A 144179-nucleotide genomic window follows, 5' to 3' on the forward strand; every position below is an offset into this window, starting at 1 on the left:
ATTTACCTTCCTCCAAAAGAGATCTAGTCTCTCCCTCTCTCTTATTTTTTTTTTTTTTAAAGAGGAGAATGGTTTTGCTTGATATGGTATATAACTTGTAGTCTAATATATAGGAAGATATGCTTTCTTTAGTTGATCAATTTTGCCTCTAACTCTGAAAATATTTTAGAATGCTGGCATCTCAAGTAAGGTTTGCAAGATATGACTTTGAGATAAGGGAGGAAAATATTAGCATGTATTTAACTGTTTTAATATATTAATAATTATGTATTTCTCATTCTTTGTCACTCAGTCCTCCCATCAGATGATCTCATATTAGTGACACTTCACATATGGTGCCCCCGTATCCTGAGGGAAAAATGGAACTTCAGGAGAGCTAACCTCATGTATTCATTTTTTTCAGGGGATTGAGATATTTTATGGTTCTCATATACCTGGTTAAGCAGATTTACAGATCATACTGTCTAGTTGGAAGCCAACTAACTCACACAAAATGAACAAAAGTTTTATAAAAGTTCGCTGCTCCAAACAGTGGACAGATTGAAGATAATACTTATCTTTTGAAACCAAGTTAAGTATAAAAATAAAATGGCAGAACTCTAATTTCACTTCCATGAAATGTGAGTTCTGCATCAGTCAAAATATGAGGCAAACATAATAGTGACCTGTGAAGCAACCAAAACACAAAATTTGAAAACATTGAGGAATTTATAAAATATCAAATGGAGACTATTTAAAATATTTATTTGCAGCTACATAATTCACAGTGAAGTGGAGTGAAGTCGCTTAGTCGTGTCCCACTCTTTGCAGCTCCATGGATTGTAGCCTACGAGGCTTCTCCATCCATGGGATTGTCCAGGCAAGAGTATTGAAGTGGGTTGCCATTTCCTTCTCCAGGGGATCTTCCAGACCCAGGGATCGAACCCGGATTTCCTGCTTTGTAGGCAGACACTTTTACCATCTGAGCCACAGTGAACATCAGCTTATATGATGCCTTGAGGTATTAACAGTGAAGTATGAAATTACCATTATTAGAATGACATTTGACTTAGGATTCACAAAATGAAGGCAAACTTCTGTAATTTTTAAGTGATAATTAAAGTCACTCAATACTCAATCAGTACTATACAAAATTCCCCTAAACTTTGTGATAAATATTAAAATACATTTTGAGGTTTCCTCCTCAATGACAAAGAAGCAGAATACCACTTGGGAAACATATGCATCCTATTAAAATAATATCAGAAGCTATGTGATGAAAAACTAACATTTTATTGGCAAATATTGAAGATTTGAAGAAACTAGTACTGAAATCACACAGCATGAATTGCTTGCAGTACACCTGTACAAAACTGTAGCCTTGCTAACAAGTTTAAATTAACGGGAATTTGGTAGCTTCTATTTCAATAATAAAATACACTGAGGTCCCTTTTTTCCCCAGCCTTTAAAGCAAAGGTGTTTTGAAAAATATTTCATTTCAAAAGTAAATATCTAGTTAAAAGTAAAAACAAGACAGTATTTGAGGCAGAAAAAAAAGCAACATTATTGGGATAGCTTCTTTGAACAGAGATTTTAAATAATTATTTAAATAAAGTTTAAAATTATTTTTGGAGTATAGTTAATTTACAATATTGTGTTAGTTTCTGCTCTGAGCAAAGTGAATCATTTATACATATACATATATCCACTCTCTTTTAGATTCTTTTCCCATCTAGGTCATTACAGAGTATTGGGTAGAGTTTCCGGTGCTCTATAGTAGGTCCTTATTAGTTAGCTATCTTATATATAGTAGTGTGAACAGAAGTTTTTAAAAGGGATTCTGTAGAGGACACCACTAGTGAATTTCAATCACTGCATCAATCATAAGCAAGGCATTGAAAGTAAAGAAGTAGAAGGCAGAAATACTACTGAATGCCACTGATACGGTAATTTTTATATAAAAAGTGATTCTTCAAACTCTAGAAGGACATTTATAACAATTGTAATCAGCTGAGAATTACCAAATAATGAGAACTATATTCCTTCTCAACTGTTGCAAATCTGAACTTATTTTTCTTGTGTTTACTGAGCTGGCCAGGACATTTAGTACAGTGTCCAAAAAAAGTTGGTTATAGTAGCACCCTTGTCTTATCCCTGATATTAGAGTGATTGTCAACTTTTTTCTCTACTAAGTATTCTGTTTGCTATAGGTTTATCAATTTATGGAAGTTTAATTCAGTTCATAGTTTAGATTTTTTTCATCTTTAAAGTGACTGAGGATCTTTAACTTTTTTCATTGTGGTAAATTTCATTCTTTATAAAGTTAAAATCAACCTTTCATTTCTGGAATAGGGGTATTAGTGTTTTACGTATGACTAAGTCTGTTTGCTCAATATTTGGCTTAGGACGTTTGAATTTCTGTTTATGAGGGAGGTTGACATGGCATTTTCCATTTTTTGTACTATCTTTATAAGATGTGAATATTAAATCAAATTTACTAGTCCTGTAAAATGACATGGGGAATGTTCCTCCCTTTACTCAGAAATATTTATTTAAAATTAAAATTTTGTCCCTTTAATGTTTGGTAAAACTCCCCTGTAGGAGTATGTTGATCATATTTTACATTTAGGATTAAATTTTAGATGCCTATTTATTTCATCAAATTCTCACTTTTATAGGGTTTTATTTTAAATTACTGTTTCTATATTTTATATGGCATTTTTAGATTATTATATACATGAGCATCTGTCAGAGTGTTTAGTCTATATACTTCAGAAGTGAGAATTCTCTCTCATCCATATTAATACCTAGTCTTAGGCTTACTTTATATGGAGACCTCTGCTTTGGAGGGTCAAGAAACTTTCCCATAGGGAAAGCACTTTTCTTCTTTTTGGTCTTCCTTTTGAGTGAAAAGGAAAAGAATATATTCAGGGTGAAATAATAGCATATTCAAAAGTCCAGAAGTAAGAGAGCACTTGTCTTATTAGGAAAACTCAAAGTAACTCACTCTCACTGGGATTGAGGGAGTATGTTATCTGAGTAGTCTTGGAGATTCATAAAATCTTGGAAGGCATTCACAGAAAACTTAAAAGTTTGAATTTTATTCTGGGAATAATGGAGATAATTTGATGGTCATGATGGTTGTATAAATATATACTACTTCTTGAATTATTATAACTTTTTATACCCTTTGCTATAAACTGTACAGATTGTTTTTAATCTTCAAAATAAACCCATGAAGTAAGTTTTGGGGATTTTAAGAAATAGATACACATACATTCATTCACTATGTGGAGCTTGTCCTGGGAACTTGTGATATGAACAGATTTTAATAATAATGGCTAATCAGAGATGGCTAAAGCCTGTGAATGGATAATATTAATAGTAACAGTCAAAGTGGTAATATTATGAAGCAAAGGAGCATCTTTTTATACTGTAATCTTTGTCATTGTATATGGCAACCCACTCCAGTGTTCTTGCCTGGAGAATCCCAGGGACGGCGGAGCCTGGTGGGCTGCCGTCTATGGGGTCGCACAGAGTCGGACACGGCTGAAGCGACTTAGCAGCCGCAGCAATATTTTGCCCTTATCACATACTTATTTGCTCAGGTATTATCTTTCTTTTATCATTAAAACTGAATCTTAGAAAATGATGCTATGATCTCACTCAAAATTAAGCTAAAATTTTATCTCCCCCAAGGGAAATTACATTTTATTTTGGAGAAGAAAATCTTATTTTTTTCATTGTAACCATGATAAAATCAGCATAAAAAATGAAAGTGATGTGCAAAGTTTCTTCTCATCTGTCTGTCAAAGAGCAAGAAGGTACTCATTTCATCCAACTACATGGAAAGATATTTCATGTTTCAGACTGAGTTCTTGTGTCATTTATGCATAAGGATTGTTTGGATGAACTGAAACTTTCTAATTTTCTACAGGCTATACATTCATGTATTTATTCACACGTTTATCTTTGTGCATCAAGCATGTATTGATAACCTGTTATACTCCAGGGATTAAGGATCTATAGTGCTGAATTATAAATAGTTTAAGTGTTGCTAAACTTATAACAAAATGGGAAAATATCCACATTAAAAGTATATAAGTGAGAATTTCTGGTTAAGATAGTAATGTAAAGCTTCCTACAGTATTTCCCATCCTAGTATCTAACCCAGTATTCTCTCATGTATATAAGTGACAGTCAAGGCTTCTCACATATGAAAGAAGTTTTGCAATACTTTACCAGTATATTGTGTATTGTTATTGGAATATAATTGACAAAATAATTCAACAAATTGTGTATTTCATCCTTATAGAGAACTTAGGAATGGCCAAAACAAAAACAAAACAAAAACAAAACTTGATCCAGTAGTGATTATCCGTGACTTTGCTGAAACTAGAATTTCTATAAGAAAATGTGTGAAATGGGTTGCAGAAGAGAGAAATAGTACACATTTTGTTAACAAAAGTAAGGAAGTGGTCAGAATGAAAGTGAGAACTATGTGAATTTCAAGTTTGAGTCTATGGATCTAGTAATATCTAAAATTAAAACATGCAGTTAAATAATACTGACTGAAGTTCTTTGCTTTAGTTACTCTTTATTCCTAATCCCAGAAGTATCTTTTAAGAGAACAGTCTCTCTTAGGATAAAGAAATTTATATTTGTTTTTTTAGCAGGGTTTGACTGCGGTTTTCAGTCTTACTTGAGATGTTCTTTTACTAAATTTGAACTAACCCAATTTAATATTGGGTACTAAATTAGCATAAACTGTATGATCACGTTTTAGAAATTGCCTTGTCTCCTGATTGATCAGTTCTGCTTTCATATATTGTGTCTGAATCAGGAACTAGTCCAAAAAACAGTTTATGCCAGGTAGCCCAGTAGAAGGGCTTGATTATTGGAGACTAATTGCAAACATGTTCAAAGAGCTGAAAGACCTGTAGGGACCATAGATTAGCAACACCAAGAAGTCAGTATCACCTCATGGCTGGAGATGAGGGATGCGATGGTACCTCGGTCCAAAGCCAGGGCTTCAAGATTGGAATGGGATGGCTGACTGTATCTGGAAGCTGCATGACCGGACCCAGAACCGCAGACAGAGGGGCTGTCCAGAATGGGCCAAGGCTGTGGACAGACAGAGCTCTCACCGGAGAAGCAGTTCAAAGCAGAAACAAAAGAGAACTAACTCTGTTTCTGCTACTCAGTCTTTAGGCTCCTGTCAGTTCTTTACAACTGCAAAACCTAGCCAGAACCCAGTGATCAAAGACGGCGGAACATACAGAAGAAAGACAGAAAAGACATGCAGGGGCTGGTACATCGGCTTAAAAAGATATTCAAGTTGATAGTTGTTTTTTGCTTAAAACTGTTTATTTCTAAATGTTGAACTTCTGAATAATTTTTTTTTCTTGTTTTACTATAGGTAAGCTAGAAGAAACTTCCAAATGCTGATTGTTGAAATTAGTATTCAAACTTAGATTGGTAAAGAAGGAATAAAAGTATTTAAAGTGGATTCACAGTGGGAAAATTATTAAGAATATTTGGAGAAAAACAATACATTGGATGTTGCTGCCACGGTTTACATAGAATAGTGATTGGGAGAGCAGGATGAGAAGATAGCAAGGTAAGAATGGAGAGGAACTTTTATACTTTTTTGAGTTTCCTGGTTTGCACTGGACCTTTCTAAGAAGTTTTTAAATTAGAAAGAGACACGATCACATATGTGTTTTAGGTTGACCACCCTGAAAGCATTAAGGAATATAGTAGAGGAAAAAAAATCTTCAAAAAATCTTCCTATGGCTGCATTAAAAACAAAAAATAGAATCTTACAGTATATTTATATCACATGTGTGAGTTATTAATTATGCTTTAAATTTGCAATAATGTTTAAGAGGCAATCAGTTTAGTTCTGGAAAAGACATTTGTGTTGTCTTTAGGTTAATAACTTCTTTACCTGATCTAATAGGGATGTCATTGGAATGTAGACAAATGAAAAATTTAGGAAATTTGATAGCTCATTATAGTTGGCAAAAATCTCCTGTATAAATTGTTGAATAAATTAACCCCAGGTCTAAAGCTAATCAGCTAAAGATTTCCCCCATTTACTCTTAAAAATTTAGCAATTCAATTTTCAAGTGTTGTTTAATGACTAGTGTGTGCATATAATAATAGATACTGAAGAGAAAATATAAATGAAGTATGTTGTTTACCTTAATAAGTTCAAAAGTTAATGGAAGGTATAATATGCATTAAATATTAGATTCAATGATAATGTAGATTGTATATAGTAAAGGGCAAATTGAATTGCTGGCAGCAGGTGTCATAAAAGCTCAAATAATTAGGAAACCAATATGGAGTGATTTGATTGAAGAAAACTTCATAAAGTAAAGACATCTTAGGATTTTCCTACAGTTTTATGTCATTTTACTTTCTTCATGATTATCATTGTTCCATTATTCCTAAATGACTTTTAGAAATATTTTTGCAGTCTGTTGATATAGAATTATTTATTAACAAATGAAATGCTTGTGTTAGATTTTCTGTATTTCACAAAGAGCAGAAGTAATTATGATTAAAATGTAGTCCAGGTGCCTTCATCTGTTTTTTGAATTTCTTCCTTTTATTTTTATTTCATTGAAAATGTATTCATTACCACATTGAAGAACTGATGTTCATATTTAGTTTTATTAAACCCATTGTGTATGTATACCTTTGAAATATTTCAAAGCCATTGAAGATATTGATTGATGAAATACCATACTGGTGACATGGCAGATAATGATTTGTTTTTCAAGAAACCCTTTGGGCGTAGTAGATGATATATTTATTGATTTATCAGTATATGTGGAGAAAGAGCAGAATAATATAAAGTAAAACATGAGTCTCTTATACCAAAAATGTTTTTGGTTTGAAGTATTCAAAGTAAAATATGGGATTCAATAGGTTGATTTTGCCTGAAATGTAATGACATGTTATGTTTACATTTGATTTAAGAATCTTAAATCTTGAGAAGACGTAATTGTCTTTGTTCCCTATTTTTGCCAGAGTGATGAAGACTAAGTATGACTTTCTTTTTGTTGGTTAGTCAACTTATAAGGACATCCAGTTTTTTATCTACTAGTTAAAAACCAACTTTCTTTGACTTTCTTTTCCCCTCCAGTCCAACCATGAGGTCATTATGTTGGAGCTAGCTACTGATACACCTTAACACACTGCTCACAGTTGGGCCCCATGACAAAGGTCTGCTCCCCTTTCCATAAACAAGAAGAGAGGCCTAATAATTAACATGTGAACCCAACAAAGTAATTGAATATTTTATCCAGTGCATTTCTATGTGGAGTAGGCAAAGAAAGGCCTCTTTCTTCTGTGATTTAAATATCTGAGCTCACAGTTTCAGAAGGCCTTGTCTTCCTTTGTGCAGAGAACTCACAGAGAAGGAAGTCAACAATTTGCTTTGCCTACATGAATTCCCTGATTGAAAGCATGTTAAACTGAAACTACTGCAAATTTGCATCTTTCTTCATTTCTATGTGCAATTGAAGTATTCTTCTGTGAATCATCTTTTTAACTTAAATTCTTCATAACCTAAAACATAAGAAAATCACCTGTTGCATATCTTCCAAAAAATAATTACAGGTCCACAATATTTTATTCTAAATCTTTGGTACAGATACAATTTGGAATTTAGATATGTTGTGTAGAATTCCAGGGATGTCAGGGTAACACTCTGGAGACAAACTCATTAAGATTTCTACAGTGATATGAATGAACAGTCGCACTAAATGGGATTAAAAAGAGTTGGGAATATCCTACTGTCAGTTCAGATCAGTTTTGTTTCCAAATGAGTTTTAACACCAAGCCTAAGGGAGAGAAAAACTTATTTTCAGGGATCTTTGGATTTTGGAAATGCAGAAAAGGATTAGGAACTATGCTCTAGTTCATGTTAACTATTCAGTATTATATCTCCTAATCTTAAAGATATAATTTTTACAGTCATGTCTGATGAAAGCTTGCAGTAACTATCTCATACATTGACTCCAGCCATTCCTATCTCCCACCCAGAGGCCATTCCCAGTGAGGCAGTATTGTTTGTGGGGATGAAATGCATAGGATGAATGTGGGCATTTGAGATTGAAATGTAAGTAGCAAGACTTCTAAATCTATCCATCCATCCATTCAGGAATGAGAGAGAGCAGAGAGCAGAGAGGGACACACAGAAATTTGTTATAAGAAATTGGCTCAAGAAATTTTGGAGGCTGGCCATCCAAAATCTGCAGAGCCAGTGTCTGTGTTCAAGTGCAAAGGCTGAAAGCTGAAGGCCAGCCCTTTTTTCTGTCCAGGCCTTCAACTGATAGAATGATGCCTATCCAAATGATGGAGAGCAATCTGCTTTATAGTCTACTAATTTCAATGTTAATCTCAGTCAAAAACACCCTCACAGAAACACCCAAATAATGTTTGAACAAATGTCTGGGCACCCCAGGGCCCAGTCAAGTTAACATGTAAAATTAACCATCGCAAAATAATGTAAATATTGCCTATCTGGGAATGCTTTGTAATGTGATATTTAAATATCATATATAAGAATAGTCATAGTTTCTCTTCTGATTATATTTTCACTTATTGCTGTTCTGGACTTCCCTGATGGGTTAGAGGGTAAAGCATCTGCCTGCAATGTAGGAGACCAGGTTTCGATCCCTGGGTCGGGAAGATCCCCTGAAGAAGGAAATGGCAACACACTCCAGTACTCTTGACTGGAAAATCCCATGGACGGAGGAGCCTGGTTGGCTACAGTCCATGGGATCACAAAGAGTCAGACACAACTGAGCGACTTCACTTTCTTTCACCTCTTATTGCTGTTCTACTAAAATGAAAATAAATGCACTCAAACATAGGATGTTTAATTTGTTTGAAAATCAGCCTATTTCCTCTTTAAATAATTCAGAAATTTAGTATAATTTATTATCTTTTCATCACTTTTTATCTCTCTGACTCTTCTTTGAGTTCTCAATATTCCTCTTTCAAAGAAAAGCTGAAAGTAATGTTGCCTAAAAGTTTCCATGTGTTGATTTATTTCTGTGAAAACCAGAAGCTGACAGATTGTATTATAATTAATACATTGCCTATATTTTGATGACTAGGTAATTCTGAAAAAAAATCACTTGTTGAGATTTCATCTTTCATCTTACAAATGTAAAAAATATTAATTTCATAATTTCTGTTATTCAGCATTGATTTGATTATATTTCTGTCATGTTATACACTACTCACATGAGGATACTTACTTCAGTGTCCTATATAGTTGAGTATACATTTGACCTTATAAAATATTTTGACATAATAATTTTATTATAAGTCATAAAGAAATATTTTTCCCCACAAAGATGATGGAAGGCATCAAAATATCCTGTGTCTGACAGTATTTCTTCAAAACAATAAACATAATCTGCAACAGAAAATTGCTAGTTCTAAGAAATGATATGCTTCTTATTATCTATGGTATTTTTCACCAACCAGTCACATAGAACTATTATTGAATAATATTTCATCAACATCCTCGAAAATACCAATGAAAGTCACAGGTATTACCAATGATATTTCCTATAAATAAATAACATTTATTTATAATTACTATTTGAATAAAAAAATCACTGTAAAGTTGCCTACCAGTTAATTCAACATAAATGGAAGCTTCAAAGATAAATATAAAATCTTACTCTGTGTCAGACATTTTCATAACGCAAAGGTGCATACGCCTCTAGGCTCCTTGTCCACACAGAGGGTAAGTTCCAGCACGGTCCAGATCCTGGTGCTTCCTTTGGTTAGTGTCGATTTTGGTTATGTTGCTGTTTCCTCATCAATTCTAAGGGAAATGACTCTTGGGAGCTGTTTTCAGACATTAAAAGTTAAGTGTTTTTCAGAGTTTTAAGAGGAAAATTAACTTACATTTATTGAAATGGATACATACTATCATTTACAAAATTATTCAGAGCATATGCACAAAATTTCAGAAGAGCATTTGATTTTTTTTTTTAATAGCACCTTTTTGACCTTTCCACACATAGATGGTTCGATTTTTAAAATCATTGTTGTTATATGTTGTCATACCTTTAAGGTTAAGGAATAGAAAATTTGGAAAAAACTTAAAAGATAAGAGCAATTTAAATTTCAAAACAGCAAGACAGCAACAGAAGTAAATCCTCACCCACTGGGAAGTAAGCTGACTAAAGATAATTACTAGATGCAACCTGGAAGCACAAATGCGTAGGTTATCTAAGGTCCTGGGATGAAGTGAAAGTCAGTAGTGGGACAGCAGAGCAGCCACTACTTACTTCACGGAAGTGCAGATCGAAGATCCAGATTAGAGTTCCTGAGTCCATCTCTCTAGTTCTTTGCATTATGATACCCTATGTCACCCAAACATAAACATAACATAAAAAGTAAAACTCATTCACACTACACTGGGTGGACATTTTTGAAGACTGTTGGCAGTTTGAACACTGGAAGATGATTTAGGTTTTTACACCTGATGATACATTCACTTCTCAAACCAGTCCATAAAGTCCAAAATAACTATACTTAAATAACTTAATGAAGCAACTTAAAAGTTAGGCATGTTCTCAGTTTTTAAAGACATAATCTAAGCATAAATCTGTCTTATTGAATAGAGCCAAGTAAACACTACAGGGAATTAATTTGAAACTAAATCTGAATTGAAGGTCTCTTTGGTGAGTTTAAAAATAGGCACTTCCCTGCCAATGAAATAGAACACATGTGAATATTCATTTGTTACTGTGAAATTTAGTTCCCTTCTTCAAGAAAGTGCCATTAACAGCTGTAATTTGCACAGTTATCAGCTCCTAGTTTTCTCTTTGGTCTTCCATTTGAAAGTGTGAAGAATTTTGATGATCTGTACTAATCAGGCTGATGAGTAATATGTACAAAATATATAGTTATTCTGAAAATGAAGTTTGAAGCCGTGTGTGTGTGTATGCACGTGTGTGCTTAGTCACTCAGTCGTGTCTGACTCTTTGTGACCCATGGACTGTAGCCTGCCAGGCTCCCCGTCCATGGGATTTCCCAGGCAAGGGTACTAGAGTGGGTTGCTGTTTCCTTCTCCAGGGGATCTCCCCAACCCAGGGATCGAGCCTGGGTCACCTGCAATGCAGGCAGGTTCTTCACTGTCTGAGCTACCAGGGAGGCCCATATATATGTAACTGAATCACTGTGCTGTACATTTGAACATAACATGACATTGTAAATCAACTATACTTTGTTAAAAAAAAATAAAAATATACTAATATGAATGAGATAAAATATAATAATCATAAATATATTCAAGCATCCATAAAAGCTACATTTGTGTTTATGAATAAGAGGAAAGGCTCAGTAAATCAGGAAAACGTTATGATGGCAGACATGGGCCTTGATTGTAGAGAGTGGGCTTCTTCCATGCATCAGAAGTAAATTTCCACAAGGACTTCGAGAATTTTAGAGAAACAATTTTCCTATTCTTATAGCTTCAGAGAATTTGAAAATTAAAAGTGTCTCTGTCACTTCAGTTGTCAGCTCACACACAGACCTAGTCAAATACTGATGACCAGAGCTAACTTGCTATTCCCAAGAAAATTAGACATTTTAAAGCTTAATAATTTCCCTAAAATATAGAAGGAAAGAGTGCTGGGAGTGGATATGTGAATAAGGGAGAAGGGGCCACTTTGGGAGAGTGAGTATTTTACATGCAGTTTTTGAAATTTTGCTTGGAGTGTATCCAATATTTAAGAGCTTAAATTGTACCTTTCCTATATTTGGATTTTTATGTTAGTGATAAATTATAATGTTTGTTGGTTTACCTTTTTTTTTTTTTTTCTCTACTTGCAATCAATATTTGTTTAAATCTTGGTTTTCTTTGCTGTTTTTGTAATTGCTTTCTCACTTCACAACAATTTATTTATAGCGCCAAAACAAAGAGGTTGGTAATTCAAGGCCAAATTCTCCTAATTCTGATCCAAATTTGCAAAAATGAAGCAAAGGCAACATTTATTTGTCAGCTTCCTGGCAGAATGCTTTTGCTGGGAAATCATTTGTGGTGTTTTTAGAAAAGGAGGGCTAAAAGCCTTATTTTTCATTCCTGCATAAAATAAATTCTGGACTAAAGGACAATCTTTAATACCAAGTCCAATGTGTAGAATTTGTTTTTCTGAAATTACTTCAAAATTCTGTGCTACTGTTGCTTTATAAAAAAAGCACCCATCTTCTTATTCAATATTGGAAGCATTCTCTAGGTTATCTGCTCCCTCCTTCAGCCAAATATGTTAGTTCTGAAAATAAGTTAGGATCAGTGTGACTTCCTTTAAATTTGGCCACGCTGCACAGCCTATGGGATCTTCCCTGACCAGGGATCAAACCTGTGTCCCCGCAGTGAAAGTGTGGAGTCTTCACCACTGGACCTCCAGGGATGTCCAGTGTGACTTAAAAAGACAGATCATGGACCTTGCAGCTGTCTGCTGAATAAGTTTTCTTTTTTTCCTCCTCTTTCCCTCAACCCCCCACCAAAGTGTCGTATGCTGCATTTTTTTCCCACCCAACAATGATTCCCTGTTTTTCCCTGTTAATCTGATATTGAGTAGAATTTGGAAAACCAGAGCTAAACTTGCATTAATACTTTGAATTACCCTACTACAAGTTTAAAAGTGATTCAACATGCTGGACTAGTAGCTCAGCTTCCTTGAGAACTTGACCTTTAAAGTGAAGAAATTAGGATGCCTGTTCAGTTAGTGCTTCTATAATGTAATGACTCTCCAGGAGCATTAAGTTCTGACACTTTATAATAATAAGCTTCTCTATACTCTGTATAATTTACTTAGTTCCTTTGGTGCTAGTAGAATCTGACTCTAGTATGATGCATAGTTATGGCTTCCTAGACAAACACAGGTCCAAGGCATGGACATAGCTGCTGTGCTGCTTTCTCCAGTGTTCTCCCCCCCCCCCCCCCCCACTCTATTTACTTATTCTAACATTCCAAATGGTGAAGTAATGTTGTTGCAATGCATCATTTGTATGGATTAAATTCAAGAGCACACACAGGAGGTACAAGTGTGAATTCATGTTAGTTCTAGAGAATAGCCACATTTGAAAATGAGTGTTAGTTCAAGAGGCTGTAAGTTTTATTTTATTTAACTTCAGAGTGTTGTTTTTGTCTTCTGACTCAATACCAGTAGTACTTCAGCTTTTCTTCAGTTAGCCAAGAAAGATTTATTGGTTCTTGGGATTCATCCTTTGCCAGGCATAGTGTGTTCTATGACACAAAGATACACTTAGAGCTTTTCAAACATGAAACTCGCTTGTTTCTAGTTACTTTGGATAGCATAGATTCTACTTCTCTAAGTGGTTATATATCAACATCATAATAAATAGAAGAATTCCAACATAACAGCAAACATGTTATTAAATAAAATAATAGCATATGCAAAATAGCCACTACCTCATAGAAGCCTAAAATGGAAAATCAGTCAGCCATATTTGTTTTCTAGGCTAGATAGGAATTATAGAATAAAATATGGGGAGGAAACTGTGAAGATATCTTTTCTTCCTTATAAAGATTCAAAAAGTAAAGCATTTCCTATTGCCTGCCATGAGATTTTATAAGTATTCTCCATAGGCTTTAGGGGTTATTTTATTTCCTGTTTAAATATTAGTCATAGAATATTAATTATATAACTATAGTTTTACTCCACAAATACTATAATTATAAAATGTTGATAACCTGATTACCATTAATTATAATATTCTGATAGAAAACTAATTATAAAACTGACTCTGTAATCTGAGCAAATGCATTTGGCAGTAGTTGCCACAATTTAATTTTCTGCTTAAATAGCTGTACTTTTAATAATGTTATTCCAGAATTTAAAGAAGATTATATGTGTCTTTTTCTTTGTCTCTTTTCTATCAAGTTAATATTTTGGGGGCTAAATGTACTTCAAGCACTTTTTTCAGACTCATACAATTTGCTTTCAGGCTGAAGCAATTTCAAAACCCAGATAAGTGGCTGAAGTAGAAAGTTTTATCTTTGTTAGCAATAAATCAACAAATCCAATTAGGAAAATGTGTATCTCAAAAAATTTGACAAGACTATATAGCCAGCTTTCAGTTTTATAGGATCAGCAACTTAAGGCAGGTACACATAAAACAAGCTCAAATATATTATTCAAGAAATGGGCCATAAAATTCCATTGATTAACCAGCAGAAAAGATTTGTCAAGGGGATAAATTGTTCTATGGCCCCTGCAGGTTTAATCTAAACCTGAATCTTGGTTGGCAGTGCACATGACCACTTACCCTGAGGCCTGAAAGGATAAGTTCTCCTAGGACCACAGGTGAAGAAAATCTCTCATACAAGGTTGACCCTACCCACCACTGTCTTTTCTCTTAGAATAATGCATAATTAGCTAGCTAATGATGATGTTAGGTAGTTAGAATAGGAAAAAGGAGTCCAAAATGGCAGTGGCTAAAAGACAAAGAAGGGAAAAGCCTGTGGAAATAGAACAAAGGAAGGTCCAAGGACTGAAGTGAGAATCTCAGGTAAAACAGCCCTCCTGGCTATCTCAATTTACATAGGGTGGGTTCAGGGGAAGGAGAAAAACCATATAAAAAGAGGAGCCAAAATTCTCTTCTCTTCACATCTTTTGGGTTGGCCCACCCTCATGCCTCGAGGATGTATTTTTCTTTGCTTCTAAATAAAGCTGAGCTGTGACACAGGGCTGTAACACTGATCTGTCCGAGGAAATTACACAGGGCTGTAACACTGGTGCGTCCATCGCTTCAAATTTTTTTTGCAACGAAACTGAACTGAGGAAATTACACACTCCCCTGACATCTATGGTGCCGTGATTTGGATTTAACCTGGATGAAGCAACCTCAGTTCAGCCCCAGCGAGGCGGAGGCCAAGCACTGCAGAAGCCCAACTCTGCGAAAGCTCCCATGGTAGAAGCTGAACGCTAAGAAAACGTAGTGCAGGGGAAGTGACAAGAAGCCCAGCATGCTGGAAACTGGGACAGCAAAAACAAACTTGGCATAAGCTCACGTGGCTCAGTCTCAGATTCCAGAAGACCTTTGGTTGGGATAGGAGGTCCTCGCCCCTATGGTTTGAAGGACATATGGCTAACAAAATCTTAATTCCTTTACAATTGCTCATTTCTTGTTTCCTTGAACCCTCGAGAATAGGCAAGCAGCAGTGGGTATAATTGAGGGACTCTGGCAGGGGCTACTCCTCACTGTGTCCCAAAGGCTCCACTATCCACTGTGCCCTAGTAGCTGTTGCTCAAGCGAGTGGAGGTTCTTCTGTCATTAATCTTCTTTGTGCCAAGGATCAAGCCAATAAAAACTGAGCACAGGTCAGGTATTTAGCAGATTTTCCAGCAGGTTAGGTAGGGGATTCCTTGGCATGTTTTTCCCACTGCTTTTTCCTCCTGTCCTTCAGCTCCTGTCTCCTGGAACTTGAGCCGTGGTGCCTGGCTTCAGAACCTAATGAAGCTCAGGCTCTTGATGTCTCATTGAAAAAATTCAGTGAAAGACAGAAAGATAGATAAGAGGTGGATTTGTTCAGATTCAGAGAGAACCACAGTCCACAGGGTGTGGGCCATCACAGAGGGTGAGTGTGGTGGCCATGGAATATGGTGCTTATTATTATTAAAATACTCCTCATGCCCCTAACAGGACCAGATAACCCACTCCTTTGTCATACTTCTGTTATTACCTAAAGTAGGTCTATGACAATGAAATGTTTACCCTTGGAAACACCCTAAACTGCTCTTATGGGGGACTAGGGGATGAAATCAGTGACTTACATTCCTTCAGAGGATAAGGCTTATGGCTGTTCCAAGTCTCAGGGCACAGGCTTGGATTGCTTTACATCATGGTATCTCTTCCCATCTGTGGTAGACAAACCAGCAATGAGTTACAACCCCTTAATCCTACCCAGCACTGGTCACGCTGGAGACCTGGGGGATGCCCAACTCCAGTCCAGGGGTCCCAGGAGGTAGACATGCCTTGACCTGCACAGGGACCCAGGTCTTGGGAGGCCAACCTTCCTTGACCTGCCCGGGGATTTGATCAGGAGGCTGTCACTCCTCAGCCTTCCTGGGGATCTGAACCCTGACCCGGAGACACCTGGCTCTCAGGTTGCAGCAATACTGGCTAGGATAAGCTTTAGAAAGACATACCCCTAAGGAAGTCCACCCATGAAAATAGAAGGAAGCCTATTAGTTGTGGTGCTGTGCCCAGTCTCAGCAATAACTCAGGAGCCCAATGAGAACCCTGTTGCCTTTCTGGAAAGGCTAAAAGAGGCCCTCCAAATGATTACCAATTTGGACTTAGACTCTTACGAGTTACAGGTGATCTTAAAGGACAAATTCCTGTCTCAATGTGCATCAGACATCAGGATAAAGTTACAACAGCTACAGCAGCAGGACCCTGTTGCTCTATAGATGAGATGGTCCAGACAGCCATCAATATCTTTTAGAACAGGAGAGAGAGGCCAAGACCCAGGAAATGGAGAAAAGGAAAGTGATAAGGTATGCCTAGATGCTGGCCGCCCTCCAGGGAAGCCCTATGGCAAACCCTGAGTCCTTAAAGGATAAGGCATGAGGCAAATGCCTATTCTGTAGACAGGCAGGACATTGGGCCAAAGAGTGTCCAAACTGTGAGAAGCCTCCTAAAAGGCTTGCTACAAATGCTATCAATTGGGACATTAAGTGGCTCTTTGCCCTCGGGACTCCAGAGCCTCAAGGTCAGGCATCAAGCCTTCCCTCAGTATGGTTCAACAGAACTGAAGTGGCCCACTCCACAGTAGAGTGCCTGCCTGTCACAGATAACCATCACGGGGCTGGAGCCAAGGGTGCAACTGGATGTGGCAGGTAGGTCTGAGAATTTCTTGGTTGACACAGGGGCTATCTGCTCTGTCCTGACCTCCTTAATCTGGAGCCTTCTCCTCCCAAACCTGTACTATTTTAGGTGCTACAGGAAAACAATTACAAAAATATTCACCTGAGCCCTTTGTTGCTGAGATGGACAAATATTTCCCACCAGTTTCTGGGGGTCCCTGAGTGTCCTATTCCCTTATTGGACACTGCCTTGATTTGAAGGTCCCTGCCTTCAAAATCTTGCTACTATTATATCCCTGATAGAAGATGCTTTAAAACTCTCTTCTAGGGGCAAATTAACTATTTTTCGCAGTCACCAAGTGAAACAACTCCTAAACGGGAGAGGCCATTTATGGATGTCTAATCAAAGAATCCTCAGGTATCATGTAGTGCTGATGGAAAATCCAGGCCTGACTAGATCCCTTAGTGAGGTTCTTAACCCAGCCATCCTCCTGCCTACCCCTGAGGGCTCTCTCCCCTTTCACTCCTGTCTAGAAACTTTGGACCACTGGACAAAACCCTGAGAGGATTTGTCAGAAGATCCTCTGACCAATCCTGAGGAAATCTGGTACACTGACGGAAGCAGCTTTGTCTTGGATGGAAAAAGAAGAGCCGGATATGCAATAGTCTCCAGTTTTGAGACCATAGAGGCTAAACCTCAACATTAGCTGAGCTTATAGCCCTGACTCAAGTGTTAGAGCTGGGAAAAGGAAAAAAGAATAACCATTTACACTGACTCCAAGTATGTCTTTCTAGTGCTACATGCACATGCTGCTGTGGGAAAGAAAGAGGCCACTTAACCACCCGAGGATCCCCAATCAAATATGGTGATCAAATCCTTAGGCTCTTGGAGGCAGTCCATCTGCCCCCTGAGGTTTCAGTCTCCAGTTGTAAAGGACACCAAAAAGGGAGCACGGAAGTGGCACAAGGGACCCAAGCAGCCAATCAGGAAGCTAAGAGAGCAGCAGCACAGAACAATGACCTAATAGGGGCTGCCACCTTAGTTCCACAGACTAATTTGCCAGAAAGTCCTTCATATACTAACGGCGAGACCCTTAAAGCTAAGAGTGAAGGTTTTCAAGAAGATCATATGGGGTGGTTCCAAAAGGAAGGACTCCTTTTTCTGCCTGGGAACCTCCAGTGGAAGTTGGTTAATTCCTTACATGTCACTGCTCATTTAGGGGAGAAGGCCCTCCAAAGATTACTAGAAAGGTCCTTCAGAGGAGCAGGTCTCTAAACTATAAGGCAAGTGGTCTTCTCTTCTCCCACTTGCCAGTTAAATAACCCCCAAGGAGCTCAAAGACCTCAGCTTTTTCAGTTCATCCAATGGTGTGGGACCTACCCAGGAGAGGTCTGGCAGAAGGATTTCACCCAGATGTCTTTGAAGAGTGAAGGCTTTCCCACTGGGACTGAGAAGGCTGAGGAGGTGGTAAAAAAACTGCTCCATGAAATCATTCTGAGATTTGGTCTACCCACGCCATTACCAAGTGACAATGGGACATCATTTACTTCTAAGATCACCCAAGGGGTCTCTAAAGCATTGGGCATTCTTATTATCTCCATTGGAGACTGAGACTGGAGGCCTCAGTCTTCAAGAAAAGTAGAAAGAGTCAATCAATTCTTAAAATCAGCAATCTTGAATGAGATGCATTGTTTCTGGGAAAATACCTCCAGCTAAGATAAAGAAGGTCTCATAATCCTAAAGCAAAACATTCTGGATCCTACAGGACCTCAAAGAATGAGCTAGAGAGTTCTTGGGGGTGGCTACAATCTCTCTTTGGGGGATCCTTCTCCTGGTGATGGGAAATTTGGAGTTGGCTAATGCCTTTACTAATTCTTGTTATCGCCATATTGATGCTGCTTATGATTGCTCCATGTATAATCAGTTGTCTAAGCCATTTTGTCTCTGCCCAGGTAAACAGGCTATACAACATGCAGTGCCAGTTCAACAAGGATATATAAAACTACAGCTGACCATGGAAAATATCATTCACCCTTAGATGGACACTGCTATAAGGACTCTGAAGCTTGAGACTAGCAAGAGGGGGAAGCCCAATGCCCCTTGCCATCCCAGTTCAGCAAGAAATAGCTGGAGAGACCTCAACACCCATATTTCCAAAGAATTGGGCCTCCCATCACTTGAGGAGTGACTCTTAGGTAGTTAGAATAGGAAGAAGGAGTCCAAAATAGTGGTGGCTAGAAGACAAAGAAGGAAAAAGCCTGTGAAAATAGAATAAAGGAAAGTCTAAGGACTGGAGTGAGAACCTCAGGTGAAACAAACAGCCCTCCTGGCTAGCCCAATTTACATAGGGCAGGCTCAGGGGGAGGAGAAAAAAACATATAAAAGAGGAGCCAAATTGAGCCCTGGAAGGGCTTCTCTTCTCTTCACATCTTTTGGGTCGGCCCGCCCTCACACCTCGAGGATGTATTTTCCTTTGCTTTCTAAATAAAGCTGAGCTGTAACTTAGAGCTGTAACACTGGTCCATCCATCGCTTCAGATTTTTGTTGCGACAAGACAGAACCAAGGAAATTACACACTCCCCCAACAGCATCATCTGAGTAAAGACTGGTTTTACTAATAGGATGTTTTTCTCTGAATTCTCTTGAGGTAATATATAATTTTATAAATCATAGTGACATAATATTAGAAAAAGTCTTTCAAAAATTTCATAATTTCATTTTTATAATATTTGCTTCAGAACAGATATTTCAGTCCTGGGAATGTTAAGTTACAGTCTAGATTAAAAAAGAGAAAGAGAAAGAAACTTCTTAATATAAATTACAAGGTCAAAAAAAGTTGATTGATTATAAGCTTTAATAATGTTTTATAAATAGTTGGTTAGCATGCTAAGAGGGACTATGTAAGGAACATTAAAAATCTTTGACCCTTTCAAAGCGTTATGCTAAATTAATACATATTATAATTTTTAATGTGTGGTTACTCTTCAGTGCTTAACCTCTGTGACTATTGATCATTTCATAGCAGGAGAAGTTTTTAATCTTTATAGCTTAAATGTTGCTGGACACGAATTAAGAGCCAGTAGCAGTGGGTGAGACTGAGGGGGGCTGATAACATATCTTTCTCCATTTCTTCTGGAATTATCTCCATCAGTTTACTAGTTCAGGTAAAGGAGAGCCTTTTGAGAACTGCCTCTAAATAAATGATTTGATGGTGATGGGTCCAGTTTCATACACATACATATTACTTAAGCCTATAGCTGATGGGTGGTGGAAGGTCCCTCTATTCAATTATATCTTCCCCTCTGTCCATTTGAGTTCCCCAGTGGGCACTTCTTTAGAGATGAAAATGCAATTGTTACCTGAATGTATGATAATGATGTTGGCAAATGGAAACAGATACAAAATACAAGTAATCAATTTCATGAGGGTCTAAGAAATATATGAGTAATGATTAAAGGAAATGTGGTATTAAGAGTTGTGCAAAATAAAAGAATTTGGAGGGAGGAAGCTGGTATTTCTCTCCTAGTCTAGGAAAGACTACCATATGCAAGAGAGAATATCGCACATTTATTCTAGGTGGCTTCAAAGGCAGAAATAGGAACAATGGCTAGAAATCACAGGGGATTCAATGTGAATAAATATATTAAAAAGACTGTACAATTTCAGTGGTCCAAAATGAAATGAACGGCTGCAGGAGATGACGGTACCTCAGGAGATAATGATTGGTTTAGAAGCCATATGCTGGGGACAGTGGAAAAAATAAAATTGATATATAAATTGTTGCATGTGCTGTGCCCTGTTTTGAGTGCTTAACATATTTTCAATGCATTTAATCCTGATGAAAATCTAGAAAGGTAAATTCCGCATCATTCCATTTGACAGATGAAGCAAAGAGAAGTTTAAATAATATATCCAAGGTCCCACACATGATAAGTATGGAGCTGTGTTTTGAATTTATGCAATTTGGCTTTAATATCTATTCTTTTAACCACTGTGCTGTTTGAACTCTAAAGAGTCACCTGTTTATACTACTGATATTACTGTATACGAATGTTTTTCAGTTATTTAGTGCAATGTAGTTATGAAGAGGACTGTGTGAATGGAGTGATAAGGAAGTCAGAAAAAGTCCAGAGTGTTGAATGTTGCTACAGATACCCCACAGAATGACACCTTAAAATGATTTAGAAGACTTCCCAAAGAAAATTTTCCAGTGTATTTCAGGCTGCCCATTCCTTCTGGATTAAAGTGGAGAATAAAATTTCAGCTTTTCTCAGTTGGCAGACTGTGGAATAAAATCTTTCCAACAAAGAAAGCTTCAAAAGTACCTATTTTGACTATGTTTCCCACTGCTAGGTAGTTTTCTGCAAAGTTGAGTATAATTTTAGGTCCCCTATAATCTGACCCTACTTTATTGTTCAAACAGTTTGGTGAGTTGATTTTTCTCACTTTACTTTTCCATATTCACCATCTATACCTTACCTCAATATAGCTTCTGTTCCTTAGCTTAGGTTATCTTTTATTAACCCCATGATAAGCAAACGCTAGCTCACCTAAAAGTACATGTTAGGTTTTATCTCCTTTTGAAAGCTTTCCAGAGTTGCCCACACCAATCTGTTTTTGTTCTATATTATGGGGTAAATGTAGTTGGTAGGTTTAGCATAGCTTAATTCTCTAATTAGTTCTCTCCATGAGGAATGTAAACCATTGATTACATACACTTTAGCAGCTATAGTTCAGTATTAGTATTTTTGATATATTGGATAACTGTGGAGGATTTGCTTCTTTTAACTTTATCTAGTTGCCTGATACAGTCATTTCTACAGAAGTAACAGTGAGAAGTTTTTATCTTGTAACAAATTTCTATTAGATCTCTAAAAAGCTTGTTAAAAATACATTCTCTGATGTTCCAGTTACTGGTCTACTGGCTCTCAGCTTCATTCCAACCTTCCATTGTTCTCCTTTGTATGGCAGCTGGAAGTGAACAAAGTCATCTTCTCTTACTCCCTTGCTCACAAGTACTTCCACAAAGATTTGGCCAATGGGAAGCACTAGCAGGAGACTGCAAGAGGAAAGAAGAAAGAAACATTCTTTAATTTCCATTTCGGTGGTGTCTCTGGTGGCAGCCGTGGCAGCACAGGAAGGTGACGCTGGGCTATAGAAGTGACTTTAAGTGACGAGGTCCTGAGCGTGTCAGTGGGGGTTTCAGCCCTGTCAGTAGAGACCAGGAACCCCTCAGTTCCTTTGCTATGGTCAAAGCAACTACAGTCTTGACATCTCTATGTCAGCTGAAGGGCTGCATCATGAGTTCAGCCCAGGGTTAGAAAGAGAGCTCTGACATCTCCTTCTCACACTCCTCCAGTATTGTCTCCCTTTTAGTTTTGCTTCTTTTACCTTTATGACACCAGAGTACATCATATGAAATGCCAGGCTGGATGAAGCCCAAGCCGGAATCAGGATTGCCCAGAGAAACATCAACAACCTCAAATATGCAGATGACACCACCCATATGGCAGAAAGCATAGAGAAACTAAAGAGCCTCTTGATGAACATGAAAGAGGAGAGTGAAAAAGCTGGCTTAAAACTCAGCATTCACAAAACTAAGATCCTGTCATCTGGTCCCATCACTTCATGACAAATAGATGGGGAAACAATGGAAACAGTGACAGACTTACTTTTGTTGGGCTTCAAAATCACTGCAGATGCTGACTACAGCCATGAATTAAAAGATGTTTGCTCCTTGGAATAAAAGCTATGAGAAACCTAGACAGCATATTAAAAAGCAGAGGCATTACTTTGCCAAAAAAGGTCTGTATAGTCAAAGCTATACTTTTTCCAGTAGTCATGTATGGATGTGAGAGTTGGACTGTAAATAAGGCTGAGCACTGAAAAATTGATGCTTTTGAACTGTGGTGTTGGAGAAGACTCTTGAGAATCCTTTGGACTGCAAGGAGATCCAACCAGTCAATCCTAAAGGAAATCTGTCCTGAATATTCATTGGAAGGACTGATGCTGAAGCTGAAGCTGCAATACATTGGCTACCTGATACGAAGAACTGACTCATTGGAAAAGACCCTGATGCTGGGAAAGATTGAATGCAGGAGGAGAAGGGGACAGAAGACGAGATGGTTGGATGGCATCACCGACTCGATGGACATGAGTTTGAGCAAGCTCCAGGAAGTGGTGAAGGACAGGGAAGCCTGGCATGCTGCAGTCTATGGGGTCACAAAGAGTCTGACATGACTGATCGACTGAATAACAACAACCCATAGGACATTTTGGTTAGCAAACCTTCCATTAAACCTCTCTCTGCTTGAAATATCTGGAGTGGTTCCTGCTTTCTTGACTAGATGCTGACTGTTTCATCGAGACCAATTCTATTTCTGGGGCTGGGATCATTCCTTCAATATCCTCTCAAGAATCTGGTTTCTGCCAGATTTTCTCATTGAGACTGGGCACTAAAGACAATGCATGCTGTCTCTGAATAGCCTTCTTTAAAAAAAACAGGCTCTCTAGTATATCGACATAACTCTGTCTCATTATATTTTCTTCTCACTCCTGTTTCATGGGCTTCAGGACACCCAACAAATACTAGTCATTATACCCGTCTGAATTCTGTACCTATTAGAGTTAGATCAAAAGTGTAGAGAGGTGGACATACAATTAAGTGCTAGAATAATGACAAACTCTATGTAGAATGCATGTTTAGGTCTTTGACCATAGAAACATGCTAATATTTGACCCATGATGCGAAATGTACACAGTTTATTGGTTTATTTTACAAATACTTCTGAGCCCACCCCATAACCCGGGCAAATTTCTGAGTATAGAGGCTGAGACTAGTGAACCAAACAGACTAGGTCCCTAAAGTGGCAAAGAGGAAAGTTTGAGGGGGCACATGTGATTCCTTTTCCTAAACACACAAATTAGAGGAGTGAGTTCTTTCTCTCCAGGGTGGGGTGAACAGAGACCATGGAGATTAGCCAAGAGCCAGCCAGAGTCAGGTGGGAGTCTCTTTTTGGAAATAAGGAGTGGAGAGATTGAGGCTCCCTTTGGCTTAAACTAGGCATCAGTTCAGTTCAGTTCAGTTCAGTCACTCAGTCGTATACGACTCTTTGTGACTACATGGACTGCAGCATGCTAGGCCTCCCTGCCCATCACCAGCTCCTGGAGTTTACTCAGACTCATGTCAATTGAGTTAGTGATGCCAGCCAACCATCTCATCCTCTGTCGTCCCCTTCTCCTGCCTTCAGTCTTTTCCAGCATCAGGGTCCTTTCAAATGAGTCAGTTCTTCACATCAGGTGGCCAGAGTATTGGAGTTTCAGCTTCAGCATCATTCCTTCCAATGAATATTCAGGACTGATTCCCTTTAGGATGGACAGGTTGAATCTCCTTGCAGTCCAAAGGATTCTCAAGAGTCTTCTCCAATATCACAGTTCAAAAGCATCAGTTCTTCGGCACTCAGCTTTCTTTATAGTCCAACTCTCACATCCATACATGACTACTGGAAAAACCATAGCTTTGACTAGTTAGACCTTTGTTGGCAAAGTAATGTCTCTGCCTTTTAATAAGCTGTCTAGGTTGGTCATAACTTTTCTTCCAAGGAGCAAGCATGTTTTAATTTCATGGCTGCAGTCACCATCTGCATCCAAAACCAGGTATAGCCAGTATTAAAATGGAAACATCATGGGAGAGATAACAGATTGACCTCATCTTTCATGTAGACGTCAGGATGATATTTTCTGTGAAGAGCTCTTGTAAATAGGTATCAGAGAAGGCCCCAGAAACACTGAAAGTAGTGATAGTCAAAATATTTAACATGCGGTTTGTCATGGGCACTGACTGGTTTGAATGGACACTGGCTATAAACTCTCCTATGGCCACACCAAATTATGCTGGTGAACCTTGTCACTGGTCACTGAGGAACTGAGAAAAGAGCAAGATAGAGAGAGACAAGGAGTCTGGAGTCACTAAATATAAAGTCATGCACTTTTGTTTACTGACATCTGGCCTCAACATAATTCTGATACTAATTTTGGCAAATTACATAATCAAGAATTACTTTTACTCTGAAATTAAGAAGATTGCATTCAACTTGTAAATTATTTGGCAACATAGTCACTTTCCCATACATTCTAGAAATAACTTTTTATCTGATAATGTATTAAATGTTTAGCTCCTTAACTGCCTGGATTTTCAGACAGGTGTCTAGCTGTGCAAGTAATATTCACTGTATATGCTTATTCTTACTTTAAGTTATCTCTAATTTTTAAGGTAATTTGCTGTCTGTTTTTGTTGTTCTTTTATGTCGTATTTATGAAATATTGTAGAAGTACTTGGTACATTTTCAGTGATCTCACTTGATCTGTCATTATCATCAATGCTGGGTCTTTTAAGGCATTTTAGACTGGGGATCAAGCCATTAAAATAAATGTATACAGTCAACTTTTAATTGCATGGTGCAAAATGTGGCTATATGAAATCTTTTTCAAAAATGATTTTTATAATCTTATTTATAATTTTTATTTTTTTAAATGCTATCAAAAGTATGATTTGCTTTCACAATCAGAAACATTTTGTATCAGTTAAGACCTTTGTACATATAATCTTGATATACTGGATTACCTTTTTTTAGGTATGTCATATTTTCATCAAAACAAAATTGGAGAGTTTTACAGTAAGCATACTTTTATTTGGTTGAATTGTTTTAAAGAAATAACACAACTGTCCTCCTCACTATTATGCATTTCCTTCCCCACTATTATGCACTATTATGCACTTCCTCACTAAAATATGCATTTGCTTTAACTAAAAATTTAAGATTTATTATAAGTCAATAACAAAAGCACAGTTTCCTTCTAAGCCTGTTACTAACTAGATCTTGCTAAGGTGTATTGATCTAATTTAGTTTTATTGCACTTTCCAGCCCAGGAATCTCAATAAAGATAAATAAAAAGGCAATTGCTAGATTTTTAATTAGAAAAATATGTAATAATGACATTATTTTCTTGGTATATACACAATGTACATACATATTTTAGTTTTATAACCAAAGACACAGAGCTTTGCATTTCACAGTTCATTTGATATGTATTAATTCTAATTTCAGTATCTAATGATTTATTCATTTAGATTTTTATACCATGATAACAGATAATAAATATTAATTTTTGCAACCTATATTTAAAAATACCAGGAATGGTGATCGTTTATATTAAAATATCTAACTTGCTAAATTTCAAAAACTAGAGATGTAATATACAACATGGAACAAACCTCATTTTTCAGAAACATTCATAAAATACCCCTAATTACTACCTGACATTTAGCTGACTTAATTTGGAAAGGTGAAGCTTAAGTTCAGCAGTGCTTAGACACCTCACTCATACTTCCAAGAAGACACAGCTTACAAGGATAACATTGGCACATAGCCCACCCAGAGGTTAACTGCCCACTGGGATTTGAGCGGTAAGTTTAGGCCACACATCATTGTCATAAGATTTAAATGATTGATTCATTTGTAGTATAAATTAAGTTTGTGCCGTTTTGTACACTGAAAACTGTGGTTTGCATTTTGGGTTTTCCTTCGTTTTGGACGTCTTCAGTCTTACCACGTGTACTGTCATCATGTTCTTCTTTCCTTAAGTGAGGAAAAAGAAAGGGGGTGGGTATGAATGGTTTTGGAGATTCCTGGGGCTTATGTGGGTACGTGTTCAAAGCCTGTGATTTAGTTTCTCCCCAGAGTCTGTGGAACCCCAGTAGAAGATGGTTATGTAGTAATTCTAGTCCTAGTTAAGGAGCCAATACCCTTAGGGGTATGGGCTTTGACATCACTTATGGATTGAATGCCTCCTTTTAGCATGTACAATCTATGCGTATTTAGGTAGGCTAGTTAATGTTCCTCTGCTTCAATTTCCTGAATTTTATCTCAGTGATACCCGCCTTGGATTTCTAGTCTGCAGAACTGTAAGGTAATAAGTTTGTGCTGCTTTAAGGCCCTAGGTTTGTGGTGATTTGTTACAACGTCCACAGAAATAAATGTAGTATTTCATGATCAAACTGACTTGTTTTGGGTAAGTGATGACACCTACAGCCCTTCGAGAACTCATCTAAATCAGATTTAGCCAAGCTATGTCCTGACACAGCAGAGAAGCACCTTAGGAGCTGTTCTGGTGATCCATTATTCCTTGCTTTATTTCTGCCTCATGGATATTTGTATCCTTGAAATCAATAGTAAAGTGTGATATTGTCGAAAATCTTTTTCCTGCAAGTCTGACTTAGCAGACTGTTTCCTGTAATATTCTCATTGCCTTTTTTTCCTAAATGAAACTATCAATGATATATTACTTTTCAATTCAATAGGTGTTTTTAAGATGATATCATATCTTCATATAGATTAGATTAGTATGTAAATACATAGTGAAATAATGACTGTATTAAAGAACTTACAATCTACTTGAATCACCTCAGTTATAACTGAATAGATAACAGAACATCATTTGAAGGATTATTTTCCCTCTATACAAGATGAGAGTCAAAAGTATCTGTGTTGGCCTCAAGAAAATCCCACAAAAATTTTCATATCTGTGCAGTAATATTGAGAGATCTTGAGTACTATTACTGAAAAAAAGAAAATCAGTTCTGGATAGTGATCTGAACAGAAAAGAAAATGCTAATATAAATTGCTTTGTTCTTTGTGAATCTAAGGGAGTTTTATACTTGGTATACTCCATCTCCAAGAGCTGTTTGTTGAGAGTAATTGAGTCATCACAGAAGCCAGATAGAGAAAGAATTAAGTGTGATCCATCATGCTCTGCTTCTATCCCCTCTATTGATGTAACATGAATAATGCCAACTCAATAAGGTGAAAAGTCCAAACTTGTCAAGTCAAGAATAAACTTGATCTGGATCTAAATAAACAGATCCAGTGATCTGGATCATTACTATAGCAGGAGAAAATTGGAAAAGCTGGTTTGTACATTACTATTATACTTCTGTACATAACTATAGCTTTGACTTGGAGATGCAGATTTTAGTTGCGATGCTTCAGACACAATCATTACACAAGCCTAGGTTGAAATAGCAAGGAGGAGAAAAAGAAAAATAAGAAAATCTCTGAATTGAAGAAATTAAACTTAAGTGTCCTGACAATTTTCAGGGATTAATATCTGATTAGCTTTTTGTAAACTAGAACGAAAAATGGCTGAAGTAATTATCTGATATTATTGATTCTTGTTATATAAGATTGTTTAATATATGTAATGATTATCTAAAAATAAAAGTAATAATTTTATAATGTGCCAGATTTTATTATATCACTCAAGAGCTCTATTATTTTATTGTCTACTATTCTTATTGTTCCTGTTTCACTTGAAACATAAAGGAAATCCACAGTAATTGAATACAGTCTTTAAATAGCACTTTGATGTGAGGATGATGATAAAAATAATGATGACTACACTTACTGAGTACTTACACATATCAGACATTGCATGCCCTATGACTGCCTGCATATCTCACATCTTCCAACAACCTAATGAGGTTGGTCTTTAACATCCCTTATTTATATGATGAAATTAAGGTCAATAAAGATTAGGTTACCTGGGTTGATAATATATGCAGTACTCAGAAAACCTCAAGTTGAAATCCTTGTCTATGACATAGTGTATGCATTTAGCAGCAATCTAGATAACTTCTCACTGTTACTTCTTCTATTTACCTGTTCTGTCCATCTATAAAATGTCAGCTCATTGAAGACTCATTTTAAAGGTCATTACCCATTAGAATATTTCTTTGATTACTCTAGGTGTATTCTAATAGAGAACATTAAAATTTGGTTTATTTTAAGCTTTTCTATAGCTGAGAGCATTATTTGATAACAGAAGTTATTTCATGAACTGATAAGTACAGGATTTCTGATAACGTGCAGTTTACAATCAAAATGGAAATAGCTGAACATCACTTAACAAAGAGCATTGAATACCCTTAATAATTTCAAGGGATTTGCAAAATGGATATGGAAACACAATGAATGTCCAGATGGTTAGCTTTGCCTACAGAACTTGCTCATTGTCCTGACTGTTGAGAGTTTCCCAATTTAAACATCACTTTTTCCTGTTTACTTTCAATGTGCTAATTCTAAAAGCCACCTCTCCCCACCACCTTCCTTTCTTGCTCCCTCTCTCTCTCCTCCTCTCTTTCTTCATCACTGTCCATTCTCAGAGGTCACTAACAGTTTGCTTTCCCAAGCAAATTGTTAAAAGATTAAATTTGTCTTCAGCATATTCTTCTCCCATAACTCACACTAAATAACATATTGCCCTTGCAGTTCATTCGAGCTACCAGTAAAATGTCAAGGTTGAAAGTATAAACTAATTAATATAATTAACTTACAGGTATCCTAAGAGTACTGTGAAATCACTTTCATCACAATTATAATGGAGCCATTGGGAAGATTTCCAGCAATGGCCAGCAGTGAGCTCCCTGAGCAAGCTCTGGTGAGTATGCCTGACTCTAAGATCAGTTTAACACAGGAAATTTAAAATGTTTTAAGTTACATTAATTGCAGAATAATATAGTACTAATTAAAAGAAAAAGAAAATGAATTGTACATGCTGACAAGTTGTGATTATGGCAAGACACCCAACATCCTTGAATGAAGGACTGTATTTTCCTGACGTTGGGTACAGGCCCTGAGATCTTTAAAGCATCAGTTATGTCTAGGTTCTACTGTCATATCCAAAATGTGAATGATTAGACAGAGCAAACTACAGAGGTCAAAATCTGATGAACTAGATCTGTTTCTCTGACTTTTCTGGGACCACTATCTGTGCAGGACAGTATTTTGATTGTTTATAATGATACGGTTACTCTGAATGACAAGTAGTAGCCTTTTGTATAGAGGTATAACCAGTCCCTAATGCACTTTCACCATTTCCAGCCAGAGACGTTTCTTACAGGAGATATATTCACACATAGCTCAGTATGCTGATAACTTGCTGATAACTTCTTCTATGCCTCCTATTTCCTAGCTTGAACTTAAATCTTTGGGAGTCCTTGTGTTCCTTTCGATTATGAGGTGATGGTAAAGGCAGGGTGGGATGCCCTTTGTAGGATATATGAAAAACTTGAAATAACTGACACTATGTGACATCCCAACACTGCACTGAGGATCTAATCAAAACCTGAGAAGTGTCTTCAGCCATTTACTCATTATTATTACAAATTGTGAGCAACTTTCCTGAACTTGATTCTTGAAAATTAAATCACTCTAATTTCTCCTCTCAATATCTTTTAACCTAATCATCAGTTCTGTTAACACACTCACCGAGGAAGTTATGACATTAACTAAGAAGAACAGAGTTTGAGTGAAAGAGTTGCATTTTATTAACATTATGCTGTAACTTCATCACCCAATTATAGTAACAGCAAAGAAGTTGTTCAGAATTGGAGCAAATACTCCATTGCCCTGCTGGAATTCAGATCCTTAAACCCAGGTTGAAATTTGCAGTTGCTGACCTGGTAGCTCAGATGGTAAAGAATCTGCCTGCAATACAGGAGACCCCGGTTCAATCCCTGAGTCTGGAAGATCCCCTGGAGTGGGAATAGCTACTCACTCCATTCCAGTATTCTTGCCTGAAGAATTTCGTGGACAGCGGAGTCTGGCGGGCTACAGTTCACAGGGTTGATAAGTTGAATATTCAGCCTAAAATTATGCTTATTATAAGAATAGGCATGAGGGATATTATAAAATAGTGATGAAATAACAACTGTGGCTTTTGAAACCAGTTTTGTAACAAAATATACAAAATAGATTTTCGTGTATGTGTTTTTGTAAATTATGTATCTATTCCGTATATAGTGTATATTGTATCAAATCATATAACTGAACACAAAGTTCAGTTCTGTGTATAATATCTGTTCTCTCTATAATATATATAATGTATGTATAGGATGTATATAATGTATACATACATTATATATATATAACATATATAAATAATGTGTATATAAGATATAATGTGTATATAGCATATATGTAATGTGTGTATCCATTATCTATAGCATGTATTGTTGTTCAGCCACTCAATCATGTCTGACTCTGCGACCTCATGGACTGCAGCATGCCAGGCTTCCCTGTCCTTCACTGTCTCCCAGAGCTTGCTCAAACTCATGTCCATTGAGTCGGTGATGCCATCCAACCATCTCATCCTCTGTCATCCCCTTCTCCTCCTGCCTTCAATCTTTCCCAGCATCAGGGTCTTTTCCAATGAATCAACGCTTCTCATGAGGTGGCCAAAGTATTGGAGTTTTAGCTTCAGCATCAGTTCTTCCAATGAATATTCAGGACTGATCTTTAGGATGGGCTGGTTGGATCTCCTTGCTGTCCAAGTTACTCTCAAGAGTCTTCTCCAACACCACAGTTCAAAAGTATCAATTCTTTGGCGCTTAGCCTTCTTTATGGTCCAACTCTCACATGCATATGTGACTCCTGGGAAAACCATAGCTTTGACTATGCAGACCTTTTTTGGCAAAGTAATGTCTTTGCTTTTTAATACACTGTCTAGGTTTGTCATAGCTTTTCTTCCAAGGAGCAAGTGTCTTTTACTTTCATGGATGCAGTCACCATCTGCAGTGATTTTCGAGCCCAAGAAAATAAAAAGTCTGTCACTGTTTCCATTGTTTCCCCATCTATTTGCCATGAAGTGGTGGGACCAGATACCATGATCTTCATTCTTTGAGTGTAGAGTTTTCAGTCAGCTTTTTCACTCTCCTCTTTCACGTTCATCAAGAGGCTCTTTAGTTCCTCTTTGCTTTCTGCTATAAGGGTGGTGTCATCTGCATATTTGAGGTTACTGATGTTTCTCCTGGAAATCTTGATTTTGGCTTGTGCTTCATCCAGCCTGGCATTTTGCATGATGTATTGTGTATATAAGTTAAATAAACAGGGTGAAAATATACAGCCTTGATGTACCGTGTCCCAATTCAGAACCAGTCCATTGCTCCATGTATAGTTCTAATTGTTGCTTCTTGACCTGCATACAGGTTTCTCATGATGCAGGTACGGTGGTCAGGTATTCCCATCTCTTGGAGAATTTTCCACTGTTTGTTGTGATCCATACAGTCCATGGCTTTAGCATAGTCAATGAAGCAGAAGTAGATGTTTTTATGGAATTATCTTGCTTTTCAGTGATCCAATGGATGTTGGCAATTTGACCTCTGGTTCCTCTGCCTTTTCTAAATCCAGCTTGAACATCTGGAAGTTCTTGGTTCACATACTATTAATGTCTAGCTTGGAGAATTTTGAGCATCACTTTGCTAGCGTGTGAGATGAGTGCAATTGTGCGGTAGTCTGAACATTCTCTGGCATTGCCTTTCTTTGGAATTGGAGTGCAAACTGACCTTTTCCGGTCCTGTGGCCACTGCTGAGTTTTCCAGATTTGCTGGCATGTTGAGTGCAGCACTTTCACAGCATCATCTTTTAGGGTTTGCAATAGCTCAGCTGGAATTCCGTCACCTCCACTAGCTTCGTTTGTAGTGATGCTTCCGAAGGCCCACTTGACTTCACACTGCAGGATGTCTGGCTCTAGATGAGTGAGCATACCATCATGGTTTTCTGTTTCATTAAGATTTCTTTTGTATAGTTTTTTGTATTCTTACCACCTCTTCTTAATATAACATTTATATATGTATATAATATATCAAATCATATAGCTTAATACAAGGGTTAGAAGATGAGAAAATATCCACATCAGTAATTTAAATGCTAGGTTATTATTAGTCTCCTCGAGTGGCTTAGAACACTCTGAAGGCCGGGAGTCTCTGGTCCAGGTGTCAGCAAGGCCGTGTTCCCTCTGAAGCCTGGGGAGGGCAGCTCCTCTGTGTCTTCTGCAACTGCCGCAGCTGTGTTCCCGGGCTTGGGGCAGCCTAGCTCCAGTCTTCACACTGCAGCTCCTTCCGTCTCTCCACAGTCTTGCCACGTTTTCTGTATCTAAATGGCTTTTTACAAAGTACACCAGTCATAGAGGAGTAGAATCCACTCTAATGACCTTTTTTAAACGCCATTATCTCTGTAAAGATCTCATTTCCAAATAAAGTCACATTTTGAGGAGTTGGGAGTTAAGGCTTAAACCTATTGTTTTTTAAAGAGTGATACAATTCAACATGTAACAGGTTGCAAATATTTTTGCTTTAATTTGGAAATTTTTTCTTAGAAGCCTATGTGTTTTACCTTTTTGTGACACAATGCTTTATCAAGTTCTGTTGAAACAGCATTTCTGCTTTTTGTCAAATGTTGGAATTCCCTCTGATCATAGCTAGAAGATTTATCACACCTAGTTTTGTTCCACAGATAAGGTTTGAGGCAAAATAAATTCACATGATACTGATTTATTAGAATTATAATAGTTGTTTTATGTAAGTCTTTGTCTAGGGTAGGCACATAAATTACTTTTATTCCTAAGAATTTTGCTCAACATAAATTACTGTTTTCCACATTATATTGTTTTTCAAATGCTTTCTTTGTGAAAGAAATGTTTCCCTTTCACATTGGATGTCTCCTGTGTTATTCCAGCTCTATTTCTGGATGATGATGGAAGTTTTAGGGGATGAGATTGGCTTCTTTGAGTTATCAGATGTTATCAAATGTCTGGCTGCTTGTGGAAAATTATCTTCATCCTTTCTTTGCCCGTGAAACGTAGCACAGAATGTGTGGACAAACACACAGGTGTTCAGGGGTCATTTGTCTAAGTACTGGTTCTGGATCTCAAAGTAAGGCATTTCCATATTGAGCATTTCAAAATAATAACTTGAACTTTATATTGCAGTTAATTTAGCACACAGCTTTTATTGAGAAATAAATGAGAGTTTTTATATTTTAATAAACGTCTTCCTAGTTTTCTAATAAAAGATTGTGTCACAATTTAGATTGCAGACACTATGATGGCGTTTACCATGCAGTGCGTTTATTAAGGGGCCATCTTGGGATTAGCACTTGCAAAAATGGTAGAGAAGTCAGGACTGGGTAGATGAAAGTTCTGGAGGTAGAATGGCCCTTCAGAGTTGTCTCCAGATGGGTTGAGCTGGCTGGGCCAAGGTCATCTCTAAGAGATCAGCCGTGAGACATCAGCCTGGGTAGAAATGGCACCATCTTGAGGAGACCACCTTCTCCCGCTGAAGCATCCCCGAAAGATACCCATGCAGCCCACCCAGCAACTGGGGCCACACGTCCTCCTCCACTGGGACATGTGGGCAGCTCATCACGGTGTGCACCACAGGGAAAAGAGTCATCACAGTTTTGGGATGTGCTTTCAACCATGCTTTAGCTGGCTCTGTAGTAATGTAGATCTATAAAGGCTATAAATTTTTTTAAAAAGTTTTATTCATTGCATAACAATTAAAAAAACAACCCTCTGCATATTTTTTGTTTCCATTTTCCTTATTAATCTTATTGAAGCATCACATAACTGAACATTGCCTCACTCTCACTGTAACTGGAAATAGAGAATATGAACATGGGGATGTTTCTACTCAAGATCGCTAGTCCTGTAAGTCATCATCCTTATCTGGTGTACATAATCTTGATCTAATGTGAAGAAGGGTGCATGTGTATGTATGAGAATGGGACATGCACATTGTCCTATTTCCATGAGGATATGCATTTAATCCTGAGAGTAACATCATCATGTTACCAAGAACTTTGTATTTGTCTTGGCTATAACCAGAGAAAATATAATGGACAAATCTAGGTGCTATTCCCATATTCCCAACAGGGTTCTCAAATTCTCCCATAGGCCACACAGTATCTTGGACTCAGAAAGTCCACATCTGTCTCATTTGTGGAGATTTCCACCTTGTGTGTGGGTAGTGCCTTTCTAAAAATTGAGTGGAGGAGTAGTCAAGTTTCCGTTTTTTTGTCAACAGAATCATTCTGAATTGTGCTAAAGTAAGAGACTTAAAGAACACAGCTAGTTTTCTGACAACAAGGGGAATGACTTTTAGGGAAAATAGATATATTTTGACTGAGAAATCAGCAGCTTTGATAGGAGAGTATTCAAGAGAGTGTAGGAATGACACTATTGCCAGTTGTCATTTTTCCTTAAACATTTGTCTCTAAATGCATAAGAGTAAATCTTGGATGGTCTTAACTATACATGGCTAATATGTCATGTCTGCTTGATACTGATCCTTTTCTATTCTGAAGTTCATTTAAATTTGCTTTATAACAGCTTCTAGACTATTACAAAATTTTTCATTCCAGTCTGGTTAGTTGAAATGCCTTTTTGGATTATCGAAATATACTTCTATCTGATTTCCCTATGTCTCCTACTCAAAATCAAAACAGTCAGTTTAATTTTCCAAATTTGAATTACATCCCTGCACAGAAAGCTCTGTGCACCTCAATGCTATTAACTGAAGCTTCATCTTGGCTGCAAAGTCATTTGTCAGATTGTTTCAGTCCATATTTCAGCTCTACATTTATACTACCCTAACCTGCATGAGCAAATCAAATGAAGCATAACTGAACTCCAGGATCTTAAATTAGAGCTTCATATGACAATATATGCCCTCCTCCCCTCCTCTATGGTCACAGATTGGTTACTTGACTAAATTTTTAATACTTCCCTTAACATCAGTGTTCTAAAAGTTTTGCAAAAATTATTGCTTTTATTGCATTGAGTCTTCCTAATTATACATTTCCTTATTTCCTTCCTTTCTTTCCTTTCCTTTTTGTTGTACAACCATTCTTCTCTTGAGGACATCTTTCAATTTTGTAAATCCATCCCCACAATGTTAAGAACAATACTAGAAGTGTATTCCAAGATGGATTTGACTTATAAATTCCACAGTAACAGGATGATTCATGCTTTCAACATGCTCTTCACTCTTCCATAAATCACTTTATTTTTCTTACTTTTAAAAATGATAAAAGTAGCCTTCTGAATTGGTATTCAGATGAACACACATGTATTTATTCCACAATTTAAATTTTAGATTTTTAGAAATCTTATTTAGTATGCCAGTTTGGCAATAATCACTTTACTTCACTATTTTATCTGAGCAGACTTTTTGAGCTTCGAGCATCAATATTATCTTCCAATCTATTTGTGTTTGGAAATTCTAGTTATAATCTTTAATTTTTGCTTCATTTAATTAGTGATTTAGACAACTGAGTTGATAATAAAGGAAATGTTTTTCATATATTTTCCAATGGTGCAGCATAAAACAACAGGAGAATAATTAAGAAATCACTTAAATAATTATGACAGAAATTGATTTTCAATATAATTTTGAAGAAGAATACACACCAAATGTAACAGAAACAGTATTAAAAACTAAATGCAACTTTCATTAGGCAAAAAAAAAAAAAAAGAAGAAGAAGGATAAGGAAAAAGCCAGGTCTAAGATCTAGGTAGAGGACAAAAAAGAACTTATCTGCAAAAGATACAAAATTAAGCTTACAAAGTGGGAGAAATTATACTTCCTGATTTCAGAATTTATTATAATAATCAAAACGGTGTGATATTGGTGTGTGTATATATATATATGGTGGTGGTGGTTTAGTCACTGAGTCGTGTCTGACTCTTGTGACCACATGAAATGTAGCCCTCCAGGCTTCTCTGTCCATGGGATTTCCCAGGAAAGAATACTGGAGTGGGTTGCCGTTCCCTTCTCCCAACCCAGGGAAGATGTGCTTCCCTGTGTCTCTGGAATTACAGGTGGATTCTTTACCTACTGAGCCACCAGGGAAGCCCATTAGGGAAATGCAAATCAAAACTACAATGAAATACTACTATTGTAAAAAAAATAGAAAAGAAATAACAAATGTTAATAAAGATATGGAGAAATTATAACTCTTGTGAGTTGCTGGTGATAATGTAAAATGTTATGGCTGCTCTGGAAAACAGTAATTCTGTTGATTCAAAAATGTAAACATAGAATTACCATGTGATTCAGCACTTCCACTTATAAGTATATGTCCCAAAGAATTGAAAGCAGAGATTCAAACATATATTTATATACCAATGTTCATAGCAACAGTCACAATAACCATAAGGGAGAAACAACTCAAATGTCCAACGTCTATCAACAAATGAATGGATAAGCAAAATGTGATATTTATACACACGCACTCATGTGTGCACACACACACACACAATGGAATATCATTCAGCCTTAAAAAGGAGGGAATTCTGATATGTTACAACATGGGTGAGACTTGAGGGTATTAAGTATAATATAAGGGACGTATGCTAGACACAAAAAGACAAATACTGTATTATTCCCACTTACATGAGGTACCCAGAACAGTCAAATTTTTAGAGTCAGAAAGGGAACAGTGGTGAAGAGAAAAGGAGGATAAGATATTGTTTTTTAAGGGTGCAGAGATTCAGTTCGAGATGAAGAAAGGTCCTAGAGATGGGTACTAGTGATGGATATGCACCAATGTGAATCTGCTCAAGATAACTAAATTATAAACTTTAAAGGGGTTCAAATGCTAAATATTGTTTTCTGTGTATTTTACCATAATTAAGTAAAAAAGAATGAACTAACTCAGCTTTAACCCCATAGGATTCTGGAAATGGGAACTCTACATCTGTAAAGTGAAGATGCTGTCACTGCCTATTTCATTCAATTGCTATGAAAATTAACTGGAGTGGCATCTATAAATAATATAGCACAATGTCTGACATGTTAGGGCTTCCCTGCTGGCTCAGCGGTAAAGAATCTGCCTGCAATGCAGAAGACCTGGATTCGATCTCTGGGTCGGGACGGTCCCTTAGATGGAGGGCATCTCCACTCCAGTATTCTTGCCTGGAGAACCCTATGGACAGAGGAGCCTGGTGGGCTACAGTCTGTGGGGTCACTAAAAGTCAGACACGACTGAAGTGACTAAGCAACTGGATCAGCTGCTGGCATGTTAAGAGAGAAAAACTCTTAAACTTATTGTCATGTGGCGTTAGGTCAGATATGTCATTTTATCTTTGCTTTAAAGTGAATTTCTGAAATCCATTGTCAGTTTTATAAAATACAGAAAATTTCTCATTTTAATCATTTATCCCCATTTTAAACGCTTATCTGTCTTTGTTCTATAATTTCCAAATAAAAAAGAAAATCCTTCTTATGTTTGGAAACTACCAGCTCATGGAAAATGTTTGAATTCATTTATTTCTTCACAAGCAATTTGTTTTTATTGCATTGGATAAAATACATTATAAAATGATTTTAATAGACATCTTTAAATGCCAAAGCTAAATATGTAGATATTCTTCTCTAGTTTACTTTTAATGATTTTAAAATGAATTATCTGATTTTTGTTTTATAGTACCTGTCTGAAAAATAGACAAAGCTTAGAATTAAACTAAAATGTAGAGACAATGCTATGGTGTAATTATGTTTAAACATCTAGAGCAGTTACTGACATATATTAGTTTAATGAAAAAAGCAATTATAGTAACAAGAATTCAATTCTTTTATATTATATATTTATATTCCATTGATCTGTAGTTATGGATCACTTGGAGTTTTTAATAATACCCTTTTAGTTCAGGATCCTTATCCAAAATATCAGACCACTATGAGTTAGCCGATGAAAGATTTAGTAAACTCTGCTCCTTCATTCCTCCCATTTGCCAGGCATCATAGTAAGTCTTTAACATATAGTGCCTCTAATCTTAAATGAACTCTAAGGGCCAGATAGAAGAGATGAAGTTCAGCTTTTGTAATATGCCTAAATTACACAAGTAATAAGGGTGTTGTTGTTATTGTTTAGTCGCTAAGTCGTGTGTGACTGTGTCTCCTGGATTATTAGCAGCCAGATTCTTTATTACTGAGCCACAAGGGAAGCCCAGTAAGGACATAAGCTGCTTCAATCATGTCTGACTCTTTCAGAGCCATGGAATAAGGGCATATATGGACTTAAATGCAGGATTATTTCCTTTTTTATACCCATAGGTCTTTTCAATAATGTTCTTCTGTATTCTCTGATGATATTTACACTTATTTTTTTATCTCATTTTGACCCAGAAACTAGGGAAAGCAAGTAAAGCTACCTAAACTTCTAGCCCTGACTTATTATTCAAAGTAAAACTATGGATTACTCTATAATAGAATTCATGGTGAATTTAATGAGTTTCAGAGGAAATCATCAAAATATTATGAACGGAAAATTCTCTAAACCTTTACTAAGACATTATCCAATTTCAGACTAAACCTAAAAATTCTAAATAATGTATATTCACCATGATTCTCCCCAGAAACAGCAGTCTTATACTCCTCAGAGTGTTTCATGGCACCAAGTACAAAATACTTTAGAAGTAACCACCTTGCCTCTCCAACTCCTATTCCATCTCTGTCTTTTTATCTATCGTTAGTGTACCATTACAGGTAGCCCACCTTTCATGAAAACCACACCAGCTGCTATTCAAAGATACACTGTAGTTCTAGTTAAAAAAAAGTCATGTGGTTAAGATGTCTGTAAAAATTTTATCAGATTTAAATGAGATATGCATAACTCAATGTAAAATAGAGTTTCATTACCTACAGAGTAGTTGGGATTTCTGGTCACATGCAGAATATTTTTAAAGAAGTATTATGTTCCCATTCTTTATTCTCTGAGTTGTATGTTGAAAAAAATAATTCTATTAAAAAAGCAGAAGTTACCTGTAAAATTAAACAGACCTGAATTAAGCATATTATATGATTTTTATCATGCATGGAAACCAGGCTTGTTTCTGATAGTTGAGGGAGAGTTGCAAGGTATTCTGCAGACTGCAACACTAAAAAGGACAACTGCAGTAAAATTTTTCAAATTAAGATTCTTGGGAAAAAAAAAAAAAGATTCTTGGAAATCTAAATATGCTAGGTCAGAAGATAGCTTTCTTCAGCTCTGCTCATTTTTTTAGAAATGACATATTTAAAGCATAAAACGACATATAATATCACTATTTTACTGTGAAAGAAGAAATTTTAATAAATATACAATGGTATGTATATAAATAGAAATGTTGTTGTTTAGTCACTAAGTCCTGTCCGACTCTTTGTGACCCCATGAACTGTAGCACGCCTGGCTTCCCTGTCCTTCACTATGTCCCAGAGTATGCTCAAACTCATTTGCACTGAGTCGATGATGCCATCCAACTATCTCATCCTCTGTCATCCCCTTCTCCTCCTGCTCTCAAGTTTCCCAGCATCAGGGTCTTTTCCAATGAGTCAGTTCCCGTCAGGTGGCCAACGTATTGGAGCTTCACCTGCAGCATCAGTCCTTCCAATGAATATTCAGGAATGTTTTCCTTTAGGATTGACTGGTTTGATCTCCTTGCAGTTCAGGGGGCTCTGTAGAGTCTTCTCCAATACCACAATTCAAAAGCACCATTTCTTTGGCACTCAGCCTTCTTTATGGTCCAATTCTTGACTACTGGAAAAACCATAGCTTTGACTATATGAACCTTTGTCAGCAAAGTGATGTCTATGCTTTTTGATACACTGTCTAGGTTTGTCACAGCTTTCCTTCTAAGGAGTGAGCTTCTATTAATTTCATGCTGCAGTCACCATCTGCAGTGATTTAGGATCCCAACAAAATAAAATACGTCATTGTTTCCACTTCTCCCCCTTCTATTTGTCATGAAGTAATTGGACCAGATGTCATGATCTTAGTTTTGTGAATGTTGAGTTTTAAGCCAGCTTTTTCACTCTCTTCTTTCATCCTCATAAAGAGGCTGTTTAGTTTCTGCCACCTGGGTGGTATCATCTGAATAGCTGAGGTTGTTGATATTTCTCCTAGCAATCTTGATTCCAGCTTGTGCTTCATGCAGTCTGGCATTTCCCATGATGTACTCTGCATAGAAGTTAAATAAGCAGGGTGACAATATACAGCCTTGAGGTACTCCTTTCTCAATTTTGAATCAGTCTGTTGTTCCATGTCTGGTTCTAACTATTGCTTCTTGACCTGCATGCACAGGAGGCAGGTAAAATGGCCTGGTATTCCCATCTCTTTAAGAATTTTCCAGTTTGTTGTGATCCACACGGGAGCAGTGGGTATTTTTCTGGAATTCTCTTGCTTTTTCTATGAGCCAACGGATGTTGGCAATTTTATCTCTAGCTCCTTTGCCTTTACTAAATACAGCATGTACATCTGGAAGTTCTTGGTCCATGTACTGCCTGTCTTAAAGGATTTTCAGCATTATCTTTCGAGCATGTGAAATGAACACAATTGTGCAGTAGTTTGAACATTCTTTGGCATTGCCCTTATTTAGGGTTGGAATGAAAACTGACCTTTTCCAGTCCTGTGGCCAATGCTGAGTTTTCCAAATTTGCTGACATATTGAGTGCAGCACTTTAAAGCATCATTTCTTAGGATTTTAAATACTTCAGCTGGAATTCTGTCACCTCCACTAGCTTTGTTCACAGTAAATGCTTCCTAAAGCCCACTTGACTTCTCACCCCAGGATGTCTGGCTCTAGGTGAGTGACCACACCATTGTTGTTATCCGGATCATAAAGACCTTTTTTGTATAGTTCTTCTGTGTACTCTTGCCACCTCTTCTTAATATATTTTGCTTTTGTTAGGTCCTCACTTTTTCTGTCCTTTATTGTGCCCATCCTTGCATGAAATGTTCACTTGTTATCTCCAATTTTATTTGAAGAGATCTTGGGTCTTCTCTATTGTTTTCCTCTATTGCTTTGCTTTGCATTGTTCATTTAAGAAGGCCCTCTTATCGCTCCTTGTTATTTTCTGGAACTCTGCATTCAGTTGGGTATATCTTTTCCCTTCTTCCTTCCCTTTCCTCAGCTGTTTGTAAAGCCTGCTTAGACACCCACTTTGCCTTCTTGCATTTCTTTTTCTTTGGGATGGTTTTGGTCCCTGCCTCCTGTACAGTGTTATAAACTCGTCCTTAGTTCTTTAGGCACTCTGTACAATGTTACGAACTGTCATAGTTCTTTAGGCACTCTGTCTACCAGATCTAATCCCTTGAAGCTATCTGTCACCTCCACTGTGTAACCATAGTGATTTGATTTAGTTCATACCTGAATGGCCTAGTGGCTTTCCCTATTTTCTTCAGTTTAAGCCTTAATTTTACATTCAGGAGCTGATGATCTAAGCCACAGTCAGCTCCAGGTCTTGTTTTTGCTGACTGTATAGAACTTCTTCATCTTTTGCTGCAAAGAATATAATCAATCTGATTTTGGTATTGAATAGCTAGTGATGTCCATGTGTAGAGTCATATCTTATGTTGTTCAGTTAAGTCACTCATTGGTGTCCAACTCTTTGTGACCCCATGAACCGCAGCACGTCAGGCCTCCCTGTCTATCACCAACTCCTGAAGCTTGCTCAAACTCATGTCCATTGAGTCAGTGATGCCATCCAACCATCTCATCCTCTGTCGTCCCCTTCTCCTCCTGCCTTCAATCTTTCCCAGCATTAGGGTCTTTTCCAATGAATCAGTTCTTTGAATCAGGTGGCCAAAGTATTGGAGTTTCAGCTTCAGCATTTAGTCCTTCCAATGAATATTCAGGACTGACTTCCCTTAGGATTGACTGGTTTAACCTCCTTGCAGTCCAAGGCCTCTCAAGAGTCTTCTCCAACGCCATAGTTCAAAAGCATCAACTCTTCGGTGCTCAGTCTTCTTTATAGTCCAAATCTCACATCCATACATGACTACTGGAAAAACCATGGCTTTGACTATACAGACCTTTTTTGGCAAAATATTGTCTCTGCTTTTCAATATGCTGTCTAGGTTGGTCATAGATTTTCTTCCAAGGAGCAAATATCTTTTAATTTCATGGCTGCAGTCACCATCTGCAGTGATTTTGGAGCCCCAAAATAAAGTCTGTCACTGTTTCCATTGTTTTCCCATCTATTTGCCATGAAGTGATAGGACTGGATACCATGATTTTAGTTTTCTGAGTGTTGAGTTTTAAGCCAACTTTTTCACTCCTCTTTCACTTTCATCAAGAGGCTCTTTAGTTTTTCTTTGCTTTATGCCATAAGGGTGGTATCATCTGCATATATGAAGTTATTGGTATTTCTCCCAGCAATCTTGATTCCAGCTTGTGCTTCATCCAGCCTGGATTTTACATGATATACTCTGCATATAAGTTAAATAAGCAGGGTGAAAATATACAACTTTGACGTACTCCTTTACCTATTTTGAAGCAGCATGTTGTTCCATGTCCAGTTTTAACTGTTTCTGTTTGACCTGCATACTGATTTCTCAGGAGGCAGGTCAGGTGGTCTAATAGTCCCATTTTTTAAGCATTTTCCACAGTGTGGAAAATTTGACTGTGTTGTGATCCACACAGTCAAAGGCTTTGGCACAGTCAGTAAAGCACAAATAGATGTTTTTCTGGAACTCTCTTGCTTTTTCAATGATCCAACAGATGTTGGCAATTGGATCGCTCGTTCCTCTGCCTTTTCTAAATCCAGCTTGAACATCTGGAAGTACATGGTTCACATACTCTTGAAGCCTGGCTTGGAGAATTTTGAGCATTACCTTGCTAGCATGTAAGATGTGTGCAATTGTGTGGTGGTTTGAACATTCTTTGGCATTGCCTTTCTTTGAGATTGGGATGATTGTTTTGTTGAAAGAGAGTATTTGCTATGACCAGTATGTTCTCTTGACAAAACTCTGTTAGCCTTTGCCCTGCTTCATTTTATACTCCAAGGCCAAACTTACCTGTTACTCCAGGTATCTCTTGACTTTCCTACTTTTGTATTCCAATCCCCTCTGATGAAAAAGACATCTTTTTATGGTGTTAGCTCAAGAAGGTCTTGTAGGTCTTCATAGAACCAGTTAACTTCCGCTTCTTCGGCATTAGGTGTTGGAGCATGGACATGGATTGCTGCGATATTAAATGATTTGGCTTGTAAGTGAACGAAGATCATTGTGTCATCTTTGAGATTGCACCTAAGTACTGTATTTTGAACTCTTTTGTTGACTATGAGGGCTACTCCATTTCTTCTAAGGCACTCTTGCCATGATAGTAGATACAATGATCATCTGAATTAAATTTGTCCATTTTCGTCCATTTTAGTTCACAGATTCCTAACATGTCAATGTTCACGTTTGCCATCTCTTGCTCGACCACATCCAATTTACCTTGATTTATGGACCTAATGTTCCAGGTTCTTACGCAGTATTGTTTATAGCATCAGACTTTCACCACCAGATATATCCACAACTGAGAGTCGTTTCAGCTTTGGCCCAGCCTCTTCATTCTTTCTAGCACTATTTCTCCACTCTTCCCCAGTAGCATATTGAACATCTTCTGACCTGAGGGGCTCATCTTCCAGTGTCATATCTTTCTGCTTTTCATATGGTTCATTGGATTCTCAAGGCAAGAATATTGGAGTGATTTGCCATTCACTCCTCCAATGGACCACGTTTTGTCAGAAATCTCCACTAATGAACCATGCTGTGCAGATAAAATTATACTTTACGTGAAATACACATTTCTTATTGGGCTTCCCAGGTGACTCATTGATATAGAATTCACTTGCCATTGCAGGAGACTCAGTAGGTGTGGGTTCTATGCCTGGGTCAGGAAGATCCCCTTAAGGAAGAAATTGCAACTCACTCCAGTATTCTTGCCTGGGAAATCCCATAGATAGAGGAGCTTTGATTGCTGCAGTCCATGGGGTCACAAAGAGTTGGACATGACTGTGCAGTTGGGTATGCATACCCATACATCTCTTACTCGAACCAAATTCAAGTATGGCTTAAAATATAACATCTTTTCACTTTGTCATATTGAGGTATTTTTGCATGTTGTCACATTGCAGCAATACAATTCTGTAATGGTATTTGATTTTGTGTCTTTTTCTTACTATCTTGTTGGTGGTAAAATAAGCGAAAAACTTATCTGTGCAGGTAACTTCAGCAGCAGTGACTTGATATTTAATGATCTCAGGAAAGATGCACACAAACAAAATTTTAACAAGCAGTCTCCTGAGGTCAGAGATTTTGCCCACTTTTAGATAACATTATTCCACCATGACATGGCATCTATTAACAGTAGGCTGTCTATTTCCTGAATTTCAATTCTTTGTTCCTAGATTGGGTAAAATAATTAAAGATATTGTGATCTTCATGTAAAACTATTCAAAATATTTTGTGGAGAAAATATTTTTTCCAAAGATTTTCAGATTATTCTATAATCCTATATTTCTAAGGTATCTCAGATTTTTTTTTATTAAGTGAAGAATATTTAGGCTCTCAGCAGATGAAACACAGATATAAATACATACCACATATGACTATCCCTAATGATTTCCCAGTCCATTTTATTAAGTTTTTTAATCTTAGAAATGTGACAATATCTAATAGCATATTTTGCTTCTAGTAATGATATAAAATCACAAAAGGACATCAGTCATAGCCTAACATGCAGAACGAGCCAAATAATCTACAGAATCACTGTTTTTGTTTGTTAATTTGTTTGCTTCACCATCAAGACCTGAAGACTCTATAAAAGTTAATCCACTAAATTCTGGATAGTGACAATACTTTCTGGAGTTAAGAGAACCATGGTAGATCTCATCTTCTCTGGTGGAGTAGTGGTGTTAGAAGATGAGAAGTTTACCATAGAGAGCATAAAGAGACTGATAAATCATCATGAACTTTTTATGGCTCTATTTGGACTATTATAACATTAGGATGCTGAGGAGTCAGGTACCACGTGAGTCATAGGTACCACCTAAGTCCGAGCAACTGAGTGTTTCTCCCAGCTTTTCACTCTGTGCGTGGGATTTCTCCACAGAAGACTGGGGTCAGAGCATGATAAATCCACTAAAGGCCCCTCAGACTTCCAGCAACTGAAGCCTGAGCTGGCGCAGGAAAACTGAGAAATTGTCCAAGACAGGCTGACTGGAAAGCTAAAGGTAGAAAACCTGAGAGAAATTCCTCCTAGTAATCCTTCACTTTCATAAAGTATAGAGCATCTTTACTTCTAGGATGAGCCAGAGTAGAAGTGTGGAGTCAAGAGGAAGCCAAGAGCAGGACTGGAGAACCGAGAGCAGGACTTCAGAATTGGAGCCTGTCTCTGAAGGGAAGTCATGAATCCTAACGCTGGGGCTTGGATGTAAAGAGAAGATGGCTTATTGGAATAACACCAGCCCTTAGCTACCAAACCTTACTGAAGGAAAATTTCTGATCTTATAGTCAAAGCCAATGGAAACTTAAACATAAAATTTATACCAAATCCCAGACCTCCTTTCTCTATAGATGTTATCGATTTAGCTTATTGACTCTAGCAACTTGTCAGTATAAGGAAGTATACTTGCAGGTTTTGCTTTTAACATCACAATGTAACAGTTTCTATTGTTATTTTCTACAAAAGAACAATAGCTCCCCAAAATACAATAAAAAAGAGCATATAACCCCAAATCAGGAAAATAGTCAATATACATAAATACTGTGATGAGTATAAAATTGGAAATGTCAGAAAAGCTATTTAAATAACTATGATAAAATGTAAAATGTTAGATAGTATCTTTAAAATAACTGTGACAAAAATGCCAAAGTATTTGTTGGGAAAACTAGCCAACATGTGTCAACAGTTGGAAATTTTCTGAAAATAAAAAATAAACTATTAATACAAAAAGGAGAACCAAATGGATATACTAAATAAAATATAAGAGAGAAAAAATAATTCATTACATGGGTTTTACAACAGAGGCAACAAAAGTAAAGATCAATGAACATGACAACAGAGGAGGAGAAAGTATCTCAACTGAAAAAAAAGGACCAGGAAAGAAAAAGAGAGAGGAAAAAGGAAACAAAAGAAAAACAGAACAGCCAATATCTATGGCAAGATAGCAAGTGGTATAACACATATCACTGAGCACAGATAAAGAAAATGAGAATGGACAGGTTAAATATTTAAAAAGGTAATGTCTGAGAACTTTCCAAAATTGTTGAATACTCTCAAATCACAGATCTAAGAAACAGCAAATTCTAAAGGAGGATAAATAAAAAGATAACTACAGCAAGACACATCATAGTCAAACTGCTGGAAAACCAGAGTAATAAATGTTTAAGCAGCCAGAGAAAGTCATAACATACAGAAGCACCAAGATTTGATGGTGATTCTGACCGCTCATTAGTAACAATTGAGACTAGAAAACACTAAAATTTCGTTTTCAAAGGGCTAAAGAAATTATCTAGGATTCCATAACCAATGAAAATATTTTTCAGTTGAAAGGAGGAAAATGACAATTTCAGGTGGACCAAAACTGACATGACTTATTTGTAACTGAAATACATTACAATAAATGCTAAAAGAAACACTTTAAGATGAAGGAGAATGATACCAGACAAAACCTTAGACCTAGTGGAAGCAGTGAAGGGCTTTCTTATAGAATCTGTTAGGTGTATACACACACACCTATTTGTGTATACTCATATGTATTTGTAGACACATGTCTACACTGTTTAAAACAATAACAATGTATTTTAAAAATTTTGGCAAAAGTACAGGTAAACTTATAGGATAGCAGAAAAGATGAGAGAGGAAGAAATAATAAAGTTAACAGTTTTTACATTATGGATGGTGAAATATTTAAAGGTAAACTATAATAACATAAAATATCTAAGATAATCTCTAGAATAATCAGTAAAAAAATGAACACAAAGAGGTAGAGTTAAAATGGTAAAAGAAAAGAAAAAATGGAATTTTGAACATATTCAGTTCACTGAAAAAAGACAAAAAATAGGAGCAAGGAAACTGAGATAAAGTAGGAAAAATAGAAAATAAATAACAAATATTATTAAGCCTGGTCGTGTCAGAAGTTATATTGCATGTAAATGTACTAACCTCCCCTCCCCCCAGCTAAAAGTTCGAAATTACCAGAGTGGGTGAAAAAGTAAGAGTGAACTCTGTTTGAAATACAGATAATTATGTTTAGAGAAATATTTTAAAATAGTTTGTAGTAAAGTTGCCATGCAAACACTAAGCAATGGCTATATCAAAGGAAACGTCATGGGGAAGAGTATTACTAGAGATTGAGAGAGATAATTTGTACTAATAGAAGAATCAATACTTCAGGGATTCATAGAAATTTGAAATATGCATGTACTTAACAGAATTTCAAAGTATGTGATAAAACACTTTTACAGAATAGAGAAAAGATACAGACAAATCCACAACAGGGCAGATTTCAATGCCCTTTAATCAGTAATTGGTAAAAACAAAGATGAAAAAAAAAAGTTTAGTAAATACATTAGATTTTAACAACACTGTGAACCAACCTGAGCTAATTGATATTTATAGAAATATTATATCCACTACTTAAGTGTGTACATTATTTTAAAAGACATATGAGACATTTAATAGTTCTCAGTACATATATATGTTCAATACATCATCAAAATATTTGTCAGACAACAATGGAAATATATTCAAAGTTTATTAGAAAATGATATATTGAAAACCCAAATATTTTAAAATTAATTCACAGAAGGTATTACACAGAAATTTTAAAAAACAAGATTTCGAATGACAATAGGAATTTGTTGGGTGCATCTAAACCAGAATTGAAAAGAAATATATACTGTCAAGTGCTTATATTAGAAGAAAGTGAAATTAATGGTCTAAGCACCCAACATAATATTATGAAAAAAGAGAAATAAAACTAGAAATGGTTGTGAACAAAGGAAACAATATAAATTACTGAAATAGCAATAGACAAAGAATAACTTAGAGAAGTTAACTCAAAAACTATAATGAAAACAAGAATAAGTTACTTGTGATGAAAAAGTTGTGGAAATAAAGATAAAACAAATGAGAACAAGCAAAGGCTATTTATTCAGAGCTTGCTGTAACAAGGGAGTTAGCCACCATCATTTGTATTTTGGCAGAGACTCAACCACAGGCTGGGAGGTGGTGGAAAAGGAAGGCTTAGGTATGCCCTGACTGTTGTCATGGGGAACTATAGGTAGACTAATGAGAAGTGAGTATCCTCTGTGATTGATTAAGAGTGTGTATTTGGTTTTCTCTCTTGGTCCTATATTGGAAGTGTGGACAAAAAGCAGGGATGCTGTTGTTGATTAATCAAGTCCTGGCCATGTGGAGCTGCTTGATATTATAGAGATTACTGGAGCAATATTGTTTGACTTCCAGGAGCAGTATTGTTACTAGAGATAGCAGTCTGACTTCCTCCAAGTCTGACTTACAGGGGACTGACTTTCTGGGCTAGTTATTGTAGATATGGTGTTAGTTTCCTGGGCAGGTTGTTGCAGCTTGTGGACCAGAGTTCCATTTTTATATTTGGTCTGGTTATGGTCCACATGTATATTTAATCTCTTAGGAATAAGAAGTCCATGATGAAAATTGAGTACAGTTAAATGTTGGCATTTGAGGAAATATCTGTGTGATTGAAAATATATATATATGTATCATAAAAAATCAGTAGATGGGGATTTATGATTAGGGAGGAGATCTTATAATAATTTCCTTATCCTTTCTTTGCAGGAATGTAATCGATATTCTATAAAGCAGAAAATAGTCAGTATAAAAACATATTGATCCTCTCATCTTAATGCTTTTATTACAATCTATTTTTATAACCTTAGAGAAATATATTGTGGTTAAAAAATATTTAACTGGAATCCTTAAAATCTTAACTTCAGTCTAGCTTATTTTTCTTCTTTCAATTTCAAGTGACCAAGTATAAAGATTTTATTAACCCAGCATAGGATGATTCCATTTTTATAAAATCATTTCTATATATCTAGCTATTACTTACTGGTTTCCCAGGGGGTACTGTGGTAAAGAATCTGCCTACCAATGCAGGAAATGCAGAAGATGCAGGAGACACAGGGTCTATCCCTGGGTTGGGAAGACCTCTTGCAGAAGGAAATGGCAACCCACTCCAGGACTCTTGCCTGGAAAATTCCATGGACAGAGGAGCCTGGTGGGCTACAGTCCATGGGGTCGCGAAGAGTCAGACACAACTGAGTGACTGAGCACAGCACAGCTAGTTACTTGTCCTTTTTGTGTGTGGAGGGGTTTGAGAAATATCTGAATACTGGAGCTTTATCTCCTGCTGTTCATGCACCCAAATCACCGTCTGATCATTCTGAGACTAACAGGCTGGAAGGATTCATGAGAAGCACATGGAGAAGAATGGGTTTTTCCTATTGACTCTAGCTTGTTTGGAATTTTTTTAATCTCCCAATTAGATCCTGGACTGTTTCAGCATCATCTGAAAACATAGTTCCCTGCTGCTAGAAATGAAAGGCTCTTTAGATACTGACATGAAGGCCTTCTGGCTTTCACCACATGCCTTGAGTTAATAATTGACTACCATGGGACTGCCAGTTTCTTCCTTAAGGGTGCTGATGGTAATTAACAACAAAAGTTCTTTCATATTTCTTATGTATCTACCAACGTATTCATGTCTTTCATGTTCAGTTTGTTGCCTACATCAGTCAGTATTTTCCAACACTGTCCATCCCAATTCACTTTGGGCTGTTAGAGAGTAGGGCATTCTGATCGTTCTCAGTCACCCCTAGTCCTTGAGTCCATATTGTCATGTGTCATGTTAGTGAACCAATTCTAAAATTCCATCCTGAATAGTCTGTTCCCTAGGACCACTTCTAGGACCTAGGACCATCAATTTGATTGAGTTCCCCTGGAAACTGTCTTTTGAGATGGATCTTTGTGTGTTAAGTAGTTTGTTTGGAAGGTGAGGTCAGAAAACAGTGGTATGGGAACTGAACAAGCCAATAAATGGTGTCATCAAGTAAGTTATCACTGTGGGCAATTACAGCTCACGCCTGTTGGGGAAATCTGGGAAGCAGCATTCAGAGAGCTGAAAGATCTAGGAAATTTTCTGGCCCTTGTAATGTCAGTGTTTGTGGGATACTCCTAGAGTACATCATTCCTAAACATGACTGGACTGCCTTTTGATCCTCAGGTGGCATTGGAGGGGCTGGTGGTTGAAATTTAGGTAGCAATGTGATAAGTTCTAAACTGATATGAGCAAGACAATGATAGCATGTGCTATGGTAAGCAAAATAAGAGTTAATTAAAATATTTAATGGTCCTTGTACAATCAAGAAGAATAAAATTTTTGATTAACATACAGTTTTTGATAAATTAAGTATTCATATTTTAATTTCTGGAATAACCTATTAAAAACAATAATTTGGGGATAAATAAAAATTTGCTTTTTCGATCCCTTGGTTGGAAAGATCCCCTGGAGAAGGGAAAGGCTACCAATTCCAGTATTCTGGCCTGGAGAATCCATGAACTGTATAGACCATGGGGTCGCAGAATTGGATACAACTGACCAGCTTTCACTTTCACTAGCAGTAAATAACTCCTTAATAGGTGAAGCTTGTAACTTGGTCTCTTTCCCCTTGGAACACATTTTCCAAATGACCTTAGACTCTAGAATTCTCGGTGTTTATTTTCTAGAAAGTTTAGAAATACTGCAATTTCACTTGGATAGAATTAACCTGAAACACTTGGCCATATTATGATATTAGAATAATTTTTTCAGACACAGAAATTAAAAAAACTGAGCATATTTTTGAAAAATGATTAGAAAATGTATCCCAACAGATTACATATTTTTATACTCAGGTTCTTATCTCAAAGAAACCAAAGAAAATAGAATTGCTGTCAGATTTTTAGACACTAATGTTCAACATTAATAAATGTTGAATCATATTTAATGATACTCAAGGAAAAAAACTGTGAACAAGGATTTTATAATTAATTACCCTTTCTTTCAAATCACTTGCATTAGGAACTCCAACAAAGCAAGGTGTTTTGTTTTTGTTTTATTACCCCTGGAGAATGATTACCATCTATTCATTGGCTTGGTTAGTATGGGTATCTTCATTTCAGTGTGTGAGAGCAGCTGCTTGCCTTTCACTCTGTGTCCCTGTAGAAGAAGTAGGCTGATGAGTAGTATGTGCATGGAAACACTTCACTATATAATGCTGGAGATGAGTGGTCATTCCTTGATTCAAAGTGGAGAGTGCTTGACTTTTTGTTGCTCCTTTTGGAAACCATTAAATCAAAAAGGCTCCAAAATCACTGCAGATGGTGATTGCAGTCATGAAATTAAAAGATGCTTACTCCTTGGATGGAAAGTTATGACCAACCTAGACAGCATCTTAAAAAGCAGACATTATTTTGTCAACAAGGGTCTGTATAGTCAAGGCTATGGTTTTTCCAGTAGTCATGTATGGATGTGAGAGTTGGACTGTGAAGAAAGCTGAGCACTAAAAAATTGATGCTTTTGAACTGTGGTGTTGGAGAAGACTCTTGAGAGTCCCTTGGACTGCAAGGAGATCCAACCAGTCCATCCTAAAGGAGATCAGCCCTGGGTGTTCATTGGAAGGACTGATGCTGAAGCTGAAACTCCAATACTTTGGCCACCTGATGCGGAGAGCTGACTCATTTGAAAAGACCCTGATGCTGGGAAAGATTGAGGGCAGGAAGAGAAGGGAACGACAGAGGATGAGATGGTTGGATGGCATCACTGACTCAATGGACATGAATTTGGGTGGACTCCGGGAGTTGGTGATGGACAGGGAGGCCTGGCGTGCTGCGGTTCATGGGGTTGCAAAGAGTCGGACACGACTGAGCAACTGAACTGAACTGAATTGAACTGATTGTATCTGAAGATATTTAGAAAGCATTTTAACTATTAATATTAAGTAACTTTGGTTTATTTTACAATATATTTCTTAGAGCAGCAATAAGCAGGTTAAAGACTGCCCCCTCCCAATTAATTTTCATATTATTCCTGTTAAGTAGACCTCCGTGGTGTAAGAGAACTCGTTACACACATGAGCAATTAAGGCAGTGGGAAGTTTGATGTTAATGCCAAATAGCATGTCAGCAATAAAGCGAGAAGCAGAAGCAAAGCTTTATAATTCCCAACAGTGCTCTTGCTACTAAAACATAGGATTTCCTCCATAAGAACTGCAAAGCTGTTTTGTAGGTTTAAATGTTTTGTCATTTTTTTTTCCTATGAAAAGAGAGTAAAGCATTCATCTGCTAATCAAAGTATTTACAATTACAGACACTCTTGCATACAATGGTGGAATTTGATGTTAGAGGATAGAGTTGGAACTAAGATCACAAGCTCCCAGCAGTCACGGTTTCCAACTTCTGAGCAGTTTATTCATTTTGTGACCAGGAAACATTGGAGGAACAATGATAGAGAGTTTGATAGATAATGTATGACAAGTGACGTTCATGCAATTGTGGTCGTGTCCTCGTGTATTAATGTTGCAGAAATGTAGTTTGGCACCCAGAAAATCCTATCTAATTTTGGACTAATCATTTATAAGTGCTGTTTTTAAAACTTCTTTTCTTATTATGGACATATAAATTCAGGTGATACTGCAGGGAATGTCCCAAAATAATGTATTCCACCTTATTTAAGGAACATGCCTTCAATTCCAAGTGACCTTTTTTTTTTTTCAGATTTACTTTATAGATCAAAGGTCAAGATTTAGCTGTGTGTTATTTCAGTCCAGTCAATTTTGTTCCCTACCTGTTTTTTATCCTTGCATAAAAGTGACTGCTTGTTCATGATCGCAGAAGGGAAAGCACTATCTTGACGTATAACTAATTTTGCATTTTGTGTGACAGTAGTACTGAGAATCAATTTCAAATGATTCCTCCAAAGTGATACACGTGGTTCATGACAAGGTTGTGAAAAGAAACCAGTTATATATATCTCCATGTCAGCATTTGACTAGAACTGCTATACAGAAGCTTTGCAGAGAAAGAGGAAAGCTTTAATGGGTCATTTGCCCAAATTAGATGGTTACAAGAAACAGGATATATGGCTTCTTGTGTTTGGCTCATAGTTAGCATTAGTTTGGCTCAGACAGTACTGTCTGAATTTGCCTGCAATGCAGGGGATCTGGGTTCAATCCCTGGGTCAGGAAGATCCCCTGGAGAAGGGAATGGCTACCCACCCCAGTATTCTTGCTGGAGAATTCCATGGACAGAGGAGCCTAGTGGGCTACAGTCCGTAGGGTGGCAAAGCGTAGGACACAACTGAGCAACTAACACACACTAGTATTTGTTACAGATTTGTTCATTTACAGTGTCTTTTCAATTATAATTTTTTTTTGTTGTAACATGTAGAGTTTAAATCAAGCATATACAAGCAAAACAAAACACCCTTTAAATTTACCCACTATTGTGTTCAAATGCTTAATATTCAGTAGCAAATGTACAAGTTACAGAAATAATATCTTTATCATCAACCTTTGAACATCTTCATTTTTATTTCTATAGTTAATCTCCTGAAATGCAATTAATCAAATTCTACTCATGAAGATCACTATTAATTACTCTGACTATGTCTAGTATGGTAGCCACAAGCTCCAAGTGGCTGTTGAGAAATTAAAGTATAGCTGGTGTAATCAAAGAACTGAATTTTAAATTTATAAAAATCTTAGTTTAAAATCAAGTTAATTAAAAATCAAAGCAGCATATAATACTTTTCTTTTAAGCACATAGTATGAAATGTTGAAAAATTTTGAGGCAAAGATCTGAGAACAAAAAAGAGTGAAATGGTAAATCATAAAGTTATTATAGAAATTGCTATTCCATACACTTAATTAATCAGAGACATATTATTTTCTTATGAAAAATGAGAGTAATGAAGTTTCCCAGAAGAAACTACCAAGAACATCTGATGAGTTTACTAGATTACAGGAATTATTACACAAAATCCCCTAAATTGCCAACTTGTTGATGGGAAACTCCTGGGTAGGTAATAGTTAACAGTTTTTCAAGAAGTTCATGACTCTTAGATGTACTAGTTTGTTTAAGTCTAAATAATATTGCATAATAATATATTTTTAGGTAAAAGTTTAAAAAATTTTTCTTGTATTTTAGGTAAAATATAATTAATTTTAAAAATATGAAAGATTATACTATTTTTCTGTTTTATTCAGCACTACTCTCGTCCTGTAAGATTTTTGTACCTGTATAATTGCCATATGTTTCCGTTATCTGTTGCCATGATAATGCCATGGTAATGAGCAAAATGATTAAAAACATGATATCATAAGGTAGCAACTTTTTCTATTACGAGGTTGCTATTTTTCCAGGTTGCTATTTTTCCAGAGTTGTCTTCTGGTCTGATCTTGGCGAGGGTTATTTTAATGCATTTGTAGGAAACTGAGGAGTTGTCTATGGCTGTCTTGTCTAAGGTTGCCTCAGCTGGGTGAATTATCTCTTCTCTAGCTGTGACAGGGGTCCAAGAGAAAGTGTGAAAATGAAAGGCTCTATGCTCAGAAGTAGAGAACCGCCACTTACATCACTGTCTTTTGTCTGAAGTCCATCACAAGGCCAAGTATTTAAAAGTGGTGAAATATTCTGTCTGTCTAGAAGGGAATGTCTAGGAAGTCATATTCCAAGCATTATGGATGCAAGAAGGATAATTAGTTGTGAATACTTACATAAGCAATCCACAAGTCCAAGTGATTCGGCCTGCCTTGTTGTTAGAGAATATTTTCTTGCCCTTCTGTCTGACTTGGCCATGTGATGTGCTTTGGTTGATGTACTGTGATTAGAAATGTTCAAAGTCTCTACCTCTATACTAGCCATTGCATCCTTTACTCACTCTCTTGATCGTCTCTCTCTACCACAAGAACAGCTTGTCTATGGTGGGGTCTGCTTAGCAGCTGAAACGATGCTGTTAAAAACAACATGGAGTAGTCCTGAGTCAAACCGTAGCCACGAATCTTCCATTTGAGTTGGAAGTAAGCCTTCCTTATTATGAGTCACTTAGATTGTTTTTATCATAGCACAACCCACCACGAACTATTGTAAAAGTGTTATTAGAAGCCTTATGTTACTGAGCACTTTCTCAACCAGCAGATTTCAAATATATCACTGTTTTTAGGTACGTGTCAGTACACCCTTTTTCTATTGTACATCTTCATACAGTAAATATTAGAATCTATGTTGCAAGGTAGCTGTTTCTATGAGTTGCAAAAAAAGAATATGTGAATCCTACACCTGGTTTTTTCCCTGATACAGAAATGATTTGTCTGTGAGCTTCTTGTTTTTTTCTAATTGTACCTTCAGGAGTTTTGAAGCCTATTGAACAAGTAGCCTGTTGACCTGAGAATCGGAGTGATAAATTCTGCCTTCAAGAATAAAAGATGAAAGTGAGAGGAGGGCATATGAAAACCAAGAAATATTTATAACAGAGAGTTGTGAATGTAGAATTAAACCACTATGAACACAGTGACAAATGTGTTAAAGACAAACTCTGAAAATTCTGCTTATTTTTTTGTTGTTGTTGTATCATATATACAAAGTCCTTTCTTTGTTTTCCGGAGAAGCAGATAGTTGAGAGTTGATGCAAAGATTTTCCATCTCCTGTCTTGGATTCACAGAGAGTATACTGTCAAGAAATGGTTATTAATGATAGCTTTTAGAAATTAAAAAAAAAAAAAAGAAAGCAGACAATTGCTGGAACAGTTTGAAAAATAGTAAGTGGTTCATTGGAATCCAGCCCAGCTTGAATATTGAATCTGGAGGCTTAAATATCAGGAAAACATTTTTTTCTTACGTTTCTACCACTTTTATTCATTTTTTCCTCAAATACTTTAAAATACAGCTTTATGAGGTTAGAAAGGAGTAAGATAGAGACAGAAATGTTATAACAAGTTGAGTGAATATGTGGCAAGTTGATAATGACTCAAACACACAGGGAGAACTCTCCTTTTCCACCATCCGTTCCCTGATATGTCCTGATTTGAAGTAGAGAAAAATCTGTAATACAACCTAGCCGGAAATCCATTACAGTTTCAATTTAAAGTGAAATGAGAAGCTGAAGGGGAGCATGTTGAGATATGTTTATTTTATGGTCCTTGAAAAGATTGATTTCAAAATCTCTAGCAGAATCCAGAGGGCTCTAATTCTGGACAAAAATAGATGAGGCAACACATCTCTGGCTCAGAATTGCCACAAATTCATGTATTTATGGGCTTCAGGACATTTGCAAAACCCTAGTTGTATGAAGTTCTTATTAATCAAGAAGAATTTACTGCGTGTCTGTTATGCATAAATGCTTTCACCTCATTTTTTTAGACATTTACTATAGTCAAATTGCTTTTTAGTATCTACCCTACACAGAGCAACAAAAGCTGGTGGATGGTTATTTACTTATGACTTGTTCAGACTCTTCATTTTCTTCTGTTTGAACAACTTCCCACTATGAAAAAGCAATGAGGAGATAACACTAAGATTTTTACAAATGCTAGTATTTTACCTCGTAATAAAAAAAGGTAAAATCTGTTATGAGATCAGCTTTGTTACAGTGACACACATCCCCAAAAGTGTCTGTGGCTTAAAATATTAAAAAAAAAAAAAAAGTCTTGTTCCACTAGGGTCATAAAGAGTCAGACACAACTGAACGACTAAGTATGGCCCAGCGCTGTCTTATCATGTGAAAGTTTGTACAGGGCTCTACTCCATATAGAACATTAGGGACTCAGGTCAACAGAAGCTGTGTCATCTTTTAGCTCCACCACCAGGAATAAGGCACCTCTGTTGCTCTGGCATGAAATGACACAGTAGAGAGATATGCTCTGGAATTAAATCCTTAGGCCTAAAAGTAACACATGTCACAAATGCTTGCTACCTATTGGGCAGAACGGATCATGTGTTCCCAGAAGTAGACTTGTCTGCTCACCTAGCAGACAAAACAAAATCTTTAAAAAGTCAATATTGGTGAGAAATAGCAGTATCTCAGCATTTAGTTCACTTAAATTAAAGTGATTGTTGACGATATTTGAGGATAACATTGTGTCATATATTGTGATGAATGCAGAAATGAGCAAAATGCAGCTACTTTGCCATAATAGAGAAGGGGTCATACTGAATCTGCAAGCCATATCTCTGCCAACAATATTAGTATTAGTAGCTAACACTCTACACTTATTATACGCAGGATATTCTATAAGATGCACAATTAAATGAATACTCTCAAAAACTAAAGTCAGGTCTATTGCTTCCCACCCCCCACCCCCCACCCACACTTTTTGCAAATAGAAAAGTGACACAGAAAGTTGAATTGGCAAAATTTGATTTACAGACATAAACTGCTTTGAGACCAAGGGTATAATGATAGGAAAATAATAAAACTTATGTTTTGTTCACAGAACTCAGTAAACCTCTTCCCATTATTTAATTTTCTATATCCAGACTTTTCAATTAAGATAGAACATGTGGGTGAACCGTTGTTAATTATAACTGGCTGTCCTTAATTTATTCCTGTTACTCTGGGAGTCATTCCAAAACAGAATGAAATCTGGATATGATCATTTAAAAAACCTTTCTCAAAAAAAGATAAAAATAAAAAAAATAAAAAACCTTTCTCTCGTATCTTTAATAGTAAATTTAACTTAAAACTTCATTTTTTTTCTTTTTTTAAAGCATTCTTACAATCTTGGGAATATCCATGTGATGAAATTTATTATATGCTGAAATACCCATAAAATTTTATTATTTAATAATTTCAAGTCAAATTTTATAATTAAAATTGTTTATCCTACAATTTCAACATATATTAATGAACATAGATTTATTTGATATTGACCCTGTTCAATTAAGTGGAGATACATTTCAAATAAAATTGATTTTCATGAAAGCAAAAATTGATCAAATCTAAGGAAAACATAGCTTTCAAAACTAATTCATAAGAAGCTTGAGAATATTTATAACAAATTGAGGAATTTGAATGCATTAAAAAATATACAACAAATAGTTTTTAGATGATTTGAAAGTTTTGTTTACCAAACTATCAAATAGATAATTCCTATAAATATTTAATTTCTATTATTTACAAACTTTGCCAGAGAAAATAAAAAGAGAACATTATCATTTTGTTTAATAAGACTTACATAACTGTTGTCAAAATTAGATGAGGGTGGGATAATCAATCTCATTAATACTGACACACAAAAAAATAGCCATTTGCGTTTATTCAAGAAGAGAATCCTGCTTTAGTGTTGGGGAAACTAACACTATTTTCCCATGGTAACAAATTGGATAAATACCGCAATATTATCTCAATAGCTGTGTTAAAAACATTTGAAAAGTTTCAATACCACTTTACTTTTAAAATACTCTCCAATTAGAAATAGAATTTATCTTTACCACATTGAATGATATCTACTGCTAGTATGAAATTAATATTAAACATTAGAAGCATGTTTAATACAGTAAATGAGAAAAAATGGCCATTGTCATGGCTTTTGTTCAATATTTCATTTTGTTGAATAAAAAAGAATTTTAGAATATAGGGAAATAATTAAATATTTGAAAAGAAACCAAATAAGTATTAGTTACAAATTAAGTAATTGCATACATAGGATACCACAAGAATTTAGCAAAATAATTATTATAATTCATCAGACAATTCACCAAATGACTCAATTTAAAATCAGTATAAAAACCAATTACATTTCTCTGTGCCAACAACCTAAAGATCTTGATATTTAACACCAAACTAGACTTATAGAAATTAGACCAAAATAAATAGGACAAAATCATATTATCTAGACAGAAAGATCTACTTTCATAAATATATGTGTTCTGAAATTGATTAAAATATTCAATGATCTTCACTTAAATTCCAACGAGGATCTTTGTGGAGTTTGCCAAGTTAATCATGGGTGAATGTGTAGACTAAGAGACGTCTACAGGTGGCTACAGATGTAGGTGGCTATGGACTTTGTGCATGTACTTTTAAAAATTTAGTGTGACAATCTTTGGTGGAGTTAAAATGCTTCACATCTACAAAATCCTAGAGAAATGAGTGACTTCATCAAGAATGTTCATTGCAACTTTGTTCCTAATTTAAAAAAAAAAGCTAGAAATAATCCTAATGATTATCACCAGAAAAATAAGTTAATATCCTGTATTATAATCATCTAAAATAATAATATACAATGACAAAAATTAAGGTATCAGCCCTTCAGTAGTCAGCACAGGTACATCACAAAAACACAGGATGATAGAGTACATATCGTATGGTGTCATTTATATAAAGCCTGTAAACCTACAAAACCTAACTCTATGTATTTCATAGATGTATATGTGTAGTTAAATTATAGTAAAAAACATGAGAATCAGTACCAATAAATTTAAATGATACTAACACTTTTATGAGAAATGTTATGAAGGAGGGGCAGAAGGTGGCTTCCAGGTTCTGTCAAGTACTCAATTGCTTAATCTGTGAAGTAATTCCATAGGTTTTTACTTCATTATTCTCTTTACTTTAAATATTCATTACATGTATTTTTCATGTTTGAAATATCAGATATTAAAAGCAATTTCCAAGAAATAAAAAGAGGAAAAAAAGTAGTTATTTTAGCACTCTTTTGTCATGTGGGTACGATGAAAGGATGATGAGATGGCTGGATGGCATCACCGACTCGATGGACATGCGTTAGAGTAAACTCCGGGAGTTGGTGATGGACAGGGAGGCCTGGCGTGCTGCGATTCATGGGGTCGCAAAGAGTCGGACATGACTGAGTGACTGAACTGAACTGAACTGAAGATGAAAGAGCTAATACATTTTAATCAGAAGCACCAGGTAAGTTCAGGAAACAGAGATTGCACATAACAAGAATTGGGAGACAATTTAAGGCCATCCCCTCTCCTATGACCAGAATGATCCTTCACAAAATGAGGACCTTACATTGAGTCTTTACAGAGCCTCTCATAGAGTTAAACACTCTTAGTTCTTTTTTTTTTTTCCTCTTAGTTCTTTATTTTGAACAACAACAAAAACTTTTGAGAAAAGATGTAATAGCTTAAAACTACCTCAGTCTAGTATGGTTTTAAATAGTTCTAAAGTTCACACCAGAGGGTATCAGCAGGTCAAGAACTGAGGGACAGTCACAACCCTGTGGGAGCATCTATGGGAACAGCCCCTCTGGAAATTATTTGAATGGGTCCTAAGAGTATTAAATTCTGGGAGTCATGGACTCTTATTTAAAAGCTGAAGGATTTTGAAACTTTGGTTACAATTTTAGCCTCAATTTTGATGAAAATGTAATAATGCAAATTTCAGTAGACACTGCAAATTGTGCTTTTCAGTATTGCTCAACATAGGTTCAGAGATTTAAGTGGCATAATAAATTTAAATTTAAGTAAATTTAGATTCACTGATGATTCTTTGTTGATCATCTCTGCTGCTTGTAGCTTTATTGCTGTTTTTACCAAAGAATGAAGAGAAACATCCCAGCCTTTGGTAAAGCTATTTGGGTTTATGCTTGTAGTGCTTTGAAAGAATAAAACATCGCCTAAAAGAAATTTTTTCTCTTTACTATGACTGGATAGCAGTACATGGAGCTTATAAGTAGGCCATAAAACTTTGAAATATACATCTTTTAAAAAATACAAAAATTAAACTTATGTCTGCTAATTTTCTCCCAGATTATAGCCTTAAACCATGCTTGTTTAAGTGCTGGGTGACATACGGCTTCATTATTGCTATAGCTCTGGTTAGGCCAGCCCTCAAGGATCCTAAAGAATAAATATTTCTCACTCTAAACCCTCAACGAGTACAAAGGTTTTGAACCATCGGAAAATATGGGTTTGCATCTTCTTTTACTTGAATGTTTCTTTTTATCTTTTCCCAGATATTCGTACTTGCCAAGCCTATTCAGAAAAGTACTTAAGCATTCCGGGACTCATGGTGAACACCAAGCCTCATTCCTTGTAATCATATAAAAGAAATGGTTTCATTTGCTGAACAGCAAGATGTAGGATTGTATCAGTCATTGTGCTTCTCCAAGAAAGGTAAGTTGCTGCTAAATTAACCTTTCCTTAAGACAAAACTAAATTGGATTCTCTCATGGCTAATCACAAATAAAGGTAAATTCTATGGTTCAGAGTAAATACCACCTGCTGGTAATAGTTATGTCCTTATTCTCAGTTTTTAACTAATTATATTGTCAAGAGGTTTTAGAAAATAATGCTCATAAGTTAGATAAATAAGAGTTTACATTTCAACATTAAAATCCAAAGCTTTAAGCACACCACTCTATGTATTGTCTGATAAAATGTATGACAGCAATAAATAGGTAGAATTTGCCAAGATATACATTTACATTGCAATATGGTTTCCTCAGATGTTAAATTGTAGATGTGCTTAAAGAGTAACAAAGACAAAAATTTCATCAAATATTACAATATACAATATTTATAAGAAAAATTATTGAATAATCTTTTGCTGTTAATAGAAACAATTCGTAATCTGCTTAATAGTGTACTGCTTATTCATGCAACATAGATTGCTTAATTAGAGACTTTCATATAGAAATAATGTTTGGCAAAAGTTCATGACCATTTTCTTGAGATTTATAGAGGAAAAGCATATTTCATGATATAAAAATTTATTACTAAGGTAATATTTACTTTATTTCACTCTTTCAAACTTCTCATAAAATACTAGTAATTAATTTTGGAGGTTAACTATTTTATGGTTGCATTAATAAGACACTTGTCTTTGTTATTATAATATACCCATGCTAAAATGGCCAACATAATAGCATAGAGGGTTTTTTTCAGAAAGGAAAAAAATTAAAATGGTTCTCAAGACTTGACTATACAAAAGTACTCATGTTGTAAACTTCAAAACATTTAGGAGCACTAAAAACATGAGAAACCTATTTTGAAAGCTAGTGTTTGCTTTAGGAAAACAGAGATAAACCCAGAGGGTTGCCCTTTTATTCCAGGAGATAAGAATATCTCTAACTCTGGGCTCTTGTGATCTCCTGCTGTACATTGGTTGAGTTCTATATGTGCCACGTTCTGATCTCCCTACAGAGGAAGAATGATTTTACATTTTCTATGGCCGTGAAGAGTCCACAACATAGAGTAGGATATGTATAGTTCTTCTTTCTTTTTAAATTAAACTAGTTTTTGTACTTCACCTTTATCACTGTAACCAAGCAATGGAGTCCCCATCAACTCTGTCCCAGTAATAACTATTAAAACAAGATAAGATAGTGAGTGCGTTCTCAGTCATGTCCAACTCTTTGTGATGCCATGTCCATGGAATTTTCCAGGCAAGTAAGCACTATATAAATATGTATTGAATTAAATAAGAAATTTATTGTCAGTGTCCTCATAACTAAATTCTCTCTTTGGTGCACACTGAGTTTCAATGAAATTTTAAAAAATTTCCTTGTGATTTTTGAAGATCCCTTCCATGAAGTTGTTCTTATTGAATATATATTCTACTTGTGAATAGTGAGAAACACAGTCAGTTTGAAAAAATATAGGACACAGGAGCATAAAAACAACAAAAACAAAGAAAAAGAGGATGAAGGGGATGTTTAGTACTTTTGTTGCTGGATTTTTCCCCAGAACTTTTTGGATAGTTCTCTTCATCTCACAGTTATTAGAGCATGACAGGAAGGCTTTTGTTATTGTTATTTTCATTGTTCTTAATTTTTATTCTGTGTTATCAAAGCTTGACTTTATTGATGAAAAGCTTATTTTTAGGTATTTTTCTTAGAACAAGCAATTCCATTTAAGAAATAATTATGAGAACGATAATTTTGTATGTAATATTTTTACTAAACCATGTGGTATTTGACATCGAATAAGGTGATAAAAAGCATGGATTTGAAGTTATTCTTTGTGATGCAATGGTTGATGGGGTTGTTTCCTAGAGAATGTTAGATTCCAGTCCCAGAGTTGAAAATCTGGCAATTAACTCATTCTTTCTAGATCAGATCCGTACTTATAAGTGGAAACGTGGTCTCACATCGTTATAAATGTTACAATGTGTTTTAAGAACTTAGCACAGTACCTGACATAAAATAAGCACAAAATAAATATTTGCTATCACCTGTAAAATTTAGTAAGAAGACAAAATGTCCATTATTAAAAAGCATGGTTCAGTTCAGTGCAGTGCAGTCGCTCAGTTGTTTCTGACTCTTTGCGACCTGATGGGCTACAGTACGCCAGGCTTCCCTGTCCATCATCAACTCCTGGAACTTACTAAAACTCATGTCCATTGAGTCAGTGATGCCATCCAATCATCTCATCCTCTGTGGTCCCCTTATCACCCACCTTCAATCTTTCCCAGCATCAGGGTCTTTTCCAATGAGTCAGTTCTTCACATCAGGTGGCCAAAGTATTGGTTTCAGCTTCAGCATCAGTCCTTCCAATGAATATTCAGGACTGATTTTCTCTAGGATGGACTGGTTGGATCTCCTTGCTGTCCAAGGGACTCTCAAGAGTCTTCTCCAACACCACAGTTCTAATGCATCAGTTCTTCAGCGTTCAGGTTTCTTTATAGTCCAACTCTCACATCCCCCATGACGACTGGAAAAACCAAGCTTTGACTACACAGGCCTTAGCAAAGTAATGTCTCTGCTTTTTAATTTGCTGGCTAGGTTGGTCATAACTTATTTTCCAAGGAACAAATGTCTTTTAATTTCATGGCTGCAATCATCATCTGCAGTAATTTTGGAGCTCAAGAAAATAGTTTGTCACTGTTTCCATTGTTTCCCCATCTATTTGCCATGAAGTGATGGGACCAGATGCCATGATCTTAGTTTTCTGAATGTTGAGTTTTAAGCTAACTTTTTCACTCTCTTCTTTCATTTTCATCAAGAGGCTCTTTGCTTTCTGCCATAAGGGTGGTATCATCTGCATATCTGAGGTTATTATTTCTCCTGACAATCTTGATTCCAGCTTGTGCTTCATCCAGCCCAGCGTTCCTCATGATGTACTCTGCATATAAGTTAAATAAGCAGGGTGACAATATACAGCCTTGATGTACTCCTTTCCTGATTTGGAATCAGTCTGTTGTTCCATGTCCAGTTCTAATTGTGCTTGCTGACCACCATACAGATTTCTCAGGAGGCAGATAAGGTGATCTAGTAGTCCCATCTTTTTAAGAATTTTCCACAGTTTGTTGTGATCCACACAGTCAAAGGCTTTGGCATAGTCAGTTAAAGCAGAAACGGGTGTTTTTCTGGAACTCTGTCACTTTTTCAGTGATCGAAATGATGTTGGCAATTTGATCTCTGGTTCCTCTGCCCTGTCTAAATCCAGCTTGAACATCTGGAATTTCACGGTTCACATACTTTTGAAGCCTGGCTTGGAGAACTTTGAGCATTACTTTGCTAGCATGTGAGATGAGGGCAATTGTGCCATAGTTTGAACATAGTAATGCTTCCAAAGGCCCATTTGACTCTGCATTCCAGGATGTATGGCTGTAGGTGAGTGATCACACCATCAAGATTATCTAGGTCATAAAGATCGTCTTTGTATAGTACTTCTGTGTATTCTTGCTGCTGCTGCTGCTGCTAAGTCGCTTCAGTCGTGTCCAACTCTGTGCGACCCCATAGATGGCATCCCAACAAGCTCCTTGTCCCTGGGATTCTCCAGGCAAGAACACGGGAGTGGGTTGCCATTTCCTTCTCCAGTGCATGAAAGTGAAAAGTGAAAGTGAAGTAGCTTAGTCATTTCTGACTCTTTGCATCCCCATGGACTGTAGCCTACCAGGCTCCTCTGTCCATGGGATTTTCCAGGCATGTGTACTGGAGTGGGTTGCCATTGCCTTCTCCTGTATTCTTGCTCCCTCTTCTTAATATCTTCTGCTTCTGTTAGGTCCATACCATTTCTGTCCTTTATTGTGCCCATCTTTGCATGAAATGTTCCCTTGGTATTTCTAATTTGCTTGAAGAGATCTCTAGTCTTTTCCATTCCATTGTTTTCCTCTATTTCTTTGCATTGATCGCTGAAGAAGGCTTTCTTATCTCTCCTTGCTATTCTTTGGAACTCTGCATTCAAATGGGAATATCTTGCCTTTTCTCCTTTGCCTTCAGCTTCTCTCATTTTCACAGCTATTTGTAAGGCCTCCTCAGACAACCATTTTGTATTTCTATGTTGGGGGGGATGGTCTTGATCCTTGCCTCCTGTACAATGTCATGAACTTCATCCATAGTTCTTCAGGCACTCTGTCTCTCAGATCTAATCCCTGAATCTATTTGTCACTTCCACTGTATAATCGTAAGGGATTTGATTTAGGTCATACCTGAATGGTCTAGTGGTTTTCCCTACTTTCTTCAATTTAAGTCTGAATTTGGCAATAAAGAGTTCATGATCTGAGCCACAGTCAGCTCCTGGTCTTGTTTTTGCTGACTGTATAGAGCTTCTCCATCTTTGGCTACAAAGAATATAATCAATCTGATTTCGGTACTGACCATCTGGTGATGTCCATGTCTAGAGTCTTCTCATGTGTTGTTGGAAGAAGGTGTTTGGTATGACCAGTGCATTCTCCTGGCAAAACTCTGTCAGCCTTTGCCCTGCTTCATTCTGTACTCCAAGGCCAAATTTGCCTGTCACTCCAGGTGTTTCTTGACTTCCTACTTTTGCATTCCAGTCCCCTATATGAAAAGGGCATCTTTTTTTGGGTGTTAGTTCTAGAACATCTTGTAGGTCTTCATAGAACTGTTCAACTTCAGCTTCTTCAGCATTACTGGTCAGGGCATAGACTTGGATTACTGTGATATTGAATGGCTTGCTTTGGAAATGAACAGAGATCATTCTGTCATTTTTGACATTGCATCCAGGTACTGCTTTTTGGACTCTTTTGTTGACTATGAGGGCTACTCCATTTCTTCTAAGGGATTCTTGCCCACAGTAGTAGATATAAGGTCATCTGAGCTAAATTCACCCATTCCAGTCCATTTTAGTTCGCTGATTCCTAAAATGTTGATGTTTACTCTTGGCATCTCCTGTTTGACCACTTCCAATTTGCGTTGATTCATGGACCTAACATTCCAGGTTCCTATGCAGTATTGCTCTTTACAGCATTGGAGTTTACTTCCATCACCAGTCACATGCACAGCTGGGTGTTGTTTTTGCTTTGGCTCCGTCTCTTCATTCTTTCTGGAGTTATTTCTCCGCTTTTCTCTAGTAGCATTTTGGGCATCTACTGACCTGGGAAGTTCATCTTTCAGTGTCCTATCTTTCTGCCTTTTCATACTGTTCTTGGGGTTCTCAAGGCAAGAATATAGAAGTTGTTTGCCATTTGCTTCTCAGTGGACCACATTTTGTCAGCATTCTCCACCATGACCCGTCCGTCTTGGGTGGCCCTACACGGCATGGCTTATAGTTTCATTGAGTTAGACAAGGCTGTGGTCCACGTGATCAGATTGGTTAGTTTTCTGTGATTGTGGTTTTCTTTCTATCTGTCCTCTGATGGGGAAGGATAAGAGGCCTATGGAAGCTTCCTGATGGGAGAGACTGACTGAGGGGGAAAAGCATAGTGGTAAGAAACAATAACAAATTATACATAAAACTATGTGGAGACACTGAGCTTATTAATTTGATAGAATGGTAGCTATTTCCCTTAGGGAGAGCCATATTGTTTTGGATTTCTTATTACTGTGTGTAAGACATGATTTTAAGTCACACCGTCAACCGAGTAATTGAGCAGTAAAGAGCCAGAGGGATTTCAATGGATAAAAATAGTGGGGAGGCCTTTTAGTCAAAAGGCCGGGATGAACACGAGTAAAGATGTATATAGGGGAATGAGCTGAGTGTCTCTAGGAATACATGTCCTGAAGTCTTTGGAGTGCCTGAAAAATAGAGGTAAGATGGAAAATGAGGACGGACTACTCAAGACCAGAATGCATAAAGACATCTGTCACTCTATTGATTACCAGGGTTAATTCAGCGGTTTTGGCTGTTGCTCCCCCACCATTTTATGTGCATATCTATTCAAACATATTCCATTAGAAAGTATTTCAAATAGAGAAGAGACATTTTTGCTTTAGTAATACACTGGTAGCTATGCTACTTTGCTGGAACCGTGAAATAGGATCTAAAGATTCACATATAGGAAAAATGTTATCCTTTCTCCCCTCTTTGGTAGAAGGCTTGGGATGCTATATATGGGAGTGGGTGACTCAGGGACTCTGTTGAAAAACAGTCATTCCTGGGATACTCTTTCCAGCACGCAGTACAGATTTTGCCCTAGGAAAGAGGTCAAGGGACAGTCTTGGCTGGAGAAGCTTCTGACAATGAGAACGGAGTAATGAACAGAGAATTCCAAGTGGTTCATTAATTCCTTGTGCTGTGGTATTGTTATGCATGGCCTAGAGTGTCTTGACAGAGATCCAGAGAAGTCTTTTTGTTTATTTGTTTTTTTTTTGGGTCATGCCATGGCAGTGGGCTTCCCTGATAGCTCAGTTGGTAAAGAATCCACCTGCAATGCAGGAGACCCCGGGTTGATTCCTGAGTTGGGAAGATCCCCTGGAGAACAGATAGGCTACCCACTCCAGTATTCCTGGGCTTCCCTTCTGACTCAGCTGGTAAAGAAAGACCTGGGTTTGATCCCTGGGTTGGGAAGAGCCCCTGGAGAAGGGAAAGGCTACCCACTCCAGTATTCTGGCCTGGAGATTTCCATGGACTGTATAGTCCATGGGGTCGCAAAGAGTCAGACACGACTGAGCGACTTTCACTTTCATATGCCGTGGCATGTAGGATCTTAGTTCCCTGACCAAGGATCGAACCCATGCCTCCTGCAGTGGGCGTACGGAATCCTAACCACTGTACAACCTGGGAATTCTCTAGAGAAGTCTTAAGGGGCCAAGATGAACAATGATCCTTCAAAATACATTGTGGTTTTGGATGAAATGCAAAACACAATTCTAAATGTAAATGGAGTTCTCCAGAGCTCAAGGTTTGAGTGGAGTCACAGTAACATTTAATTTAACCCTTACTCATCCTTGTCCCCGCTTTCTGAAACAAGGTCTCAGGGTCCAGGGGAAGTACACAAATCAGCTTTTGTGGCAACCGCCTTTGGCCTCTTTTGCCAGGGCAGCTTCACTGCCCACAGTTCACCGCCAATGGCCAGTGCTGCTACTTCAGTCATGGCCGGAGCCCAGGCTGCTCTGCTGGGCCTCCTGGAACCCGCTCTACCTTTGATGAGCCCCGATGGGCAGCAAGCATGGTCTCACCTGCTTTGTCAACTACAACTGAGATTTGCTGGGCTGAATCAGCAGGATGCAACAAGGGAGAAGTCCTACTATTTCAGATTAAACTGTTTCAAAGCAGTGTCACATTTTAGTAATTTACAAATGGCTTTATTGAAATCTTTCTTTTAACATTTGCATGAAAACAATGGGAAAATCAAAAGCAAATTAAAGCAATAGAAACTGTGAACTATAAAGAATTTCTGTTCACCTTTTTGTTACCAGGAATTTGTTTCTGAATTAATGCTATTTTGCTTGGCAGCCTCCTCCAGAGTTTCCTAGACCAAAATTTCTCTCAAGAAGACGTTCAGTGGCCCATACCAATAGGCATTTGTCAGGTCACCTCATTAGGTTTCAGACACACAATTCCAGATGTCTAGACCCCAGAAATAGGTGCAGATCCAATAAAATCTTTGCCTGCTTATAAATAAGATTGCATGAGGGTGGTACCATCAGATTTACAAATATATCCATAAATACCTAAAATTCTAACAGTGTACAGAGAAAGTTAAGTTCAAATGATACTTCTGTTACATTAAAAACTGTGGGTATGATCCAGTTTAAATTATCAAGTATATCAAAGTCATCCTGTTAATTGTTCTTGTCCTATTTTTGAACCACAGTGAAACAGTAATGCTTAAATGCTCTTCATCTCCAGAAGAATAATCCAAGGTTTTAGGGGAAAGTATATATATCATCAACCAGCTGCCTCTGAAATAAAGTTGTGGAATATTAAAATATGGCCTTCAGTTATAGTAAAGACTTATGTCTGTCATCAATCAGTTATAAAAGACAGTATATTCAAAATATGAGGACTTTTGTCATTTTCCCCTGCAGGTTAAAGAGAAAATTTAGTTACCTAAAGTCCATTTTAAATTGAATTATTTTTTTTTCAGTGTTATGAAAACTAACTAAAGTAGGCAAAGAGGCAAAGATGCTTTTGATGATGGCGGGAATAGAAGCTAGTAAACTTCCTTAAGAATAGAATCTGGCTGCGGGCAGGAGACAGCACTATTGTCTGGAGGACCCTGGGTGTTATGAATACAGAGGCTGCTGAGACTTCCAGAGCTACTTGTGTTGGCAATCACTTCACCTGTAAAAGCCACACACTGGATACTGCTTGATTAGTAACACTGTCTTACAGCAGGAGTGATTTTGATATGAGTCAAGCTTCAGGTAATATTTCTATTAATATAAATAATATTTTAGAAAGAAAGTTCTGGAATTGAGCTGCAGGAGTTGCTTGTATATTTTTGAGATTAATCCTTTGTCTGTTTCTTCATTTGCTATTATTTTCTCCCAATCTGAGGGCTGTCTTTTCACCTTACTTATAGTTTCCTTTGTAGTGCAAAAGCTTTTAAGTTTCATTAGGTCCCATTTGTTTAGTTTTGCTTTTATTTCCAATATTCTTGGAGGTGGGTCATAGAGGATCTTGCTTTGATTTATGTCGGAGAGTGTTTTGCCTATGTTCTCCTCTAGGAGTTTTATAGTTTCTGGTCTTACATTTAGATCTTTAATCCATTTTGAGTTTATTTTTGTGTATGGTGTTAGAAAGTGTTCTAGTTTCATTCTTTTACAAGTGGTTGACCAGTTTTCCCAGCACCACTTGTTAAAGAGGTTGTCTTTTTTCCATTGTATATCCTTGCCTCCTTTGTCAAAGATAAGGTGTCCATAGGTTCGTGGATTTATCTCTGGGCTTTCTATTCTGTTCCATTGATCTATATTTCTGTCTTTGTGCCAGTACCATACTGTCTTGATGACTGTGGCTTTGTAGTAGAGTCTGAAGTCAGGCAGGTTGATTCCTCCAGCTCCATTCTTCTTTCTCAAGATTACTTTGGCTATTCGAGGTTTTTTGTATTTCCATACAAATTGTGAAATTCTTTGGTCTAGTTCTGTGAAAAATACCGTTGGTAGCTTGATAGGGATTGCATTGAATCTATAGACTGCTTTGGGTAGAATAGCCATTTTGACAATATTAATTCTTCCAATCCATGAACACGGTATGTTTCTCCATCTGTTTGTGTCCTCTTTGATTTCTTTCATCAGTGTTTTATAGTTTTCTATGTATAAGTCCTTTGTTTCTTTAGGTAGATACACTCCTAAGTATTTTATTCTTTTTGTTGCAATGGTGAATGGTATTGTTTCCTTAATTTCTCTGTCTGTTTTTTCATTGTTAGTATATAGGAATGCAAGGGATTTCTGTGTGTCTGCAGCTCAATTCCAGAAAAATAAATGACCCAATCAAAAAATGGGGCAAAGAATTAAACAGACATTTCTCCAAAGAAGACATACAGATGGCTAACAAACACATGAAAAGATGCTCAACATCACTCATTATTAGAGAAATGCAAATCAAAACCACAATGAGGTACCATTACACGCCAGTCAGGATGGCTGCTATCCAAAAGTCTACAAGCAATAAATGCTTGAGAGGGTGTGGAGAAAAGGGAACCCTCTTACACTGTTGGTGGGAATGCAAACTAGTACAGCCGCTATGGAAAACAGTGTGGAGATTCCTTAAAAAACTGGAAATAGAACTGCCATATGACCCAGCAATCCCACTTCTGGGCATACACACTGAGGAAACCAGATCTGAAAGAGACACGTGCACCCCAATGTTCATCGCAGCACTGTTTATAATAGCCAGGACATGGAAGCAATCTAGATGCCCATCAGCAGATGAATGGATAAGGAAGCTGTGGTACATATACACCATGGAATATTACTCAGCCATTAAAAAGAATTCATTTGAACCAGTCCTAATGAGATGGATGAAGCTGGAGCCCATTATACAGAGTGAAGTAAGCCAGAAAGATAAAGAACATTACAGCATACTGACACATGTATATGGAATTTAGACAGGTGATAACGATAACCCTATATGCAGAACAGAAAAAGAGACACAGAAATACAGAACAGACTTTTGAACTCTGTGGGAGAATGTGAGGGTGGGATATTTCAAAAGAACAGCATGTATACTATCTATGGTGAAACAGATCACCAGCCCAGGTGGGATGCACGAGACAAGTGCTCCGGCCTGGTGCACTGGGAAGACCCAGAGGAATCGGGTGGAGAGGGAGGTGGGAGGGGGGATCGGGATTGGGAATACATGTAAATCCATGGCTGATTCATATAAATAAAAAGCAAAAAAAAAAAAAAAAATAAATAAAGAGATAACTATTAATGAGAAAAAAAAAAAAAAAAGAAAGTTCTAAGGTAAGCTCATGATAAAAGCACTTATCAAAAATCATCCATTCTCTTTTTCACCTACTAGAATCTTTTGTTAGGGCTAACTCAAGCTTCCATATCTTGACTGTTTGGGTCCAAGTTATTTTTCAAATCTCTTTCTCTCTTATTTTTTTTCCCTCTCAGCCCCAATCAGTCCTTAAAAAATGTTTTTTTTTCATTTCCATGAATGGGTCTAAGACATTTTTTTTACTCCTTGAATGCTGTTGTCTCTCTGTCCAGGGCCCAAAATATTCCCAGCACAATTCTTACTTAGCTCCTTGAAAAATAACAATAATGACATCTATAATGAAATTTTTCTCCTTTAAAATTTTCACACCCATTTGCTCACTGTACCATTGATTTAGCAGTGAATAACATGTTTCTCTGTGACCTTTTGTACATTATTACTTACCAATTTATAATGTTTTAAAGCATTTTCTTTGGATAATCCCCATAACTAGATGATAAAATCCAGGAAGTCAGGGCCTCAATGTGCTATTCTAATGTTATATACCAACTTTGGGCATCAAAACCCTAAGTAGTCTTTTTTTTTTTTTTAATTAATATGGCCCCTTCCAACTGACCAAAATAGGCATGCCATCCTCCAAAGCTAATCATGTAATTAGGATCATTAAGGGAGAAATAGAGGACTGAAGTATGGTAGTTTTTCCCCATAGTGTTCCTGTTGGGAAGATAATTTTCACATAAACCTGGAATTTATATCCATAAAGAAAACAATCAGTAACTCTGAAACTATTGAATTTAAGCCAGAAAAAAACATTTTCAAGTATAATGTGAATTCACTGATTTATTCTTTAGGCCAGTGATAGGAAATGATCATTAGTCTGTGTGGTCCTGACGTACGAATCTTCATGTTTCTTTCCGCCTTTAATGCAAGACAAGGGGGAACATTTATAATGAAGGAACATAAAATTATTTTGTATTTGATACCTACTGTATCCTTAGCCCTAAATGAACCCAGTAGAGGACACAAAGGCAGGTGTAATCCAATATTTGCTTCCTCTAAGGAGCCTTCAATCACGACTCCCACTTCAAACTGATTTTGTTGTGGTTGTTTAGTCACTCACTTGTGTCTATTTGCCATGAAGTGATGGGACCGGATGCCATGATCTTAGTTTTCTGAATGTTGAGTTTTAAGCCAACTTTTTCACTCTTCTCTTTCACTTTCATCAAGAGGCTCTTTAGTTCTTCTTTGCTTTCTGCCGTAACGGTGGTGTCATCTGCATATCTGAGGTTATTGATATTTCTCCCAGCAATCTTGATTCCAGCTTGTGCTTCATCCAGCCCAGCATTTCTCATGATGTACTCTGCATATAAGTTAAATAAGCAGAATGATAATATACAGCCTTGATGTACTCCTTTCCCTATTTGGAACCAGTCTGTTGTTCCATGTCCAGTTCTAACTGTTGCTTCCTGACCTGCATACAGGTTTCTCAAGAGGCAGGTCAGGTGGTCTGGTATTCCCATCTCTTGAAGAATTTTTCACAGTGTGTTGTGATCCATACAGTTAAAGACTTTGGTATATTAAATAAAGCAGAAATAGATGTTTTTCTGGAACTCTCTTGCTTTTTCAATGATCCAAGGGATATTGGCAATTTGTCTCTGATTCCTCTGCCTTTTCTAAATCCAGCTTGAACATCTGGAAGTTCATAGTTCATGTACTGTTGAAGTCTGGCTTGGAGAATTTTGAGCATTACTTTACTAGTGTGTGAGTTGAGTGCAAGTGTGTGGTAGTTTGAGCATTCTTTGGGATTGCCTTTCTTTGGGATTGGAATGAAAACTGACCTTTTCCAGTCCTGTGGCCACTGCTGAGTTTTCCAAATTCGCTGTCATATTAAGTGCAGCACTTTCACAGCATCATCTTTTAGGATTTGAAATAGCTCAACTGGAATAGCTGTGAAATATTAGAATAATCTAATAAATATTCTGAATTGATAAGGTTTCATGGGTCTAAGCAATATAATCCAATTCTAGATGATTGCACAAAAAAAGTTTAATAAAATGTTAAACCAGCATTGCTGCTTCTCGGTGTTCATTAGAAAGAAGTAAAAGCTCTAGTAATTTTCTGGTAGAGTCTTTAGGGTTTTCTATGTAGAGGATCATGTCATCTGCAAACAGTGAGAGTTTCACTTCTTCTTTTCCTATCTGGATTCCTTTTATTTCTTTTTCTGCTCTGATTTCTGTGGTTAAAACTTCCAAAACTATGTTGAATAGTAGTGGTGAGAGTGGGCACCCTTGTCTTGTTCCTGATTTTAGGTGAAATGCTTTCAATTTTTCACCTTTGAGGATAATGTTTGCTGTGGGTTTGTCATATATGGCTTTTATTATGTTGAGGTATGTTCCTTCTATTCCTGCTTTCTGGAGCGTTTTTATCGTAAATGCGTGTTGAATTTTGTCAAAGGCTTTTTCTGCCTTTATTGAGATAATCATATGGTTTTTATCTTTCAATTTGTTAATGTGGTGTATTACATTGATTGATTTGTGGATATTAAAGAATCCTTGCATTCCTGGGATAAAGCCCACTTGGTCATGATGTATGATCTTTTTAATATGTTGTTGGATTCTGTTTGCTAGAATTTTGTTAAAGATTTTTGCATCTATGTTCATCAATGATATTGGCCTGTAAAAACATAGGCAAAACATTCTCTGACATAAATCACAGCAAGATCCTCTATGACCCACCTCCAAGAATATTGGAAATAAAAGCAAAAATAAACAAATGGGACCTAATTAAACTTAAAAGCTTTTGCACAACAAAGGAAACTATAAGCAAGGTGAAAAGACAGCCTTCAGAATGGGAGAAAATAATAGCAAATGAAGAAACAGACAAAGGATTAATCTCAAAAATATACAAGCAACTCCTGAAGCTCAATTCCAGAAAAATAAATGACCCAATCAAAAAATGGGCCAAAGAACTAAACAGTCATTTCTCCAAAGAAGACATACAGATGGCTAACAAACACATGAAAAGATGCTCAACATTACTCATTATCAGAGAAATGCAAATCAAAACCTCAATGAGGTACCATTACACGCCAGTCAGAATGGCTGCTGTCCAACAGTCTAGAAGCAATAAATGCTGGAGAGGGTGTGGAGAAAAGGGAACCCTCTTACACTGTTGGTGGGAATGCAAACTAGTACAGCCACTATGGAGAACAGTGTGGAGATTCCTTGAAAAACTGGAAATAGAACTGCCGTATGACCCAGCAATCCCACTCCTGGGCATACACACTGAGGAAACCAGATCTGCAAGAGACATGTGTACCCCAGTGTTCATCACAGCACTGTTTATAATAGCCAGGACATGGAAGCAACCTAGATGCCCATCAGCAGACGAATGGATAAGGAAGCTGTGGTACATATACACCATGGAATATTACTCAGCCATTAAAAAGAATTCATTTGAATCACTTCTAATGAGATGGATGAAACTGGAGCCCATTATAGAGAGTGAAGTGAGCCAGAAAGATAAACACCAATAGAGTATACTAACACATATATATGGAATTTAAAAAGATGGTAATAATAACCCTATATGCAAAACAGAAAAAGAGACACAGATGTACAGAACAGACTTTTAGACTCTGTGGGAGAAGGCGAAGGTGGGATGTTCAGAGAGAACAGCATTGAAACAAGTATACTATCAAGGGTGAAGCAGATCGCCAGCCCAGGTTGGATGCATGAGATAAGTGCTCGGGGCTGGTGCACTGGGAAGACCCAGAGGGACAGGTGGAGAGGGAGGCAGGAGGGGGGATCGGGATGGGGAACACATGTAAATCCATGGCTGATTCATGTCAATGTATGGCAAAAACCACTACAATATTGTAAAGTAATTAGCCTCCAACTAATAAAAATAAATGGGGACAAAAAAGAAAGAAGTAAAAGCACATGTCCACACAAAAAAATGTGTATGAATGTTTGTAACAGATTAATTCATAACAGCTTCAAACTGGAAACCAATAAAATACACATCAGCCGGAGAATAAATTAAATAAATCATAACATATTTGTTCAAAGGAGTACTTTTCAGAAATAAAACAAGTATGGATTACTCCTCCCTGTGATAAAATGGATGAATCTCAAAAATGTTAGGTTGAGCAAAAGAAGCCAGACAGAAAAGTATGTATACTATATGGTTCTATTCATATGATGTTTTTGTCACCGAGGCTATCCATAGGGATAAAAGTAGAACAGTACTGCTGTTGCGGGAGAGAGAACTGCTGGCAAAGAGGCGTGTGACCCTCCTCCAGCAGTTACGAAAATATTCTAAAGAACGAAAGAAGATGGTTAAAGTGATATATGGGCTTCCCTGTGGCTTAGGTGGTAAAGAATCTGCCTGTAATGCAGGAGACCTGGGTTTGGTCCCTGAGTTGGGAAGATCCCCTGGAGAAGGGAAAGGCAACCCACTCCAGTAATCTTGCCTTGAAAATTCCATGGATAGAGGAGCCCTACAGGCTAAAGTCCACAGGGTCACAAAGAGTCAGACACAACAACTAAGCGACTATCACTTTCACTCTCACAAAGTGATATATACATTAAAAAATTCTCCAAACTGTACATTTAAGTTCTGTACATTTTAATCTGTTCAAAATGCATCTCAGTAATGTTAAAAAAGATATTGAGTAGTTTAACCAATCACTGGAAGCTGCTACAAACTGGTTTTGTCTCCCTGAAAGTCATATGTTGTAACATAATCCCCAGTGTGATAATATTTGAAGGTGGGGCCTTGGGGAGATGATCCCGTCATAAGACAAAGCCCTAATAAAATGGGATTAGTGTCCTTACAAAAGAGATCCCAGAGTGCTCACTTTCCTTTCTACCATGGGAGAACACAGCAAAAAGACAAATGTCTATGACTCAGGAAGTCAGCTCTCACCAGACACTGAATCTGCTGGCACCTTGATCTTGGACTTTCTAGCCCCCAGGGACTTTTGCTGAGGATGAAAGAGGAGAGTGAAAAAGCTGGCTTAAAACTCTAGGAGTTTTAAAAACAAAGATCATGGCATTTGGTCCCATCACTTCATGGTAAATAGGAGGGGGAGAAGTGGAGACTGTGACAGATTTTATTTTCTTGGGCTGCAAAATCTCTGTGAATGGTGACTGCAGCTATGAAATTAAAAGACACTTGCTCATTGGAAGGATAGCTATGACAAACATAGACAGAATATTAAAAAGCAGAGACATCTCTTTGCCAACAAAGGTCCATAGAGTCAGAGCTGTGGTCTTTCCAGTAGCCATGTACAGATGTGAAAGCTGTACAATAAAGAAAGCTGAGTGCCAAAAAATTAATGCTTTGGAATTGTGGTGCTGGAGAAGACTCTTGAGAATCCTTTGGACTGCAAGGAGATCAAATCAGTCAATCCTAAAAAATCAACCCTAGTTTCATTCTTTTACAAGTGGTTGACCAGTTTTCCCAGCACCACTTGTTAAAGAGGTTGTCTTTTTTCCATTGTATATCCTTGCCTCCTTTGTCAAAGATAAGGTGTCCATAGGTTCGTGGATTTATCTCTGGGCTTTCTATTCTGTTCCATTGATCTATATTTCTGTCTTTGTGCCAGTACCATACTGTCTTGATGACTGTGGCTTTGTAGTAGAGTCTGAAGTCAGGCAGGTTGATTCCTCCAGCTCCATTCTTCTTTCTCAAGATTACTTTGGCTATTCGAGGTTTTTTGTATTTCCATACAAATTGTGAAATTCTTTGGTCTAGTTCTGTGAAAAATACCGTTGGTAGCTTGATAGGGATTGCATTGAATCTATAGACTGCTTTGGGTAGAATAGCCATTTTGACAATATTAATTCTTCCAATCCATGAACACGGTATGTTTCTCCATCTGTTTGTGTCCTCTTTGATTTCTTTCATCAGTGTTTTATATATATATATATATATAATAAATGCTGGAGAGGGTGTGGAGAAAAGGGAACCCTCTTACACTGTTGGTGGGAATGCAAACTAGTACAGCCGCTATGGAAAACAGTGTGGAGATTCCTTAAAAAACTGGAAATAGAACTGCCATATGACCCAGCAATCCCACTTCTGGGCATACACACTGAGGAAACCAGATCTGAAAGAGACACGTGCACCCCAATGTTCATCGCAGCACTGTTTATAATAGCCAGGACATGGAAGCAATCTAGATGCCCATCAGCAGATGAATGGATAAGGAAGCTGTGGTACATATACACCATGGAATATTACTCAGCCATTAAAAAGAATTCATTTGAACCAGTCCTAATGAGATGGATGAAGCTGGAGCCCATTATACAGAGTGAAGTAAGCCAGAAAGATAAAGAACATTACAGCATACTGACACATGTATATGGAATTTAGACAGGTGATAACGATAACCCTATATGCAGAACAGAAAAAGAGACACAGAAATACAGAACAGACTTTTGAACTCTGTGGGAGAATGTGAGGGTGGGATATTTCAAAAGAACAGCATGTATACTATCTATGGTGAAACAGATCACCAGCCCAGGTGGGATGCACGAGACAAGTGCTCCGGCCTGGTGCACTGGGAAGACCCAGAGGAATCGGGTGGAGAGGGAGGTGGGAGGGGGGATCGGGATTGGGAATACATGTAAATCCATGGCTGATTCATATCAATGTATGACAAAACCCACTGGAAAAAAAAAATAATAATAATAAAAAAAAAAGAAAAAAAAATAAAATAAAAAGCTTTCAAAAAAATGTCAAAAAAAAAAAAAATCAACCCTGAATATTCATTGGAAGGACTGATGCTGAAGTGCCAATACTTTGGCCACCTGATGCAAAGAGCCAACTTATTGGAAAAGACCCTGATGCTGGGAAAGATTGAGGACAGGAGGAGAAGAGGCCGATGGTTGGATGGCATCACTGACTCAGTGAACATGCATTTGAGCAAACTCCGGGTGATGGTGATGGACAGGGAAGCCTGGCATGCTGCAGTCCATGGAGGTGCAGAGAGTCAGACACGACTGAGCAACAAAAACAACAAAGCCTCCAGAACAGTGAGAGAGAAATTTCTGTTGTTAATGAGCTGCTCAGTTTATGGTGTCATGTTAGGGAAAGCAACCTGGATGGATGAAGACAGGAGCTTTTCAGGTGAGGGACAAACCACTCCTTTTTTGATGAGAACATGAACACTTTTGTCACCACTGTGTGTGTGTGTGTGTGTGTACTTGGTGTACACATATGCATGTGTTTTTATGAGTGTGCCTCACTGCATCTGGTGTCAAAGTCCCTGATGCTGTGGATCAGCTCAGGGAACCAGAGTTCCTCTTTGCAGCTAAGATTATTGCCACCAGCGTGATGCCCGCTCATTGCTCAGTCTATCTTATGTCAGATACTTGGTGAGTCAGGTCTGGCACGTGTCCAATTAGCAAAGTCTGAATCACAGCGCTTTGTCCTAGAGAGGCTGGAATCAAGTACCCAGGAGCTTAGATTTCCTCTCAACTAAGATTCATAAGGGCTTCCCTTGTGGCTCAGCTGGTAAAGATTCTGCCTGCAATGTGGGAGACCCGGGTTTGATCCCTGGATTGGGAAGATCTCCTGGAGAAGGGAATACCCACTCCAGTATTCTGGTCTGGAGAATTCCATGGACTGCATAGTCCATGGGGTTGCAAAGAGTCAGACACAACTGAGAGACTTTCACTTTCAAGATTCATAAAGCAGGAATTCTCCAACGAGGACTGGAAGTGCTGGGTCTCTGCACTGGATACTGCTTGCTGTCCATGAAATGTGTTTTCTCCTTTTCTTGTGCACATGACCAGACTACATTTCTTTATTATTTTTCTTTTTTAGTTCATTGTAGCATGTGTCTGGGACTTCCCTGGTGGCCCAGTGATAAAGAATCTGCCTGCAATGCAGGAGACCTGGGTTTGATCCCTTGGTTGGGAAGATTCCCTGGAGGAGGGCATGGCAACTCATTCCAGCACTCTTGCCTGGAGAATCCCTTGGACAGAGGACCCTGGGGGGCTACAGTGCATGGGATTGCACAGAGTCGGACATGACTGAAGTGATTCAGCAGCAGTATGTGTCTGCAGTCTTTCAAGTGACATGTGAGCAGAAATAACACGTGCACCTTGCAAGCCCAGGCTAAAGATAATGGGCAGTGTTTTCTGTACTATCTTTCCCCTTACAGTCAACTGGAAACTAGAGCAATTCAGTTTTAACTTTATAATGTCAGTTTCCTGAGGGACTGCAGAGCAACAAGACAGAAAAGACTGTGTCCTTGAGTTACTGTGTAGAGAGCAGCCAGCTGACCATTGAAATGCCATTTCAGGCTATTACACAGGAGGAAAGTATACTTCTACCTTTTTTAATTCACTTCTCTATTATAGTGCCCTGTTCTTGCCTTAACACAGCCTCCAAAACCAGTCATAACAGCAAGTAGAGAATTTTATGTTTAGTTGTATTTATTTCACCTATGTTAAGTCTATATTATTGGTAATCCTCCTCTTAGTCAGGACCTAAGAAATCTGTATACTAGGAAACATGGCAGCTCTTTTAATATAAAATTTTAAAATATAATTTTATATAAATATAAAAAATGAGTATTAGTTGAATATATAGGTTATGATATATTTTAATCTAAAATAGGAAAGGATAAGATGGAAATTCTTCAAGCAGTGTTTGGATTATACATCTATCATCAAAGTTAACATTTTAAATAAAACACTGTGTATCAGTTAAGCATTTTATGAACCTGAATAAATATATATTTGCTGCTGCTGCTAAGTTGCTTCAGTCATGTCCAACTCTGTGCAACCCCATAGATGGCAGCCCACCAGGCTCCCCCGTCCCTGGGATTCTCCAGGCAAGAATATATTTGCTAGCATTTGCTTAATAAGTTTGAAATTCATATCATGTTATAGATTTAATAGATATTTTGTCATATTTTATTGGCATTCCTACTAAACATCTGCTCATTAAAGGTTTCTGCTATTAAAAAAAGAGACCAGTGAACTGTATTATGAACTTTTGTTACTATTGTATTTCCTTTTTTCTTCAAAGATTATTCAATTTTAATTTACATTTCAAAGTAACCTGTTTCTTGGAAACCTGTTTCTGAAATGCCAAATGTGTTCTAAATGTGCACATTGTGACCTTTTCTGTAATATACTCATGCTTCTTTAAATTATAAAATGTTAGCCCATATTAGTGTTCTGGAAGATACAGTTTTAGATTCCAAACTGTTTGATTACACCACACTCTTGTACATGGTATTTCCTCAGGTCCAAATATCATCCCATCCTGTCTTATTCTTATTTGGCGTCCAAAGCCCAGGTCAGATGCAGTCTCCTATCAGGTCCCCAGAAAGCAGTCTTCTATACCGTCTCTCTCCTGTCTGTGTATTTGTGCATTTTTCTATTTTCACAAGCTCTGGATATCTGTAATCATTTCTTTGCATCTCTGCCTCCCATATTGAATCACGAGTACTGGTGAACAAGTTCCATTATGCCTTTATTTTTTGATATTCTCTATGTCTAAAACATAAGTGGCACATTGCAGATGTTTTCCATTTGAATTTTATTACATTGTAGTGAAGTCATTGGTACACTCCTATAGCATAACAGTAAGTACACTTTTCACTTGACTGTTTGACTTGAGATAACATGTTTCTTAATATTTCTCACATTTCCTGCTGTTACTTAAAATGTAGGTGATTCTATTCCACTCTCCCTTTAATTTTATCCATTATATTAGGTGTAAAGTGGTCTCTCATTGGTTTTGATTTCATTGCTGTGATCATTAATGATATTTAGCATCATTTCACATGTAACCCTTTTGTTTACTATCCATAAATTTGCTGTGATATGTCTGTGCCTCTCTTCCTGCCCTGCAAATAGGTTCATCAATACCATTTTTCTAGATTCCATATATACGTGTTAATGTACAATATTTGTTTTTCTCTCTCTCACTTTCTTCTTTCTGTATGACAGGCTCCAGATTCACTGACCTCACTACAGCTGACTCAGTTTCATTACTTTTCATGGCTTAGTACTATTCCAATGTATATATATGGTTCCACGTCTTCTTTATCCATTCATCTGTCAGTGGACAGCTAGGCTGTTTCCATGTCCTGGGTATTATAAGTAGTATAACAATGAACACTGGGGTGCATGTGTCTTTTTGAGTTACAGTTTTCTCAGGGTTTATGCCCTGTAGTGGGATTGCTGGGTCATACGGTAGTTCTTTGTGTAGTTTATTAAGGAACCTCCATGCTGTTCTCTACACTAGATATGTCAGTTTACACCCCCACCAACAATATAGGAGGGTTCCCTTTTCTCTGTACCACCTCCAGCGTGTATTGTTTGTGGATGTCTTGGTGATAGCCATTCTGGCTGGTGTAAGGTGATACCTCATAGTTTTGATTTGCATTGAAAGGACTTGTGGGGAAGGAGAGGGATGAATTGACATATATGCACAACCATGTGTGAAATAGTCAGCAGGAAGCTGCTGCTTAGCACAGGGACCTCAGCCTAGTGCTTTGTGATGACCTAGGGGGTGGGATGGGGAAGTGGGAGGGCGGCTGGAGGGGGAGAGGATATGTGTATACGTGTGGCTGATTCACATCGTTTTACAGCAGGAACTAATACAACACTTTAAGCAACTTAAATATTTCTCCAATTAAAAAAATCTGTTGTGGGAAAGTGTTTAAAAATTTTATTTTAGCATATTTCACTAGGTTTTTATTTTATCTTACTGAATTTTAAGATTTATTTATGTATTCTGGCAGTGAAATTAACCTGATTTTATTCTTTTCAAATTTATTTTGGCTACTCTAGATCCTTGCATTTCGATATAAATTTTAGAATCATCTTGTTAATTTTGTTCAAAGAAACCTGCTTTGAATGTGATTTAATTTTGGTTGGATTGAATAAACATGGCATTTGTGATGTATTATTTTGCTAGGTTTGCTGAAACAAAGTCCAGTAGACTGGGTAGCTTAAACAACAGAAATGTATTGTCCCTCAGTCCTGGCATCTGGAAGTCCCAAAGTGTTAGCAGGCTTGCTTCCTTTTGTGTGTGAGGGAAGGATCTGCGCCACTTTCTCCCTGGTTTGTAGGTGGTCACGTTCTCCCTTGGTCTCATCACATCATCCTCCTTGTTTGGGTCTTTCTGTCTGTATTTCCCCTTTGCATAGGGACACCCGTCGTGTTGGACTAGGACCTACCCAGCCCTAATGACCTCACTTTAGCTAGATTATTTCTGCAAGGACCCTATCTCCCACTAAGGTCACATTCTGACTGCTAAGGGTTAGGACTTTAAATGAACTGGAAGACACAATTCAATCCATGACATGTAGCTAGTGGCTAACATAATACATAATAGAATTAGAACCTCTTACCAGCAAATTAAAATATTTGGCTCTCAAAGCGTTGGCTGGAACTTGTCACATGACACTGGCTCCAAAGAGTGTGGGGAAGTGCAGTCCGACTCTGTGTCAGGAAGGCCAGGAAACAAACATACCTGGTGATTAGCACTAATGATCACTTGCTCTATGATTTGATTTTTTAATATTTTTATGATAAGCAATGGAGGAATTAATGATCAAGGCAAGATACTGGTGATCACGTTTTTCTTCTACACAGTAGTCATTTTTCATATACATTAATGTGTTCTCTTATTTCTTTTAAATTTCCTGTGGGTATAGAAAGATGTAAGGATAATAACAATAATATTTTGATTCCTCCATTCTTGGAATTTGTATAGTTGTAAAACTGTAAAAGTTTCTATATGTAGGCTAGTGTCCTATTTGAATGTTATGCCATCTGAATTCCCATCAATAAAAAGGTTTGAGGAAATCATGGTAAAAGTAAATCCTATTAAAGTTTAGAAGGATATTAAGAAAAAGAATGCCTTCTTGAAAAATGGGACATTCTACATTTATAATTTGCTATTTCATTTCTAATTAAAAAAAAGAAACTTCATTCTCCATGGCATGGCACATTGTATAGTACACATGATAGAAAATACCTTATAAAATCTAACACATGCTGTATGGTAAATGCTCTGTAGAAACTTATGTCTCTTAATAATATTGAATTTTATTATCTTGTATATTTAACATCAAATTTCCAGACAAAAGCTTATTATTTATTTGGCTTTTCTTGTTTTGGCCACTACCATAATGTCAGTGTATAATTCAGTGACCCACAGTAATCCTCCATTATTTTCCTTTCCTTTAATATTGTAAGCCACAAATATGTCCCTGTTTATGTATTGATATCATCTATCACAAAGTTATTTTCTGCAGGTGTATGTGTTCCTTTGTTTGATGACCTTAGCTTATTGTTACAAAAAACTTATTAAATATGATTTCTTGTCTACATAAACAACCTTCACTTTCTCAGTTTTTAATAGTTAGAGCCACAATGCTAGAACTTTGTCACATATTACAGTGCTTCTTAGAGGATATTTGTAAGCAAATATTAAGGAATGTTCTAGGAAGTGAATAAATATTAGAAGTGGAATAAAGGAAATGGGAAATAGTTCTCCAAGTATAAAGTACTTAAAAGAAATTTTAAGTAATTATAAATTTGCTCTTTATTTCAGGTTTCTGTTTATAGAAAATCAATTATTGAAAGCCCATTTAATTTTATAAAATATGTATTTTATATTAAATTAAAGTGGAATCCATTCAATGATAGAATGAGGAGGGGCAATATTTAGTGCAAAATGTGGGAAGAGGGAATAGTTGTCTTGCTTCCAAACAAATTCAGAAACAGTTAAAATATATAGAAATACATATTAAAAAATACGGATCTATTTTAAATATATAGAAATACATAGATGATATCGCTTTAATCTGAGACACATTTAAGTTATACTCAGTTATTACAGGACAAAATGATAAAACTGTAAAGAGAATGATCTTATTCAGCTCATGTACACGTGCATCTCAGAGTATGCGGTATCATGTGGCTATTTCCCAGGTTCATTGTATTCTTAAGTCATCTGCTAAACAACACTCGCTATGTTGTTTATCCAACTGTCGCTTAATTACCCGTAGAGACGCACCCTTGAGAAGTGGAGGGCGGGAAGCACTCAGTGCCCTCACTGGCGTTGCTGCCAAACCTCATGGGAATGAGTTTCAGTGACAGCTGTGGAGGGTCTTGGAGATTGCTAGGGGAATGCAAGGAAATAATTAAGTGAGCCCTCTGCACAAGTGAATAGGAGAAAGCAGCATTTTGTGTTTCCTTCTAACAAGGTAATTCAGCTATCAGTCTATAGTCCTCTGGATAAATAGCCTTCTCCCTAGAATATGGCTATTTCCCACTTTTTGCCTCATGCTAGACCATGGTAAAATTTAAAAAACTACCTATAGATGAATGTAGATTCGTGAAAAGTGGAGGAGGTGTTTATATGTATTCGTGAGCCCCTTTGTAAAACTTACGTTAAGTAGTGCTTCAAAGAGGTTTTCCTTTGGTTCATACTTTGGTTTATTTGACTTTCTGAATTTTGATTGCTTTCTCTATTTGTCTTTTACAGGTAACTAAGACTAAATGCAAAAAGAACAAATTAAAATAAAAATAAAATATACAATCAATGATATTTGAAAATATACTGAAAGTGTCTAAAGTAATAATTAGGATAATAAGGAGAAATCATTTTGTAGATTTGTAATATATTTTATTGGTAAAATTGTCATATATGACAATTGGTAAAATTGTCATATATGACAATATATGACAATTATAATTGTCATAACAGACTTCCCTGATGTCTCAGTAGAAAAGAATCTGCCTGTCCATGCAGGAGACATGGGTTTGATCCCTGGGTTGGGAAGATCCCCTGGAGAGGGAAATGGCAATCTGCTCCAATATTCTTGCCTGGGAAATTCCATGGACAGAGGAGCCTGGCAGGCTGAAGTCCATAGCGTTGCAAAAGTTTGGACATGACTTAGCCACTAAACCATAACAACTATTGTTGTAACATTGACATAACTAATCTTGAAGAGTGTGGAATTTTAGAAAATTTTAAAAAAGACAAAACAACAACAATAAACAAACAAAATCACCATGATCGGAAAACTACATAAGAAAAATCATAAGCAAAATCTGGTGTATGAAGTTGCAGAGACCAAAGGGTTACATTTGTAGCAGAGTTGGATACCATAACTAAAACTTGCTTTTATTTCCTTATCAGATTATTTAAAAATAACTTAAGTCATAAACCCTGCTGAAAATGCACAGTGAGCTTTAATCTGTTATTCAAATTGACTGGCAAAGTATGTATGTATTAGCATGGTTAATGAAGCATAAAACACATTCTTCGTTGTTTTATTCAAAGATGCTGCTACTAAAAATCTTATTATCTGTACCTGCAGCTATAACTAAAGGAGTGGATATAAAACTGACACTGCTTCCTAAATCATATGAACTAAAAATAATTCTGCAATTAAAGAAAACCAAACCTGTTTTCCAGCACACTTTTATTTTGTTAAGAATCACATAATCTCAAATGTTCTGTAAGAGTTTGATTCTGATGTTCTTAAATTCATCAGTTACTCAGAATTTGTTGATGTGCCTTATGGAATTTTGTAGACTACTGCTGTCCATCAATATTGCCTCATGAGTGAACAGCTAATTGATAGTTTCATTTACTCATAAATTTCACTCTTCATCATTATTTCTGGGATCTACTCTTATTAGTATTCCCTTATCTACCATTCCTATGTATTCTCCACTTTCCAATTCGTTTCCTGTGCTACAGATTGATTAGCGTTGCCCATGAAGCTTTCTTTTTTGCTTCTGGGTCTTTGTTCATATTTTGTTAATAGATACTATCCTAAGATAGCTATATCAATAACCTCACATGTGCAGATGACACCACCCTTATGGCAGAAAGTAAAGAGGAACTAAAAAGCCTCTTGATGAAAGTGAAAGAGGAGAGTGAAAAAGTTGGCTTAAAGCTCAACATTCAGAAAACTAAGATCATGGCATCTGGTCCCATCACCTCATGGGAAATAGATGGGGAAACAGTGGAAACAGTGGCTGACTTTATTTTGGGGGGCTCCAAAATCACTGCGCATGGTGACTGCAGCCATGAAATTAAAAGACGCTTACTCCTTGGAAGGAAAGTTATGACCAACCTAGATAGCATATTAAAAAGCAGAGACATTACTTTGCCAACAAAGGTCCGTCTAGTCAAGGCTATGGTTTTTCCAGTGGTCATGTATGGATGTGAGAGTTGGACTATAAAGAAAGCTGAGTACTGGAGAATTGATGCTTTTGAACTATGGTGTTGGAGAAGACTCTTGAGAGTCCCTTGGACTGCAAGGAGAACCAACCAGTCCATCCTAAAGGAGATCAGTCCTGGGGGTGTTCATTGGACGGACTGATGCTGAAGCTGAAACTCCAGTACTTTAGCCACCTCATGCAAAGAGTTGACTCATTGGAAAAGACCCTGATGCTGGGAGGGATTGGGGGCAGGAGGAGAAGGGAACGACAGAGGATGAGATGGCTGGATGGCATCTCCGACTCGATGGACATGAGTTTGAGTAAATTCCGGGAGTTTGTGATGGACAGGGAGGCCTGGCGTGCTGCGATTCATGGTGTCACAAAGAGTCAGACATGACTGACTGAACTGAATTGAACTGAATATAGCTATATTTGGGCCTAACATAGTGACCAGCATGCTTAGAGTGACCAGTGGTCTTTGTTTGCCTGTTTAGGTCAGTTCATTTGCTCAGTCATGTCTGACTCTTTGTGACTCCATGGACTGCAGCACACCAGGCCTCCCTGCCCATCACCAACTCCCGGAGTTTACTTAAACTCATGTCCATTGAGTTGGTGATGCCATCCAATGATCTCATCCTCTGTCATCCCCTCTCCTTCTGCCGTCAATCTTTCCCAGCATCAGGGTCTTTTCAAATGTGTCAGCTGTTTGCATCAGGTGGCCAGAGTATTAGAATTTCAGCTTCAACATCAATCCTTTCAATGAATATTCAGGACTGATCTCCTTTAGGATGGACTGGTTGGATCTCCTTGCAGTCCAAGGGACTCTCAAGAGTCTTCTCCAATACCACAGTTCAAAAGCATCACTACTTTGACACTCAGCTTTCTTTATACTCCAAATCTCACTTCCATACATGACTACTGGAAAAACCATAGCATTAATTAGGTGGACCTTTGCAAAGTAATGTCCCTGCTTTTTAATATGCTGTCTAGAATAAATATTACTGCATTCAGTTCAGTTCAGTCACTCAGTCGTGTCCGACTCTTTGCGACCCCATGAATTGCAGCATGCCAGGCCTCCCTGTCCATCACAAACACCTGGAGTCTACTCAAACTCATGCCCATTGAGTTGGTGATGCCATCCAACCATCTCATCCTCTGTCATTCCCTTCTCCTCCCGCCCCCAATCCCTACCAGCATCAGGGTCTTTTCCAATGAGTCAATCTTCGCATGAGGTGGCCAAAGTATTGGAGTTTCAGCTTCAGCACCAGTCCCTCCAATGAACACCCAGGACTGATCTCCTTTAGGATGGACTGGTTGGATCTCCTTGCAGTCCAAGGGACTCTCAACAGTCTTCTCCCACACCATAGTTCAAAAGCATCAATTCTTCTGCGCTGATCTTTCTTCACAGTCCAACTCTCACATCCATACATGACCACTGGAAAAACCATAGCCTTGACTAGACGGACCTTTGTTGGCAAAGTAATGTCTCTGCTTTTTAATATGCTATCTAGGTTGGTCATAACTTTCCTTCCAAGGAGTAAGCGTCTTTTAATTTCATGGCTGCAGTCACCATGCGCAGTGATTTTGGAGCCCCCCAAAATAAAGTCTGCCACTGTTTCCACTGTTTCCCCATCTATTTCCCATGAGGTGATGGGACCAGATGCCATGATCTTAGTTTTCTGAATGTTGAGCTTTAAGCCAACTTTTTCACTCTCCTCTTTCACTTTCATCAAGAGGCTTTTTAGTTCCTCTTTACTTTCTGCCATAAGGGTGGTGTCATCACTGTATTCAAGTATTAAGTTATTAGAGATAGGTAGAGAGTTACCATTTAATATGAAGAAGAACTGTTTATTAATTAATAAGTGGGTAGTATATGTGTAAAATCTCATAATCTCTATGATATTCATTGTAATGGAGCCAAGCTGAAACAGGTCTTAAATATGGCAAGGCACATTCTGTTTTAGCAGACTGTTGTTGCATAAAACAGTGTCTTCAGATTTAGGTAAAGCCATCTTAGCATTTTTCAGGTCAGGGGATCAGAAGGGACTTTTCTGGGTAGTCCCCTTTTGCAGTCACATGTCAGTAGTGTGTTATAAAGAAGTTGAGATTAGGTGAGTGACTGGTTGCAGTCCATGTGGAGAGAGGCCACATGGGGGCCTCTTTGCCTGGGGTCACCTGCTGCCCCGTCTTTGATTAGTGCAAGTCATTCTGCACCTTGTAAGGATTAAAAGCAAAAACTTCTTCTCTTGTGCAGTACTTTAATTTGTTATTTCCTGAATTCAAATATGTTTTCCACTGTCAATGGAAAGATGCTTTAACCTCATTCATATGGCTGAAATTCCTTTCTTTTTCAAGGGAGAGGAGATGAGAAGGTATTAGAATGTTTTTCTTAAATGGACTCGCGTTTGCTAACTTCAACATCTTGAGATCTCCTTTGGATTCCTGTTAAAAAAAAAAAAAATTCAGAGATAATCTTAATCTCATTTAGATCTGAGTTTTTTCCCGCCAGATGGCTTCCCCCAAACCAATCACAAACATAAGAGCTGGTAATGGCATAATGTGTTATAAATCATCTGATGAATTTCCCTTTGTCTAAAAGACTGTTCAATCAATTTAGAAAAGGACAAATTTAATTATTTCCCAGAAGACTTTAGGGCAAAATTACAATTTCAGAATTTCATTTTAAGCAATTCCAAATCCTTATGTTTATATCAGCCAGTATTTCAATTTCATCTTAAGAGATTTGTTATTGCAACAATGAGTTTGCTATTGTCAAAGGATAATTCTTGGTCAAATATGCAAACATGTTTTATGAATGTCAACATAATGCAAATGAAGCATGAAAAAGAGTTTTGCAAATTGCACCAGTAATTCAATGCAATGCCATGAATTTGATTAGTCAATGTAGATAGTTCTGAAAAAAGAATAACTGAATCCGCCTATGATGAAATCATTTGGTCAGTTGGATGATTCTTACACTGAACAAAGTATTTTTTTGTCTCCCACTGGCTTCCCTAGTGGTTCAGATGGTAAAGAATCTACCTGCAGTGTGGAAGACCTGGGTTCGAACCCTGAGTTAGGAAGATCCACTGGAGGAGAGCATGGCAACCCACTCCAGTATTCCTGCCTGGAGAATCCCCATGGACAGAGGCTCCTGGCGGGCTGCAGTCCATGGGGTCACAGAGAGTCACACATGACTGAGCAGCTAACACAGCACAACACACATTGTTCTATGTGATTATGATTAAAAATGAATTGTATTTTGATCAATTTTTAGTAGATTCATTATATATCTTTGATTAAATTACACAGTGCTATGTAATAGGTTAATAATAAGATTAATTTTACGAGTAAATTATAAAATATGTTTATTGTTTAGCAATCCCCCAAATGCACATTCCTTTTAATTTACTGGAGGGACTTAGAGAGGAATCTCCCTCTACCATTTTTTGTTAAGAAATCATCTTTCTCTGAAACTATTTTAAGAATAATATTGACAATTAATTATTTTTAAAGCACTTTATTTTTAAATTATTAAATTTATAATATTTATTATTGAAATTTTATTTCACTAGTTCAGTTCAGTCACTCAGTCACGTCAAACTCTTTGCGACCCCATGGACTGGAGCATGCCAGGCCTCCCTGTCCATCACCAACTCCCGGAGTTTACTCAAATTCATGTCCATTGAGTCGGTGATGCCATCCAACCATCTCATCCTCTGTCATCCTCTTCTCCTCCCACCTTCAGTCTTTCCCAGCATTAGGGTCTTTTCCAATGAGTCACTTCTTCACATCAGGTGGCCAAAGTATTGGAGTTTCAGCTTCAGCATCAGTCCTTCCAATGAATATTCAGGACTGATTTCCCTTAGGATGGACTGGTTGGATCTCCTTGCAGTCCAAGGGACTCTCAAGAGTCTTCTCCAACACCACAGTTCAAAAACATCAATTCTTCGGCACTCAGCTTTCTTTATAGTCCAACTCTCACATTCATACATGACTACTGGATAAACCATAGCTTTGACTAGTTAGACCTTTGTTGGCAAAGTAATGTCTCTGCTTTTTAATATGCTGTCTAGGTTGGTCATAACTTTTCTTCCAAGGAACAAGCATCTTTTAATTTCATGGCTGCAGTCACCATCTGCAGTGATTTTGGAGCCCCCCAAAATAAGGTCTGTCACTATTTCCACTGTTTCCCCATCTATTTGCCAAGAAGTGATGGGACCAGGTGCCATGATCTTATCTTTCTGAATGTTGAGTTTTAAGCCAACTTTTTCACTGTCCTCTTTTACTTTCATCAAGAGGCTCTTTAGTTCTTCTTCGCTTTCTGCCATAAGTGTAGTGTCATCTGCATATCTGAGGTTATTGATATTTCTCCCAGCAATCCTTATTCCAGCTTGTGCTTCTTTCAGCCCAGCGTTTCTCATGATGTATTCTGCATATATGTTAAATAAGCAGGGTGACAATATACAGCCTTGACGTACTCCTTTCCTGATTTGGAACCAGTCTGTTGTTCCATGTCCAGTTCTAGCTCTTGCTTCTTGACCTGCATACATATTTCTCAGGAAGCAGGTCAGATGGTCTGGTATTCCCATCTCTTGAAGAATTTTCCATAGTCTGTGGTGATCCACACAGTCAAAGGCTTTGACATAGTCAATAAAGCAGAAGTATTTCATTAGTAGTGGAGAGTTAAAAGACACACATATATGTAAATGCATGCATAACTAAGCATACTATTTACACATATACATGTGTACACACTATATCAGTTACTTATTGCAGCCCAATGAAGTGTCCTAGAACTTTTGTCTTAAAATTAGCAACATGTATTTGGCTCACAAGTCTGTGAGTTCACACTTGGTCCTGGGCTCACCTGGATGGTTTGTGTGTTTTTCAGCTGAGCTTATGCACGTGTCTACAGGTTACTTTCCAGCTTGGCTGGTGGTCTCTTAAAATCAGTCAAACTAACTTTGGCTTGTTGACAGTTCACCTGGCTTATTAACTGTGGCTTGGCAGTTCAGGGTTCCAAGAGAGCAAGAGGGAAAATTCAAGGCTCCTGAAGGCCTCGTCTCAGACTGGCAGAATGTCACTTGTGCAGTAATAGGTCAAAACATGTCATAAAGCCAGCCCAGATTCAAGCAGTGGAGAAACTGACTCTATGAACTGATGTAGAATTGCGAAATTTTGTGGCCAGTCTTGCATTTTTTTCACATTTAGAATTACCATTTTTCTCTGTGATAGACACAGTTCTTTTCATCTAATAGATATTCAGTATATGAATATTGAATTGATACATTTATTCTGAATTTGCATATGCTTATGAATAAAATTTAGCTCTGAAAGAAACAATCTTTGTCCATTAAATGTAATGAACTTATAGTATCATGGAACCTTGAACTGGAAGTGACTTTTGAAATGGATACTTTAATTACATTTTTTGATAAACTGATATTGGCCTGTTGAAACTGAGTATAATAAATACAGTGACTTTTACGTGACCCAGGACTAGAACGGTGGGTCTCTCAGTCCTTGTGCAGCATTGTTTATACTATAATGAGGTCATTATGAACTTGGGTATTTAGCAACTTCAAATTCTGCAAAACAACTCATTAATGGAATGAATTAGCCATTAGTTAGTAGTAGTTTTTTCTTGCATTATATAAAAATATACTAAGTATAATATTCTCTCCATTTTACCCATTCCTCTGTCACCTAATTTACATGAGGACTAAACAAGCATCATTAATTTTAAATGGGATATTATAAATCTTTTGATGAATTTGTGATAAAAATGTAGAGCGTGATTTAATAGGGAAATAACTGTCTCTTTATAAAAACTGAAAATGAAATCAAAATTGCTATACAAGCAACATCAAAATACCTCAAGATGATGGATAAAGATGACATTTACAAGGTTTGGTAATGCCGAATAGTAAAGTTTACAGGAAATTAATCTAATATTGGAGACGTCTCATTTTTCACCAGAGCAGAATCATAATTCACCTGTCTCTCCCTGAATTTTGACAAGGTCAGAATTTACCACTATGCAACGCAAATGCTGTAGCTGAAGCAGTTTCATCACATCCTAAATCAGTTTCTGTATAATTTCATCTACAAAATCAAATTCTGGGGGAAGTATCTGCCCTTAATATATTAAAAAATAAAACAAGAAAAACTTTGGAAACTTTATGTTCAACTATTACAGAAAAATAAAACTGTAGTTTGATCCATAATTAATCAAAATTATCAGCAGCTGGGTTTCATCCATATTGCTGGGAATTATAACGCAAAACAAAGCCAGCTGTTTCTTTCAGCATATCAACTCCATTACTGTCTCAAGAGCTATTCTGATTAAGCCTAACATGATGTGATCACTTTCATCAATTTGCAGCTGCTTGTACAGTGTTTAGATTTCAAAATCAGCATATGCTGTATATTCCTAAACCTAAGTAAACTAAATTCACATCTGTGTCACTTAAATGGCTCCAAAATTAATTGGCATGCTTTCACTAAGATGGGTGGGTATTTTTCTTTTGCTTTCAGGTAATATATGCACTTTAGTGAGGTAGACATATTTTGAATAGGACTTAGGTTCACACTTTAGAGGTTTGTAAAATAATGTAGAACACCTTATTATAAAGGTCATGGCATGTAGAATATATCAATATGTGTCCAAGACACATGTTGTTATACACTGCTCATGAAAAGATAATATAATAAAAACACAATACTAGGGTTCACAGTCTTTATTTGGAAATGACATTAAATGATGGTGACAAATTCAGAATGTGCTGTGTTTACTATAACTTACCTTTTCTAAAAGCAGTCTTATGACTAATTAATTCACTAGTTCAAATGAAAACCACTGAGCCGTTTACTTCAAGTATATTTTCTTTGCTATAGTCAAGAAAAATTTTGGTGTTGGAATAGCCAGTACATGGAACTTTCTTCCCACCATCATTCCAGATACACTTTAAGCAGCTCACCACTCAACAAGCTACTTTGGCATCTTTCAGTTTTCCATTGAAAATCATATCTTTCCCCTAAGAAGTTTATTATGGTAAAGTAAAGGAAAGAAAGTTTGGGTTGGCCTCTTGTACTTTAAGCATAACTCTACACCTTTATTTAAGTCAAATTCCATTTCTTCCTATCTGAGAAACTCTTTGTATTAAATATTTAGTTGTTCTCTCTCCACTGGCAACTCAGTCTATGAAGAAGCTCAATTCTATAACGCCTGCTTTTAAATCCAAGATTTAAAATAACATCTCCTTCTTTTGACAGGTGGTTCTCAAATGTAGGCAAACATAAAATACACTTTATCAAAGCCTGTCCCAGAAATTAATTTCTAATCTGAACTACAGAAGGAAAATGAATTTAAGCAAGAACCTCAGATGACAGAAGATTCAAACATGGAAAACTTTGTTCTGTATTCCTATACTTGTACTTCTTTTGGAATATCTGTTATATTCTACTCTGCTACTCATTCATACACATATTTTTTTCTAGAAAATTACTGTTGGGAAATGTAAAATGGTACAGCTGATAATGGAAAACAGTACAATTGTTCCTCATAAAGTTAAAATGGAAATACCATATGGTCCAGAAATTCCAATTCTGGATCTACGTCCAAAAGTATTGAAAGCAGAGACTTGAACAGGTCATTGTAGATCAATGTTCATAGTAGCATTATTCACAAAAGCAAAAGATAGAAGCAACTCAGGTATCCATCCACAGGTGAATGAATCAACTAAATGTGGGAGATACATACAATGAAATATTACTCAACACTAAAAAGGATGGAAATTATGACATTTAAAAGCAGGGATATGGGCTTTCCCAGTGGCTCAGTGGTAAAAAATCTGCCTGCCAGTGCAGGAGATGCCAGTTTGATCCCTGGGTTGGGAAGATCCCCGGAGGAGGAAATGGCAACCAGCTCCAATATTCTTGCCTGGAAAATTCCGTGAACAGATGAGATTGATGGGCTGCAGTCCATGGCATCACAAAGAGTTGGACACAACTTAGTGACTAAACAATAACAAGAAACCTTGTAGACATTGTACTAAGTAACATAACCCAGTCACAAAAGGGCAAATATTGGGTCATTCCACTTATATGAAGCCTAAAATAGTGAAACCATAAAGACGGAAAGTAAGCAGAATGACAGTTTTCTCTTGCTGGGGAGAGAGGAGTAGAGAATAAGTAATTATCTATGGATACAGAGTTTCAATTTGGGAAAAAGAAGAGTTCTGCAGATGGATGGTGGAGTGTGAAGGTACACTTAGAATGGTTAAAGCAGTAAAGTTGATGTTTCTTTTTTTAATATATAAATTTATTTATTTTAATTGGAGGCTAATGACTTTACAATATTGTAGTGGTTTTGCCATACATTGACATGAATCAGCTGTGGGTGTACATGTGTTCCCCATCCTGACTCCCCCTCCCACCTCCCTCCCCATCCCATCCCTCAGGGTCATCCCAGTGCACCAGCCCCGAGCACCCTGTCTCATGCATCGAACCTGGACTGGTGATTCGTTTCACATATGATAATATACATGTTTCAATGACATTCTCCCAAATCATCCCACCCTCGCCCTCTCCCACAGAGTCCAAAAGACTGTTCTATACATCTGTGTCTCTTTTGCTGTCTCACATACAGGGTTATTGTGACCATCTTTCTAAATTCCATATATATGCGTTAGTTTGTTCAAGCTGGTTTTAGAAAAGGCAGAGGAACCAGAGATCAAATTGCCAGCATCTGCTGGACCATTGAAAAAGCAAGAGAGTTCCAGGAAAACATCTATTTTTGCTTTATTGATTATGCCAAAATTTTTGACTGTGTGGATCACAATAAACTGTGGAAAATTCTTCAAGAGATGGGAATACCAGACCACTTGACCTGCCTCTTGAGAAACCTATATGCAGGTCAGGAAGCAACAGTTAGAACTGGACATGGAACCACAGACTGGTTCCAAATAGGACAAGGAGTACGTCAAGGCTGTATATTGTCACCCTGCTTATTTAACTTCTATGCAGAGTACATCATGAGAAATGCTGGGCTGGAGGAAGCACAAGCTGGAATCAAGATTGCTGGGAGAAATATCAATAACCTCACATATGCAAACGACACCACCCTTATGACAGAAAGTGAAGAGGAACTAAAAAGCCTCTTGATGAAAGTGAAGGAGGAGAGTGAAAAAGTTGGCTTAAAGCTCAACATTCAGAAAACTAAGATCATGGCATCTGGTCCCATCACTTCATGGGAAATAGATGGGGAAACAGTGGAAACAGTGTCAGACTTTATTTTTTTGGGCTCCAAAATCACTGTAGATGGTGACTGCAGCCATGAAATTAAAAGATGCTTACTCCTTGGAAGGAAAGTTATGATCAACCTAGAAAGCATATTAAAAAGCAGAGACTTTGCCAACAAAGGTCCGTCTAGTGAAGGCTATGGTTTTTCCAGTAGTCATGTATGGATGTGACAGTTGGACTATAAAGAAAGCTGAGTACTGGAGAATTGATGCTTTTGAACTGTTTTGTTGGAGAAGACTCTTGAGAGTCCCTTGGACTGCAAGGAGATCCAACCGGTCCATCCTAAAGGAGATCAGTCCTGGGTGTTCACTGGAAGGACTGATGCTGAAGCTGAAACTCCAATACTTTGGCCACCTCATGCGGAGATTGACTCATTGGAAAAGACCCTGATGCTGGTAGGGATTGGGGGCAGGAGGAGAAGGGGACGACAGAGGATGAGATGGCTGGATGGCATCACCGACTCAATGGACATGAGTTTGAGTAAATTCCGGGAGTTTGTGATGGACAGGGAGGCCTGGTGTGCTGCAGTTCATGGGGTTGCAAAGAGTCAGACACGACTGAGTGACTGAACTGAACTGAGCTGATACTGTATTGGTGTTTTTCTTTCTAGCTTACTTAGATATTTATCATTTATATATGTATGCTTTATATACATACATATATATATATCTTCACAACTTACAGAAATTAAATATGTTGGGTAAATTTGCTTGTTTATCAAAATGACATATTAGGGTTAAAATAAGCTTTGGTTAGATGCTTATGGTAAAATTTGTTAAATATGCATGCTAGTATTTCAATGGAAATGATTAAAGATTAGATATAAAGACTTCAAATTCCAAACAGTACAGAAAAGGAAAAAAAAGCTTAAATTGATTCAGGAAAAGGAACAAAGGGAGAAAAGCAAGTATAGAAAATGCTAGACAAAGGAGATACAAAAATAAGCTGGTAAAGTAAGTCCCAATATATCAGTTGTTACATAAATATCAATTATTTAAACTTGGTAGTTACAAGAATAAGACTCACATTGGAGTTAAAAAAACACAAACTCTGTCACATGTATTTTAAAAACGTTTAAACCATAAATATATGAAAAATTTAATACAAGAAGACATATCAGGAAAATACCAACTGAAAGAAACCTGGGAAAGGTAATTTGATATAGGCAAAACAGACTTAAGGAAGAAATACTGTTGTGGATAAAGACAAACCTGGAAAGTAAGATTCTAAATAGTCTCACTCATATATATATAGGTTAAATCTGGAAGAATTCACTAGCCTATTATTAAATATTTAAGGTAGATCAAAGGCCAAGCCCAGCCATGATGCTCCTGAAACAATAAAATAGAGGGAGTTTCCCTTTGAAAATCAATATTTAGTATACTTATTTTAATTAAAGTGCTATGATACTGGGCAGGGTAGTATATCAGAGGGCTCACTTATATATGCATTGGAGGTCTATAATATAAACAGATAGCACTGCTGATTAGTAAGGGAGGAGAGGGGCTACCAATATCTGGTACTAAGACAGTTGGATATCTGTATTTTTATAAAAAGAAAATAAATCTCTTGTGCAATAATTTCTTGCCATGTACAGTTCCAAAGTAATAGTAGGTGGAATTAGGAATTAAAGATGAAGAGCATAGCAATACTGGCAGCCCTTGCTTGCATGATAGTGCAGGCTTCTAAGAACGATTCAGCAGGGCTTCCCTGACGGCTCAGTGGTACAGAATCCACCTGCCAGTTCAGGAGACACGGATTCGGTCCCTGATCTGGAAAGATCCCATATGCTGCGTGCAGCCAAGCCTGTGCGTCACTACTGAGCCTGTGCCCCAGAGCCTAGGGGCCATGACCACTGAAGCCCGCTTGTCCTAGAGCCTGCGGTTCTGCAAAAAGAAAAGCCACTGCAATGAGAAGCTCACGCACTGAAACTAGAAAGTAGCCCCCAGTCGCCACAACTAGAGAACAGCCCACACAGCAACGAAGACCCGGCGCAGCCAAAAATAAGTAAATAAATATAAATGTTTTTAAAAAGAACAATTAAGCAAGCTGAAATTAGGCAGAATGATCTTCATAATCATTTTAAGAAATTGTTTGTTCCATGACCTCTCAGCTTTCTTCCAAACATTAAAACTCTTTTACGGTTGCTTATAAATGTATAGGAAAAGAAAAATACAATAAAACTAAGACTTATTTAGTACAATGTCAGTGTAAAACATTACAAACAATGAGAATTAGTGTTTTGTTTCTTTGTAAAAAATAAAAATAATGACTAGTGACTTACACAATGCCCCTTTTCTCACTGAACATATCCAGTGCTATGGAGCGGAGAAGGCAATGGCACCCCACTCCAGTGCTCTTGCCTAGAAAATCCCATGGATGGAGGAGCCTGGTAGGCTGCAGTCCATGAGGTCGCTAAGAGTCGGACACGACTGAGCGACTTCACTTTCACTTTTCACTTTCATGCATTGGAGAAGGAATGGCGACCCACTCCTGTGTTCTTGCCTGGAGAATCCCAGGGACGGAGGAGCCTGATGGGCTGCCGTCTATGGGGTCGCACAGAGTCAGACACGACTGAAGTGACTTAGCAGCAGCAGCAGTGCTATGGAGCATGCATCTTTCCTGGGCCTTGGCCAAATGTTTGGATTAGCTTCCTACAGTCTGTCCTGTGTACTTTGAAGGTTGTGCAGCATCTCCAAGGGTTCTTTTGATGCGAGTTCTTTGCTGGTGTCATTTCCTCTGAGACCTCATCTTTGTCATCCCCTCCACATTCCTCATTTATGTTAAGTTCAGTGTCACTAAGTTCCCCTGGCTGCATTATCTGGAGTCTCTGAGATGCCGCGCGTCATCATTCCCATGTCAACTGTTTCATCTATAACTCCGTTTCTGTTCAGTTTGTATTTCACTCCTATTGCCGGCACTTTTCTTTCCTTTGTTGCATCCTCATTAGTTTTGGTCAGTTTCCTCCTTTGGTGATCTGTTCTGTTTAAATGCCGTATGGGTTTATCCCTGGGTGATAATGCAGCACATGTACCTGCTTTTATGTCTATGCCTGAACTGAGTAAGGGACGCAGAGTGACCGATAATCAACAGGCTCTGGAAATGTGACATGGTTTGTCACTGACCATGGTAGACATCTTTTATTTATCTAGCAACTTGTGGACTGTAGAACCGCAGTGAAATTTGTACTTAATGCAGTTATTAATGTTTATTATACCATAGTAAGTGACATTTGAACCATGCTGTTGGGGGATCGATTAACTAAACCATGATACCTGAAATGTGTGCATATCAGAACCATGCAAATCAAGGGATGTCTGTACTTTAACATGTTTAAAAATAAATTATAAAGGATATTTTTATCCTCTTGAGATAGAAAATTATTTTGTAGGCAAGACTCCAATATACCATAAAATAAAATATCGGTGAATTTTTCTGTATTAAAATTGAAACCTAGTATTCCTCAATAGACCCCATAAAATGGAGAGATAATAATAATAGGCACTTTCATAAAAGAAAAAAGCTAGTTTTATAAAATAGAAATCATTAAGCAAAACTCAAGCAAACTAATAAAAATGTAAAAAAAATGAATGGGCACTATGCAATAAACAAAAATATGTTTGTACAGAGTTAAATATATATTAAAATCATAATTGACCTAATAATATGCTAAAAATTGAAAAGCCTAATAGCAGGTTTTTTAAAAAATTCTGTTAAACTCTTGAATATTATCTCATAAAAGTTGAATTTATGTATACCCAGTTTTTGTGTGTCTGGAAATGTCTTTATTTCATTGTCCTTTTGAAAGAATTTTTTGGAGGATAAAAAATTCTAGATTGATAGGTTGCTATTTATTTTTTTTCAGTGCTGTCTTCTAAAGGATGTTGTTCCATTATCTTCTAGCATTCATTGTTTCTGATGAGAAAACAACAAACACCTTTACACTTTTTCCCCCTGTACAAAACTTGACCTTTTTTCCCTCTTGTCGCTTCTAAGATTTTTCTGTTTACCACTGACTTTAAGCATTTTGTTATACGTAGCTTTGGTGTGGTTTCCTTCATGTTTCTTTGTCTGGGGTTCAGTGAGCCTCTTGCAATTGAGGGATTATACTTTATAAAAAGGATTTATACTTTATACTTGAAAATTTTTGCCATCATTCTTCAAATACTTTTTCCATCCCTCATTCCTCTCCTTTGGACATTCCAGTTGCACATATAATTAACCACTTTAAATTGTCCACAGCTCATTAATGGCCTGTTTTTTTTTTAAATATAATTTTTTCAATTCTTTCCCCACTATGTTTCTTTTTGGATAGTTTCTATGTTTCTTTGTCCAAACTCACTAATCTTTCCTTCTGCATTTTCCAATCTGCTATGAAGCACATCAGTATCTCTTTAAAAATCCCATGCATTGTATTTTTCACCTATAGGATTTGTATTTGGCTGTTTTTGTCTTTCATGTCATGTTTCATGTAACATAAGATGCTTAAGTTTTCTTCTACCTTCTTGGAGTGATAGATTACACTAATAATAGTTGTTTTGATGCTATTAATTATTAATTCTATCGCATGTGTCTTTTCTGAGTCATATTTCTAATTATTTTTCTCCTCTTTATGGGTTGTATTTTTCTGCTTCTTTTCATACTTGATAATTTTTTTTATTAGATACCAGATGGTGCTGGGTATTTTTGCTTGCTAAAAATATTTTGGAGCTTTGCTGTGAGATGCATTCAATTTACTTGAATTCAATTTGATTCTTTCAAGTCCTGTTTTAAGCTTGGTTAGGATGCACCAGAACAGTTTCTATTCTAGGACAAAATTTTACCCCTTGTTGAGGCAAGATCTTTCTTAATACTGTGATATTGGTATTAAATACTATTATAATATTAGTATTGCTGATCCCTGAATTATAAAGTTTTATATTCTGCCTTAGGAATGGATATTATCCTGACCCTGTGTGGCCTGTAAGCACAGTATCCTATAATCCTTTGGGTAGTTTTCCCCCCAGCCTCAAATAGCTTCCTCATGTATGTGTTAAATCATCAGGACTCAGTTGTATATTGGAGAGGGATGGTGCACATCTCAAGGGTTGTCTTCCTGATTAACTGTCTCCTCTTCAGCATCCTGTCCTGTGAACAACACTGGCTTCGCTTCTCCGGATGTCTGACTCCACCCCTCCTGGCGCTATGGTCTGCACACTCTCTCCAGCAAATGAAATAGGCATTTGTAGGTTACACGTCATTTGATATCTGTCCCTCATGAATCTCTGAGGTTTTCTTCCCCAATGACCAATGTTCTTTGAGCCAATGTTTCTTGTATTTTAGCTTTTCTTATTATTTCACAGGAGAGTTAAATCCAGTTCTTTTTATGAATCACTATGTCGATTATTTATTATATAAGTTTACTCTGCTCTAACTATTGTAAAAAAAATTATTATAAAAACAGTGAGCTGAATAACTCCAAATATGCTGTGTGGTCATAGCAGTCAAGCAGCTTTTGTAGCAAGGACACAGATAATTCAGGTTGGGTAGCTATATACCTGTCTTGTGTCAGAGAACATATTTTCTACAGCGGTCACCTTTGATAACTTGGAAAGCAGACTACATACCTACTAAGTTTGCCGTTCTAGAAGAAGCATTTGTATAGAGCCAGAATGTCAATATGTATCAGTGGTTTCTGGAAGATGACAGCAGGGTGCTATAAAAATAAACATGGATTTAGGCAAAATTTGGATGCTTTACAAGCAAACAGTGGAAGTAGTTCATCATTCAAGCCCTTTAAGGTTGGCAAGCTAACTGCAATTTCATTCCTCTCAAGACTGGTGTTTCAAATAGCCTCAAGAAATATACCCCTGTGTATGTATGTGCGTGCATGCGTGTGTGTATACAAGAGAGAGAGGGGGAGAAAGTAGAGCATAAAAATAAATAAATGGAGCAAGAATAAGTACCATATCCAGAGAAGATTTTAATGTGACTATTAGCACATAGATCTTACTCCAATCACATGTTCCTAGAAACTTTTTATATTTTTTGAAGAATTCTATTACTGATGAAATCCAAAGCTTGACCTGAAAAGTATGTATCTAATTGACATTTGATATAATTCTTTGGATCACAGACTTCCACCTTCTAAAAGTAGACTATGGAAGAGTCTCATTGCCCAAGAAAGGCATACTCTCCTATTTACACTAAACTGTTGTATTAAAGAATCATGGCCAAGCAAAGAATGTCTGAGCAGGTAAATTCAGAGCCAAGAAGAGCAATGGATGATGTATTTCCTTTGCTCAATGTATTTTCTCCATTTACCGTGAAGATTGCCATGGTTAAGAGTAAGCTGGTCATAACTTTTGGGCTAGTACTTTGACTCAAAGAGGTTATCTGAGAATATTTTTCATGTGTGTACAAGACATATGTACAAAGGAAGCTTTTTCTAGCATTATTTATAAAAGAATCACTCACACAATGCAGCCATAAGAACCATTTTATAGATATATGATTTCAAATGTGGGAAGATCTCTAAAACATTAAGATTTTTTTTTAAAAAAAGGTTATATAGTAGTATCCATGGTATGCTCTCATTTCTGCAAAGAAAAAAGAAACAAGGAGTGAACTGTGTATATAAAAGTGCAAATATGTATGTAACTGTGCAAAGAAGAGCTAACACATGCCCTTCAACTGCTTATGAGACGAGTTCCCTCTTGAGATGGAATGGGTTGCTGAAGTATATCTCTAGATTATTGGATTTGAGATTTGTCAGAATGAGCACTTTGACACATAAATCCTATACAAGTTACATTACATTGCAATAAATAATGGAGGAACATACTGGGACACTTCAGGCAAAGGCAAGTTAAAAGAACTAATTACTCAATTTTCTCAGGTTGTTCAAGGGAGCTACCCTCAGCTTGGTGGTAATGGGGTATTATAGCCATCCTCTCTAATTATAAATTAAATGAACTTCCAAGTGACTGCATCAAAAATCTTTTTGTACTCCCAGCCAAGTTGCTTTGAATTTCTGTATAACCGTATTAAATTATTGTTGATGCTATACTATTCAAGTGGCCATCTGATTATAAGCTTTGTTATGGATACAAGCCGTTTGCTAAAGTACAAATCTTATTTTATTTTATTTTATGGTCCATACGGGCAGTTTTCATTCATTTGGAAAAATGACCAGACTGTTAGCTTATACAATCAGTTATCTTTGGTGTTACGAAAAGACTTTGCAAGATAGAACTAGGCCAGACTACCCATAAAATGGTAGGAAGGGGAGTTACTCTAAATTTGCATATTCATGTTTTCCTCACACACGCCTAAAAGAATTCTTACAGAGCCATCAACCACTAGATGTGTTAAAGAAGCTGATCTATGATTCCAACATTGTTCTCATTAATGGAAATGAAGCTCCCTTTTGTCAAGTTTTTGCATTTCCCAAAATAAGTTTGAAAAGTGCAAGTATAAGACCTCTCTTGAAATTTATTTGGAATATTAGCATAGTAAAGTGTATGTAAAAAGAATTAAGACAATAATTTTATCTACCCTGCATTTCTTAAACTAACAGAGGATGCATATGTTATTCCTAAAATGCAGTTACTAACATCTTTCAGAAGAGTTTTCTCTGGGACATACCACACTGGGCTTATCGCGTTTTAATAGTTTTCCTTCAGACAGAAACTATTCATACCATACTGGAGTGGGTGGCCATTCCCTTCACCAGAGGATCTTCCTGACCCAGGGATTGACCTGACCGAGGTCTCCTGCATTGCAGATGGATTCTTTACCATCTGAGTCACCTAGGAACCTCATTCATACCACTGCAGATATCCAGTGTTTTAGGTTTCATTTCCTTGTAGTCACATAAAGTTTGGATATTTTGAAATTTCTTTAGGTCCTGCCACTAGTTATTCTCAGAGCTTGCTACTACAGATAGATAATCCCATCCTTTATGTGTAGATGTAAACCAATTAAAGCCAGGAAGTAATCTGATTTCAGTGATCTTGATACTTGTGTTGGGGAGGTAGCTCAGGGGGTTGGAGGAGAAAACCATGAAGTAGCAGGTTTCTTTCAGTGTCTTTCTCATGAAGAGGATCTGATCTAGGGCTTTTCCATATATGTGCACCAGTTTGATGAGAGAGCAAGGTAAAGGCTACATGGATGCTGACCTGGCCCTGTCGGCCCCAAGTCATCTTTCTTCCTACGCGATTTCCCTGTTATATTTTAAATTCTAGGTTTCTACATGTGATTTTCCTGTAGGCAAAAAGACTATGCTATTCCATATACTACAGATGAAGGTGTTTGGAAATTACTGTTCTAGCTCTGTCTGTTTACTTCACAGAGATGCAGACTGCGGATGCAGAGGACTTAGGTGATCCACCCCTGGTTACAGAGCTTGTGACCGTGGTCAGCTCTTTGCTGTGCTTAGTCACTCAGTTGTGTCCGACTCTTTGGGACCCCACGGACTGTAGCCCACCAGGCTCCTCTGTCCATGGGGATTCTCCAGGCAAGAATTCTGGAGTGGGTTGCCATGCCCTCCTCCAGGGGATTTTCTCAAGCCAGGGATCAGACCCAGATCTCCCACATTGCAAGCAGATTCTTTACCATCTGAGCCACCAGGAAAGCCCTTCTACTAAGCTGTAGCTCATCTGACTTTCACTCTTCCTGTTGCTGCCCTTACAAACAACAAGCCTGTTTGATGTCTCTCTCTATTGTTAAAAGTACAAGACGTGTTCCTTAGAAATGTCTCTCTGACCACTTCAGTGTAAGGAGGAGGGAGACAAGAGGCAGATTGTGTGACAGGCAGAAGGGGCAGGGGACCAGGACATCTAACTCCCATAACGTTTTCTGCACTGGTATCACGTGCTCTGTTATTTACACGGAGAGTGTCCTTGAAAAATCCCATACTCCAGGTATTCCAAGAAGTATGCTTCCAACAGGGCTGCAATCCAAATTCAGTCTACACGAAATCAGAAAGAGAGGCTTCTGATTTTTCTGAACTCATTCCAGAAACGATCAGTCTCAATTTGGAAAAACATCCTGATTTAAGTAGCCCCTCCTTGTGGGTGCAGGGAATGATGTCTTAAGGGGTATGTCTTATTTTCAAAAAACTCATGCATGTGCTATGTGGTGATTCCATACACTATAGCTTCCTAGGCAACAAAGCAAGGAGACCGCCTCTACCTCATTATGCAAAAGAAGCGATCAAAAAGAATTTCAGAAATGAGTGTATTTCTCACATACTACTCAGAGACGCTGCCCTTTATCAGTGTATTTTAAATTCTCTAGAGGCCTAAGTGAGTGAATACAATGGTTTCCCTTGAATGTACTCAGAATTGTCCCAAGAGGTTTCTTCATTTTGTTGTAGGATGTTGTGATGCAACAGTCTAATCCATTGGCAATGACCACTGTTGTGATCATGCCCTTCTTCAGCAGTTAAACCTCAGTTAAACAGAGGTCCAAGGTGAAGGACCAGCAGGAAAGCTATGCAATCACATTGGTATCCTCAAATATGCTAAATATTCAGAAGTGCACACAGCAGCAAAGAATAAGCATTTAAGTTATAATAAGGCAATAAATAGCTATTATAACATTTACCTTATGGTTTAAAAAAATGTATTTTATGGAATAGCAAAGAGCAAATCCTTTCCTTCTTTTGTTGTTATACTTAGTCCTTTAAGAGTCTTTGTAACTGTATGGTTTTGAAGTAATTTTTTAAAAAATCAATGCAAAAATCCTGTTGGTGAGTTGTTTTGATAACCTCTCTACAGAAGCTATTCTGGACATCCTTTACCACTTGCCTGTGTGCATTATCTGTAATTGTCTTTTAATAGACTGAGACTAAATTATTAGGAAAAAATTGCATTGCCAGGGAGTAAGGGTTGTCAGATACTACTGAGATGTAATACATCAAATGCTCAGGCATTCAACTTTATCTCATAGGCTGTTTATTTTCAGGACACAGGTTTAAAAAAATTTTAAACCTTCCTAACCTGTTCTGATTTCAAATGAGCAAAGTAATGAGCACTAACAACAAGGAGAACAATAGAATTAATGAGTCCTGGACATCAGCAACATATTAGATAAAGGATTTGTGACTAAAAGCAAGATAATAATGTAAGCTTTTTTTTTTTTTAACCAAGGAGCAAACATTGTCCTCTCGAAACTAATTAAAAGTTCTTAAGGAAAGAGTTTTCTTTAATAGTCAGGACTTACAATGGCTTCACAGTTTTCAAGAAAAGTATATTTTGTAAATGGAAAATTTTGTGATTATCAAAGATACAGTTTTTGTCTTGCATTCTCATCAATGCAATATAATTGTCAATATGTAACCCATTCCTAAACCAGCTCTGCATGGCTAATAATAATAATAATAATTAAAGATTTGATTTAATAACAATCATAGATAAAAAAAATTTTAAGTGTTTTCTTTTTAACTGTATTTTGCTTTCTTTTGACCTCTGTTTGCCTTGGTCATTTTTAGTCCCTCTGGACATTTCTGCCATTCATGTCAGGAACCAGTGTCTGACCACACTATGTCTTCCTCCTCCATCCTATATTAGAATCCTTTCTATATTTTTCTATTAATATTTTTCTTTTTTAGTCTGGCTCTATTATTTTTTGCCATAACTGCAATGGGTTCTTTGTATTCAGCAAATGGCAGCCTTCTTAACACAGATCATTAAAACACAGCCTTTAAAACACAGACTATTCAGCCTCTCAATCTTGTAATATTCTGAGTACAAACAGGGTTATATGGTCTTGTTTCTGACTAAAGGTAAGTAGTCTATCGTGATCCACACTCTCTAATCTAAGTTTTAAAAAATGCTAATATGAAAAGCCTCAATATGTATATTCTCCACGGTGCCATAATTCCACTATTTGGAGTTCTCTCTATGAAAATGTATGCAAAGATTTTATTAAATCAGGTTCACAATATGGTTTATTAAATAGAAATCATCAGGAACCAAATATCCAACAAATAGGAATGGGCTAAATAAATTATGCTGGGCTGATTTATTATTTATAAAATGAAGTAATAAAAATAATTTAAAAATATATATTGAGTAGAAAATATACTTAAAATGAATAAAACTAAATGAAAATCTGTTCAGTATTATACTGTTTCTTAAACACACATTTTTAAATATATATAAGTTCATAGAGAAAAACTGCAAAATATTTCATCATACTTCACATATTATCTTTGTATAGTTGGATAAAATAACTTTTTCATTTGGTTTTTTAAAACTTCTGAGTTATTAACAATAAACATATTTATATGAGAAGGAAAATGCTATTTAAAAATATACATACTCTGGTTTCTTTTTATTTCTTATTTAAAGGGTGCTATTTTTAACCAAGGCTTACCACTGCATAAAGAACTTTTGATGACTTCCTTTTTTGTTTTTTTGCAGAGGACATAAGCAATGTCACGGATGAATATCTCTGTGCATATTTATAATCTTCAAGCTACATTTTGACTCAAAACTGGGAATAGAGAAACTGCAATGCTCTTAATTTTTATTTTACTCATGTTTTCATCATTATAAATAAAACTTTAACCAAAAGGATTTGGTTTCAGATTATTCCCTAGACCAAAGATCAGTCCTTTTTCTTCCTTTGCCTATAAAATTCTTAAAGGCAAGGACTATGTAACAGATTGCTTTTATGTTTACTCTTATGCCCAGGTTTTTGGGGTATTTTTATTTAAAGGAATTTATGTTTAGGTATGTTTAATTAAGGGAATATCCTTAATATATATTAAAATATGATTAGATTTATGCCAGTATACTTTTACTCCAGAATTACTTGAAATAGAAATAATTTATAATGTCCCTACTCTGACTAATTTTGGTTCATAAATGTTCAGATACTTTTCTATATTTACTTTTAGAATTCTGTGTATCCCATATCAAGTGCTTTTATAGTGCTTAAAATTTCTTAAGCAATATGGTGTTTTTACTTTTTTGCCTGATAATTTCCATTTTTCCATTATTTTTTCTATAATGATATATATATATATAAACTATATAAACTATTATAAATAAGTAAACTATATCCCCATATAGTTTATTCATTTGCATGAATTTCCTTCTCATAATAAAATATGTGTCTATGAGTATTTTAATACATAAGAAGACATGACAATTTACTATGTTTTTATTTTAAATGGATTTTATTACTAAAGTTCATTAAAATATCAACCTGTTATAAATCTCCTCAAGCTCTGCAGTCACCTTCTACATTCTCAAAAAAAAAAAAAATATGTGCTCATTTACTCCTTCCAAAAAAGTAAGATTATCAAATAATACCTTTGTCACACTCTGTCCTAAACTATAATGTGTGGTCTGAGTGGACAAAGAATAAAAACTCATTTCCACTGTTGCTTCCCTTCTTTAGTTTCAGAGGATGTGTTATTTAAACACTTGAAAACCATTTATCATAAATTCTCTCACAGCAGGATTGTGTTTACTTCCCCTTTTCCTTTTTATTCGCTGTTATCTCTTTAACTTTTAAAAATTAATTCATTTTTTATTGAAGGATAACTGCTTTACAGAATTTTGCTGTTTTCTGTCAAAGCTCAACATGAATCAGCCATAGGCATCCATATATCCCCTCCCTTCTGAACCTCCTTCCCATCTCCCTCCCCACCCCACCCCTTTAGATTGATACAGAGACCCTGTCTGAGTCCCCTGAGACATACAGCAAATTCTCATTGGCTCTCTATTTTACACATGGTAATGTAAGTTTCCATGTTACTCTTTCCATACATCTCACCCTCTCCACCCCTCTCCCCATGTCCATAAGTCTTTTCTCTATGACTGTTTCTCCATTGTTGCCCTGTACATAAATTCTTCAGTACAATTTTCTAGATTCCATATATAAAGTATATTTCTAGGGCTTCTCAGGTGGTGCTAATCATAAAGAACCAACCTATCAATGCAGGAGATGTAAGAGACATGGATTTGCTCTCTGGGATAGAAAGATCCCTTGGAGGAAGGCATGGCAACCCACTCCAGTATTCTTTCTTGGAGAATCCCGTGGACAGAGGAGCATGGCAGTTTACAGTCTATAGGGTCACGCAGAATTGGACACGGACTGAAGCAATTTAGCACACCTGCACAAAGTCTGTTTCTAATTTCCTTGGTTTTGTTGAAAAGGAAAAAAATGGAATGATAGTTTTTTAAAACCTGTTTTTTTTTCCTTTACAAGGAAAGAAAAGATTTGATAAAAGAGATTTTTTACATAAAGTCATCTCCTTCTAAAAAGTATAAGAGTAGCATAAAAATGAAAGTCACTCAGTCATGTCCGATTCTTTGTGACCCCATGGACTGTAGCCTGCCAGTCTCCTCTGTCCAAGGAAATTCTCCACGCAGGAATACTGGAGTGGGTAGCCTTTCCCTTCTCCAGGGGATTTTCTGGACCCAGGGACTGAACCCAGGTCTCCCACATTGCAGGCAGATTCTTTACCATCTCAGCCACCATAGTGGCCAATCAAATTTATGTCTTATCCAGTTGGTAACTCAGCTGAGTCAAATGCTTTCAATCTAAATTGTTGAGGAAAAACTGAACAATAACTCAAAGGGAAGTTCAGGCTATTTTTTTCTCTGGTTCATCAAAAGGATTTTCTCTCAGTTCAGTTCAGTCGCTCAGTCGAGTCGACTCTTTGCGGCCCCTTGAACCGCAGCACACCAGGCCTCCCTGTCCATCACCAACTCCCAGAGTCCACCCAAACCCATGTCCATGGAGTCAGTGATGCCGTCCAGCCATCTCATCCTTTGTTGTACCCTTCACCTCCTGCCCTCAATCTTAGTTGAGTATAATTTGGAAAAGTTCCTGGGAAAATTATTTATGGTAGCATCTAGAAAAGAAATGATGAACTTTCGATAAGCTTCTTTCATAGACTGAAGAATCTGTGTTTTCTCCTCCAACCATCTTTTTAATTTCCCCTAAACAATGATATGTCAAGGCATAGTCAAGACTATGGTTTTTCCAGTGGTCATGTATGGATGTGAGAGTTGGGCTGTGAAGAAAGCTAAGCAACAAAGTATTGATGCTTTTGAACTGTGGTGTTGGAGAAGACTCTTGAAAGTCCCTTGGACTGCAAGGAGATCCAACCAGTCCATCCTAAAGGAGATCAGTCCTGGGTGTTCATTGGAAGGACTGATGCTGAAGCTGAAACTCCAATACTTTGGCCACCTGCGAAGACTGACTCATTGGAAAAGACCCTGATGCTGGGAAGCATTGGGGGCAGGAGGAGAAGGGGACAGCAGAGGATGAGATGGTTGGATAGTATCACCAACTCGATGGACATGAGTTTGAGTAAACTCTGGGAGTTGGTGATGGACAGGGAGGCCTGGTGTGCTGCGATTCATGGGGTCGCAAAGAGTCGGACACGACCGAGCGACTGAACTGAACTGAACTGAAACAATGATAATTCATAAAATAGGAAATAAGGGAGTCTTTATATCCTGTAAATCTTGAGTAGACACCAAAGACAGTTTTTATGAAGATTGTGTTTTATTAGATCAGATCAATCAGATCAATTTGGCAGTTAAAACACACACACACACACACAGAAAGAAGATAATCATATTTCTCTACCAATAACATTTTTGCTTTCAGTTTTTTATTTTTTCCTAAGGACTTTTTTTCATAAGGACTTTAGTTTTTTTCAGTAAATGTTTAATATAGTAACACTGATATATTAACAGATTTATTTTAATTTCTGGGTGTTTGTTTTTCTGCTCATGGCCCTTTCACCAAGAGACCTTTATGCTGAAACATTCTGATGAATATTATCATATTTGAGGACCAAATAGATTTTCAAAATTCAAAGTGGAGGGAATAATATTAAAATTAGAAGATTTTAACTGTCAAGAGTATTTTAAATCACAATAGCCTAAGCCTTGAAGAAGGCAAAGAGTAGCATATGTCCCACAAACATTAAGTTGACAAGAGGGTTGAAACAGGAAAAGAACAGTAGGATTTAAATTCTAACCACTAACTGGCTGTATCTTTACCTGAAAAGTGTCCCCCCACCGCCTCCAGTGGTATGGTAAAAGATGTTTGAAAGCTGTAAAAGGTGGAGAAATGGTGCTGAAAGAGAAATGATATATTGGGTTTCTTTTTTACTGAATAAATCTATAACAAAAACCAATTCTTATTTCTGTTCTGAAGGCCAACTTCATCTATTCACTATATGGATAGTAAATGGTTGCATTTATAACATCCTATTTGCATGCTGTAAAATTGAATTGTGTCGAAATCCAGCTTGATAAATTAATAGTTTTGGTTAAACTGACCAATGAAATCACTCTATGTAACTGGAATCTCTTTCCAAGCACAAGTGTTTGATTTAATTTTAAAAGATATACTTGGAACTATTTGAAAATGCCCTAACTGTGGATGACTTAAGTATGTTATAAATGAGAATTGGGAGAACAACTGGACATATGAAATTGCACAATATAATTTTCAATGACTTCTGCTTTGTGAGTCCCTAAAAGCTGAGTTTTATGTGACATTAGGACCCTGAACATAAGAGAGCATATTTCCCTTCTGATCCCTTGCTTTCTCTGAACAATTGTGAAGAGGAAGCAACCTGCCTACCATTAATATTGACCAGAGACTTAATTCTTTCATAGGATAAGATCTCTAATTCCTGTGAACTATTTTAAGTCCTCTCAATGTGATGAAATTATAAATGCTCTTCACCATTAGGTTGAATATTAATCAAAGAAAAGAAAGTGAAGTCACTCAGTCACGTCCGAATCTTTGTGACCCCATAGACTGTAGCCTACCAGGCTCCTCCGTCCATGGGATTTTCTAGGCAAGAGTACTGGAGTAGGTTGCCATTTCCTTCTCCGGGGAATCTTCCCAACCCAGGGATCAAACCCAGGTCTCCCACATTGCAGGCAGACACTTTACCGTCTGAGTCACCAGGGAAGATAGTTAATCAAGTACTGTTCTAATTTTCCTTAGAACCATTTTGCTAGAAAATATATATAACTCCACCAATGATTTCCCAAGTAATAAAACATAAATATAAAATGTACTTAAGATATTCTCACCTGTACTATCTCAGAAAGAGCTGCATGAAAGTGAAGTGTTAGAATCCATTTTTATGTTATATACAATTTCATAATTTAGTTTAGCTCTATAAGTTGACATCTAACTTATATAAAAGATATGAAATATGTGCAAGATGCTAAAATTTTTGGCCAAGTGATAGAGGCATACTTAGAAAATTAGGCTCAACTTGCTTCAGATGTTTTCCAAATTAATAATTGAGCTTGATTTTTCAAGCATGTAATTGTGACTTAATAAACTCTGCACCATTCTATTCATAGTACCCGGCCTTCTGAAAGAGTTAAAAATGCTTCCAAAGTTAATTTGCTCAAAAGTTATAGCTTATGCCTTGGGAAAAATCTCAATTATAATGTGTCCCAGTGACTATGTTATGTATTGCCAGAACCAATTATGGGTAGTTAAGTTCCCTGTCTTTTCCCAAAAAGGCTGTATTAAAAGGAAACTATGAGAAAAACTATCAATAAATCAGAAATTGCTTTTTTACAAAGAAGTAAAAATGATAATTGACCTATTTTTAGTTTCCCATGAAATAAAATCATTTTGTCATTCTTAAAACAACTTACTGATTCTTGTAATTGAAGTGTATATGAATATCTGTTTTGTTGAGAATTTATATGGTGCCTGTTACAAGATGAAAAAAACAGGGTGTAAAAGATTTCCATGCTGATTGCACATTTCATTGTAGAGGGGCACCACAGTAAACTGCAGCTAATGTTGTCATTCCAAGGATACAGTTGTCAGATGCCATTATGTTTTAAAAAATGAACTATAGTCGATTTACAGTATTGTGTTAGTTTCAGGTATTTATAGCAAGGTGCTTCAGTTATATGTATTTATTTTTTTCAGATTAACTTTCATTATAGGTTATTACATATAGTGACTATATTTCCGTGTTATACAGTAAATCTTTGTTGCTTATCTGTTCCATGTATAGTAGTAGTTTGTATCTGTTAATCACATATTCCTAGTTTATCATTCTCTTCCCTTTTTTTATCCTTCGGTAACCAAAAGTTGGTTTTATATGTCTGTGAGTCTATTCCTGCTTTGTATATAGATTTATCTGTATTTTATTTATATTATTTTTTAGATTCCAAATGCAAGTGATATAGTATTTGTCTCTCTGTCTGGCTTATTTCATTTAGGAAGATATTCTCTAAATACATCCTTGTTGCTGCAAATGGCCATATTTCATTTTCTTATGGCTGAGTAATAATCCATTGTATATATACCACATCTTCTAAAACCAGTTGTCTGTTGATGAGCACTTGGAATGGTTAAGTGTCTTGGTTACTACAAATAGTGCTGCTATGAACATAAGGGTGCATATGTCTTTTCAAATTTGGGTTTTTGCTGTTTTGGGACAGACAGGAGTGGAATTGCTAAATCATATGATGTGCTGTGATGGACTTCTGTTGTGGCTTAGCTGGTAAAGAATCTACCTGCAATGAGGGAGACCTGGGTTCGATCTCTGGGTTGGGACGATCCCCTGGAGAAGGGGAAGGCTACCCACTCCAGTATTCTGGCCTGGAGAATTCCATGGGCTGTATATAGTCCATGGGGTCGCAAAGAGTCAGACATAACTGAGCGACTTTAAGAAGAAGAGGAATTATGTGCTGTGGTTAGTCACTCAGTCATGTCCGACTCTTTGCGATCCCATGGACTGTAGTCCACCAGGCTTCTCTGTCCATGGGGATTCTCCAGGCAAGAATCCTGGAGCAGGTTGCCATGCGCTCCTCCAGGGGATCGTCCCAACCCAGGGATCAAACCCAGGTCTCCCACATTGCAAGCGGATTCTTTACTATTTGAGCCATCAGGGAAATCCAAGAATACTGGAGTGGGTAGCCTATCCCTTCTCCAGGGGATCTTACCAACCGAGAAATTGAACCGGGGTCTCCTGCATTGCAGGTGGATTCTTTACCAGCTGAGGTACCAGGGAAGCCCATGATAGTAGCTATATTTTTAATTTTTAAGGAACCTCCATACTGTTTTGCATCAGTTTACATTCCCACCAACAGTGTGAGGAGGTTCCCTCTTCCCTACACCCTTTCCAGCATTTATTGTTTGTAGACTCTTTTCTAATTGGGATATAGTTGCTTAGCAATGTTGTGTTAGTTTTTGTTGTACAGTGAAGTGAATCAGCTATATGTATACACATATCCCCTCCCTCCTGAACCTCGGTCCCACCCAACGCCCCCCGCCCAACCACCCCACCCGTCTAGGCAGCCTCGGAGCCCCGAGCTGAGGCCCTGTGCTATTCAGCAGGCTCCCTCGAGTCATCTGTCTCACACCCGGTGGGATGCATTCGTCAGTCCCATCTCCAGTTCACCCCACTCCCTGCTGTCCACACGTCGTTCTCTATGTCTGTGTCTCTGTTCCTGTTTGGCAAATAGTTTCATCTCTACCATTTTTCTAGATTGTACATATATGTGTTAATATATCATATTTGTTTTTCTCTTTCTAGCTTACTTCACTCTGGACAGACACTAGGTCCATTCCACATCTCTCCAAATGGCCCAGTTTTGTTCCTTTCTATGACTGAGTAATAGTCCATTGTATGTATAGACTACATCTTACTTATCCACTCATCTGTCAGGGGATATTTAGGTTGCTTCCATGTGCTGGCTGCTGCAGCACATATGCTGCGATGAACATTGGGGTACATGCATCTTTTTGAATTACGGTTTTCTCAGGGTATATGCCCAGGAGTGGGATTACTGGGTCATACTGATAGTTCCATTTTTAGTTTTTTAAGGAACTTCCATACTATTCTGCTTAGTGGCTGTATCAATTTACATTCCCACCAACAATATAAAAGGGCTCCCCTTTTCTCCACACACTTTCCAGCATTTGTTGTCTGTAGAATTTTTGATGGCTATTCTGACCAGTGTAAAGTGATACCTCATTATAGTTTTGACTTGCATTTCTGTAATAATTTAGTGATGTTGAGCATTTTTGCGTGTGTTTGTTGGCCATCTGTATATTTCCTTTGGAGAAATGTCTGTTTAGATCTTCTACCCACTTTTTGATTGTGTTGTTTGTTCTTTTGATATTGAGCATTATGAGCTGTTCATATATTTTGGAGATTAATTCCTTGTCTATTGCTTCATTTGCAAATATTTTCTCTCATTCTGAGTGTTGTCTTTTTGTCCTGTTTATAGTTTTCTTTGCTGTGCAAAAATGTTCAAGTTTAATTAGAATCCAAGCTGCTGGATTATTTGTAGACTTTTTAATGATAGTCGTTCTGACTGGTGTGAGGTGATACCTCATTGTGGTTTTGATTTTGGAATACTTTGAGAGGGAGAAGTATAAGTTCTTCTTTGTATGTTTTGGTAGAATTCTCCAGGGAAGCCATATTTCCTGGACTTTTGGTTACAGCGAGTTTTCTTTCAAATTCTGTTTCACTTCTAGTGATTATCTATTGATAATCTTTCTTTTAGCATTTTTATTGCCTCCTTTTTGAACTCAAGGTCGAATAGACTTGTGGGGCCCGTTTTATTATTTGTTCTTTCAGGGGATTTCTCTTCTTCTTTTAGTTGAGAGTAGTTCCTCTGTCTCTTTACTTACCTATCTTTACCTGTCTTTCTCTGTCCCTATGAATTTGGGAGAAACAGGTGTCTATTGTGGCCTTAAAGGAGTATTTTTTGTGGGAGCATCCTTATGTATACTGTGTAGGTCCAACATATCTGCTGCAAGGGCTTTTTGGATACAAGTGCCAGCCACATCTTTGCTCAGCGTGCTGGCCATTTCCCTTGAGATAGATGTGACCGAGGTGATATTGTGGCCTGCACTGGATGTGGGGCAGGGCCTCCCCTTTGCTCTGTGGTTATCACAGCCCTTGGGGGCAGGGTCTTAGCTCCCACTGTTGGAGTGGAGGCCCTGAGGGTCAGGTTTGATCAGGTGCCATTGCCCTTGAGTGTGCCCTCTGTCTGGAGGGAGGGAGGTAAAATGAAGCAAGTGAGATCCCATGTTCACAAAGAACCTATGTGCCACCCACACAGGCATCTGTGGTTCTGTCCAGAAGCAGCTCAAGATCTTGTCCTTTTTTCCGTTGTGTTCATCTCAGATCTGGTGTTGGGCTGTGCTGTGAAGTGAGCTGGTTCTGGGGCCTGGTGCATTGGGTTCCAGAAACTGGGGAGGTTATGTTGTCCCCTGGAACCTGAGCTGCCTTTGTGGAACTGGAACTGTATGCTGTGAAGAGACCAACTACCCAGCAGTGAAGAAAGTTTCAGCATCACACATTTGAAAGCAGCAGATGAGAAATAATGGAAACTTTTCTTCTTTATACATAAGGTGTTGAGACTCCTCTAAGCACCTGTTACGCAGGTGATAAAACCACAATTAGCCACAGAAGCAGCAATAATTACAAGTGTTCTTAGAAGCTTTCAAATTAAAGCAAAAATATACTTTATATACTAAAACTGAATTCAGACAATATTTTCACATCTTTTGTTGCAGATGAAATAGCTGTTTTTTTTCCATTAATATTACTGATTGCTATTAGAAAGAAAGACTAGAATATTATCAATTATTGGATTATTTAGTTTCTGTTTCTTTTCCTGTATGTGTAAACCGGTTTTTACCAACTTTTAACAGTCACTTTAAACAAATATTTATAACAGTGGTTAAGTATAATGCTGCTTGAAGCCTCGAGATTTTGTCTCTTAGATGTGTCTGAAAGACTCTTACTGACTCTCAAAGCTGATTATTTCTGGGAAACTTATCCTTTGGGCATCTCAACTGCCCTGCTGTTTGTTCTTTTCTTGCTGTATACTAATTTCATCATCTCTGTTGAAGATAGGGGCCCTTATAAGGTAGTAAAGATTCTCAGAAGATTTAATGGGCACATCTTTTTTTTTTTTTTTGCTCTGTTTTGTAAACACCAAATGACATTAACATTATATTAGAAATTCTGAGATTTAAGGAAACTATCAGTGTTTGAAGCATTGTGTGATGTCCTAATAATTTTTTTCAATATATAACCTAAAAATTTTTAAAAAACAAAATATATGTTCAGTTCTTATTTGGCAAAAGTGATTTTAAAGTTCCCATGATATAGATCAAACTTTCAGACAGATTTAAAAACTTAATTCCAGGCAGTGTAGAGGAAGACTATAAAATAAAATGTTCTTTGCTTACTACTAATGGATGGTCTACTTTTTTTGTATTTTGGGAGGCATTTTCCTTTATCTAAATGTACATATGTTCTGATCCTGTAAAGAACAAAAACATAGTTTGTGGTTAATTTCTCCATGTCTATCAAAATTAGCATGAGTTAATCAAAGAATTAGTTTATGTAGCACCTTCACCTATGAGGAACAGCCTGTAAGTTTGTTGAGCCAAAACAATTAAGCATTAAAACCCCAGGTCATTTCATCTCAGGAACTATAGTAGCAGGTTTTGACTCATGAGGAATCGTTTTAGCAACTTCAATCTAATGGAAAATCTACTTTCTTGCAAAGAAAAGAGAATACTGAACTTTTATTATCACCACAAAAGTAGGAAGCAGTGAAAAGGTAACACACAGAGAAAACCTGAGATGGATAGAATCAAAATCTCTATGCAAAGTATTAGCAAATTAAAATCCAACATTATATAAAAATGGCAACATGCCAAGACCAAGTATCCCAGGATAGCTAGGTTGGTTTAACATTTGAAAATCAATGTAATTCACTACATTAAAAGAATAAAGAAAGAAATATATATGATCATCTCAAGGATACAGATAAATTATTTGATAAAATTTAATATTCATTATAAGAGAAAAAATTCTGAGCAAATTCAGTATAAAAGGAAACAATTCAGTAGACAATTGGAACAAAAAAATCATCAACCAACATCACCTTTAATGGTGAAATAGTAAAAAGCTTTCCATTCAGACTGGGAACAAGACAAGAATGCTTCCAGTCTTCATTATATCAGAGATCCTTGAAAATACAGTGAAGCAAGAAATTTTTTAAATGTAAGGGTTAGAAGAGAAGAAATGAAACTGCCATCATTGAAGGTATTATGACTGTGTTATGTAGAAAATCCAAAATATTCATTAGCCTTGTATCTCTTATTGTGATAATTATAAAGCTACAAGATATTGTTCAGTATTATTATCCATCAGTATACATAATGGATCGTACTTAACTATTGCAGCCAATTATAATGGATTAAGGGATCCCTTATATAGAAGATTTCATTAACCAGACTTATTTCTGCTTTGAAGTACAAAATGTTTTGAAAACCTTATGACAGCAAATTTAATCTTTACCACATTTTTAGGAAGAGGATGCTACTAACTTTGTAAGTAACTTTTTAAAAGCAGAGGAAGTTAGGCACCGAGCCAGGTCATGATTTGCAATAGTTAGTCTGACATAGTTTACTGAACAGCATAAAACCATTTCAGTAATTTGTAATGAGAAATGCAAAAAGGGGAAAACTTTTCACCTCCTCAGTTATTAAAAGCAAGACTCCAAATGGAACTGGAACCCAGCAAGGTGACATGGTGATGCACCCTGAAACACTTTCATAAATTTAAATGTGAACTGAGCAGAGCTTAGTTTGCATGTTTTGGATTAGACTCCAAATGCTTTTTTAAAGGCTTTATATCCCTGCTGGCTCAGTGGTAAAGAATCCGTCTGCCAATGCAGGAGACATGGTTTCATTCCCTGGTCCAGGAGGATTCCACATGCTGTGGAGCAACTTAAGTCCATGTGCCACAACTCTTGAGCCTGTGCTGGAGAGTCCAGGGGCCACGGCTATTGAACCCATGTGCCGCAACTACCGAAGGCCACAGGCCCTAGAGCCTGTTCTCGGCCTCGGGAGAAGCCACTGCAATGAGAAGCCAGCACACCACAACTAGGGAACAGCCCCTGCTCGCTTCAGCTGGAGAAAAAGCCAGTGTAGCAATGAAGACTCACCACAGCCAAAAATAAATACATAAAATTATAAAAATAAAAAAGTTGTACAAAAATTTTTTTCAGTAAAACTGAGTAGTTCATTTCTTTGACAAAATTCAAACTTAGCAGCTACTTGAACCTAATTAGCAGACAAGTAAGAACTAGTTTAAACCAAATATCACGCAGAGAGAATGCAAGTCTCTAATACGTAATCAAACAAAACAAAATTGTGATTAAACGAAGTGCCTGGAAGACATTTTTGTTGTTCAGTCACTCAGTCATGTCCAACTTTTTGCAACTCCATGGACTGCAGCACTGCAGGCTTCCCTGTCCTTCACTATCTCCCAGAGCTTGCTCAAACTCATGTGCACTGAGTCGGTGATGCCATCCAACCATCTCATCCTCTGTCGTCCCCTTCTCCTCCTGCCTTCAGTCTTTCCCAGCATCAGGGTCTTTTCTAATGAGTCGGCTCTTTGCATCAGGTGACCGAAGTTTTGGAGCTTCAGCTTTAGCATCAGTCCCTCCAATGAATATTCAGTATTTATTTCCTTTAGGATTGACTGGTTTGTTCTCCTTGCAATCCAAGGGACTCTCAGGAGTCTTCTCCAATACCACAATTCAAAAGCATTAATTCTTTAGCACTCAGCCTTCTTTATGGTCCAACTCTTACATCCATACCTAACTACTGGAAACACCATAGCTTTGACTATACATAGCTTGTAAACATTTACCTCATCTATAATAAACTGTTTTTCTGAAAGCATTCAAGTATTGAGGAATTAATTTCATTTTTTAGAAAAAATATTCTAAGGGACAATTATAAAATATTAAAATTTTGTATGAAAAAAGGAAAGCATAGTATTATGGTGTTTTTGAATTGAAAATACCCTTCATAATCTGAACTGCTGATCTGGTACACAGAAACAATTTGGGGAACTTTTGCAGCTTATATTATAGACAGAGGTTTGCTACAGGTATCAGGTTTGCCAAGAGATATCAAATATCTTAATGTCTCATTTTAATAAGAAGAAACACAAATACCAAATCAGAGTTATCAGCAAAACCTTGGAAAGGCTCGCTCATACAACTCACAAATGACAAAGAATACATTAAAAATTTCAACTGGATTAGTTATAAGATGTATAGAAAAGAAATAAAATACCATTAGGAGCATAAAATTGGTGGAAAAATAATAAATATCCATTTTAAAGGTGAGGCTTCTGGCAAACTGTTAGTATAGACTTTTCATTTGACAACTTGTTAATGAACTAGTAAAAGTCCTAATAATTTTTGTGAGACACTTGTATATTTAGAAATATATACCATGGAAATGGTTAAAGTGTTAGAAAAATGTTTCAATATAGAAATATTCCCCAAAGATTACTAAAAATTATATAATTTTTCAGTTGCTTGAAAGTATGAGTTGTTAGTTAAATAGACTGTTTCCTTGCAATGGAATAGTATTCAATTAAGACATATGTTATATATTATTGCAGAGATTTATTTTGCTACAGAAATACTTGATTCAAATGTATAGAGAGAATAAATATATTATGAATTTATTTTATGCTATTCTGCATAGTATTCACATATTACAGGGATTGCTTCTTGGTGCCAGTTTTGTAAATACTTAATTCCTTCTTCCTATGTACTACTGTCTTTCATTTGGGTTTTTCTGAAATATAAATTATTCATCCTTTTCCCAATTAATTTTACATGTTCTATTATATACCAAATTATTGCATATAAACAGTTTCTAGACTTACTTATATTCATTGTGTATTTTGGAGTAAAGAACATCAGGAGATGAAAGTCTTCCTTCATTGTTTTCATTAAAAAGTAATTTTGAATGATTTGTAGTTTTTATTCTTCCAGGTAACTTTATGATTAGCTCAGGAAGGTTTATGTAAAACAAAATATATAAACAAACCCTTTCATTTCTAATCTAATTAGAAAAGCATTATTGAGTATTGGCTTCTTTACAGTATTTAATCTCTTCATCTAATTATGTAGAATACTCTCAATAATCAGTCCCTCTTTGACTAAATTTTGTGACTTTTCATATCTTTCCTATAATTTTTCTGACAGTTTTGCAATTTTTAAATGTTTAATTCTTCTGCTATTGTGAATGGAATATTTTACTTAACATTTTAAATTCATCATTATAGGTGGTATATGTGGCTTTATCATGAAAAAATGAACAGCAAGACATACCTTTTTTTGGTAGAGCTAAAGGGAGGTATTTTGGTAATTTAGATAAATATGTTCATTTTGTGGAGAAGAAAATGGAAACCCACTCCAGTATTCTTGCCTGGGGATTCCCATGGACAGAGAAGCCTTGCAAGCTACAGTCCATAGGGTCACAAAGAGTCAGACATGACTGAAGTGACTTAGCACATGTTTGTTTTGAAAATGAAGAATCAAATTCTATGAAGTTATTTCCCCCTAGTCACATACAGCCTATTGCCTAATATCAGTCAGTAGATAATAAATATTTGCCCCATGCTACTGCTGCTACTGCTAAGTCGCTTCAGTCGTGTCCGACTCTGTGCGACCCCATAGACGGCAGCCCACCAGGCTCCCCCATCCCTGGGATTCTCCAGGCAAGAACACTGGAGTGGGTTGCCATTTCCTTCTCCAATGCGTGAAAGTGAAAAGTGAAAGTGAAGTCGCTTAGTCGTGTCCGACTCTTAGCGACCCCGGGGACCCCAGCCTACCAGGCTCCTCCGTCCATGGGATTTTCCAGGCAAGAGTACTGGAGTGGGGTGCCATTGCCTTCTCCATATGCCCCATAACTTTTTATAAAATAAACATAATCAATTAATGCATAACTCATACTCATGCTCAGTCACTCTAGTTCCTAATTTAAGGAAAGAAACCCATACTCATCATATACACTTCCATTCAAGTGTTGTCAGTAATTTTTTAGAAATCCTTGGTAATCAAGATATTCTTAAGGTATTTATATTTTAGTTAGTCTGAGGCTGTTATAAAAATGTGAAGAATCATCACTGCATCAATTTCTGGAAAAGAGAGAGATACATGACCAGAGAGCAGAGAACAAAATGCCCTAAAAGGCCACACATCCATTCCACCTGCTGGGAGGCCGTCACTCTGTCGGATGAGCTGCAGGCTTGTGTCATAATGAAACATTCCAGTGCCTCCCAGGACCTTAAGCCACAGACATCTTTTTCATCAGCTTTGCATGGAATTTCAAATAGACCATTGCAAGACAAATTGTTCAAGCCTTTGTATTTCCTTTTTATTGTTAATGTGGTTGTTACATTTACAGGGAAAATGACCTTGCATGTAACATAAAGTACTTTTTGTTACTTTCAACTAATGTTTTATTTGTTTTGAAGGCAATTTATACTAAATTGAATATAGAGAGCCTAGAGTGCAATTGGAAATATCATTCTGTCCAATTGCCAATTAATCAGGAGTTAAAAGCACTTGAGCAGAGAATTGGCCAAACCCTCCAGTAAGGGGGAAGAGGAGACCTTCTTTATCATATAAATGAAGACATTTCCCATTAAAGAAAAAAAAACTCAGAAAATGAAAGGCATTATTGTCACATTACCCAGATCATTTAATTTTGTTTTCTCCTCTCTTATAAAATTTGTCACTAAACAAGTAGATGACATTGGATGTCTGTGCACTGCTGCTGGTACCTTAACTCCCAGCATGATTTAGAGATCCTTCCTTTGATGCTTTGACAACTCAAGCAGATTCTAGCACCTCTCCTCAGTAATAGACATTTGCATTTTTGTCTTCTTACTTATATGGGCTTAAATTTAGCAGGGTTGTTATTTCCAAGTTCAAGGAGAATCATCTCTGTCAGCATGTGATCTTGTATTTGCATAGAAATAAGTTGATTCTGACAGTTGTTCACAAGCACTACAAAAACTTCAAGTAAAGTGAGATGTCATCTTAAACTCTGGGATGAAGGTAGCCACAATCTTTTTATAATTCCAAATATAATTCCTCTTTTGCCTGGAATAGCTCATGTCTGGTCTGCCATTAAATTGTCCTTATATCCATCAAGAAGGGAATATCCTTTCAGTGTCATCCAGGCCGGGGAGTGACTTCACTTGTCCCTTGGACACTTGAAGAATTTTGTTGAATTTAAGATTGTTTTGAAAATTTTCCAAAGCAGTGGGATAAAGGTAGATTAACACATGTACCACTGTCCTTCACTTTTGTATCATATGTAGATAATGTTGCTATCTGTCTGTGCAAATCTGGTTTAAGAGGCGAGTGAAAGCCCACAGACCCTTGTTTCCTGCTACATACAAATGAAGACTGATTTACTCTGTTGTCGCGCAGCGTTCCCTTTCCTTTTCTTCCTTCCACAGTGAGCCGCCAAGTTGTCTGATGTTTCTGGGTTGTGTGGTTCTGTCTGCTACTGTCTTCCCCCAGCTTCTGTGCATCCATTCAGTGTGCGTGCTTATGCAAGCTGACACTGCGTCTTGCCCTGTAGCCTGCTGGGGTTTCTTTCACCCATCCTGTCGAAAGCAATTTCATTTTACCTGTAACACAGCAGCTGTTTGTGTACCCTTTTGTCATCCATCCGCCACATATGAACACAGGTTTTATATTTCAAGGGAATAAAAAAGTGACTTTACTGCTAATAGGAAGGCTGTATTCCAGGAATTCATTTGTAGACAATCTACCTGAAATTTACAAATTGTTAGAACCTTGCTTAAAGCTTACAGAATACTACCTGTTATCCTAAATTTTTGCCATCACCATCCACATCATAAACATATAATGCAGCAGTTACTTTTTTTGGACAACACTGAGCAAAGGGATTTACCAGAATCATCTCATGCAATTTTCTTCCTTGTAAAAATAACATAAACATTGAGAGAGGAATGAAGAGAAAAATCGTCAGTAGAACATGTAAATAACTCTCTCCCAGAGTCATAAAAATTAGTGAGCATGGGGGACAAAGTTTTGCAGACTACTCAGTCACCTTTTAGAGTTATTAGAAATAGCAATGAAATGTCTAATGAAACCAAATATTTCATTTTTCTGTGCCTGTTTTCTCTTCTCTAAAATGCATGTAATAGTAATTCTAGACTATCTTACCTGTCTCCTGAAAAACCTCTATACAGGTCAAGAAATAACATTTAGAACCCTTTATGTAACAACTGATTGTTTCAGGATTGAGAAAGGATTACAGCAGGGCTGTCTGCCGTCACCCTGTTTGTTTAATCCATATGCTGAGCACATCTTGAGAAAAGCTGGGCTGGATAATTTACAAGCTGGAATAAGTGTAATAGGTGGCAGAAACATCAACGACCTTAGATGTGCGGATGATACCACTCTAATTGCAGAAAGCAAAGAGGAACTAAAGGGCCTCTTGATGAGGGTAAAGGAGGAGGATGAAAGAGCCGGCTTAAAACTATTTAAGAAAAAATAAGATCATGGCATCTTGTCCCATTACTTCATGACAGATTGAGGGAGAAAAGGTGTAAGTAGTGACAGATTTCATTTTCTTGGGCTCTAAGATCATTGTGGATGGTGACTGCAGCCATGAAATCAGAAGACAATTGCTTCTTGGCAGGAAGGCTATAACAAACCTAGGCAGCGTGTTGAATAGCAGAGATGTTGCTTTGCCAACAAAGGTCTGTATAGTCAAGGCTATGGTCTTCCCAGTGGTCATGGGCTGTTGTGAGCACTGGACTATAATGAAGACAGAGTGCTGAAGAATGGATGCCTTTGAACTGTGGTATTGGGACTGCTCAGAGTCGCTTGACAGCAAGGAGATCAAACCAGTCAATCTTAAGGGAAATCAACCCTGATTACTCATTGGAAGGACTGATGCTGATGCTGAAATTCCAGTATTTTGGTCATCTGATGTAAACAAATGACTCATTGGAAAAGTCCCTGATGCTGGGAAAGATTGAGGGCAGAGGGAGAAAAGGGCTGTCAGAGGATGAGATGGCTGGATAGTATCACCAATGCAATGGACATGAACTTGGGCGAACTTCAGGAGACAGTGAGGGACAGAGAGGCCTAGTGTGCTGCAGTCCATGGGGTTGCAGAGTTGGACACAACTGGGCAACTGAACAACAAAACCAGTAACATGGTTGAAATATTCTAAGCTTACATTATTGTAATTTATTTTGTTGGAAACAAAGAATGAACCAGATGTGAATGAAGCTGAATAGAGAATTGCTTTAAGAAATATCAGAATATAGCAGAGCTCTTGAGTTTGCTTACAAATCCCAGCTCTGCTGACAGTATCAAACATTTTGGTAACATAAAGAATTAAAATGTGAATATTTATGTGGGAAAAAGGGACAATAATTATATAAAAATTATAAAACATAGAAAACATGTTTAATGAGTAAGATGAATGCTTTATAGTGAACAAAAAGTCATTCCAACAATTTACTGTGATATATACATTTTCTTTATAGCAATAAAAATAGTGTTAGGTATTAATTTCTATGGAACCATTTCTATTCAAATTAATATAAAAGTATTCTTTAAAGTGATCACTGTAATATTCCTTGCTAACCACCATTTCTTTTTTAACTACTTATATATTATTAATCTTTATGATTTGGAAAAATCATTATTGGAGATAACAAGGATGCTGCCATATGTAGACTGATGCATAATCTTTTAAGTTTTCTTTTTTGTGATGTTTTACCTGGTAGATTTAGGTTTCACATTTTGAAATGAAATTAGTTTAAAGAAGATGATTAAGAGAAGTTTCAGTGATTTTGGAAAATCTCAGTCATTTCCTCTTCAATATTGACTCTTTTGTCTGAAACTTCAGTAATGGAGATATTAGACATTTGACTTTCTGGTGTCTATTGACAGTATACTTTCCCCCTACCCTGCACTGAATTTTGTCTGCTTCCTTCAGATCAATATTTCTGTTCAGTGATTCTCTGTTCAGCCATTTCTTATCTTCTGTTTAATCCGTCTATTGAATCTTCATTTTTTAATCTCAAAAATTAGTTTTCTGGAAGTTAAAATTACATTTCTGGAAATTCTGTTTGATTCTTTTCCTATCTTCCTGTTCTTTCTTGGTAATCTAATTGCTGCCTCATATGCTACCTTGGGGCTCCCTGGTGGTTCAGGTGGTAAAGAATCTGCCTGCAATGTGGGAGACCTGGGTTCGATCCCTGGTTTGGGAAGATCCCCTGGAGGAGGGCATGGCAACCCACTCCAGGATTCTTGCCTGGAGAATCCCACGGACAGAGGAGCCTGGCGGGCTACAGTCCCCGGGGTTGCAAAGAGTCGGACACCACTGAGTGACTTAGCACGTGCTACCTTACATTTCCTTAGTCATTTTATACCTGGTTATTCTACTTGGCAATTGTGTGTTCTCTGACACTTTCATCCTCAAAATCCCTTTGTGGGCCTGGCCAGTTGTTTACTGTCTGTGCTGGTGATCCCTCTTAGCGCCTTGCCCCCTGTGTTCTTGGTGATAGCTGTGTGAAGTCATATCTGCTTATGTTCCATCTGCATGACTAACGAGTAGTTATATTGGAAATGTTCTCTGCCAGAGAAGTCTTACATCTGCTTTTGCTAGAAGTTGGCATCCTTCAAACTGGAATATTTGAAGGAGGAAAATGGCAGCACTTTCTCCTTCTTCGAGTGCCTCAGCACAGTCTGGGCGCCCAGGTATAATTCCCAGGCCTAGCTGCTGGGCCAAGGCTCCGTGTTTGGGTTGAAACATTGTCAGGAGCGTTCACTGCCAAGCAAGTTTGGTTCTCTAGCTTCCTCTTGCTGACCACTACCAAATCCAGTTTACACTCATGGTTTGTTTCCTGTTTTATTTTTCTTAAGAAAAAGTGAAGGACAGGGGAACCTGGCATGCTGTAGTCCATGGCATCGCAAAGAGTCAGACATGACTTAGAGACTGGACAACAACAGAGAAGGTTCATGTAAGTTTTACTACCAATTATCTCTTTCTAACAATGAGGGTCAATGAAGGATTTTCTGGTTTTCATTTGTTAGACAGTAGGATCCTTGCATATTACCTACTCATTGGTTTAGATCCTTGAGTGAAACAATGGGCGCTGCACCCTCCATGAATGACTGCATGGAAAAGGCATGTCCTTCTGCAGGACCTTTCTTGCCTTCTTCTCTCTTTCTCTTTGTCCCATCCATCCATGTTTTTTGTGACCAGGATGGTGTAAGTCATAAAGTGTGGAATAGTAGAAACCTGCTTTTGTAATAATCAAAATAAAGCAACAGTTCTATTTGGCCCCATTCCACTGGCTCACCTTTCCTTGTAATTAACTTTTCAAGAGGGCTATGGTATAGATTAGATGTGCTGACCTTGGCATAATATTACAATATCATCTTGTACTTCACACAAACTAAGTTGCCTACCCTAGAATGCATAGGCTGTTTATGTTTGGAGTAGAGAAACACCTGAACTTTCCTTTGAACTATGCCCTGTTTCAGTCCAGAGAGAAGAAACAGCATAGATAAGGCAAAGATTAAGGAATGTTTCTAGATTTCTCACATACCCGTTTGGGAAATTGAACTTAAATTTAAAAAGAATGTCATATTGATTTTATGTTCAATCATATACATACTGATTTTATTTTTTCTATTTTTTTCATTTATTTGTGGCCTCATGACAGTAAAAACAGCCAATAAAATGAAAAAGCAGCCTCACTGAAGATTGCCTAAGAGAAAAGCAATTATTTATAGGCCTCTGTAGAGATTTTCAGAATCCTCCTTCCTCTTTTTAATTTTTCAAAAATTCTAAAGACATTCATTTTGCAACATGCATCGCATCTTGGTAAAAATAAATAGTTTAATAAAAAGATACATAATATATTTCTCTGAGGACTGGTAACAAATGGGATATAGGTTCAATCTAAGTATAAAATAATGAGATGCCTCTCAGAACATGAAGGAAATAAAAAAGAGTATGTATTTTTGTAGTGATTCATAATACAGTGTTGAGTTAGCAAAAAAGTAGAGAGCTAGCATTGAATAAATGTGTGTTCTTTGAAAACAACATCCATGATACAGAAAGAACACATCCTACTTCTTTTCTCAAATAGAATTCCTGTATCTAAACTCTATAGATGCATCTTTTTAGACAAATCAATATCCCCACTGGAAATCAATCCTGAATATTCATTGGAAGGACTGATGCTAAAGCTGAAACTCCAATAGTCTGGCTACCTGATGCGAAGAACTGACTCATTGGAAAAGACCCTGATGCTGGGGAAGATTGAAGGCAGGAGAAGAAAGGGATGACAGAGGATGAGATGGTTGGATGGCATCACTGACTTAATGGACATGAGTTTGAGTAAACTATGGGAGTTGGCGATGGACAGGGAGGCCTGATGTGCTGCAGTCCATCAGGTTGCAGACTCAGACATGACTGACAGACTGAACTGAACTGAACTGATATCCCCACTGGACATTTTTCATCATTAGTAACAGGATTTCATATTAATGTCTATAAGACTGAAAGGTACAATTGGGCAAATGTGTTGTTCAGTCACTAAGTCGTGTGCCACCTCTTTGCAACACCATGGACTGCAGCACACCAGGCTTTCCTGTCCTTCACTTTCTCCTAGAGTTTCCTCAAACTCATGTCTAATGAGTCAGTGGTGCTATCCAACCATCTCATCCTCTGTCTCCCCTTTCTCCTCCTGCCCTCAATCTTTCCCAACACCAGGGTCTTTTCCAGTGAGCTGATTCAAGTGGCTAAAGTTTTGAAGCTTCAGCTTCAGCATCAGTCCTTCCAATCAATACTCATGGTTGATTTCCTTTAAGGAAGGACTGGTTTGCTCTCCTTGCAGTTCAAGGGACATATAGTTTAATTTCTTTCCCTGGAAAATTTGGTGCTTCCCACCAAGTTTGAATGTCTTCTTCTGTGTAATGCAGTGTACTGTGACATTACAGAGGAATGCTAAGTACCATGGGGAGACTGAAACAAATATGTTGCTGCTAATATCAGCAATGCTGAAGTCCATGTTTATCCTTTTATCTCCGAGGAGTTTACAGTCTGCAGATGTAAATGTACATTTTATCCTATGGGTAGAATTTAATGCTATTGAAATGGATTCTATAAAGTTAGAAAATTATAAAAAGCAGGGGCTTGAGAAACTTGAAATTGACATATTAGATAAAAGATGAACTGGAAAAGGAGACCAGTAAAAGGGGACCAAGATTACTGATGAAACCTCAGAGAATACAGAATCACAGAAGTCAATGGTCATGTTAAAAGCGGTAAACTGTGTGAAATATTCTAAATTACAAGTCTAATAATGATTGGAGCTTTTGGATAGGATTGGTGGTCGGTAGGCCATTGCTGACCCTGACAAGAAGTGCTTTGGTGAACATTGAGGGCAAAATCAGACTGGAGTGGGCTTCAGTGTGAGTTGTAGGTAAGAAGGTAGAAGGTGTACTTCTGCCTTCAACCCTTTTGAGTAGAGTCTCAATTGAAGCAGAAAGCAGGGACATGACAGCAAAGAATGCAAAGTTAAGAAGAGCTTCCAATTTCATTGCAATAGTCAACAAATCTGAGTTAAGTGATTCTGTGGTCCAGGTCCTCTTCCAAGTAATGGGACCACAACACTGCCCAAGACTGAGAAAACCTGGCTTCTCATGGAGCTAACATCCCAGTGGTGGAAGACAGAAAATATTCTTGATAATTAAGTATAATGTCTAATGTATTACCTGGTGATAAATACTAATGAGAAAAATAAAGCAGAAAATCAGAGATGGGCTATATAAAATGACAGGTGAAATTGGAGACAGGTCTCACTGAGAAACAGGGCTTTTGAGTAAAAAAGACCTAAAGGGAACGAGAGAGCTACCTTGTGACTTTTTAAGAAGGGCATCTCAGTGAGAAGGAAATTCATGTACAAGGTCTCGGAAGTGAGAGCGTGTCTGATGCCTTCCACCTACAGAAGTAAAAGCTACTGTAGCCAAATGAGGAAGAATAAAATTAGAGAAAATCAGACAGATACCAAGGTAGGGAACACACACATTCTAGCATCCCGGGGAGTCACTGTGGAGAATGTGTCTTTTACTCTGAGACAGGCAGACACTGGGGAAAGGACAGGCCAAGACGCACGTTTTAACAGGATCCCAGTGACTGTGGTGCTGTGAGCACTCTCTGGAGCCAGGCAGAAGTCAGAAGATCGGTCGGGAGCCTATTTCAATAACTGAGGAGAGGATATGGTGCCAAGATCAGCGCGGTGCCTGCTGGGTTCGTCCTGACTTGTGAAAGAATTCTGTGTTTCTTTTTAAGGAAGAGCGGATAGGATTTGCTCATGGAGCAGATGAGGCTTTAGCTGGAAAAGGAGGAGTTGAAGGTGGGCAGAAGTTTTAAACATCAGAAAGGGAAAGAATTGATTGCTATTAAATGAGATGTGGATGGCTGAGAGCAGCAAAAATTCTGGAAGAGAACAGGGAAAGGATGTCCCTTAGACATGCACGTGGAGACACCAGTTAGACCGTTACAGGACATGCAGACCGGAAGTTCAGGGGAGACATAAGAGCAGCAGGTGTAAATGGAGGAGTTATCAAGTTATAGATGAGAAGCAATGAGATTGGATGAAATCTCTTAGGGGATCACCATACATAGGAAAGGAAAGAGGTTGGTAACTGAGACTAGGGTTACAGATTTAGAGGTTAACACATGAGAAGGAAATAGGAAAGGAGTCAATAGGAATAACCAAAAAAGTAAGAAGAAACCTAGGTGATAGGATACCCTGTGAAGGAGGTATGTCAAAAGGGCCAGAAGATCAATTTTTCCAAATGTTGCCACATTAGATAAGATAGAGACCCCCTGAAAAGTTCAATCAATGTTAATTAAGTGCAGCAGAAAAAAGTCAACATGGCAAGGAGATGAAGAGAGCCTGAGAAGTCAGGGCTGGGAAGACCTCTTCTGGAGCAGCTGTCAGAGAGTCCTCATGTGGAGTGAAGCCTGAGTGAGGGAAAGGAACCAGGCCTACAAAGATGCGGGAGAAACGCAACTCGGACAGAGGGATGTAAAGAAATGTGGCCAGAATCAGCTTGGCAAACTCAGGGAATGGTAAAAAGCCTTATGGCTAGAGTAGTCTTAGTGGCAACAACCAGGGTAAAGGGAGACACCACCGGAATGGATTGTGTGGGTATTATTGACCTGATTTATAATTAGGAATATGTCTCCACTGCAGCGAGAGGCCACTGAAGACTTTTAAGTAGGGAAATAATATGCACAGCAGAGACTCTAAGGGCCAGAAAAGAAGGGAAGGAGTTCCATAGTCTCATTTTTAGAAAGGAGTATTGGTTAGTGACAACAAATCCTGGTTTGTAAGGAATTTTCCTGGTTTATCCATGTTGTCCCAGAAAAATTACTGATATTTTCCACATTGGATAGTAAATTTTCTGGTCTTTCTAATATCGGTTATATAGTAGCAAAATTTTCTAAAATATTTGTTAAAACATCACGACACGAAGTGTTTTCTTTTCCTTCTATTTTGCAAATGGTAGAGAATAATTCTGATGAGAATGACCGAGGCATCACTCCACCCAAATAGCACATGATGCTTCTTAATGGACTCCTTCCTCGTTTCCACTCCAGGATTTGGTGAATTGTATTATTTCACATTAGGTTGAGAATTATGATCCTGTTCTAAACCTGCTTCAAGAAATTATCCAAATGGGTTGTAAATCATCTTTTTATTATCCCCCCAGTTGCTGCTGAATTGTTTAGATAGGAAAGAGGTTATCAAGCTCTTTTATTAACTTGGACAAAAGTGGAAAAGCAATAAAACGCCCAGAAAATTGCCACACAGGGGCAATAAAGTTGTGATAAAAGTGACTAGGATTTTGTTATTCATATTTGCTGTTTGGCATCCAGTGCTTAGAAAGAGAGAAGGGGGCCTTATTTTATGGTCAATAAATTATTCAAAGCCTTTGGGTTGTAAAGTTAAGGCAGTTGGAATACTAAGTATTCTTTCTGGTCTGTTCTTTCCTGCTTTCCTTCATTACTATGTAGCTAGGCTTTATTTAAAATGGAATCTGAGAAGGAAAAACAAAGCATGAGGCAGCTTACTTCCTCCAGAACAATGAAAGGCAACAAAACTGTAGCATTAAAATGTAAAGTATTTAAAAACCTCAGAAATCCAATCCAACTGAAGTTTTCTAGGAACCAAGCCACATGCTCTCTCTTGGCAGTTTTAAATGTTTTGCTACTGCAGTCAATGCGACATAACTTTTCTTCTGAGTTTTTAATATTTTATTTTTATTGTTACAAAGAGTCTAAAGTATAAACCTCATTGATGTAGGGTCTAAAACACAAGTTATGTGGAAATAAACTGTGAACATAATTGTAAACAAAAGGAAAAAAATGTAAATATCCCAGCTTACACATTCAGCAACTAACCCTTGGGTTTTCTTGGAAATGTTTTATTCCCACTTTTGATCTGTGGGCACCACCATTTGGCTTCTTCCCTGTAGGTTTTGTGGTAAGTTTAGCATTAAGAAAATCACTGACAGTCCACAGTTCTTTTTGGAGATGTCAACGTGAAGTAGAAATTACTTTCCTGAAACTTTTTTTCAATCAGGTCGTTGCCCTCATTAAACAAACAGACAAACAAGCAAGCAAACAATCTCAATAATACAGTTATCCACGATGTAAAACCTCTCAGCACATGGTATATTGTACACATGTTATTTCACAGACCAGTCATTCTGTCTTTAGCTTCTACCACGAGCCCCACAATCAGCTCTCAGTTCAGAGTCAGGCATTTTGCATAGTTCATACTTCCGCTCATTTTATTTCTCTTCTGATGCTTTGTTTTTAAGACCTTATTAAGTGCCTTCCTTTCTTTAAAGCTTTCTGTGACTGTGACCCCCTGGGAAGGAGAATCTCTCTCCCTGCCATTTTCCGTGGCACCCAGTTTCAGGGTGGCGGCGCTAAGCTGTTTTGAGCACTGTTCCTGGGTGGGTGGCTTCAGCCTTGTGACGGTGTTAATCCTCAGGGCCACACTGTGTGGAGTAGATGTTGTTTCTGCCTCCTTGCGCTTAAAGCCACTGAGACTCAGAGACAGACAGGGAGCATTCATAAAGTGAAACACAGCCCTTGGGAGGGACACCCATCATTCACTGCCCGTTTTGACTGGTCCCACACCCATACCATTCCCTGCCCGATAGGGATGGCATGATAGTAGTCCTACCCTCTCATCTTTTATTATGGTTATTTTTCTAGTCACTTTGGTAGGCTCACTTGATGTTTGTGAGTATAAAGAAGGAGGCTCATGTATTTATGTCTGTAATGTTTAAAGTTCTAAATTACCTCAATGTCCAGCCTCAGTTTCACCCCAGGGCCCGGCAGCCAGCTCAGCTGGAGTGGCCCTCATCTCCTGCAGCCTAAAGCTGAAGGGCTGAATTCCACCATCCCTCCCCTCCTCCAGCCCTGTTACCTCTAAGCCTCTGAGGAGTGCTGGCCAAAGGTGGGCCTGGCCCAGGACCAGAGCTGCCTGAACCCCCATGGGGACCTGAGTGATGGGTGGCTTTCTCTCCCTAAAACTTCCCTTTTTATTTATTTATTTATTTTTTTTGTGTTCCCCATCCTGAAACCCCCTCCAACCTCCCTCCCCACACCATCCCTCTGGGTCATCCCAGTGCACCAGCCCTGAGCACCTTGTCTCATGCATTGAACCAATGGATAAGAAAGGTGTGGTACATATACACAATGGAATATTACTCAGCTATTAAAAAGAATGCATTTGAATCAGTTCTAATGAGGTGGATGAAACTGGAGCCTATTATACAGAGTGAAGTAAGCCAGAAAGAAAAACTTCCCTTCTTAAACCAGTTTTCCAGCAATTCTAAATGCCTCCACTTGGGCAGAGGGGAAGGTGGGTGCATGCTCATCTGCAGAACTGGTCTGCTTAGACACTGTGCTGGGTGATTTGGAGAGACTAGCCATGGAAAGCATCGTCACACTGTCCTCAGGCCATGCTCCCCGCATGCCGGGGTGTACCCTCTTTTTCAGGTACTCTTGGCTGTATCCTCTTGCCTGGGGGACACACTTCTGCCTCTGCAGTTACCCTTGGTTCACTATGCTGAACTTCCATGTCACTTCCTCATAAGACCAAATCAGGGGAAAAAGTAAAAGTCCTTGGGTTTCAATGTTTCCGGAGGATGTGACCGGGCCTGAGGGTGGCACCGTCCTCAGCTGGACACTGGTGGCAAGCACTGGGCTTTAGTCATCTTTTTATAGTCCTCGGAAAAATTAGGAAATGCGTGCTTGCTTGCTAAATGAATTTTAATGAGATAAAATATGTTTTCTATTGGATCATCATTAATGAAGAAGCTGTATTATCCTTGGGGACCCATAACATAGCAGATGTATAATTTCAGCGATGCTCACTAGTCAATTAAAAATTCACATGCTGCTGTTTCTGATTCATAGGCTCTGGAAATCCATGGTATATTGGGGTCATTTTCCGCCTCTTTTTTCTGTTTCTTTCCTTTTGTGTATTTTACCAGTGAGTGTTCATGGACGCTGCTCAAACCACGATTCCATATCTCCATAGATATTAGTCGTTGTGCAAGCCAGAGACATATGTAAGACTGCTGTGCCCTTAAAAACTATTTGTTTTTAAACATACAGTTCCATGGACTTGTCACCCCTTTCCCTTGTAACCCAGAAATTCATTCATTTCTTCTGAGCACTTGTGAGTTAGCCAGTGAGGGCACAGTAGTGCATAGGTTTTTGAGCTGATCTCCATCATTACATTTTCCCCCCTTACAATCCATTCTCTCAGAACAGCCAAAATGGGGTTTTAAAAACATAAATCAGAAAAAGTCATTTCTATAGTTAAACCCTCAAGCAGCTCTTGAATGCACTAGTCCAGGCTCTGGGCCAACATTTGCCAGGGTCCTTCCTGATCTCTGGTCCATTTAAGGCTCTGCTACGTAAGTTACCATTTGATTACCACTCTGCAGACACCCAGGGCTTTCTACGCTAATACACCACATCTGTGCCTACCACAGGGCCTTTGCTTGTGAGGCTCTCCATGTCAGCTGTAAAGTCATCTCCTCAGAGACATAATAATGGATCCACCTTTCAAAAGCTGCTCTCTGCCCACACCTTGGTACCTTCAGTATTTGGTGGCATGGTCTATATTCTGCACCAGCAACTATTGATGCGTGACAGTATCTTACTTATTTAAAAATAATTTTATGTGAGTGCCTAGAAGTTTCTTCTACAACAACCTTATTTCTAATTCCAAACAAGGGGCTCTGTAGCCACGAAGCCATGGAATCTGCCACTGCACTTGCTTAATAAATCAATGGTGGGTTATTGTCACATGGAAATGATGGGAAGGATCCTTCTACAAAGTTATGCTATGACTCCCCTCCATAATTTCAGAAAATGACATTTTATTTTATGACTAAAATGTTAATCATAGCATGATTAAATGTTACATGATTTCAGTTCTTTTCTCAGTTAAGTAACTTGCAATCTTTTTTTTCCCCTTGTAGTTCTTGTTGTGCTGTCTTTGTCTTGAGATGTTAAATGCTTCTTTAGTTATTTCTTGAGGATATTACATGTACATGTTTAAAAAATATATATGTTTTAATATATTCCATATATATGTTTTAAAAATTATCTAAACTTTTCATGTATATGTTTTAAAAATTATTTTAGGTATAACTCAATGTATGTTTGAAATATCATTACTTTCCAAAATGCAAAGCAGCCTGCTGGAGATCTTTAGTATACATTTAGTGTTATCTGTTATGGCTTATTAAGAATATATTTCCTGAGGGAAGGTGGCAGGAATACTCAAAGACACATTACGTGCCTAGATTATAAAAGCAAAAACAATTTTACTGGTTTCCTCAGGAGGATGTTGCATTTTGAACTGCATTGCCCTTGATTATGTACTTTTTTTCTTTATATTGTCTTTAATTTATAGAACACAATTTTTCTTCCTTAAAATTCTTTAAATATTTGTGAAGAATTACTCCTGAATAATTAATACCTTCCAATCTAAACATGTTTCTGAATTTCTTTTTGAATACTGGCCTTCATATTTTAGAGAAATGTGTCAAAAGTAAAATAATATATTTTAAAAGCATTGAAATACTTGGTAGCTTTATCTTTAGAAACTGTGTCTGAGAACTGATGAAAAAAATTCTAAACAACAAGCAATGCATCATTTCAAACCTCCAGGTAAATTTTCATATGGGCTGTGATATTAGTTAGCTAAGGTTATGACAACAAGATCCCACAAACAGGATGGCTTAAACAAGAGACTGGTTGTCTCACGGTGCTGGAGGGGACAAGCCCCAAATCAAGACATTGCAGGGTTGGTTCCCCCTGAGGACTGTGAGGGAAGGGTCAGTTGCAAATCTTTGGCTTGTAAATGGCTGTCCCTTACCCCTATCTTGTCACATTATCTTCCCTGTACCTATTTTTAACTCCAAATTTCCCCTTTTACTAAAGACACCAGCTCAGACAGTAAAGAAGCAGCCTGCAATGCCAGAGACCCAGGTTCAGTCCCTGGGTCGGGAAGATCCCCTGGAGAAGGAAATGGCAACCCACTCCAGTATTCTTGCCTGGAGAGTTTCGTGGACAGAGGAGCCTGGTGGGGTCCATGGGGTCACAAACAGTCAAGCATGGCTGAGTGGCTAACCCACACACCAGTCATCCTGGACTGGAGCCTGCCTGAAGAACCATGTGTTAACTCGATTAACTCTGTAAATACCCATCTCCAAGTAAGGTCCCATTCCAAGTTACTGGGCATCAGGACTAACATGTGAATTTGGGGCTTCACAAGTCAACCCATAACATCAGCCTGTTACAAAGTTCTATTTTTTAACATCAACTGACTTTCCTTGTATTTCTCACATGACTGTGCTATTAGATTCACCAAAAGTTTTGTGTAAGTTTTTCCATTAGATGTTACAGAAAATCCTGAATGAACTTTTTGGCCAACCCAGTATTTTAAAAATATCTCAAATTGATTTATACTTTATGTCTTACATAGATTCAGTGTGAAAATAGAAACAAAATTCCTGCCAACACACTGACTTCCTCTATTCGTTCTGCACAAAAAGAACCTTTGTTGAAATAAGAAGCAATCTGACATGAAGGGTTCAGTCGGTGAGAAGCTGTCCTCTTCATTCCCCAGGTTGTCCCACTCCATTGCCCTCTATCTGATCCTGTGTTATCTTGTCGGTTTTAATGTAGGAGCTTTCCTATCTACATGAACAATGAAAATTCATTTGCTAACTAAATCTTGTAAAATTCTGTTATCAGTGACATAGTACATGTGTGAAGATCTGGCATCTGAATCCTTTAGAAATCAGTTTGCGGGATTTTTTTGTTTGATTTTGTTGGGTTTTTTGGCTGCTATGCACAACATGCAGGATCTTAGTTCCCTGCGTGTTCAGCACATGCTCAGTCCCATCAGTCGTGTCCAATTCTTTGCAACCGCATGGCGTGTAACCCGCCAGGCAGGAAGACTGGAGTGGGTTGCCATTTCCTCCTCCAGGAAATCAAATCTCCATCTTCCCAACCCAGGAATCAAATCTACGTCTCTGTATCTCCTCATTGCAGGTGGCTTCTTTACCGCTGAGCCACCAGGGAAGCCCTTGACCAGGAATTAAACTCTTGTCCCTTGCGGTGGAAGCTTGGAGACTTAACCACTGGATTGTCAGGAAAGTCCTGGGTTTTGTTTGGTTTCATTTTTCAATCAAAAGTTGAAAAGTTAAATTTATTAGAAGGTAGAGTCAAGAGCAATTGCTATTCGCCAAAGTCATTTGACACTCTTTTCAGGTTTTAACTCTTTCACAGAAGGGCTTACTGAAAACAATTTAACTTGATTAGCATTGTATTACTTTATGTTTTGTAGATTACATATATTAGTTTATATATAAAATATTTATTCTTTTCTATAAGTTTCATCCTCCTTCAACATTTTACAATCAGTTTATAGTTTAAGGGCATTATTTTGGTCTCTATTCTCTGTCAGGGAAGCCTGGCAGGCTGCAGTCCATGGGGTTGCAGAGTTGGACACAAATGAGCAACTAAACAACAACAATTCTCTAAGAACCTTCTACACTTTTTTATCTGAATTTAAGTTTTATATTCCCATACTGTATTACAAGTGACTTAAATTTTATTTCAAAATGAAAGGATGATATTAATGATGAAAGTTCACCCTATAAATGGAAGGAGTTAGTTCAGTTTAGTCGCTCAGTCATGTCTGACTCTTTAAGATCCCATAGACTGCAGCATGCCAGGCCTCCCTGTCCATCGTTAACTCCCAGAGTTTACTCAAACTCATGTCCATTGAGTCGGTGATGCCATCCAGCCATCTCATTCTCTGTCATCCCCTTCTCCTGTGTTCAATCTTTCCCAGAATCAGGGTCTTTTCAAATGAGTCAGTTCTTCCCATCAGGTGGCCAAAGTATCAGAGCTTCAGCTTCAGCATCAGTCCTTCCTATGAATATTCAGGACTGATCTCCTTTAGGTTGGACTGGTTGGATCTCATTGCAGTTCAAGGGACTCTCAAGAGTCTTCTCCAACACCACAGTTCAAAAGCATCAATTCTTCAGCGCTTAGCTTTCTTCATAGTCCAACTCTCATATCCATACATGACCACTGGAAAAACCATAGCTTTGACTAGGTGGACCTTTGTTGGCAAAGTAATGTCTCTGCTTTTTAGTATGTTGTCTAGGTTGGTCATAGCTTTTCTTCCAAGGAGCAAGTGTCTTTTAATTTCATGGCTGCAGTCACCATCTGCAGTGATTTTGGAGCCCCAAAATATAAAGTTCTCTCACTGTTACCATTGTTTCCCTATCTATTTGCCATGAAGTGATGGGATCAGATGCCATGATCTTAGATTTCAGAATGTTGAGCTTTAGGCCAACTTTTTCACTCTCCTCTTTCACTTTCATTAAGAGGCTCTTTAGTTCTTCTTCACTTTCTGCCGTAAGGGTGGTGTCATCTGCATATCTGAGGTTACTGTTATTTCTCCTGGAAATCTTGTTTCCATCCTCATCCAGTCTAGCATTTCTCATGATGTACTCTGCATATAAGTTAAATAAGCAGGGTGACAATATGCAGCCTTGATGTACTCCTCTTGCTATTTGGAATCAGTCTGTTGTTCCATATCCAGTTCTAACTGTTGCTTCCTGACCTGCATACAGGTTTCTCAAGAGGCAGTCAGGTGGTCAGGTATGCCCATGTCTTTAAGAATTTTCCAGAGTTTGTTGTGATCCACACAGTCAAAGGCTTTGGCATAGTCAATAAAGCAGAAGTAGATGTATTTCTGGAACTTTCTTGCTTTTTCAATGAGCCAGTGGATGTTGGCAATTTGGTCTCTGATTCCTCTGACTTTTCTAATTCCAGCTTGAATATCTGGAAATTCATGGTTCACGTACTGTTGAAGCCTGGCTTGGAGAATTTTGAGCATTACTTTGCTAGCATGTGAAATGAGTGCAATTGTGCGGTAGTTTGAGCATTCTTTGGGATTGCCTTTCTTTGGGATTGGTATGAAAAGTGACCTTTTCCAGTCCTGTGGTCACTGCTGAATTTTCCAAATTTGCTGGCATATTGAGTGCAGTACTTTCACGGCATCATCTTTTAGGATTTGAAATAGCTCAACCTGAATTCCATCTCTTCCACCAGCTTTGTTCATAGTGATGCTTCCTAAGGCCCACTTGACTTCACATTCCAGGATGTCTGGCTCTAGGTTAGTGATCACACCATTGTGATTATCTGGGTTGTGAAGATCTTTTCTGTATAGTTCTTCTGTGTATTCTTGCCACCTCTTCTTAATATCTTCTGCTTCTGTTAGGCTCATACCATTTCTGTCCTTTATTGTGCCCATCTGTGCATGAAATATTCCTTTGGTATAGCTCTAATTTTCTTGAAGAGATCTCTAGTCTTTCCCATTCTGTTGTTTTCCTCTATTTCTTTGCATTGATCGCTGAGGAAGGCTTTCCTATCTCTCCTGCTATTCTTTGGAACTCTGCATTCAGATGGGTACATCTTTCCTTTTCTCCTTTGCCTTCTGCTTCTCTTCTATTCACAACTATCTGTAAGAACTCCTCAGACAACCATTTTTCCTTTTTGCATTTCTTTTTCTTGGGAGATGGTCTTGATCCCTGCCTCCTATACAGTGTCACAAACCTCTATCCATAGTTCTTTAGGCACTCTGTCTAACAGATCTAATTCCTTGAATCTATTTGTCACTTCCACTGTATAATCATAAGAGATTTGATTTAGGCCATACCTGAATGGTCTAGTGGTTTTCCCTACTTTCAATTTAAGTCTGAATTTGGCAATAAGGAATTTATGATCTGAGCCACAGTCAGCTCCTGGTCTTGTTTTTGCTGACTGTATAGAGCTTCTCCATCTTTGACTGCAAAGAATATAATCAGTCTGATTTTGATATTGACCATCTGGTGATGTCCACGTGTAGAGGCTTCTCTTGTGTTGTTGGAAGAGGGTGTTTGGTATGACCAGTGGATTCTCTTGGCAAAACTCTATTAGCCTTTGCCCTGCTTCATTCTGTGCTCCAAGGCCAAATTCCTGTTACTCCAGGTATTTCTTCTACAACCCAGAGGCAAATACTGTAAATATTTTGATGAACATAATTTCAGATATTATTATCTACTTATCTATCATCTCTCTCTAGCTATACATCTAGAAAATCATAATCACTAAGAATACACATTTACAACCAGGCTTTTTTTCCCTAACAAAATGCCATGAAAAAGTTTGGATGTCAATAAATATAGAAACAAACATATATATATATATGTGTGTGTGTATTAGATATATATCTTTATTTTAGTAATTGCTAGATATATATATAGGTACATATATGTAGGCATATGTATGTACTAGAGGCATATGTCATAATATTAACAATTGAATAATTTAGTTTTTTATTATGTCAGTCATGAAATGTATAATAACTATGCAATAATGTATATGATAAAGTATAAGTAATAATAATAATATTTCCTCTCCCCACACAACCTTTAAAAATAGATTTTTTTTCCATTTATTTTTATTAGTTGGAGGCTAATTACTGTACATTATTGTAGTGGTTTTTGCCATACATTGACATGAAAACTTGGAAGCAACCAAGTTTCCTTCAATACATAAATGAAAAAACAACTGTGATACATTCATGCAATGGAATATTATTCAATGATAAAAATAAATGAGTTCTTAGTTCACAAGAAAGTGCAGAGGAACTTTAAAGATGTATTGCTAAGCGAATGTCACCAATCTGAAAAGGCTTTGTTTTGTGTGATTCTAACTGTGTGACATTCTGGAAAAGGCAAAACTATGGAGACATTAAAAAGAGCAATGGTTGCCAGAAGGTGTGGGCTGGAGGAGGGATGAATAGGTGGAACAGAGGGGATTTTTAGGGCATTAAAACTCTTGTGTTCACTATGCAGTGTGTGACACTGTAATGATGGATATGTTTCTGTGTCCATTGTCAAAACTTCCAGAATGTGAGACATAAAAGAGTGAACCTTAATGTAAACTGTGAACTTTAGTTAATAATAGTGTATCGATATTGGCTAGTCAGTTCTAACAAATATACCACGCTAATATAAGATGTTAATAATCGGGAAAAACTGGGGGAGAGGTGAAGGGAAGGGACTCATAGGAAATCTCAGTACTTTCTGCTCAGTATTTATGAACCTAGATGCTGTTCTAAATGATAAATCTATGAATGAAAAAAAGTCAAGTATATCAACCGTGTTTCTGAAACTCTCTGATGTTCCCCTAGATTGCACGTTGAAATTTACCCATTCATGAGTCTGGATTTTGAGTTAATAATTCATCTGTTTTCCTTCATGTTTTTGCCAGTATCCTCCAAAATGAAATATGTATTTTTTTCCAGTTTTAAAATTTTCATAAATGTAACCTAATTATATGTATTCATCTAGAATTAGTATTTTTTTCTCAACATGTTCCTGAAATTCATTTATGCTGATTAGCTCTTGTTTATTCAATTTCTCTTCTTATAGTAAACCTTTAAATCAATAGATCTAATTCAGTTGTTCATCCTACCGTAGTTGGATATTTGGATCTTTATTTGGATTTTTTTGCTTGTTATTTTCTGCTATAATACACGATGCTGTTATTGATAACCTTAATGCAGGCTTCTTCCTTGTCTGTATGTTGTCAAGTTTTGCATGATTACAAGCAAGTTAGGGTTAGAATATTTGGAAATGAAATGGTTCTTTGAAATAATATATTTCATTGAAGGGTACAAGTAATTAGCATTTTTGTCTAATATTATGCTCTTTTATAAATGGTACAAAAGTTACAGAAATGTGGTAATAAACAGTTTATAATTATAAAAATGTGAACATGAATCAGAAGTGACGAATGTATAAGGTGGTTATCCTACACTGGATTGGGGCAGTTCTCTGCTTATCTTTGGAGATACTTAGAATTCCTGGCACTGCTTCCTAGCCAAAATTAGGATGAGATGCTCTGATTAGTGATTGATGATGTGCTGTGTAAAGTTCAAACCTGTCCTTCAGATACCAGGGGCAAGCCTTTTTGCATTATTTCAGGATATATGGAATGATGCCTTAGCCCTGATTTTACCAGTTTCACAGCCTGGCTTGGCTGTGTGCCTAGTGGGTCAGAAAAGATCTCCTGGGCAACTTTGCCTCACTGCAGCTGAGATTCCCAAGGCTTGCCTCAGAAGAGGAACCACTTCCTGGGTTCCCAAGACAGGCCTCCGGGGGCTGCACCTGAAAATCCCTCTGATCCAGCGCTGCCTGTGCTCACTTTCTCCTCTTCACCTCTGTCCTGTGTCTTTATTAAGAGCTGCGTGACTCTGTGTGCACTGAGAGGTCCATGTTTGTTCCCAAGTGGTGTCAATGACACATTTCAGCTTTATCATAGGAAATTTGTGTTTTTACTACAGACAAATCTATCAATGCTTTTCTGGTTTCTGATTTGGCTAGTATTAATAATAACTAACACTTACTGAATGCTTATTATTTGTCAGACACTGCTCTAGATACTTCTAAAAATATTAATTCATTGCTCCTCAAAATAACCTTGCATGCAGGTTTAAAAAAAAAAAAGTGGTTTATTCTTTCCAGTTTTCACAAGAGGAAGCTGAAGTGATGAAATCCAAGGAATTGATTTTTTCCAGGTCATTTTTATTAATTAAGATATGAACCACTGCAGTCAGGTCTGAAAGTCTATGTAGTGCCCATCCATTCTCTGCTGCCTAATATACTTTTAGGTTAGAAAGCTGTTTCTCAACCCCAGATTATAAAACTATTGGTATATATATATTTTGTCCTGTCCTCATTTCTTCCATACTCAATTATTTGTAGTTTCTTAAAGATTTTATATTTTCTACCATCACCTTAGTTTAAGTCTCTCTCTATAAACAGAGAACCTTTTTCTGTTCGGCAATCTCCTTTCATTTAATTCCGCTTGTTAGGACTCTGCCCTCCCCACAGCAGTCTGAGTTCAGTGTCCCCATGAAATGTCCCAGTGACGAACTCTGCACTCTTGTGCTATAAGGACTCTTCATGCAAGGATTTTCATCTTTGTTTCCTAACGTGCACTTGTTTTCCTGGTATGTATTTTAACCTCAAAATG

Source organism: Dama dama, chromosome 32 (genome assembly GCF_033118175.1).
Source record: "Dama dama isolate Ldn47 chromosome 32, ASM3311817v1, whole genome shotgun sequence".
Taxonomy (NCBI): Eukaryota; Metazoa; Chordata; class Mammalia; order Artiodactyla; family Cervidae; genus Dama; species Dama dama.